At 45.2% G+C, this 144,179-nt stretch overlaps 1 protein-coding gene across 2 annotated transcripts; it reads right to left on the reverse strand.

The window, feature by feature from the left end:
- Nucleotides 1–18,494: 18,494 nt before the first annotated feature.
- Nucleotides 18,495–117,694, reverse strand: LOC144603557 (zinc finger protein 800-like). Of its 2 annotated transcripts, none has more exons than XM_078416934.1 (7): nucleotides 117,659–117,694; nucleotides 61,782–61,862; nucleotides 58,448–58,562; nucleotides 57,608–57,703; nucleotides 55,271–55,414; nucleotides 32,038–34,089; nucleotides 18,495–24,836 (listed from the first exon to the last, which is right to left on the reverse strand). In XM_078416934.1, exons 2-7 carry the CDS (start codon nucleotides 61,818–61,820, stop codon nucleotides 24,823–24,825), a joined length of 2,460 nt encoding a protein of 819 aa, XP_078273060.1. In that variant the 5' UTR covers nucleotides 61,821–61,862; nucleotides 117,659–117,694; the 3' UTR covers nucleotides 18,495–24,822. The 2 variants fall into 2 exon arrangements, with proteins under 2 accessions (XP_078273060.1, XP_078273059.1); XM_078416933.1 differs by having other exon boundaries at nucleotides 117,250–117,679.
- Nucleotides 117,695–144,179: the final 26,485 nt, after the last annotated feature.

The raw sequence follows: 144,179 nt of genomic DNA on the forward strand, positions 1-144,179 counted from the left end.
GAATAATGGTATCGCTCGGTCGGTCGCTGCGTTGCAACAATCGAGCAAAAAAAACCCAAAACGAGCCTCTTTTGTCATGATGAAATACGAGAGGGCAAAGCAACGAATGAGAAAATCAATCACCATCAGGTCTGACTTGCTTTGAAGAAGGGTCTCGACCCAAAACGTCACCCATTCCTTCGATCCAGAGATGCTACTTGTCCCGCTGAGTTACTCCAGCATTTTGTGTTTACCTTTTGAATATAGAACGTCTACTCTTAATGCATTTGAAGTCCAAAAATACAAGCGGGAGGCTGCGTTGTGATCCAGTCATCTGCGTTTCTATTCCCTATTAAGCGCCAGATAACTATCTAACTGAGTGTCCACGACTCCCCGACTACCGATAACCCCATCCCCACCCCCAAGCCACCGGTTTACCTGCTACGCCATTGCCGCGTCCGGTGGTGGAGCTGACCGCGGTGCTGAAACGCCACGGTGTCTCTTGCACTGAGCGCTCCAGTCAGCGCGGACTGGGAAGCAGCCCACCCAGAGCCTGACTCTCCCTCCGTCCGCTCTGCAAGACAATCCCGAGGTCCGCTCTGCAATCCCGTCCACGCCTCAACCAGGGCGAGGAGCCGGACCTCTCTCGGAGAGCGGAGCTCCCTAATATGTCCTCGGTCCGTTAACCCGACCAACCGAACACAGATGAGGGGGAGGGTCATGGGAGAGTTACAATACGCGAGTCAGCTCGGTGGCGATTCGCGAGCAATCTGACCACCCCGGTACATTGGAGACGGGCACCAACACTGGCAGTGCAAGCGACCCGAGAGAGAACGGTAGGAAAGAGATTCGCCAGTACGAGACATTCGCTTCATTTAGCCAAACGAATGTTAATTAATGAAGCCCAACAGATCTTCTGAGCCGAGCTGATGCGTTAAACGTGACAAAACGCATCCACTGGATAAACAGATGCTCAGAATCCATGCGTGATTCATTGGAATATGGCAGAGGGTGAAAAAAAGGGCCGTTGCACTAAATTAACTCAAACAGGATTATAATTAGTGCAAGAAATGTATTGCCATCGAGAACCATTAAAATCTTATTAGACTTGTATACGCAGCCGACGGTATGGCATTGAAGTCCATTGTGCAAAGGCTATATTCATCAAATAGGCAAGAAGGCTATAATTAATGAACATTACTAGAAGTTCAGATGGAAAGTGTTATTACTGCTTGATAAAATGCCACCAGTTTCCTCACAGCACACAATCTCGCTGGGAACATATTCAAATTAGTCACTCACAGCGTTCAAATTGAACGCTTGTCACTTTTTTCTGTAGGCAGGAATCTCGCATGTTATATTCATTTTACATTGATGTGTAATAGAAACTGAGAGGCGTGTTCCTTAAACTGTTATGATTTCCCATTAGAAGGGGGAGGTGTATACTATGTAATTTGCTAATTCATTATATTATGCACATACTTGTCAATAAATGTGCCTCAATGAAAAGAAACGTCTTGATTGGGTGCGAAATGTGACTGGCATAATTTGCAACGTGACAATGAAATAACGCACACCTCCAGATTCAGGGACAGTTTCTTCCCAGCTGTTATCAGGCAAGGGAGCCATCCCATCACCAACTAGAGAGCGGCACCAAGCTACCATCTACCTCATTGGAGACCCTCGGACCATCTTTAATCAGACTCTACTGCATTTTATCTTGCACTAAATCCTATTCCCTTAGTCCTGCATCTCTACACTGTGGACGGCTCAATTGCAATCATCACGCAACAACAAGCTTTTCACTGGACCTCGGTACACGTGACAATAAACTAAACTATGTTTTGTTCACGTTATTTCTTAAAGGGCCAACAACTAAAGACTGAAGGTGGTAGGTAACGTCTGTCAGTTACTACACTTTCAATTGCTTCTTATTATATAAATCTCAGCTTTAGTTCAGTGAAAACACCCTGGTCTTAACCCCCCAGGGTATTGTCCCACTACAGAGACTGGAGCCCAATATCCAGAGAGTCAATTCAGTCATTGCTGAGGGAGGGTTGAGATTGTTGGGTTGGGTTGGGATATGAATCCAATCCTGACCTCTCAGAATAGAAGCTAAAATTGCCTCCCATACCTCTGGAATAAGTCACCTGTGCATGAGCCACCTTTACACAAAAAAATAAGGTTGGGCAGGCCTAGCATCTGAGTAGAGGTGACATGGGCTAACCCTTGTCCCATTTACACTGATGATGGGTTCTAACTCAGCAGTTTGCAGACAAGTTCACAAGTTATAGGAGCAGGTTAAGCCATTTGGCACATCAGGTCTAATCCACCATTCAATCATGGCTGATCTATCTCACCCTCTCAACCCCATACACCTGCCTTCTCCCAATAACCTCCTCACTAATCAAGAATCTGTCAAACTCCACCTTAAAAATATTAATTGACTTGGCCTCCACAGCTGTCCATGGCAATGGATTACACAGATTTACCACTCCCTGACTAAAGAAATCCCTCCTCAGCTCCTTTCTAAAGGTAGGTCCTTTTATTCTGAGCCTGTGCCCTCTGATCCTAGACTCTCCCATTAGTGCAAACACCCTCTCCACATCCACTCTATCCAGGCCTTTCACTATTCAGTAAGTTGCAGCACAATAAAATAGTGAAACGTTTTGGTGCAATGACAGTCTTGTTTGACACCCACATGGAGCTAGAGTTGTTAAGCTCACAGCATCAAGGCAGCAGATACAATAAGATGGATTTTTGCCAGCAGCTGAATTTGAGATGCATGTTCCATAATCCACATCTGGAAAGTTCAGTACATAACAGGGAATTCCAATATCACTGCAATCATGACTAGGACATGGATATGAATACAGTCCCTGTAGGATATATGTATATATATATATATATATATATATATATCTGTCTGCCGTACATCCTGTTATTTTTGAATATCCTATTATTTTTGAAAACCCAAGTGATTTTCCCTTGATTCTCATAATGTGGATACCATTGACAAGACCAACATCCATTACCTATTTCTATTTCTCCTAAAATAAAAAGTTGACAATGGCTTCTCTTTTCAGACTGCTCTGCATGCCTGTATGTTCTCACTGGGCAGTTTGCTGCGACTTTTCAGAATACAGCTAAAGGTTAAACATGGTAAAGTGTGACTGAATGTGTAAAAAGATAGACAAAATTCCCTCTCCCCTGACTCTCAGTCTGAAGAAGGGTCTCGACCCGAAACGTCACCCATTCCTTCTCTCCAGAGATACTGCCTGGCCCCGCTGAGTTACTCCAGCATTTTCTATCTATCCAAAATATGACAGGATCCCCTTTGGTCAAACCTGCTAAGCATCAAAGGATTCATTTCCCCAAATGTTTTCACCAGCATAGGCATAAATTTCCAGTTACAAGCAGTCCTCGATGATGGCCAATATTAACAATTATAAACCAGTTCCAGACAATGTGTCTGAAGGAACTGCAGATGCTGGTTTATACCGAAAATAGACACACAATGTTGCTGTAATTCAGCCGGTCAGGCAGCATCTCTGAAGAAAAAGAAAAGGTGACATTTTGGTTCAGAATCAGGGTTCCGACCCAAAACATCACCTATTCTTTTTTTCTGCAGAGATGCTGCCTTACCCACTGAGTAACACTGGCATTTGTATCTATAGCTAGTGTTCCAATGATATCTTCTCAACCTTACCTAATGGTCATTTGGCCAATTCTCCAGGAGCTATTTTACAGAAAAGATTGTCCACAGAAATGTACTACCAGTTTCCCGCATGGATGCTTTCTCAGCCCTTACTATACTTCCCTGTACATGGAAGACTATGTGGTGAATTCCGCTCTAACTCTATTTAGAAATTTGCATATGACACTACCATAAGTGGGATAGATCTTAAAATCTGATGAGATGGAATATAGGAACTAGACTTTCACTAAAGGGCATTGCCTTGCCATGCATGAGTTTACCTCGTTGTGTAACCGGTAAAGTGGAGTTATGTCAGTGTTCAGAAGGAAAAAATGTGTCCAGCACAGTGCACCATTGTGAAGTCAAGACACTGGCACTGAGTCAGTGCACAGACCACAGGTTCAGGTTCACTCCAGTCCAAGCACTTCACACCTCCCGACTCCACTGCTGCTGTCTATATTGGACAAGAAACCCTGATCTCAATTTCGCAATTGGTTAGGGTCAGCACCCTGTCCATCAATTTTAGTTTGGTTCAGTGATACAGCGAGGAAACAGGCCCTTCGGCCCACCGAGTCCGCGCAGACAAGCGATCACCGCACACTAACACTATCCTACACACACTAGGGACAATTTACAATGTTATTGAGGCCAATTAACCTACAAGCCTGCACGTCTTTGGAGTGTGTGGGAGGAAACCGGAGATGCTGGAGAAAAACCACGCGGTCACGGGGACTCCTTACAGGTAGCACCTGTAGTCAGGATTGAACTCGGGTGTCTGGCGCTGTAGGGCAGTAACTCCACCGCTGCGCTACCGTGCCGCCCTGTAAACACCACAGTTGTTGGAGACTGTGGAGGAGATGCATGGCCCCAGGTGTTCACCGCCTTCCTCACTTAATGAATCGTCCGGCTTTTCAATGGCGGCCGAGTGCACAATTTAAATGCAATGAGTAGTTATTGCCTTTGCAATGTATGGTTGGGGGTCACAGTGGCGCAGCGGTAGAGTTGCTGCCTTGCAGCGCCAGACACCCGGGTTCGAACCAGAGGTGCTGTCTGCATGGAGTTTGAACTTTTTCCCTGTGACCACGTGGGTTTCCTCCAGGTGATCTGGTTTCCTCCCACATCTGGAGGACGTGCAGGTTTGTAGGTTAATTGGCTTCTGCAAATTGTCCCTCGTGCGTAGGATAGAACTAGTGTGAATGGGTGATCGTTGCTCGGCTGAAAGGCCTATTTCCGCACTATGTCCAAAACTAAAAAAGCTATATCGTCCAAAGAGACTCTAATGGACTACTGTTAACCTGAATGCATAGCCAAACATAGCACAGTGGTAAAAAAAATTGAGAATTACTCATCCCCATGACTGTTTTGGGGGGCAAAAGAGACTTGGTTATCAACTTTAAAGTTGAAAGCAGTGCAATCTGCCCTCTAGTGGCTGCCAAGGTGCCTTGCCAGTTGTATGAACACAGTTGTAAATTACTCCACAGTGAGCCCCAGATGTTTTTGTTATTCTTTTTCCAGGATGGGGGAAATCAGCCAGCATTGAATGCTCATCCACTCATTGCCCTTGAGAAGGTGCTCGGGTCCTGCATCTTGAACTGCTGCAAGGTAGGTCAGCCATGATTGAATGGCGGAGTAAAATCAAAGGGCCAAATTTTGCTCCAACGACCCATGAATTTATGACATACTCCCACGGACATGAGGAAGGATCCCAAACCGAAACCTCACACCCATTCCGTCCACAGATACTGCTTCACCCCTTAATTTACTCCAGCATAGTCATACAGTGATACAGTGTGGAAACAGGCCCTTCAACCCAACCAGCCCACACTGGCCAACATCAAGTCAAGTCAAGTTTCAAGTCAAGTTTATTTGTCACATACACATACACGATGTGCAGTGAAATGAAAGTGGCAATGCCTGCGGATTGTGCACAAAAAAGAATTACAGTTACAGCATATAAATAAAGTTAATAAGTTACTATAGTGTAGACAAAAAATTTAGTCTCTGGAGTTACAAAAGTTGACAGTCCTGATGGCCTGTGGGAAGAAACTCTGTCTCATCCTCTCCATTTTCACAGCGTGACAGCGGAGGCGTTTGCCTGACTGTCCCAACTACACTAGTCCCACCTGTCACCATTTGGGCCATATCCCTCCAAACCTGTCCTATCCATGTATCTGTCTAGCTGCTTCTTAAATGTTTGGATAGTCCCTGCCTCAACTACCTCCTCTGGTAGTATGTTCCACACATTCACCACCCTTTGTGTGGAAAACGTTACCCCTCAGATTCCTATTGTTTAACTTTGTGTTTTACTCAAACTGCCATGTTGGGTATAGCATTCTGGACTTTAATCCCACAAGGAAGGTGTGGGATTGGAGGGGAAGTTGGAGATGGTTCTGTTGCCATTCTACTTGATAGGGGCTGTAGCAATGGAATCGGTGCTGTCTAAATTATAGGAATGTTATCGGGAAGTAACTTTGAACTAAATTATCAGCAACGTTTCAAGAGTGACTTATTTTTTTTAAATACAAAGGAATGATCCATTTATGTGAAGATAGGAAATGACAACCTATGCCCAAATTTATTTCATGCAAGCCAGTGTAACAAGGCTTTACATCCATTTTTCAATTGTTGCATTGTTCGATTAACTTTTGTAACTTTGTCGGTGCCAGAAAAGTGGTGACTCTGTGTATACTGCCTTGGTGAGGTCTGCTGTATGATTTTACCGGATTGTATGCCAAAACAAAACATTTAGCTGTACCTCGGTGACAATAAAGTATCATTGAATTTACCAGCACTGATTACAACCCAAATCCCAGGGGGCAAAACAAGTATCTGTCCAATCTGGTCAATGAAAGTCCAATGTGATCATAGAACGTGGAACAATACAACACACAAGAAGGCCCTTTGGCCCACGTCTATTCCGAACACAATGCCAGGTTAATCTAATCTCCTCTGCTGGTACATGATCCATATTCCTCCATGTATCCCATGTGCCTATCTAAAAGCCTCTTAAAGGCCACTATCATATCTGTAGTTTAGTTTGGTGTACAGTATGGAAACGGGCTCTGTGATCCACCTATTCCAAGCCAACTGTTGCCCAACTTTCTCATCCATTCCCTACACACTAAGGGCAATTTACTGAGGCCAACTAACCAACAAACCTGTACATCTTTAGAGTGTGGGAGAACCCAGAGGACACCCACACAGTCACAGGGAGAACATGCAAACTCCACATAGCCAACACCCGATATCAGGATTGCACCTGGTTCTCTGGTGCTGAGGCAGCAGCTCTGCCAGCTGCATCACTGTGCCGCCCTAAGTATCTGCCTCCACCATCACCCCCTGGCAGCTCGTTCCAGGCACCCACTTCTCCTTGTGTAAAATGTACTTGCCCCACACATCTCCTTTAAATTTTGCCCCTTTCACCTTAAAGCTATGTCATCTAGCCTTTGATATTTCCACCCTGAGGAAAATTATGCCGACTGCCAATCCTGCCGATCATTGAATACTATCGATACACACAGACATTTAATTGCAAGCTTAAGAGATATACTCTAGGATAAGTTTGACCCAGATTTTTGTTAAACCCATGCATTTTGTCAGCATCCAGATGCTGGATGTTGACTAAACGCACGAGTTTAACTGAATCTAATGCCAGGCACTTATTGTGGAATTTGGTATGCTCGTGATAAATTTGAACGGAGAGAAAGAACAATGAAATCCCAGTCATTTTAAAAGTTACCCTGAGAGAGGAGACCTACTGTGGGCAAGAGACCAGGTGCACTTAACAATAGGTAACACAAATGAGGAAAAAACACCTATAATGTCATATCTGATCAGTCACTCAAGCATTTGCAACAGGCAACCAAATCAAACATGGGCATGTCTACAAGGAATTCTGTTGCATAAAAATAATACATGCCACAATTTTAAACTGTTCAGTTTGTTGCCCCTGAACTTCTACTGTATACCCTGACCCACGAGTGGTCTCCAACACTCTCTTACTACCCCCCTCTGTGATTCCTCCTGCTCTACGACCATGTTTTAACCCAGACCCTCCACCTTTCTGGATATCTTCCATTCATTTATCCTAAGTACCATCTATAACTCTCGATCCCCTCTCCCCTGACTCTCAGTCTGAAGAAGGGTCTCAACTGAAACATCACCTATCCCTTTTTCTCCGTAGATGCTGTCTGACCCGCTGAGTTCCTCCAGCACTTGGTGTCTGTTTTCAGTGTAAACCAGCATCTGCAGTTCCATTAAAGGAGGGCCCAGCCACAAAACATTACCTATCCATACTCTCCAAGGTTTGCTGCCTGGCCCTCCGTGTTAACCGAGCACTTTGTGTCCTTTGTAAACCAGCATCTGCAGTTCCTTGTTTGTTCATTAAAGCAAGTACTGTTTTCTAACACTGGCGTGTACCAATGAGAATATTTATATTTAAGCCAAAGAATGACCCATAAACTTCATAATCAGACTGAAGATTCATTTTGAAATGACTGCACATATCACAACTAAACTTTTAGTGTACTCTTTTGTATCAAAATTCCTTCTCAATGACTGTTTGACAAAGTCCTCCCAGATGTGTAACGCTTCCAGTAAACATTGTTTTACAAAATCCTCTCTCTGCTGATAAACTCCCGCCAAAACACTTCAGAACCTTACCTGGGCAAATTCACCCTTACAGGCACCTCCGGACAAAGAGACCCTCTAATACACACTCGCCGTTATTTAGTGTAGGAAGGAACTGATAGACACAAGAAACTGGAGTAACTCAGCGGGTCAGACAGTCTGAAGAAGGGTCTCGTCTCGAAGCGTCACCTATTCCTTTTCTCCAGAGATGCTGCCTGACTCGCTGAATTACTCCAGCTCTTTGTGCATACCTACCGATATTTAGTTCAGTTTAGTTTCGAGATACAGCGCGGAAACAGTCCCTTTGAAGAGAGTTTTCTCAGCAACCAGTGTCCATAACTATGTGGAGACAATTGTCCAAACATTTGATAAACTCGAAACATTGACAAAAAAAAAAAAAGAACATTCACCTTTTTCCAAATCTCCGAAGGCATTAAGAACAAGATTGTGGCAGAAGGAACTTGCAGAAACAAGATTGTGTTGGAGTCCTGAAATGCCCAGTATCACTTTCACCGCCATGAACGCCAACTCAGTTCACTCCACATGAAAAGGCTCAGAGAGGGCTGGAGACAGCAAAGGGTCTTTGACCAGACAACCTCTGACTACACCTGCAGCCGTGCTGGTCCAGTACCGTTGCAATACTGCCATCTAGCTGGGAGTGTGGAAAATTACTGGGGCATGTCCTGATCAATAAAAGGATAAATTGCAATCTGGCTGGTTGCAACCCAATCACTCTACTCTCATCAAAGTGATGAAAGATCGCCTGTTCATTGCCTTCAAGTGGCACTTACTCACTTATAACCTGCTCGCCAATTCCCAGTCTGACGACTAGCTCAGTGTCAGACCTCATTACAACCTTGGTCCAAACACAGGCCTGAATTCCAGAGTGACTGCACATAACATTAATGCATTGGAAGAAGAACAAAGAAGATCTTATAAAAGAAGATCTTTATAAAAGATAGACGATCTTAAAATCACGAGAGGAATGGATCGGGAAAATGCACAGAGTCTCTTGCCCACAGTAGGTGAATCGGAGACCAGAGGACATCGGGGAAAAGATTTATTAGGAATCTGAGGGGTAACCTTTTCACACAAAGGATGGTGGATGTATGGAACGAGCTGCCAGAGGAGGTAGTTGAGGCAGAGACTATCCCAACATTTAAGAAACAGTTAGACAGGTACGTAGACAGGTTTGGAGGGATACAGGCCAAACATGGGCAGGTGGGACGAGTGCAGATGGGGTATGTTGGCCAGTGTGGGAAAGTTGGGCCAAAGGGCCTGTTTCCACACTGTATCACTCTATGACTCTACTAGATTGAAACTTCCTGTCTTATGAGGAAATATTGGAAATGCTAGACTTGTATCAGTTGGAGTTTAGAAGGTAGCTCTGGGTGAGAGGCCCCACTTACAGTATTGTGTTCAGTTTTGGTCACCATGTTATAGGAAAGATGTTGTCAAGATTGAAAGGGTTCAGAGAAGATTTATCAGAATGTTGTTCGGACTCGAGCTATATCAGGCCTAAGCTATAGGGAGAGGTTGTGTAGGCCAGGATCTTATCGAGGTGTACAAAATCATGAGAGGAATAAATCAGGTAAATGCACAGAGTAAGGGAATCAAAAATCAGAGAACATAGGTTTAAGGTGAGGGGGGGAGGAGTTAATGGGAACCTGAGGGGTAACCTTCTTACACAAAGGGTGGTGGGTGTATGGAACAAACTGCCGGATAAGGTAGTTGCAGCAGATACGTTTGAAACGTTTATGAAACATTTGCAACGTTTATTGCAATGTTTATGAAACATTTAGACAGGTACATGGATTGGGTAGGGTTAGAGGGATATGAGCCAAATGCAGGCAGGTGGGATTAGTGTAGATGGGACATGTTAGTCAGCGTGAGCAAGTTGGGCCACACGAGCAAGTTGGCCTGAAGATGCTGTTTCACGCTGTATGACTATGACTCTATGTAACTTGGTTGAACCTTGTGATTTGAAGGGGATTTTGACAGGCTGGACGAGGAGAAGATGTTCCCTCTTGAGGGTGAATCTAGAACTGGAGGGTCTTGCTTTGAAATAAGGGGTCACCCATTTAAGGCAACAAGAAGGAGAACTTTTTTTCTCTCAGAGGATCACAAATGTTTGGAACTCTCTTCCGCAAACAAGGCGGGACAGTGGTGCAGCTGGTAGAGCTGCTTCCTCACAGCACCTGAGACCCGGGTTCGATCCTGACCTTGAATGCTGTCTGTGTGGAGTTTGCACGTTCACCCTGTGACTGCATGGGATTCCTCCAGCTGCTCCGGTTTCCTTGCACCTCCTAAAGACGTGCGGGTTTGTAGCTTAATTGGCGTCCGTAAAATGCCCCCAAAATGTAGGGAGTGGACGAGAAAGTGGAATTACAGAGAGCTAGTGTGAACGGGTGATTGATGATCGGCGTGGACGCAGTGGGCCAAAGGGCCTGTTTCTATGCTGTATCTGAAACTAATCTAAACTAATCTGGGTGGCATGGTGGCGCAGTGGTAGAGTTGCTGCCTTACAGCGCCAGAGACCCGGGTTCGATCCCGACTATGGACGCTGTCTGTGTGGAGTTTATACGTTCTCCCCATTTCCCGGGTGCTCTGGTTTCTTCCCACACTCCAAAGACATACAGGTTAATTGTCTTTGGTAAAATTGTAAATTGTCCCTAGTGGTGCGTATGTGTGTGTTGGATAGTGTTACTGTGTGGGGACCACTGGTCGGCACGGACTCGGTGGGCCGAAGGACTTGTTTCCGCTCTGTATCTCTAAATTAAACTGAACTAAATGTCAATGGAAACAAAATCTTTGAATGGCTTTCATGTGGAGGTAGATTGATTCTTGATAAGATGGTTGGAAGGTTATCAGATGGGGAAAGCAGAGTTGGGGTTACAGTCAGATTAGAGATGACCCCTTCACACCGCAGAACAGACTTGATCAGGCACATGGCCTCCTCCCGCTCTACATTTATAAATGCTAACCTCACCAGAAAAGGCCACATCCCCCCCAAAATAAATGAATAAATAAATAAATCCTTGCAAGCACCTTGAGCATAGTTGCTTTGCAGGAGGAAGAGCTGGTGGTTTAGAAAGGGGAATGGTGTCCAAAGTGAGACGAGGTAGTTGGGCTGTGTAGGAAAAAGAAGAAGGGTCTGAACCCAAAACGTCACCCATTCCTTCTCTCCAGAGATGCTGCCTGACCCGCTGAGTTACACCAGCATTTTGTATCTACCCTAGAGGTAGTTGGGGTGGTGTATTCCAAATGATTTTTCTGAGAAGGCTAATGTGGAGGAGAACAGAAATAGAGAGAGCAAGGTCTTTCTGTTTAACATAACACACGGCAATCTGGTGGAATTTATTTCAATGGGAATGTCTCATTAAACACAACAATAATTAATCTCCCTCATATGTCTCTTGTAAAAGTTTTTATCGGGTTTTTTGTTCTGTTGCCATGGTGTCATGTTTAGGCGATTGTAATGCATCTGGCGGTGGATGTTATCCAGCGTGTCACACGGTGAGCGGTGTCTGATTTGGAACGTGTGGTCAAGCCATTTGCGTGCTTGTGGTTAGCACTCTGAGAGGGAACATCAAACATTATCAGGCATTTTGCACAATGTCGTGCCTTTTCAGAGCGAGCGGGTTGACACAAACAACGTTACTAGTTCATCCAGCTGGTGCTTTCAATTGCGGCTGAACTTGTAAAACAAATTTTATTAGCATCGTGATTGAAATGTTGTTTTGGTACCGAGGCTGTTTGCTCATGTCAACGCTCTGTCGAAATTGTGCAATTGAATTCCTTAACAGGAGCACAGTATAACTAGGAATTTGTCGGCATGCAACATGTAGCCTTGGCCCTGTCATACTGCTGGCCAGTGTCTAGAAACATAGAAAATAGGTGCAGGAGAAGGCCATTCGGCCCTTCGAGCCTGCACTGCCATTCAATGTGATCATGGCTGATCATCCAACTCAGTATCCTGTACCTGCCTTCTCTCCATACCCTCTGATCCCTTTAGCCACAAGGGCCACATCTAACTCCCTCTTAAATATAGCCAATGAACTGGCCTCAACTACCTTCTGTGGCAGAGAACTCCACAGATTCACCACTCTCTGTGTGAAAAAAAATGTTCTCATCTCGGTCCTAAAAGACCTCCCCCTTATCCTTAAACTGTGACCCCTTGTTCTGGACTCCCCCAACATCGGGAACAATCTTCCTGCATCTAGCCGGTCCAACCCCTTAAGAATTTTGTAAGTTTCTATAAGATCTCCCCTCAATCTTCTAAATTCCAGCGAGTACAAGCCGAGTCTATCCAGTCTTTCTTCATATGAAAGTCCTGCCATCCCAGGAATCAATTTGGTGAACCTTCTCTGTACTCCCTCTATGGCAAGAATGTCTTTCCTCAGATTAGGAGACCAAAACTGCACGCAATACTCCAGGTGTGGTCTCACCAATGCCTTGTACAACTGCAGAACCTCCCTGCTCCTATACTCAAATCCCCTCGCTATGAATGCCAACATACCATTCGCTTTCTTCACTGCCTGCTGCACCTGCATGCCTACTTTCAATGACTGGTGTACCACGACACCCAGGTCTCGTTGCATCTCCCCTTTTCCTAATTGGCCACCATTCAGATAATAATCGGCCACCATTCAGATAATCCTACAATGTCACCAGTACCCTCTCCAAAGCCTCCATGTTGTTCCGAAAAATGGGGCCACTAGAACAGCGTACAAGGCTTCAAATGTGGCCCAATCGAAATCGAAGTCTGAAGAAGGGTCTCGACCCGAAACGTCACCCATTCCTCCTCTCCAGATATGCTGCCTGACCTGCTGAGTTACTCCAGCTTTTCGTGCAGTTCCTTCCTACACACGAGATTTAGGGATACAGCGCGGTGTATTGGGGCCATGAAGTCCGGTCCATTCCACAGCCATCTAAAGTGCAGAAATGAATTATGAAGAACTCCTGTCAACAGCGTTGGAGTATTTTACATCCTATGCGTCAGAACCTACAGCATTCATTATTCACCACATAACTCACTCACTGCATCAACTTCATTTTTCAGCTTGGCTGTGCATTGGTATTAAATTCAAGCTGCAATGAGCTCCCTTCAACTGTAACTGAATAGAGTCATAGAGTGATAAAGTGTGGGAACAGGCCGTTCGACCCAACTTGCCCACACCGGCCAACATGTCCCAGCTACACTAGTCCCACCTGCCTGCGTTTGGTCCATATCCCTCCAAACCTGTCCTATCCATATACCTGCCTGTTTCTTAAACGTTGGGATAGTCCCACCCTCAATTACCTCCTCTGGCAGCTTGTTCCATACACCTACCACCCCTGGTGTGAAGAAAGTAAGATTCCCTCCAGTCCATGCAATCTAATGTTACTTTCTTTTTTCGGGAGGATGGTTGGAGAAGGACATTGCTCCCTGGGGTTCAGTCATGGCTCACCCCTCAACTGACTTCAGCAAAGTGCAGAAATATTTACCCCCAATTCTCCTTGAGAGTCCTTGCTTCCCAGAAGTTGGGTTGTCACTGCATTACAACGCTAGCTAGGCTTCACAGAATGGCTGCAGTGCACCCTGAGACACCCAGATATCACAAAACGGTTACGTACATGTTAAGGTAAAGTTATCTGCTGTTGAGTTGGAGAGACTATGCATGGGCCCAGCACATGCAGCACTACAGGCCCACCACCGATTTCCCTGCAACTGGTGGAGAAGCACCCGTAGGGATCTGCCCATGACAAGGGATCATTAATCCTATCCCATGGCATTTTCTCCAGTAACTTCCCTCCTGCTGATGTTAGGCTCAGGTCTATCATTACGGGTCGAGAACCGATTTTCCGGCAACTGGTGGTCCGGCGCCTCCTGTAATCCGGACGAAATTACGAGAGCGCACTTGAAATTCCCCCTGGAAGGTCCCCCCCCCCCCCCAAAAAAAAGAAATGTGGCGCCTAGGTCGGGTGAGGCAACCGATCTATCGGCCGGTCGAATTTGCCCGCTGTGGCCGGGGCTCTGGAACTCCGGCCCGGCGGGAGCCGGCAGATCCGTTCCCTTAGTCAGGATCGAACCCGGGTCCCTGACGCTGTAAGGCAGCAACTCTACTGCTGCGCCACAGCTGTTGCTGGGTTCCAGCCCTGTCTTGAGTGCTCCTTTGGTTGGGATCTCTGTACACGTAACAATAATAATAGCAACATGGAAATAGGGAGGGGGAGAGGAGAATGAGAGCGACGGGGCTGCTCTGATTTGCACCTTCACCCTGTCACCACATGTAATCCTACTTCCTTTCTGCACCCTGAAGGTATGGTAATTGAGGATATCGAGACAACAAAATGCCATCATTGGAGACCTTTGAACCATCTGTAATCAGACTTTAACTTGCACTAAATGTTGTGCCCATTATCCTTTATCTGTACACTGTTGACAGCTTGAGTTGTAATCATGTATAATCTTTTCTCTGTTTAGCACGCAACAGAAAGCATTTCACTGAACCTCGGTACACGTGACAACATTCACACCACCGACCTCCCTTCCATTGACTCCATCTACACTTCACGCTGCCTCAGCAAGGCCACCAGCATAATCAATGATGAGCCTCACCTCAGTCACTCCTACTTCTCCCCTCTCCAATCAGGCAAGAGGTATAGAAGTGTGAAAATGCTCGCCTCCAGATTCAGGGACATTTTCTTCCCATCAGGCAACTGAACCATCCTATCACCAACTAGAGAGCAGTCCTGACCTCCCATCGACCTCATTGGAGACCCTCGGACTATCTTTAATTGGACTTTGTTGGACTTTATCCTGCACTAAACGTTATTCCCTTTCATCCCGTATCAACACACTGTGGACAGCTTGATTGTAATCATGTACAGTCTTTCCACTGACTGGGTAGTACACAACAAAAAAAGCTTTTCGCTGAACCTCGGTGCACGTGACAATAATAAACTCAACTATAAGGGGAGTTAATGGGCTTGTGTAAGAATGGGGGACAGAGACGGAGGAGGGGAGACCGAGAGCTCAGTGGCATGGTGTCAGCACAACAACCTCTCCCTCAATGTCAGCAGAACAAAGGAACTGGTCAGCAACTTCAGAAAGCGGGGAGTACACACTCCTGTCTGTATCAGTGGTGTGGAGGGGGGAGGGGTGTGGAGGTGGAGGGGGGAGGGGTGTGGAGGGGGAGGGGTGTGGAGGTGGAGGGGGGAGGGGTGTGGAGGTGGAGGGGGGGAGGGGAGGAGGGAGGGGGGGAGGGAGGGGAGGAGGGAGGGGAGGGAGGGAGGGGAGTGCTTCAGCTTCCTAGGTGTAAACGTCACCAGCAATTCGGCCATGGTCCTAGCACACTGATGCCATGCCCAAGAGAGCACACCACACCGACCCCTCCACTTCTTCAAAACCCGAAGGAAATTCCTTATGCCTCCAACGATCTATACAAACCGTCACAGATGAACTACAGAAAGCATCGTATCTTGATACATCAAGCCCGGTCTGGCAATTGGTTTGGCCAAGACACAGTGAGTGGCACAGCTGGTAAAGCTGCTGCCTCGCAGCGCCAGAGGCCCGGGTTTGATCCTGACCTCGGATGCCGCCTGTGTAGAGTTTGCACGTTCTCCCCATGACCATGTGGGTTTCCTCCAGGTGCTCTGGTTTCCTCCCACGTCCCAATGACGTGCAGGTTTGCAAGGTAATTTGCCTCTGTAAATCGCCACTGCTGCAGGGAGCAGATGCGAAAGTGGGATAACAGAGAACCACTTAAATGGGGTGATCGATGGTCTGCATAGATTTGGTGGGCCGCAGGGCCTGTTTCCATGCTGTATCGCTAAACCAAACGAAAGCAAGTCATAGGAAGATTGATCTATTCCCGGTGTATTTTTGACCAGTCTTTTGAATGTTCGGAAAATCACGGGCAATATGCCAAAGCTTTGGATATCCCTCACGGCAGACGAGAGAGCTGCAGCAGAAACAAGACTTGATCCTCCTTCAAATGAGCTTACATCAAAGGGAATGAGTTACAGCTACATGATGCGGCTGTAAGTACAAGTCATGATTAAAGAGGGATTTACAGTATTCTTTCCGACAATCTGCATCATGATCATCACTTTAGTTTAGATTTTACTTTAGTTCAGTTTAGAGATACTGCACGGAAACAGGCCCTTTGTCCCACTGAGCCTGTGTCGCCTAGCAATCACCCCTACACTTACACACACTAAGGACAATTTACAATCTATACGTCTTTGGAGTGTGGGAGGAAACCAGAGATCCCGGAGAAACCCACGCAGGTCACGGGGAGAGCATACAAACTCTGTACAGACAGCATCCATAGTCAGGATCGAACCAGTCTCTAGCGATGTAAGGCAGCAACTCTACCGCTGCGCCACCGTGCCGCCCCAACCATACCCCCACTTGGTCTGAGAGTTAAGCAATCAAGCTGAAGCTCGGGTATGTCCAATATCGAAGCATGTTTTATGAAGCATTGAAAATACTTGTAGACACCTTCATTTAGAGAGAGCATGGAAACAGGCCCCTCGGCCCACCGAGTCTGCATCGACCAGCGATCACCCCACACACTAGCACTATCCTGCACACGAGAGATAGTTTTACAACTTACCGAAGCCAATTAACCTATAAACCTGGAATTTTAAGTTTTTGGAATGTGAGAGGAAACCGGAGCACCCGGAGAAAACACACGCGGTCCCGGGCAGAACGTGCAAACTCTGTACAGACAACATCCGTAGTCAGGATTGACTTACAGGTCCCTGACGCTGTAAGGCAGCAATTTTACCGCTGTGTCACTGTACTGCCCTTTAAGGCAAAGAATGATTCTCAGATCCAAGCTGCCATTGTTATACAGTTAGAAACATAGAAAATAGGTGCAGGAGACCATTTGGCCCTTCGAGCCAACACCGCCATTCATTGTGATCATGGCTGATCATCTACAATCAGTAACCCGTGTCTGCCTTCTCCCCATATCCTTTGATTCCACTAGCCCCTAAAGCTCTAACTCTCGTTTAAATTCATCCAGTGAACTGGCTTCCACTGCCTTCTGTGGCAGAGAATTCCACAAATTCACAACTCTCTGGGTGAAAAAGTTTCTTCTCACCTCAGTTTTAAATGGCCTCCCCTTTATTCTTAGACTGTGTCCCCTGGTTCTGGACTCTCCCAACATTGCGAACATTTTTCCTGCATCTAGCTTGTCCAGTCCTTTTATGATTGTTAGACGTCATCCTCTCCACATGGGACCTGCAGTAACATGGCACACAAGCACGGAGGATAGAGTCGTATTTAATCACATATCTTGACCTTGGGCTCTGCTGAGTGGCCGCACCTGCCAACGTATGAGTTACAAGGAACTGCAGATGCTGGTTCACTAAAAAAAACACAAAGGGCTAGAGTAACTCAGTGGGTCAGGCAGCATCTCTGGAGAACATGGATCGGTGATATTTCAGGTCAGGACCCTTCCTCGACTGATTGTGATCGGGGGCGGGTGAGAGGGTTGGTGGGGGGGAAAGCTAAGGTGAGGGCAGGACAAAGTTTTCACTGACTCAACCACCTCCACAATCTATCCTTCTACTGAGTGCTTAAGGATTTGCATGTAGGGCTGGGACGATCATTGTCTGACAAAAATATGTTCGATCCAAGTTATGTAATTATGGATGGGACAGGTTTAGAGGGGTGTGGGCCAAACGCAGGCAGGTGGGACCAGTGTAGATGGAACATGTCGGCCACTGTGGGCAAGTCAGGCCGAAGGGGCTGCTTCCACACTGTATGACTCTATGTTATCAGGCAACTGAGCCATGCTACCACAACCAGAGAGCAGTCCTATCTTTGATTGGACTTTATTGGCTTTGCCTTGCACTAAATGTTATTCGCTTATCATGTATCTGTACACTGTGGATGGCTCGATTGTAATCATGAATTGCCTTTCCGCTGGCTGGTTAGCACGCAACAAAAGCTTTTCACTGTACCTCGGTACACGTGACAATAAACTAAATTAAACTAAAGACTCTGTGTCCACTGGGAGACACGCAGTAATCTAAGAATGCAGGCTTTGATAACCAGTGCCTTATGGCACGATTTCTTTCTCAACCACTGAGAATAAACATGAAAATTCAATATATTGCAAGTGAATGTCGACTTTATAAATGCTTTTTAATGTAAACATTTCCAGTTTAGACTTTAAAATCCCAAGCCTTTTAGAAAATCTGAAATCGTACTAGAAATCGTAGCTGATTTTACAACAAACATGCACATTCCATTAAATTCCAGTTTGAATGATTTTATTTATTGTTATAATGTGGTTACCAGTCCAATACTCCATTGCTATTCACTGTTATCCAGAGAATCTTTCGGCAATTTTCTTCTTCTGAACTTTCAGAGTGAACAGTTAAATTATGTTAATGTAGAATATGATTGTTCATGGATAAAATCAGCGATGTTAATTGATCTTTCTGATTGAACCGATACATGACTATTCTAATTACTGCAGCCACACAGTTTATTTTGTCGTCTTAATGTTATCTTTGCTCCTACATTTCACTCCGGAAACAAAAGTCGTGTCTACATTCAGTTTACCTAAAGCAGTAAGTAGCATCCAGAACAACAAAGACATTTTCCTTCTGTATATACACATATCAACTTGCACGGAAGAATGGTTTAGAATTTTCTAAAGGAAAGAAATACATCGAAAAGTGCACACAATGAGATTAAATGTCTCACTTCAGTCAACAATTGAATACTTCTGCAAAATGATTTTCTTACTCCCATGGTTTTTTTTAAACTATGTTACTCCCTCACCTCCCCATCAACCCGATTCGATTCTGCTGTCAGACACAAAAAAGCTGGAGTAACTCAGCATCTCTGAAGAGAAGGAATGGCCAACGTTTCGGGTCGAGACCCAAATCATCGATTCTGCTGTTTCTCCTTTTCTGTGGAGTTGAGGGGAAAAACCCCGAGGAAGTATCCTTCTAAAGAACAGTGCTGAGAATTGATGACCATGAGCAGAGGGTAGCTGTTCCAAGAACACAAACAACTGCATTCATTGACAGCTCCATCTTGTTGCAACTGTTTGCTTTATCTCCCAACACATTTAACACAAGCTCTTGAATAAAATGGTGTCAATTGTGTCTTGAAGTAGACATGACAACGATTCTCTACCCTGGAAAAGGTTAAAGCAAAAGTTAAAGTTTAAATTACTAATTACTTCATTAAGTGGTACCTTTTATTCACATACATGTACGAGTTATACTTTGGCACTCTAGATACTAGCTTACAATAGCAGGATTACTCATATGTATTGGCCGTGTAAGTTTTATTGAAACAGCAGCAGGAATGGTCTCAGTTTGGAACAGTGGGGCGCCACAGAAAGGGATGTATTGAATCTGTGGTTCTTTGGACAGAATAAAGTTTACGTAAATTAATCACTTTTTCCTAACTTTTGGAAGGAGGAACATAGAAATATTGAACATTTCCAGTACTCTTCGTTCTTTGATTTTTCTTTTGTTATAATTTCGGTTCACATTTCCCACATTGATCTTCACAAGAAGATCTTCTCATTCTTACCATTATTCACATGTTGTTGTTTAGAAATACAACATAGAAACAGGCCACTCGGCCCACCGAGTCCATGGCGGCCATTGATCACCCATTCACACTGGTTCTTAGTTATTCCACTTTCTCATCCACTCCTTTCTACATACCAGGGGCGATTTTTGCAAAGACCAATTAACGTACAAAATCGCACATCTTTTGGATGTGGGAGGAAACTGGAGCACCTGGAGGAAACCAACACGGTCACAGGAAGAACATGCCAACTCCACACAGGCAGCATCCCGAGGTCAGGATCGAACCCGGGTCTCTAGCGCTGCGAGGCAGCAGCTCTACCAGCTGCACCACAGCGTGCTGACATGAAATTGCAACAAGCTCAGAGTGCGTTGAACTCACACACAACTGCTCTTATCCTCAACCCAGTGTTCACAGTTTCAAAAGGGACCGTGCATTACCTTTTCCGCTCCATAATGCAAAGTACTGTACTTTCTCAATAATATTAGGCCTCAATACTGGGATTGAGTAATTGAGCACTAAACAGGACACAATCGTAACATCCCCTCTGTATCTCTGCCACACACCTCTATTAATCAGCCAAAAGAAGATTTGACAGTGGCTAACTCAGCAAAGGTGAAAGTAAAACAAAAGAGATAATCCCAAAGAAATAAAGAATTCATGTTAAAATGTTGAGCGCTACAATTATTGTCTTAGTAATGAAATTTAGATCATCTATAAATAATATTCTTAACATATCTAATTGTTTTCAAAATGATGTCAGAGATAACTGGTGGTCATTGTCCCAAACATTATGGAGGGCACTGTAATTACCACAGAAGGCTGTTGTGACCAAGTCAATGGATATTTTTAAGGTGAGGTTCTTGATTAGTGCGGGTGTCAAGGGTTATGGGGAGAAGGCAGGAGAATGGGATTGACAGGGAAAGATATACCGGCCATGATTGAATGGCGGAGTAGACTTGATGGGCCGAGTGGCCTAATGCTGCTAATGGAACTTATGAGGTAACTTTTAGGATTCATTCACAGGTTCTGGGTATTGCTGCCAAGGCCAACATGCATTGTCCACTGCAAATGTCCCCATAACTGCATGGTTTGCTAAGCAACTCCAGAGAGCAGTGGAGAATCAATCACTCAACCCGCAGCAGAGTTGGTGGTCAAATACAGGCCTGGCCAGGGTAGCAGTTCCCCTTCCCTCACGAACTCATTCGATCTTGCCAACGTGTGCATATCAATTATTAGATGGTCTCTTGATGGGATGCTTAAAATATTAGGTGGACAATTGATTGCCAAAATGAATTGGAAAATAGTTTATATTGCGTTGCATAGCAGTCTAGAATGGAGATGATGGGGAATTTCTTTAGTCAGTGGTTGGTGAATCTGTGGAACTCATTGCCATGGACGGCAGGAGAGGTCAAAGGCTTACAGCGCCAGAGACCCGGGATCAATCCTGACTACGGGGGCTGTCTGTACAGAATTTGTATGTTCTCTCCGTGACCTGCAGGGGTTTCCTCCCACACTCCAAAGACGTACAGGTTTGGAGGTTAATTGGCTTGGTATCATTGTAAATTGCCCCAAGTGTGTGTAAGATAGCGTTAGTGCGTGGGGATTGCTGGTCGGTACTGACTCGGTGGGCCGAGCGGCCTGTTTCCGCGCTGTATCTCTAAACTAAACTGGAGATTAATGCGTGATTGATTAGTACGGGTGTCAAAGGTTATGGGGAGAAGGTAGGAAAATAAGGTTGAGAGGGAAAAATAGATCATCCATGGATCGATTGGCAGAATGTCCTAATTCTGCCCCTTTGTCAAACGAACTTGGAACCCGGGAAAGATCGATGACATTCTCCTGCCTTCTAACTGCAAAGGACAAACTTATTCCTTCATTCTAAGCAAATATCCTTTGACATGAATTAAGTTAGTACTTTCCTTGTGGTAACATACAACACAGGTACATGCAATTTGCTTTATTTTGCTGAGAACAGAATTAGTGCACATAGTTTAAATTTCAGATTGGCTAATGTCCCTGTTCAGGGTATTCTGCCATCAGATCCAATGCTTATTTAGGTGCTGCAAATGCCTTTGTGCTTCACTTCAGAAAGTACCTGTGTCAGCATTACCACAACCCAGTGTAACCATATCATGAGTATTCAATTACTGAACTCATTTTTAATATAAATTCTAAGTCTTAATACAAAATTGTCAAAACCTTGTCCTCAATATTGACAGGGAAAATATAATACAGCATTAGCAGTCTTTGCAAAATATACTTGAATCAGAAAGAAATAATCACAGACAACAAACAAGTCAACATAAAATTCACCTGCTCAATTTACAGATGCATATATTTGGTCTAAGGAACATACTGCCCACTTTTATGGCCTGGTCCTATGTTCCATATGGACATTGACGCTGTACCTTTAATACGTTGAACATTATAGTTTCTAATTCAATCAATACATAAACTCCCACGTCATTTTTTTTAATATAGGGCAAATTTCCGTGGTCAAGATTAGCAATTGATCTCAACATAGTCTGGTCCAAATTAACATATGGCTCTGAAGGATACAAAGAAGGATGAGAGGAGATCTTATCGAAACATATAAGATTATTAAGGGGTTGGAAACGTTAGAGGCAGGAAACATGTTCCCAATGTTGGGGGAGTCCAGAACCAGGGGCCACAGTTTAAGAATAAGGGGTAGGCCATTTAGAACGGAGATGAGGAAAAACCTTTTCACTCAGAGTTGTAAATCTGTGGAATTCTCTGCCTCAGAAGGCAGTGGAGGCCAATTCTCTGAATGCATTCAAGAGAGAGATAGATAGAGCTCTTAAGGATAGCGGTGTCAGGGGGTATGGGGAGAAGGCAGGAGCGGGGTACTGATTGAGAATGATCAGCCATGATCACATTGAATGGTTGTGCTGGCTCGAAGGGCCGAATGGCCTACTCCTACACCTATTGTCTATTGTCTATAAAGTGCTGGAGTAACTCGGCAGGTCAGGCAGAATCTCTGCAGAATATGGATGTGTGATGTTTTGGGTTAAGTCAAGTCAGATGCAAGTCTGAAGAAGGGTCCCGACCCGAAACGTCACCGATCCTTGTACTCCAGAGTCGCTGCCTGACCCGCTGAGTTACTCCAGCACTTTGTGTAAATCACCTTGTTTTTTAATCTAATGTTGGCTCTCTATGACTGAATCTGTGGAACACAAATACTTGATAGTAGTTCTGATAATAGTTCTTAAATGGGTTTTTTTTTAAAGAAAGCAGCACCTGGAAACTTTACACCAGATTTCGTCTCTGCCCGAGCTCTCAAAATTAATTTGACTGACTTCACAAGCAAGCCACTCTGTGCAGCTACCTCTATGGTAAGGGAAAACTGTTTCACAGCACACGGGTGTAGCTGGCTTGTAAGCAGACTCCCAGGGATGTTTCAACCCATTTATGGCAAATATCTGACTGAAGCCAAGAGCAGCAAAAAAAAACAGTAGTTTTTGCAGCGATTAATAAACTCAAGAACTAAAACTTAAAGATATTTATACAAGCTTCCGTCACGCTCTGCAAAGTTTGCTGGATGTAATACTTTAGCAGATCTCCGTTGATTCACAGAATCAAGGCAGCTGTCTTGTCAACTTGCATGGTAAGAATTGCTGACAACAAAAGCCTCTGTTCTCATCAGTCAAACTGATCATCCTAAACACAAAACAAATGCCATAAAACAAATGGACTGAATTCAGGAGAAACCATTTGCTATGTCTTGCCAAAAAAAGTGTCAATTACTATATTACAAGGCTTAACACAGGCAAGCCATGGCTTTCTTGGTCATTGTAGTCAGCATCATTGGAACCAATAATCGTACAATTAGGCAGCTTGTAAGGAAAACAATTAATTGGCCATTTTGCTGATTGCAAACGATTTGCAGCAGTAAAAAGTTGACAAGATTTCATATGCTCAAACGTAGCATATCGTGTTTGACAAGTCTGGGCTTAATTCCTTTCACAAATTCACATCCATTTTCAGTTTATGAGGATCTACCCAAGTTGAATTTCACTTCAGCTGAGCATACTGAACATTTAAATGCAATTCGTTTGGTTACCTAAACTGAATTCTCAGCTTAAAACGCAGGCAGAAGGGTTCGGGGGTGTTTAAAAGAATCTCTCGTTTCATTTCCTTTGGTGCAAATGACCATCGAGATATCAAGGTTGCAAAACAAACATTGTACATTGCATATGACCCAACTTTTCAAGGTGTCATTATTTTAGTTTCTAGTATCTGCTATAAACATGGAGCAGTTGTGCATCTCGGTATCCCTTTATCAATTTGCAAAAGTTTTAGATGTGACTCTCGCATGCAAAAGTGATATAAAAGAGAAAAGAAAATGATTTTCCGTGGCCACTCCGTCCTCTAACTGGCTGCAAGATGGAGCAGCAGTAACCATTTGCACTCTTGAATGGGGCATGATGGCTTGAAAACAGTATGTGTGCAGAATACAGTACGGACTGCCTGACATTGGGATGTTCCTTCCCAATCAAAGTAGCATTCATCGGACTTTGTATGATTCACCAGCAGTTCCTACAGTATGTAACACACAACATTCTGGGAGTGGACTAATATGGCATTGTGAGTTTTAATAACATTTAAGTAATTTCCGCATGGTTTCTGTAGACTTGCAAATATGATTCACATACTGGAGTGAACATAACGTTTCTGCTCATGGTGCGGAAAGATATTTGGTATTCGAGGCCAGCACGGTACTACATATTTCCTTTAGCTTGGCTGCACATTGCATGGCATCTTGTACCACTTGTAAAAATAAAAAGAGCCCTGGAAATGTAAATGCCGTTATCATCTCGTTTTGCGCAGAGTTGCTCCGAGCTTCAGGTGCACGATAGTTTGGCTTCCTCTCACATGCGGCCTGGGCAACAAATTGGATCTTCAAACCGCAGGGATTCTACACAGTTAAATCGTTGGCACATCATCTGGAACCATCTGCAGAGAAAGGGAAGTCACAAAGCATAATGTGATGTCTGTCGAAAAATTAAGCAGCAGATATTACTTGACATTCCCTTTTATTAATCCTTGAAGCATTCATGCCGAGAATATAAAAACAGGGATGTAATGCTGAGGCTTTATAAGGCACTGGTCAGACTGCATTTCATAAGTTCTTAAGTGAAAGGAACAAAATTAGACCATTCGGCCCATCAGGTCTACTCCGTCATTCAATCGTGGCTGATCTATCTCTCCCTCTTAACCCCATTCTCCTGCCTTCTCCCCATAACCCCTGACACCCGTACTAATCAAGAATCTATCTATCACTGTCTTAAAAATATCCACTGACTTGGTCTCTACAGCCTTCTGTGGCCATTTGGAGAATTGCGAACAGTTTTGGGCCCCATCTCTGAGGATGTGCTGGCATTGGAGAGGGTCCAAAGGAGGTTTATGAGAGTGATCTCAGGAAAGATTGGGTTAACACATGATGAATGTTTGACGACACTCATCATAACTCAAGTTGGGAGGTCTGTTGCAATATAACCCACGGTGTCATTTTATTTTTAACCTTTGATGTGATACTGATTTGATTCTATATGCAAATACAGACACTGGGCCTAAACTCACTGGAGTTTAGAAGGATGAGGGGGGAACTTCATCGAAATTTACCGAATAGTGAAAGGCCTGAATAGAGTGGATGTGGAAAGGATGTTTCCACTAGTGGGAGAGTCTAGAACCATGGGCACGGCCTCAGAATAAAATTGACGTGCCCATTAGAAAGGATATGAGGAGGAATTTCTGTAGTCAGAGGGTGGCGAATCTGTGGGATTCATTGCCACAGAAGGCTGCGGAGGCCAAGTCAATGTATATTTTTACGGCGGAGATTGATAGATTCATATGAGTGTCAGGGATTATGGGGAAAACACAAGAGAATGGGGTTGAGAGGGAAAGATAGATCAGCCATGATTGAATGGCAGAGTGGGCTTGATGGGCCAAAAGGCCTAATTATGCTCCAAGAACCTATGAACAATATTTTAGGCACCCACGAAACAAGAAATGGCCCACCCACTGTAGCAACCTGTTCAAATGTTGCATTAAAAAAAAATTCTTTACTATTCCATCATGCTGGCTGTATTTAAAGTTGAAATATTAATTTTCTGTAGGGCTGTTTTACAGCCTTTTTATCTTGCGTAAGATACGAGTGATATCCCCTTTAAGTTGACTCTCTGAGTTGCTGGATATAGAAGTTGCTTCCTGGCACCCTAGCCCTGAAGTCTGGTACACCTCTCAACTTCAAAAAAAAAAATCCATTAAATATATGTGCATATGCACTCTGTACCTTTGTTGAAATCTACCTCACTAAACCCTTCCTGTGTGTTGTATTTCAGTGCCTCAAAATTATTTATATGTGTATGAATTTGCACTTGAAGCATATTTTTCTAGAAAAAAATCACTGGCTTTTTTTGTTGAAGAGAAAGAAGTTGCTATTCCCCCCACATGTCTGACCTGATCAGCTGCAAAACCTACACCTAAAGACTGGGGCCTGGATGGTTAGATCGCATGGGATCCAAGGAGAGATAGCTGAAAGGATAGAAAATTGGCTTCATGGATGGCAGAAGGTTGCTTCTCGGACTGGAGGCCTGTGACTCATGGTGTGCCTCGGGGCTCGGTGCTGGGCCCGTTACTGTTTGTCATCTATCTCAAGATTTGGATGAGAACGTACAGGGCAAGACTAGCAAGTTGGCAGATGATACAAAAGTGGGTGGTTTTGCAGATAGTGAAAAGGGTTGTGAAAAGCTGCAGCAGGAACAGAACCAGGGGCCACAGTTTAAGAATAAGGGGTAGGCCATTTGGAACAGAGATGAGGAAAAACCTTTTCAGTCAGAGAGTTGTAAATCTGTGAAATTCTCTGCCTCAGAAGGCAGTGGAGGCCAATTCTCTGGATGCTTTCAAGAGAGCTAGATAGAGCTCTTAAAGATAGCGGAGTCAGGGGGTATGGGGAGAAGGCAGGAACGGGGTACTGATTGTGAATGATCAGCCATGACCACATTGAATGGCGGTGCTGGCTCGAAGGGCCGAATGGCCTCCTCCTGCACCAATTGTCTATTGTCTATCTTGATCAATTGGCCAAGTGGGCTGAAGGGCCTGTCTCCACACTGTATCACTCTATGTCTGGGCAACAACAGAAACTTATTAGTCATAGAGCCATATGCATACAGCGTGGAAACAGGCCCCTCGGCCCAATTTGCCGACACCGACCAACATGTTCCATCTACACTAGTCCCACCTGCCTGCATTTGGCACATATCCCTCAGTTCTATTCTATCCATGTACCTGTCTAAATGTTTCTTAAACGTTGGGATAGTCCCTGCCTCAATTACCTCCTCAGGTAGCTCGTTCCATACACACACCACAATTTGTGTAAAAAAGTTTCTCCTCAGGCTCCTATTAAATTTTTCCCCCCTCACCTCAAACCGATGTCCTCTGGTTCTTGATTCCCTACTCTGGACAAGAGCCGCTGTGCGTTTACCCAATCTATTCCTCTCATGATTTTGTACACCACCCCTTTATAAGATCACCCATCTTCCTCCTGCGCTTCTAGGATTAACCTCTCCCTGTAGTTCAATTTTTTTTTATTTTTTTTAATTCTTGCATCAATAGACAATAGATGAAGGAGTAGGCCATTCGGCCCTTCGTGCCAGCACCACCATTCAATGTGATCATGGCTTAGCAGTACCCCGTTCCTGCCTTCTACCCATACCCCCTGACTCTGCTATCCTTAAGAGCTCTATCTAGCTCTCTCTTGAATGCATTCAGAGAATTGGCCTCCACTGCCATCTGAGGCAGTGAATTCCACAGATTTACAACTCTCTGACTGAAAACGGTTGTCCTCATCTACGTTCTAAATGGCCTACCCCTTATTCTTAAACTGTGGCCCCTGGTTCTGGACTCCCCCAACATTGGGAACATGTTTCCTGCCACTAACGTGTCCAACCCCTTAATAATCTTATATATGTTTCGATAAGATCCATATTTGAATCTTATATGTTTCGATAAGATCCAGGTTTGAAATTTCACAGCAATTGTAATATTTAAATATTTAATATTTAAAATGAAACCAAACTAAAGAAATCTCCAGATGTGTACTGTAATTGCCTCGGGTTAAGAAGGATTCAGGCGAGATTCGGTGCAGGGAGATGGGATTAATGCAGATGGTGCCAAGGCTGGATGTGGTGGGCTGAATGGCCTGTTTCCATACTGTGGGCGTCTCTGACTCGATGAAATGGCTCAGAGTTCATGCACAGGGTTGGCTAAATCTAGAAGAAAAAAATAACCTGATGACCAAAGAAAAGACCCTGAAGTTCCATTCCTGACTCCTCAAGAATACCATGTGTTGAATCATTTTATCCCTCCAGTATCGTTCTTACATTTCGCTTTTTTCAGTTTTTAGAGATACAGCATGGAAACAGGCCCTTTGGCCCATCAAGTCCACGCTGACCAACGATCACCCATATACTAGTACACTGGGGGCAATTTGCAGAACCCAAATAACCGACAAAGTCTTTGGAATGAGGGAGAAAACCCACGTAGGTTACGGGGGAAATGTACAAACAGCACCCGTAGTTAGGATCAAACCTGGGTCTCGGATGCTGTAAAACAGCAACTCAACCGCTGATTATATTTACGTTGATGAACTGAACTTTCCCTGGTGGCAGAAGTATAAGATAAACTCCCATTATAACTAAATCAGCTTCAGATCAGAAGAGTAATTATATGTTCTCAGACTCTTGCTTTTTAATCGAATGTGGCTATCTGCCAAAATACAGGAGCCAAACCAAATCCCTTGAACTGGCAAATTAAATCTCATCCACACCACGGCCCATCTTACATCAAATCAAAGCAATGATGGAAATCGTCCAGACCATTACAGCTCTCTAGTAAAGCTATCCAATTAGTTTCACTACTTTGCTCTTTCCCTTTTGTGTTGCAATTTTCTCCTCTTCAAATATATAGTTTAGGTTAGTTTAGGGATACAGGCCCTTCGGCCCACCGAGTCCACACCGACTAGCGATCCCCGCACATTTAACACAAGCCTACACACACTAGGGACAATTTACACTTATACCAAGTATACAAACCCAAGCCAATGAACGTACAAGCCTGTACGTCTTTGGAGTGTGGGACGACGCCGAAGATCTCGGAGAAAACCCACGGGGTCAAGGGGAGAACGTACAAACTCCGTACAGATGGCACCCGTAGTCGGGATCGAACCCGGGTCTCTGGTGGTGCAAGCGCAGGAAGGCAGCAACTCTGCCACTGCGCCACCGTGCCGCTTAAAGTTGTTTATCTAAAGTTAGCTACAGTTATTTGCCAAATAAAGACTGTATTTGTTTCTCACATCCCTTCAGACAATACAATCTGGGTCCTCATAACTCACCAAGTACCAATGTTAATCTGCAGTTTTAACATTAAATTTTTCTATTAAAAAAAATGCACCTACAGGCTGTGAACATACCTACAGTTGCTATTAATTCGTCATTCCTAATTATCCCTTCCTTGAAGATGGCGAGATAGATAGATGGAGTGGTCAAAAAGGCTTTCGACACATTTGTCTTCGTCTGCCAGAGGATTGAGTATAGAAGTTGGGAGGTCAATTTACAGTTGAATAAGGCATTGTTGAGGGTCGCATTTAGAGTGTTGTGTTCAGTTTTGGTCACCATGTTAGAGGAAAGATGTTTGTCAAACTGGGAAAGGTGCAGAGAAGATTTATGAGAATGTTGCCAGGACTTGAGGGCCTGAGCTATAGGGAAAGGTTTAGAAGGCCTGGGCTTTATTCCCCGAAGTGCAGGAGGATGAGGACTGAACTTATGGAAGGGTACAAAATCATGAGAGGAATAGATCGGGTAAATGCACGGTCTTTTGTCCAGAGTAAGGGAATCGAGAACCAGAGGACATTGGTTTAAGGTGAGAGCGGAAAAGACTTAATAGGAACCCGAGGATTAACTTTTCTACAGAAAGGGTGGTGGGTGTAAGGAACGAGCTACCGGAGGAGGTAGTTAAGGTAGTTATCATAACATCTAAGAGACAATTGGACAGGTACATGGATAGGATAAGTTTAGAGGGTTATGTGCCAAGCATGGGCAGGTGGGACTGGTGTGGATGGCGCATGTTGGTCGGCACGGGCAAATTGGGCCGAAGGGCCACACTGTATGACTCTATGAGGAGCCATTAAGAGTTAAAATGGGCCTGGAGTCACAGAGGAGGATATATGTCCTCCATTGAAGGACATTAGGGAACCAAATGGATTTTTACACCAATCCTATAATTTCATGGTTACTATTACAGAAGCTAGTTGTAAATCCATCTTTATTTAATTACTTAAATTTAAATCCCTTGGGTACTGTAGTGGGATTGTAATTAATATGTAAGAATTCTGGTTCCTATTCAAATAACTTAGCAGCTCCAAGACTATACCCTATCTTACAGATTGTTGTCCATTTGGATATAGAGAACGGTTTAAAATATCAATAAAGGACACAAAGTGCTGGGGTAACACAGCAGGTCAGGCAGTATCTCTGGGGAACATGGATGGGTGATGTTTCGGGTCAGGACTCCTCTTCAGAAGGGTAACGACCTGAAACATCACCCATCCTCCTTGTTCTCCAGGGATGTTTTAGACTTTGGGGACACAGCACGGAAACAGGCCCTTCAGCCCACCGAGTCCGCACCGACCAGCGATCACCCTATACACTAACACTATCCTGTACACGAGGGACAATTTTACAACCTACCGAAGCCAATTAACCTACAAACCTGTACATCTTTGGAATGTGGGACGAAACTGGAGCACCTTGAGTAAACCCACGTGGTCACGGGAAGAACGTACTTAGTCCGTACAGACAGCAACTGTAGTCAGGATCAAACTCCGGTGTCTGGCTCTGTCAGGCAGCAACTCTACCGCTACTTCACTGTGCTGCCCTAATACTGCCTGAGATCCTCCTGCATTTTGTGGTCTTTTTTAGTGAACCAGCATCTGCTGTTCCTCGTTTCTACTTCAAGGTTTAGAGGCCTCTCTTACTCTTAAATGTTAACACACAAACTAAGTGAAGGGTAAGGTCGTGAAACAATCTCAGTTCTTGATTCTTCGGGTGACACGGTACACTGAGGTAGAGTTGCTGCCTTGCAGCACCAGAGACCCTGGTTCCATCTTGACTACGGATACTTATCTGTACGGAGTTTGTACCTTTCTCCCGTGACCTGTGTGGGTTTTCTCCGGGATCTCCGGTTTCCTCCTACCCTCCAAAGACGTACAGAGTTTGTAGGTTAATTGGCTTCTGTAAAATTAAACATCCTAGTGTGTAAGATAATGCAATAGTGCATAAGGTGATCCCTTGTTGACGCGGACTTGGAGGGCCGAAGGGCCTGTTTCCGCGCCGTTGTTCTAAGGTCAAAAGCAAAGAGTGACTTCGGAGACAGGCAGTTTTCAAGGGCTTGGCAATGGACCTGAATGAATATGCGACTGTTGTTACTAACTACATAAGGAACAGAGTGGAGGAGTGTGTTCCTTGCAAGACCATCCAAGTGCTCCCTAACCAGAAGCCTTGGATTAACCAGGAAGTCCGCATTCCTGTTTCCACTGAATCTCTGAACCAAACTACGTTTGTACGTTCTCCCCGGGACCTCGTGGGTTTTCTCCGAGATCTTCGATTTCCTCCCACACTCCAAAGGTGTACAGGTTTGTTGACTAATTGGCTTGGCATTAGTGTAAGTTGCCCCTGGAGTGTGTAGGATAGTGTTAGTGTGCGGGGACATCTGGTCGGTGCGGATTTGGTGCGGAAGGGCCTCCTTCCACGCTGTATCTCTAAAACGAAACGAAACTAAATGACAGGTGTAGGAAGGAACGTTTCGGGTCGAGACACTTCTTCAGACTGGTTAGGGGGATGAGGGAAACGAGGGATATGCACAATGATGCAGGGAGATAAAGAACAATGAATGAAAGATATGGGGAAAAAGTAACGATGGTTTATAGACGATGACGTAGAGAGATAAAGAACAATGAATGAAAGATATGGGGAAAAAGTAACGATGGTTTATAGACGATGATGTAGAGAGATAAAGAACAATGAATGAAAGATATGGGAAACAGTAACGATGGTAATATAAGGCGATGTTAAACTGAATGACACACGTTCCTCCGTACCTGCCAAGAGGGCTTTGGATCGGGTGCTGCGGCCAATGTGTTTATTTTCCAACGCCAGGGCGGTGCTTCTGTGCGTCTTCTTGTGGTGCTCCAGGTAGGTCTTTTTGGCGAAGGCCTTGCCGCAGTGAGTGCACTTGTGAAGGGAGAAATGCTTGGTGAATTTCACCTCCGTGCCCAGCTCCACCAGGCTCTCGGACCTCCTGCCAGCGAGCGGGGACGAGAGCGGCGAGGTGGAGTTGGAGGTGGAGCCACCCTCGGCCTTGACGCTGGTAACCGCCCTGCCCTCGTCCCTGTGGGGACCTCTCTTGGGCGCTCGGTTCAGGACAAACTCGATGGGCTTCTTGACCGCCCGGCTCTCCAGGTTGGCGATGATTTTGCCCAGGTAGCGGGTGGACTTCTTGTGCACCACCGTGACGTGCCGCACCACGTCCCTCTTGCGGCGGGTCTCGTAGTCGCACAGCGGGCACTTGTAGAACTTGACGTAGATGTTGTTGCCGTCCGTGTGCATCTTGATGTGCTTGGTCAGGTTCTGCTTGGAGGTGAACTGCCGCTTGCACAGCTTGCAGTAGAGCTGCTTGAAGTCGAAGCCCATGGAGAGCTTGGGCTTCTTGGCTTTGCTGTGGCCGGCGGCAGCGGGCGGGGGCGCGGCAGCGGCTGGGCTGGCGGGCCGGGGGCTGACGTTCTCCTGCTTCACCGCCTTGTGCTTGGCCAGCGGGCCGCTGCTCCTCTCGGCCGCCTGGCCGCTGGTCTTGGGGTAGCCCTGTGGTGCGCTCGGCTTGGCGGGGGGAGAGGGGGTCGTCTCTGCCCCGCCGGGGGACTCGGCTCCCACCGTGGCCGCGGCGACCGCCTCCGTCCCCGCCGTCGCCTTCCCGTCCCCTCCTCCCCCGGCCGAGGGCGCGGTGGGCAAAGCGGCCGCCTCTGACGGGCACTCGGCCAGGCTGATCCTGTGCAAGGCCACCATGTGGCGTCTTAGCATGACCTGCGAGCTGTAGGTCCTCTTGCACAGCAGGCACTTGCAGGCGGCCAGGCTGTACTGGGGATGGGAGGAGGGTGTGGTGGTGGCGGTGGGGGTGGCGGTGGTGGCGGCGGTGGTGGTGGTGGTGGCGGTGGCGGTAGTGGTGGTGGTGGAGGCAGCGGTCGTGGTGGTGGCGGCAGCGGTGGTGGCAGTGGCGGTAGTGGTGGAGGCAGCGGTGGTGGCGCTGGTGGTGGTGGTGGAGGAGGGGGACTTGCGTTTGCGAGGGGCCGGGGCTGCCGGGGCTACCGGGGCTGCCGGCTGCTCCGGCGGCGACTCTGCCAGGCTCAGGGGCTGCCCTGGCTTGGTGGCCACCTCGGGGGTGATGCAGTCCCTCCGCAGGCCCCTGTGCACCTCGTCAAAGTGCCGGCGCACGTTGGCCTTGGAGGCGAAGAACTTGTTGCACACGGGGCAGTTGGTGCCGTTGGTGGTGGCACCCAAGGCCCGAGCCCAGACCCTGCAGCTACTGCTGCTGCTGCCCCCTGCAGGGGAGGAGGAGGAGGAGGAGGAGGAGAGGGCCTGGGCCTGGCAGCCCCCACGGCTGCTCTTGGTACCAATGTACTTCTTCAGCTCTTCCATCTTCTTCTTGTGCACCTTCCTGATGTGCCGCCGGACACTGCGCCGGGAGTTGAAGGACTTCCCGCAGAGGCAGCAGATCAAGTGGGGAGGGAGGCTGGAGGCTTCGGCCATCTTGGCCTTGGCTTCGGCCGGCTCCGCGCTCTCCTCCGCCGGCTGGGGCGCTCCCTTCTTCTTGACGGCGGCCTCGGCGGGGATTGAACTCACGACTCTGGGCTCTTCCACTGGCACCACCTGCTCGACTTCCGGCTCCAGCACCAACACTGGGCTGGGTGTTTGCACGCTGTCGGGCTCGGCGTGGAAGGCCGGATCATCGACCCTGGTCACATGCTGGAACACGGCGTTCTTATTCGATTCAATAGGCTCCAGGTTAATGATAAATTCTTGGTTATCTGCCCGAGGATAGATTGCTTCCAAAAGCTCCCGTATGGCCTGGTTCTGCTTGTTACTCGAATCTGGAAAATCTGAAGAGGGGAGAGTAACGATTAAGATGCAGCAATTTAATATCATCCATTCTAAATTCAAAAGCTGGATTCTATCAATATAATTTCAAAGTCACCGCAGGATAGTTATTTTATTGCAACAGTGTAAATTATTCAAACTATTCAGTGTTTGTTTCAACACCTATTGAAAATCAATCATATCATATCATATATATACAGCCGGAAACAGGCCTTTTCGGCCCACCAAAACTTCTTTCTTTCTGTTGACCAGCATGTAAGCAGTTACATCATTTCTATTTTCCTTTAAAATTAATAGCTTAGGAGTCAGTGAATTTTCCTTTCCTGGACAAAGGACATGAGGAATTTAAAAAAAAAAGAGTATTTGTTACATAACATTTTAAAACACAGTTAAATATTGGAATACTTGTTTAGAGTTCAGAGATACAACTTGGAAACTGGACTTTCGGCCCACCAAGTCCACGCACTTACACCATCCTACACTCACTATTTACAATTTTACCGAAGCCAATTGATCTACAAACCTGTACATCTTTGGAGTGTGGGAGGAAACAGGAGCAAGCCCACATGGTCACAGGGGGACTGTACAAACTCCGTACAGACAGCACCCGCAGTCGGGATCGAATCCGGGTCTCTGGCGCTGTAAGGCAGCAGCTCTACCCGCTGCACCATCGTGCTTTGTGTTTATATCGCCTTTCATATTCCCAACTATAACTGGTACAGGTCCACCACCGATTATCCGGTACACTTGGTTCCAGAGCCTTGCCGGATTACCCACTTGTCAGAGAAACGGAAGTCATGGAACCTATGTCCTCTGGCTCTTGATTCCCCTGCTCTGAGTGAAAGATTGTGTGCATCCAATCCCTATCTATTCCCATGATCTTATACACCTCTTTCAGATCACCCCTCAACCTCTTGCACACCAAGGAATATAATCCTAGCCTGCCCAAACCCTGCCTATAGCTCAGGCCCTCACGTTTGACAGCCAACAGGTTATTAAACACCACAACCGCAAAAAGTGTGTGTGTGTGTTGTGTGTGTGTGTGTGTGTGTGTGTGTGTGTGTGTGTGTGTGTGTGTGTGTGTGTGTGTGTGTGTGTGTGTGTGTGTGTGTGTGTGTGTGTGTGTGTGTGTGTGTGTGTGTGTGTGTGTGTGTGTGTGTGTGTGTGTGTGTGTGTGTGTGTGTGCGCGCGCGTGCGTGCGCGTGTGTGTGTGTGTGTGTGTGTGTGTTGATCAGCCAAAACATTATGGCCACTGACAGGTGAAGTGAATAACATTGATTATCTTGTTACAATGGCACCTGTCAAGGGGTGGGACAGTCAGCTCTTAAAGTTGATGTGATGGATGTAGGAGAAATGAGCAGGAGTAAAGGCCTGAGCCACTTTGACAAGGACCAAATTGTTATGGCCGGACGACTGGGTCAGAGCATCTCTGAAACGCCAAGGCTTGTGGGGTGCTCCCGGTCAGCAGTGGTGAGTACCTACCGACAGTGGGCCGAGGAGGGACAAACCACAAACTGGCGACAGACAGGGTATTGGGCGCCCAAGGCTCATCGATGCGCGAGGGCAACGAAGGCTATCCCGTCTGGTCTGAACCGACAGAGGGTCTACTGTGGCACAAGTCACAGAAACTTTTAATGGTGGTCACGGGAGGAATGTGTCACAAAACACAGTGTGTCGCACCCTGCTGTATATGGGGCTGCACACGGAGGACCAACAGCATACTAGGCAGGTGGTCATAATGTTTTGATTCATGAGGTCATAATGTTTTGGTGATCGGTATATATATATGTACATTGATATATATATATATATATATTTATGTGTGTACTTGTGGGTATGTGTATATTTGCACTGCACTTTTTTTCCTCTCGTTTATCATATTGTTTACAGTGTAATATGTTTACATGTATCTGTTGGGCTGCAGCAAGTAAGAATTTCATTGTTTTATCTGGGACACACGGCAATAAAACACTCTTGACTCTTGACACCAGGATGTCCCCAAGTTCTCTGAAGGCAATTAAGTACTTTTGGCATGGACCTTGTCAGAACACAGCAGGTAGTTACCAGACTAATTACACAGGAGCCTGTAGTTTAGTTGAAGGATACAGCGTGGAAACAGGCCCTTCGGCCCACCGAGTCCGCGCCGACCAGCGATCATACGTACACTAGTTCTATCCTACACACGAGGAACAATTTACAGAAGCAAATTAACCTACAAACCTGCATGTCTTTGGAACGTGGGAGGAAACCGGCGAACAAAACCCACGCGGTCACGGGGGAACGTACAAATTCCATGCATACAACACCCGAGGTCGGGATTGAACCCGGATCTGTGGCGCTGTCAGGCTGCAGCTCTGCAAGCTGCACCTCCATGCCATTCATAGAATACAATTTATTTTTCTCTTTAGAGCATTGTTGCCAATAACTCCAGCAAAATTCCCACTTTGACTAATCAAACCCGGGTCTCTAGTGCTGTATGGCAGCAACTCCACCGCTGTGCTACTGTGCCAACTTGTAGTGCTGCGCTGTGGTGGTACATTCAAAGTGATCATCAAAGATACATCCGAAGCTTGTAAGGATAAAAACTACTATTGAAAAAATCATTCACGCATTCATTTCCTCCCGCCTAGACTACTGCAACTCCCTATACACTGGGATCAGCCAATCATCCCTGTCCCGCCTGCAATTGGTCCAAAACGCCGCAGCGAGACTCCTGACGGGTACCCGTAAAAGGGACCACATCACCCCGATTCTGGCCTCTCTCCACTGACTCCCAGTTCAGTACAGAATCAACTTCAAGGTCCTCCTATTCACATACAAAGCCCTAAATGGGCTTGCCCCCCCCCCCCCCCCCCCCCATATCAAAAATCTTCTAACCCACCACTCTATCTCCAGGTCCCTCAGGTCGGCCGATTTGGGGCTACTCATTATCCCGCGGTCTAGGCTTAAGCTCAGGGGTGACCGCGCTTGTGCGGTTGCAGCACCGAGACTGTGGAACAGCATCCCTCTCCCCATCAGAACTGCCCCCTCCATCGACTCCTTTAAGTCCAGGCTCAAAACCTATTTCTATTCCCTAGCGTTTGAGGCCCTCTGAGGGGGCACTGTAAACTGTTTATGTATGTGCTGTTATGTTTGTGTGCCATTGTATGTTCGTTTCTTAGTACCTGAACTGATGTACAGCACTTTGGTCAACGTGGGTTGTTTTTAAATGTGCTATACAAATAAAATTGACTATTGACTTGACTATTGTACGTCTCTTTCATATTCCAGTACATTTATTTATCTCAACAAAATTTCTGTCACACTGCAACAGCCATTGCAAACTTACTAAAAACGATGAATTGCTTTCATTATAATTAAGCCACAGCACTAGATTAACAATGCTCTCACCAATATTTCCAATCAGTCTTAATTATTATTATTGTAAAAATGCAAGACATGATGGCAAAAGTTGAACGAAATTACTGCTGTTGGTAGATGAATCAATTGCTCATTGGGTGCACTCTTGGAGGGAAATGCAGTCACATTAATTGTTATTCTATAATAGTTACCACTACTTCGGGCGGCACGGTAGCGCAGCGGTAGAGTTGCTGCTTTACAGCGAATGCAGCGCCGGAGACTCAGGTTCGATCCTGACTACGGGTGCTGCACTGTAAGGAGTTTGTACGTTCTCCCCGTGACCTGCGTGGGTTTACTCCGAGATCTTCGGTTTCCTCCCACACTCCAAAGACGTACAGGTATGTAGGTTAATTGGCTGGGTAAATGTAAAAATTGTCCCTAGTGGGTGTAGGATAGTGTTAATATACGGGGATCACTGGGCGACACGGACTTGGAGGGCCGAAAAGGCCTGTTTCCGGCTGTATGTATATGATATGATATGATATGATACTTCAAACATAAATTAGTGTGGCGCAGGAAGGAACTGCAGATGCTGGTTTAAACCGAAGATAGACACAAAAAGCTGGAGTAACTCAGCAGGTCAGACAGCATCTCTGGAGAAAAGGAATAGGTGACATTTTGGGTCCAGACCCTTCTTCAGACTGAGTGTTAGGGGAAAGGGAAACGAGAGATAGAGACAGTGATAAAGGAAACGGGCCATTGTTGGCTGTGGGCTAGTTGAGAACGAGTTACAGACAGTGAGACAACGAGATGACTTTGAAGCTGGTACGATTTGGGTGGGGGAGGGATGAAGAGAGAGGGGATGCAAGGGTTACTTGAAGTTAAAAAAATCAATATTCATACCACTGGGTTGTCAATTGCCCAAGCGAATTACCAGTGTGGTTCAAGGCTAATGCTTTAAACTGCTGCCAGTCTAACTCTGAAAGTAGAAGCAAGATGCTGTTCCACAAGGTGTTTGTTGGCAGTAATCCAGAAATAAGCAAAATCTACAGGCTCAGGAGTTTTTGGAACCATTCTTATTCACATCTGAAATAATGGTAACATATTCAGAGACAATATTTGCACTGAGATTTACAATGATCATATCCAGTTGACTACATTACATAAAACCTGAGACTTTTAATTCAGTCACAATAGTAAATCCATTAAAAATCTTATGAATATTTCTAGCTTATTTCAGCAGTTTTTTTGTTGCCTTGGTTGTAGATGATTCAAATAAGTACTGTACATGACTTGCATTGGACAAGAACTTATTAAAAAAACACCACCGTTTTTGTTTCACTGTTATAGAGTCATAGAGTGAAACAGCGTGAAAACAGGCCCTTCGGCCTAACTGGCCCACACCGGCCTATATGTCCCAGCTACACTAGTTCCCATCCGCCTGCCTTTGGCCCATACCCCTCCAAACCTGTCCTATCCATGTACCTATCTAACTGTTTCTTAAACGTTGGGATAGTCCCAGCCTCAACTATGGCAGCTTGTTCCATACCCCCACCGCCCTTTGTGTGAAAAAGTTACCCCTCAGATACTTATTTAATCTTTTCCCCTTCACCTTAAATCTATGTCCTCTGGTCCTCAATTCCTCTACTCAGGGCAAGAAATTCTGTGCACCTACCCAATCTATTCCTCTCATGATGTTACACACCTCTATAAGAGCACCCCTCATCCTCCTGTGCTCCAAGGAATAGAGACCCAGCCTGCTCAACCTCTCCCTGGAGCTCAGACCCTCTAGTCCTCGTAAATCTTCTCTGTACCCTGTCCAGCTTAGAAACATAGAAACATAGAAAATAGGTGCAGGAGTAGGCCATTCGGCCCTTCGAGCCTGCACCGCCATTCAATATGATCATGGCTGATCATCCAACTCAGTGTCCTGTACCTGCCTTCTCTCCATACCCCCTGATCCCTTTAGCCACAAGGGCCACATCTAACTCCCTCTTAAATATAGCCAATGAACTGGCCTCAACTACCTTCTGTGGCAGAGAATTCCACAGATTCACCACTCTCTGTGTGAAGAAATGTTTTCTCATCTCGACAACATCTTGATGGAGCTAGTGGCAGAAAGAAGTGAATCTTTGGGTGAACATTACAACAATTGTGCATCGGGTAAATGGTGTGCACTGTGACAATTTGTAAGAAAGGAAACAATTAACTGTGGTTATTGTGTAAACCTTCACATGTGTGATTGCCGACACTGGAAGCCATTCCCAATCTCCCAATAGACAATAGGTGCAGGAGGAGGCCATTCGGCCCTTCGAGCCAGCACCACCATTCAATGTGATCATGGCTGATCATTCTTAATCAGTACCCCGTTCCTGCCTTCTCCCCATACCCCCTGACTCCACTATCCTTAAGAGCTCTATCTAGCTCTCTCTTGAATGCATTCAGAGAACTGGCCTCCACTGCCTTCTGAGGCAGAGAATTCCACAGATTTACAACTCTCTGACTGAAAATGTTTTTCCTCATCTCCGTTCTAAATGGCCTACCCCTTATTCTTAAACTGTGGCCCCTGGTTCTGGACTCCCCCAACATTGGGAACATGTTTCCTGCCTCTAACATGTCCAACCCCTTAATAATCTTATATGTTTCGATAAGATCCCCTCTCATCCTTCTAAATTCCAGTGTATACAAGCCTAGTCGCTCCAGTCTTTCAACATACGACAGTCCCGCCATTCCGGGAATTAACCTAGTAAACCTACGCTGCCCGCCCTCAATAGCAAGAAGCACAGGCATCTTATAGAGGTGTACAAAATCACGAGGGGAATAGGTAGAGTGAATGCACAAAATCTCATACCCAGAGTTGGGGGAATCAACAACCAGATGACATAGGTTGACGGTGCGAGGGGAAAGATTTAACAGAAACCTGAGGGGCAACTTTCCACTCAGAGGGCGGTGGATGTATGGAACGAACTGCCAGAGGAGGTAGTTGGGGCAGGTACCATAACAAAATTTAAAAGAAACTTGGACAGCTGTATGGATAAGAAAGGATTTGGGGGATATGGGCCAAACGTGGACAAATGGGACTAGTTTAGATGGAATATCTTGGTCAGCATGAACGATTTGAGCCAAAGGGGCTGTTTCCATGCTGTATGACTGTGACTCAACGATTCATTCTTAAGTGCAAAGTCTCAACAAATTCCATCCACTCTGCGACGACCATCCTTCACAGGTCGACTGCAGGGAAACCATCAGGCAATATGACAGATCAACGAGGATCCTCCAATGTCACCATTGAGGACCATAAACAGTTAACAGTTAAAAGCAAGCAGTTAACAGGATGCATCTAATGACATTCCAGTGCCAGAGCAAGTGGTTACTAACACTTCAGGCATTCAAATGTGCATCACAAGCAGTCACGGACAGTAAAGGTTCTAACTACTGGGAGGAACGGGAGAGGAGTCACGGCCTCGCACAGTTTTGTTCAGTGCCTCAGCAGTCAAACAGTGTTCCAATGTGTGTCACTAACAGTGAATTACATCCTCATTTATCATTGTATGACAATGTGAATATTTGCACAACTACAGCAGGAACCATGAAGGTGCAATGAAAGGGCAGCTGGAGAAGGGGTTTTAGGCAGAATACAAAACATTCTGCTCTGAAAAAAGCATTTCCGCCCTCTGAGTGAAAAGGTTGCCACTAAGGCTCCTGTTAAATCTTTCCCCACTCACCTAAAATCGATGTCAATTAATCTCAATAATGCCAGCCAAAGAGTCATGCAGCGTGGAAACAAGCCCTTCAGCCCAACTTGCCTACACCAACCCACCTTCCTGCATCTGCCCCATATCCCTCTGAACTAGTCCTATCCATGTACCTGTCTAAATGTTTCTTAAGCATTGCCACAGTACCTGCCTCAACTACCTCCCCCGGCAGCTCGTTCCATACACCCGATCATCCCTTGTGTGAAGAAATTACTCCTCAGGTTGCTATTAAATCTTTCCCCCTCACCTTAAACCTATGTCCTCTGTTTCTCGATTCCCCTGCTCTGGGCAAGAAACAAACCTACCCAATCTATTCCTGTCATGATTTTTGTACACCTCTATAAGATCACCCCTCATCCTGCACTCCAAGGAATAGTGTCCCAGCCTGCTCAATCTCTCCATAGAGCCAAACAGAAAAGCCCAACCAAACAGATAACGTCTTAAGTAAATGTGTCATCTGAATAAGAACATGTCCAAACTGTGCAACAATTTCTCAGTACTACGAAGTATTAACAGAGAACATAAAACAGTACAGCATGAGAAGAGACCCTTCAGCCCACAATGCCTGTCCTGAACCTGATGCCATGTTAAACTAATCTCATTTGCAAAGAAGAAGAGTTTGCAGTCAAATCAAGAGGACTGACTTGGGGAAGTGAGGTTTTGATTGAAGAACCTTTCCTCTCATGTTTCGTGAGCTATTTTTTCTCCTGGTATTGTCAACCCCTCAGTTTGAGTGTTCCCAGCTGATTCAAGTAATCCGTCTTACAATGCAGCTTCTACTTCAAATTCTCATTAAACTGTAAAATATTGGCTCTGCACATTCACGTTACTCGCGTGCAAAATGAGGGGAAAGGGGATTTTCTTTGGAGGTGCTGCATAAATGTACTGCACATGTAATTTAAAATTTCCCGATGGTGTTTTGAATTATCCCAGAAGACCAATGTATCCTGCATTCGATCCACCAAATGATTCTAATCAGCAAGAAACTTTGAGATGAAGTATTAACCGTCGAGTACAAATTAGGCCAATGCTCCCAGAATTATTCCAAGTGCATTTTCGTAATATTCCATTTCACAAGTCGACGTTAAGTTTCCCTTTTTTAAAACTGGTTACTGCATAAGCTGTTCTCAATGGGAATATGGACATTTCCTCATCTAAATGGGGTTAATTGGCAAAAGGAGACCATCTGGAGAGGTTGGTCACCTATCCATGTTCTCCTGGGGGTCAGAAGGACAGGTCAGGATCCCTATCCTTGTCAGGATTGTGGTCAGGATCCCGACCTGAAAAGTCACCTACCCATGTTTTCCAGGCATGCTGTCTGACCTGCTGAGTTACTCCACCATTTTGTATCTTACCTTGGTAAATTAGCATCTACAGTTCCTCGGTTCTACACTGGTGAGGTCCCTATTCAGGAGACTGGAGCTCCACGATTCAATCCATTATCTCGTCCTTCACTGCCACTAAACCTTCTTACAGGGACACTCAGAGAGAAGACAAAAAAAGGGATGCGGAAAAAATATCTAGAACTGAAACCATCCACTAAATCCATTAATTCTCTCAAGTACGAGCAGAAAGTGTTTAAAAATCTCAAGATGAACCCAACCTGTGTTGAACCAAAGCTCGGATGAAGTCATAGAGTCATACAGCACGGAAACAAGCCCTTTGGCCCATCTTGCTGATCAAGATGCCCCCTCTGCACTAATCCCACCTGCCCGTGTTTGACCCATATATCCCTCTAAACCTTTCATATTCATGTGCGTGTCCAAACGTCTTTAAATGTTATCGTACCAAGTAGTAAACAAAATTTTAGTTTAGTTTAATTTATTATTGTCGAGTGTTGAAAAGCTATTTTGTGGCCGTGCTATCCAGTCAATGTAGTTGACACCGAGAACCATGGTTAAGATTTCACAGAGTTGACCCAGAGACAGCATTCATTGCACGTGTATCTTTGCCATTCAGATGTCATTGTCGTGTGGTGCTCCACTCAATTGTCCAGATACTGCTTGAGATGCACTATCCTCATCTGTTGTTATTGGGATGCTGTCAGAATGCCAAGCAGTGCTCCCAATGCCGAGCCTAAAGTCTCAGTTTATCCCACTGTGTGCTGAAGGCAAGTTCCAAGCCTCTGGATAGATGCCAGACCTGCAAGGACTTCCCCGATTCCTTTACGTCGCACACGAGTGTCACTGCCCGAGTGGCCGCATGCATCATCTCATCTGCTGCCAAGGAAGGATACATTAAAGCTGTTCGCCACGTGATCCCGTTTGGCAGAAAATGTGAATTCCCAAGTCGAACACAAGGCATTAAATAGTCATTCAATTCCAGCTGATGTTTTAAAATTGAGAGCTTTAGATGGACACAGCTTTTCGCTTGCTACTATCTGGCAGCTTGTCACAAAATCTCCAGTGGCGTTAGGCCAAGAGGTTTTGCAAATTACCACATCGACTTCACAACACGATTCTTTCTGCACTTTGTGGAAGACATTTTTGCTAGACGGGAGTCCGTGGTAGCAGAATCGAGCAAGATTTAAGGGCGGCACGGTGGCGCAGCAGTAGAGTTGCTGCCTTCCAGAGAACCGGGTTCGATCCTGACTACCTGTGCTGTCTGCACGGAGTTTGTACATTCTCCCTGTGACTGCGTGGGTTTTCTCCGGGTACTCCGATTTCCTCCCACACTCCAAAGAAGTGCGGGTTTGTAGGTTAATTGGCTTCTGTAAAATTGTAAATTGTCCCTAGTGTGTAGGATAGTGCTAGTGTACAGCGTGATCGCTGGTCGGCGTGGACTCGGTGGGCTGATGGGCCTGTTTCCCTGCTGTATCTCCAGGGTCTAAAGTAAATCTACAGTTTTATTTTCTTTGCACTTGGCCTGTGAATTCATTAAAACCAGGATGTTCAATGCTACGATGCCACTAAGTGGATTTCTTTTTGCACTGCAATTTTCCCTTTACAAATAAAGCAAAATAAACCCAGCAGAATTTTAATATAAACCTCTGGGAAGTTTTGTGGCTCTTCTTGCTTGTTTTTTTTCTCTGCCTCGTCCCATCTTTGCTCATTGTAATGTAGACTTGGCGATCGCTTTGCAAAAATGCAGGCTCGGCGATCGCTTCGCTCAACACCTTCGCTCAGTCCGCCTTAACCAACCTGATCTCCCGGTTGCTGAGCACTTCAACTCCCCCTCCCACTCCCAGTGTGACCTTTCTGTCATGGGCCTCCTCCAGTGCCACCGGAAATTGAAGGAAAAGCACCTGATATTTCGCCTGGGCAGCTTGCAGCCCAGTGGTATGAACATTGACTTCTCCAACTTTAGATAGTTCCTCTGTCCCTCTCTTCCCCTCCCCCTTCCCAGCTCTCCCACTGTCTTCCTGTCTCCACCTATATCCTTCCTTTGTCCCGCCCCCCTGACATCAGTCAGAAGAAGGGTCTCGACCCGAAACGCCGCCCATTCCTTCTCTCCTGAGATACTGCCTGACCTGCTGAGTTACTCCAGCATTTTGTGAATAAATACCTTCGATTTGTACCAGCATCTGCAGTTATTTTCTTACATTACTGCCTCCCCTGTTCCTTAACACCTCATCTTGGTAGAGGAGCAGCCTTACAGCACCAGAGACCCGGGTTCGATCCTGACTACGGGTGCTGTCTGTACGGGGTTTGCACGTTCTCCCTGTGACCGCGTGGGTTTCCTCTGGTTTCCTACCACATCTCAAAGACGTGCAGGTTTGTTGGTTAATTGGCCTTTTTAAAATTGGCCCGAGTGTGCAGGGGGTGGATGAGACAGTGGGATAACATAGAATTACCTTGGAAGTGTGATCAATGGTCGGCGTGGACTTAATGTTTCTATGCTGTATCTCTAATCTAAACTAAATTGTGATCTTATTTCAAAATTACTCATCACCTGCAGTTTTGTTGTGACTTGCTGACTGAAATATCCCAAGATTATGTTTTCATTTTAGAGATACAGTGTGGAAACAGGCCCTTCGGCCCACCAAGTCCGCGCTGACCAGCAATCCCCCGTACACTTGTTCTATCCTGAACCACGAGGGAAATTTTATTTTTACAAAAGCCAATTAGCCTACAAGCCTGCGCGTCTTTGGAATGTGGGAGGAAACCGGAGCACCCCGAGAAATCCCACGCGGTCACAGGGAGAACGTACAAACTCCGTACAGACGGCAGCCATAATCAGGATTGAACCCGGGTCTCTGGCGCTGTAAGGCAGCAATTCTACCGCTGCGCCACCGTGCCACCCCATGTTTTCTGTTACTCAGTCTTCAAGGTCACTGCAAAGTTGCTTCAAATAGGGACACGCCTCTGATTACCTGATTACAAGCCAACAATGGTCACACCAGACGACCATTCTTTCAGAGGCAGGAAATTTACACTTCCTCCCAGATCGTGAGAAACGGAAGCGTTCTATAATTGTTCCAGGTTCAGAGTCGGAACCCCACAGCATGGAAATAGGCCCTTCAGCCCAACTTGCCCACACCGATCAACATATCCCATCCATAGTAGTCCCACCTGCCTGCATTTGGCCCATTTCCCTCTAAACCTGTCCTCCCATGTACCTATCTAGACGGTTCTTAAATGTTGTGAAAATACTTGCCTCAACTACCTCCTCCGGCAGCTCGTTCCGTACACCCACCACCCCTTGTATGAAAAAATTACCGCACGGGCTCCTATTAAATCATCCCCCCCCCCACCTTACACTTAAGGTGCTTTCTGTGATTCCCCTACTCTGTGAAAAGACTCGGTTCATTTTCGCTATCTGTTCCTCTCTTGATCTCAAACACTTCTATCAGAAGAGTTTATTCTTTCTCCAAATGGGCACCCTAACCCTTTCTTCTGTGAAAATACACCAGCCATTCACAATGTTCCATAGTTTTACACTTTACCTTTGGTTTTAACAGAGCATTTTTTTTTTCCAGCTGCTCCTTCCACCCACGTTAATTCTGTAACACTATTCTCCTCACCACATGTGCCATTATTACACCTGCCTTTGGTGCTTATAAATAAATCACGTCTCAATATCCTGATAGCTGCCACACACCCAAGAATCACGGAATTGTGAACAAGAACCTTATTTCTTTTGACGCCAACCTCACTGATTGTACCTGTCACTCCTGGTGAAAACTCAGTGGTCGTGTGGCTTTCCAAACATGATTACCTGGTGCGCAGGTAATTCCATGGACAATTTCATTGTAGGATGTCACTTTACATTAAGGGCACCAAATGATATAATCATGGGGCTCCTTTGCTGGGTTAAAATCAATTGGTACTGTTTCAGTATTTTGCTCCTTCACAGTTCCAGGAGGCTTTGATTGGTTTTAAATGCGATCCCACTCCATCATGCCCAAAGAGATGCTCAACTGCACCTTCCAAGCAAACCCTGACCACAGATCAGATGAAAGGGCTTCAGCTCTGCAGATACACTGACCCAGGTACCAAGTGGAAAAGTTCTAACGCTCACAGCCAAACATAATCAGGGCAGCAGAGTGGCACAGAGGGTGGAGTCGCTGTCTCATAGAGCTAAAGACCCAAGCTCAGCCCACGCGGACACATTCACAAGTTATAGGAGTAGAATTAGGCCCATTGAGTCCACTCCGCCATTCAATCATGGCTGATCTCTGCCTCCTAATCCCATTTTCCTGCATTCTCCCCAAAATCCTTGACACCCGTTCTAGAATTTGTATATCTCTGCCTTAAAAATATCCACTGACTTGGCCTTGACATCCGTTCTAATCAAGAATTGGAATATCTCTGCCTTAAAAATGTCCGCTGACTTGGCCTCCACAGCCCTCTGTGGCAATGAGTTCCACAGATTAACTACCCTCTGACTAAAGAAGTTCCTCCTTACCTTCTTTCTAAAAGAGCTCCTTTTAATTCTGAGGCAATGACCTCTGATCCTCGACTCTCCCACCAGTGGAAACATCCTTCCCACATCCACTCTATCTGTGCCTTTCATTATTCTGTAAGTTTCAATGAAGCCCCCCCTCAACCTTTTAAACTCCAGCGAGTACAGGCCCAGTGCTGCCAAATGCTCATCATATGCTAACCCACTCATTCCTGGAATCATTCTTGTTAACCCCCTCTGGGCCCTCTCCGGAGCCAGCACATCCTTCCTCAGATATGGGGCCCAAATATGGGACACAGGGAGAACGTGCAGACTCTATACAGACAGCACCCGTAGGCAGGATCGAACCTGGGTCTCTGGCAGCAGCTCTACCATCGGGTGCCACCGTGCCGGCCTCTTCTTTAACCTCAGCACTATTTTCTAACACTATTCTTCTATCTCTTCATTCCGTTAATGTCTAGGAATTTATCCAACTCCATTATAAATTGAACACAATGCTGAATGTTTCACCTGCACTCCAATAACCCATTTGTCTCTATTTTTATGGAGCCATTGGGAGGGATTTGGCGACGAACTGAACTCGAGCTGAATAAAATAGATTTTTAAATTTTAATTATAATCCGCACTGGTGGGCAAATCCAAGTTTTGGTTCAGTTTCGAAGTTTGGCAAGCTGTTATTGTTGCATATTACACGTGCCAGACACAATCAATGTTCCAGGGGATAGAAAAAAAACCTATTATAACAGTTTGATAGAATGCTTGATCACATAACGTGGTACTAAGCCATGAAGACTTTCACTGTACCTCGGTACGTGTGACAATAAACTAAACTGAAGAGGCTGTGGCAGACATGACTAATTGGTGCCATTTAAACAGTGTATGGAAAAGCACCCAAAAAATTCCAGGCTCGTTTAGTTCATAAGTTCTAGGAGCAGAATTAGGCCACTCGGCCCATGGAAATTTTACTATATTATAGGTGTCACAATTTTCTAAAAGTAGGCGCATTTTACCATGTGATTATTGATTAACATGGTAATCAATGTTTGATTATTGACATATAATTACATAATAATTATGATATTATTAATTATTGATAAATAATTACATAATAATAATGACATAATTAATTGAATTATGCATATATATGAATTGTAATTGGCATCACTTACATAGGATCAGAATTAGTCGTTGCTGCGCATCAAGTCTACTCCGCCATTCAATCATGGCTGATCTATATCTCCCTCTCAACCCCATTCTCCTGCCTTCTCCCCACGACCCCTGACACCCGTATTAATCAAAAATCTATCTTTCTCTACCTTAAAAATATCCACTGACTTGGCCTCCACAGCCTTCTGTGGCAATGAGTTCCACAGATTCACCACCCTCCGACTAAAGAAATTGTTCTTCATCTACTTCCTAAAGGAACGATTCAATTCATTCATGCCTGATTTATACCTCAATTCCACTTTCCCCGGCTTAAATCAACATTATTTGTCAAATCTTTAACGTCTGTCCAATCATCCACAAGCTTTTGGGGAGAGGATTCTAGTTCTTTGGTTTAGTTTAGAGATACAGTGCGGAAACAGGCCCTTTCGGCCCACCGGGTCCGCATCGACCAGCGATCCCCGCACATTAACACTATCCTACACACACTTGGGACATTTCTTTTTACATTTACCAAGCTGTGGAGGAACTACAAACCTGTATGTCTTTGGAGTGTGGGAGGAAACCGAAGATCTCAGAGAAAACCCACGCAGATCACGGGGAGGACGTACAAACTTCGTACAGGCAAGCACCCATAGTCGGGATCGAACCCGGGTCTCAGGCGCTGCATTCGCTGTAAGGCAGCAACTCTACCGCTGCCCCACCGCCAAGTTCTCTACTAACTTGATCGCAATAAATTGCTTCTGAAACCGAGGTCATTTGAGGCTTCTTTATAACTTTAACACAGGGCTGGATTATCAATTTCAACCACTGGGGCGGCGCAGTGGCGCAGCGGTAGAGTTGCTGCCTTACAGCGCCAGAGGCCCGGGTTCAATCCTGACTATAGGTGCTGTCTGTATGGCGTTTGTACAATCTGCCCGTGACCTGCGTGGGTTTTCTCCAGGTGCTCCGGTTTCCTCCCACAGGCCAAAGACGTACAGGTTTGTAGGTTAATTGGCTTGGTATAATTTTAAATTGTCCCTAGTGTGTGTAGGATAGTGTTACTGTGCGGGGATCGCTGGTGGGCCTGTTTCTGTGCTGTTTCTCTAAACTAAACTAAACCAAGCGCAGGTACTGAGAGGTGTTTAGAGTTGGATGGATATTGGCTTGGTGCAGGTACATGACAATTGCCAAACCACAATCCTTTTGACTTCCTTAGATACCGCTGCTCTGCTGGGGAACTGAGTTCCTCCACAGCTCAGAATCTCCCAGTATTTTGGGATGATGGGCAACCTCTGCATCTAGTGATCTATGCAGTGCCTACAGGAGGCAACACGCCCACATCTGGCCAATGTGGACTGGCGTAGATGAGACATCTTGGTCGGCATGGACAAGTTGGGTCGAAGGGCCTGTTTCTGTGCAGTATGACTCCATGGTACCTGTCAGCCTTTGGCGTCCAGTGGACCAAAAACCTCGCCCAGAAGAGGTGAATCGAGGACTAGAGCCCAGAGTAGGTGAATCGAGGACCGGAGGACATAGGTTTAAGGTGAAGGGGAAAAGATTTAATAGGAATCTGAAGGGTAACTTTTTCACACAAAGGGTGGTAGGTGAATGGAACGAGCTTGCCAGAGGAGGTGGTTGAGGCAGGGACTATCCCAACGTTTAAGAAACAGATTGGTACAAGGATAGGACAGGTCTGGAGGGATATGGGCCAAACGCGGGCAGGCGGGACTAGTGTAGCTGGGACATGTTGGCCGGTTTGGGCAAGTTGGGCCGAAGGGCCTGTTTCCACTCTGTATCACTCTGTATCAACAGGTCACATGTGGTTTTCACAAGAACCTTTACAACATCTAAGGAACTTCGGAAGATCTTCTCTGCAGCCACTCCATTCACAATGAAAAGGGACACCAGGTCTAGAGGTCCTATCAGCCTCTGGACCCAATAGTTTGCATACTAACTTTTCTCTGATGATACAATCACAATGAATATCTTCCTTGCCCTTGTATCCTACTATCACTGACATGGTTTCTCGCATGAAGATAAATTTTAAAAACTATTTGTTCAAAGTCTCTGCCATTTCCATTTTTCATCATGATAAATTCCCAGTGTCAGCTTTGGAGGCACTAACAGCTACTTTCATATATTTGTAACGGCTCTTACTATCTCGCTGACTGCCTTTACAGTTCTTAGGCTGATTATTCTCATATTTATGTTCTCTTCAGTCTCCATTACTGGCCTCTAAACCAACCCATCTTTTGTGCCGACCACCAGCCTATCTCCAACAACTCTTAAAATCTTCTACAGTTGCACCATAGAAAGTATACCATCGGGTTGTGTCACAACTTGGTTTGGTAAAAGCTCTGTCCAAGACCGCTTCGAATTGCAGAGAGTTGTGGATGTAGTTGTGGATATATGACACAAAGCTGGGTGTGGCAGAGTGAACTGCGAAGAGGATGCTAGGAGGTTGCAGGACGACTTGGACAGGTTGAGTGAGTGGGCAGATGCATGACAGATGCCGTATTATGTAGATAAATGAGAGGTTATTCACTTTGGCGGCAAGAACAAGGAGGCAGATTATTATCTCAATGGTGTCAGATTAGGTAAAAGGAAAGTGCAACAAGACCTGGGTGTCCTGGTACACCAGTCACTGAAAGTAAACATGTAGGTACAGCAGGCAGTGAATCAAGCTAATGGCATGTTGGCCTTCATAACAAGAGGATTTGAGTACTGGAGTCAAGAGGTCCTTCTGCATTTGTACAGGGCCCTGGTGAGACCACATCTGGAGAATTGCGTGCAGTTTTGGTCTCCTAATTTGAGGAAGGACACCCTTGCTATTGAGGGAGTGCAGCGTAGGTTCACGAGGTTCATCCCCGGGATGGCGGGACTGTCATATGAGAAAAGATTGGCTTGTATTCACTGAAATTTAGAAGGATGAGTGGGGATCTTATAGAAACATATGAAATTATAAAAGGACTGGACAAGCTAAATGCAGGAAAAATGTTCCCAATGTTGGGGGAGTCCAGAACCAGGGGCCACAGTCTAAGAATAAAGGGGAGGCCATTTAAAACTGAGATGAGAAAAAACTTTTTCACCCAGAGAGTTGTGAATTTGTGGAATTCTCTGCCGCAGAAGGCAGCGGAGGCCAATTCACTGGATGAATTTAAAAGAGAGTTAGATACAGCTCTTTGGGCTAGCGGAATCAAGGGGTATGGGGAGAAGACAGGCACGGGTTACTGATTGTGGATGATCAACCATGATCACAATGAATGGCGGTGCTGGCTCGAAGGGCCGAATGGCCTCCTCCTGCACCTATTTTCTATGTTTCTAGCCTTTTCTTTCACACAGAGCAGACTCCCCACCACTGACACCATCTGCACTACCTGCTGCCTTGGGAAAGCAGCCAATGTGATCAAAGACCTTTCCCAGCCCGATCATTCTTTCTCCCCACCAACATTTGGCAGAAGATATAGAAGCTTGAAAGCGTGCACCACCAGACTCAGAAACGGCTTCCTCCCCTTTGTTATTAGACTTCTGTATGATCCTTGCATAAGGCAGGATACAGAATCGATTCTCCAACCTCTCTTACCGTGGGCATTGGACTTGTTCTCTGGCACTGTTCCACTGCAATGCTGAGAATCTATATTCTGTATTCCCTATCTTTCTTTTCACTCCACCTATTGTACTTGAGTTTGGCTTCATTCATGCATAGTATTATCTTATTTGAGATTGCATGCAATCGAAGCTTCTCACCATGTCCTGCTGAGTCAGTGAACAGACTCAAAGCTGAGTTGGTGAATGTTTGGTCCACAGGGTAATAATTACAGATACCATAGAATTACACAGTACGGAAACAGGCTTTTTGGCCTAACTCATCCGTGCTGACCACGATGCCCTATCTACACTACTCCCATTTCCCCTTGTTTGGCCCAGATCCTTCTAAACCTTTCCTATCCATGTACGTCTCCAGGTGTCTTTTAAATGCTGTGGAGTATTATCGGATTTCATGGGATAGCATGCAAATAAAGCTTTTCAGTGCACCTGACAATAACAAACCTAAACCTTCGCAAAATCGAAGGCGGCACGGTGGCGCAGCGGTAGAGTTGCCGCGCCAGAGACCGGGTTTGATTTTGACTACGGGTGCTGTCCGTACAGAGCTTGTACGTTCTCCCTGTGACCGAGTGGGGTTTTTCCGGGTGTCCGGGATTCCTCCCATACTCCAAAGACGTACACTTTCAGTAAAAAATTGTAAATTGTCCCTAGTGAGTAGTGTACAGGGTCATCGTTGAACAGCGTGGACTCGGTGGGCCAGAAGAGCCTGTTTCCGTGTTGTATCTCTAAAGTTTATCTCTAAAGTCTAAATTTCTTTGCCTCTTTACTTCCCAATCTGATGCAACCTTAATTTCCTAGGTTAGCTACACATTGATATTTCTTTCTATCGAGCCTTTATTTTAATTGCATGAAGCTGGCTGCTCTGCCACTTACATTAACAAAGGCGTCCAATATTTATACTAGCAAAAATTCCAAAGATCCAAGTCAGACCCCGCTGACAGTAATTACCAGGAAATCAATTGCAGCCCTTTAATTAATTGTGAGACTGCCAATATCAGGGAGGTTGTTTCGTACTGACTGGCACCACAAACAAAAGTTCAAGGTTAAAATTAAACTCAAATATAAAACGCAATTATTAAATCTTGGAAAGCGTTCAACTGCTAAATCCTTAAAATCCTCCACTCATCCAATTCCATGATTAATGCTCTGTATAGTCACTACTACCTGGGACTAGACTCCATGTGACTAAGAACATAAGACATAGGAGCAGGTATCACAAAATGTTGGAGTAACTCAGCAGGTCAGGCAGCATCTTGGAGAGAAGGAATGGATGACTTTTCGGGCCGAGACCCTTCTTCAGACTGAAGAAGGGTCTCGACCCGAAACATCAAGTCTGAAGAAGGGTCTCGACGCGAAACGTCATCCATTTCTTCTCTCCAAGTTGCTGCCTGACCTGCTGAGTGACTCCAGCATTTTGTGATACCTTCGATTTGTACCAGCATCTGCAGTTATTTTCCTACAGACATAGGAGCAGAGTCAGGCCCATTGAGTCTGCTCCGCCATTCGGTCATGTCTGACCTATTTTTCCCTCTCAACACCATCCTCCTGTCTTCTCCCCATAACCTCTGATGCCCTTACGAATCAAGAAACTACAAATCTCTGCTTTAAAGACTCCAAAGATGTGCAGGTTTGTAGGGTAATTGGCTTAGATAAAATTGTAAATTGTCGCTCGGTGTGTAGGATAGTGCTAGTGTCAGTGGTGATCACTGGGTAGTGCAGGCTCGGTGGGCAGAAAGGCCCGTTTCCGTGCTGTATCACGAAAGTCTAAAGTCTTAAAATATCCAATGGCTTGGCCTCCACAAATGTCTGCAGCAATGGTACCCATAGATCACCACCTTCCTGCTAAATTTGTCTTCATCATCTCTCGAAATGTACATCCTTTTAGTCTGAGTCTGTGCCCTCTGGTCCTGAACTCCCTCCTGACTGGAAACATTCTTTCCACGTCCACTCTATCCAGGCCTATCCAGTTGTTGGTGAAAGCCTCATGCATTTATACAGATTCCGTGTTTAGCTCTCCATGGAAGAAGTACTCCACAGAATTAGACTCCGCTACTTTGCACTGTATGGCAATGCACTGTAAACGATCTTCTGTAGACGTGTGCCAGCTCTCATAATTACAGATATCATTAATTATATCTATTATTATAAGTGCGTACTCTCCCCCTCTCTCTCTCTCACACACACACAAACACACACACACACACACACATGTCATGCCAAGATGGGTCACGTGGCCTACAGTGATTGCTGAAGAGGTCTGGATCAGGCTTTGCCTTGGATATTGATGGCGGCACGGTGGCGCTGTGGTAGAGTTGCTGCCTCACAGCGCCAGAGTCCCGAGTTCAATCCTGTCTACGGGTGCTGTCTGCATGTGTTTGCACGTTCCCCCCGTGACCGCGTGGGTTTTCTCCAGGATCTCCGGTTTCCTCCCACACTCCAAAGACTGCATAAGGAGAAATGGTCGTTGACGTAAAGAGCAGACTGTTTCTCTCTCTCTTTAGAGACCTGCTGAGTGTTTCACATATTTTCTGTTTCTGATAAGGCAAAGATATTTGGGGGAGGGGGGGGGGGTAATTGGGTCATTAAAACATCAATGTATACGAACGTAAAGTTAAAAGTCATGGGCATAACCTTAAACCAAACTGGTTCAAATATGCTACTTGATACAGCTTACCAACGCAGTAATGTCTGTGCAGTCTTAATTGAAGATCTGATTGGCGCAGGAACAAAGCATGAAACATAAATTGGTCACAGAGCAGAGATCAGAGGTACACAATGGCACTTTTCTCTTCATTTAATTAGATACTTGCCGAATAATGAAAGGCCTAAATAGAGTGGGCGTGGGGGGGATGTTTCCACTAATGGGCAAGTCTCGAGCCAGAGGGCACAACCTCAGAATAAAAGGACATACCTTTAGAATGGAGATGAGGAGGTAATTCTTTAGCCAGAGGGCGGTGAATCTGTGGAATTCATTGCCACAGATGGTGGTGGAGGCCAAGTCATTGGGCATTTTTAAAAGCAGTGGTTGATAGCTTCTTGATTAGTGAGGGCATTAAAGGTTATGGGGAAAACCCCCTGTGGAGTTGAGAGGGAAAAAATAGATCAGCCATGATTGAATGGCAGGGCAGACTCGATGGGCTGCTCCTATGTCTTATAGTCTTATACTTGATGTCGATTTTGTAAGGATGTGAAAGCAGTTATCTCACAATGAAAGTTGATTTAGATGTCCTTTGTCAGCAAGGATCCTTTATCTGATCAGCTGCCATTTCCAGTAACAATTTAATGCGCTTTAAGTCCCTGCCGCAGACAAATTCCATCAAAATAGAGAATAACACTGGCTTTAAAAATAAAGCCAGAAACACAAAGAGTAAGTTCATTTGCGACTGGCCCACTGTAGTGAGCTGTCGAACGAGAGAATTCAGTGGCTTGAACTGTTCGGAGAGTTCAACAAATGTTGATCTCTTTTCAACAAGAAAATCGTCCATAAACTTACGTTCATTGATCTTCTGACTTTGGAAGCAGTAAAACTCCTTATGTGTGATCAGATTGGGCAGACCTCTGAACAGGCTTCGGCACAGCTTGCATTCAAAGATAGTGTCCACCTCTTTCAGTAATAGGTGCTTCAATTGTGTGGTTCCTGTGGACACAAAATCACGAGTCAAGAACGTTTCATTGTCCTTTGTACTGAAATGGAACAATGAAATTCTTACTTGAAGCAGCATAACAGGCCTGTAAACACAGTACTTAAGAGACAACATCCATAATAAATAATAGATAACAGATAATCTCAATAACCTATATCCTTAAAATAACACCTGCAGTCGATAAAACCTCTTAAATAAAGAATTCCTTAAATTTTTCATTTAATAGACAATAGACAAAGTCAATAGGTGCAGGAGGAGGCCATTCGGCCCTTTGAGCCAGCACCACCATTCAATGTGATCATGGCTGATCATTCTCAATCAGTACCCCATTCCTGCCTTCTCCCCATACCCCCTGACTCCGCTATCCTTAAGAGCTCTATCCAGCTCTCTCTTGAATGCATTCAGAGAATTGGCCTCCACTGCCTTCTGAGGCAGAGAATTCCACAGATTCACAACTCTCTGACTGAAAATGTTTTTCCTCATAATAATTATGTTTATTATTTTCTGGTCTTTTTATAATAATCAGCAAGAATTTACTTTTAATTGGAGATTTGTTTAAACAAACACAAAGTGTACCTGGGGACCTTATCGAAATGAACGAGCTAATCGTTCACCACTGCATCAGCTTGCACCAATTTGACCATCGCCTTAAAATAGAGGCAAAAGAAACTGCAGATGCTGGAATCTTGATCAAAGCACAAAGTGCTGGAGTAACGCGGCGGGTGGAGGGAAATACTAGAGGGCATAGCTGTATGGTGAGAGGGGCAAAGATTAAAGGAGACGTTCGGTGCAATTGTTTTTGTTACAGAGTGTGGTGAGTGTCTAAAACACACTGCCAGGGTTGGTGGTGGAGGCAGATACAATAGTGACATTTAAGCTGAAGAACAGGAGAAGGGTTCCTGTGATGTATATGTAATGTAAATGCCAGTGCCCCCTTGAGGCCAAGAGCAGAAGCTGGCCAATGGGCTTGTGCCTTGTGACTGAGGTCAGATGACCTTCTAGGGCCAATGGGCTTGTGCCTTGTGACTGAGGTCAGAGGACCTTCTAGAAGTTTCCTGGTGAAGGATCAGTAATAAAATCTTCTTACAAGATGTCGGGCGTATGTATATTCATTGTGCTAGCCACAACAGGGTCTTACAAAAGACATTACAGTTCCGACCAGAAACATAACCCGTTCCTTTTCTCCAGAGATGCTGCCTGACCCGCTGAGTTGCTCCAGCACTTTGTGTCTATCAGCGGCATTTAAGAGACTTTTGGATAGGTTTGTGGACATGCAGGGAGTGGAGGGACTTGGATTACGTGCAGGCAGATAAATGTTGGTCTTGCATCATGTTTGGCAATAGACAATAGGTGCAGGAGGAGGCCATTCGGCCCTTTGAGCCAGCACCGCCATTCAATGTGATCATGGCTGATCATTCTCAATCAGTACCCCGTTCCTGCCTTCTCCCCATACTCCCTGACTCCGCTATCTTTAAGAGCTCTATCTAGCTCTCTCTTGAAAGCATCCAGAGAATTGGTCTCCACAGACATTGTAGGCTGAAGAGCCTGTTCTTGTGCTCCCTATGTTCTATGGGATGTTTTAGGGTTGGGACCCTTCCTCAGACGCTTTCATTATCAAAAGACTAATAGACAATAGGTGCAGGAGGAGGCCATTTGGCCCTTCGAGCCAGCACTGCCATTCAATGTGATCATGGCTGATCATTCTCAATCTCAATTTGCAAACTGTACTGGGACCATGCAAAGTAAGGACCGTGATTAAAGTAAATCCAAGCATTCCATATGTGACAGCAATTTAATTCTGTTCGAGTTGCCGACAATAATAGGGTTCTGACACACATTAGAATCTCTTACAATTCCATAGGTGTGCTTCAGTAATCTAACCAGAAACACAATCACTGTCATTGATGGCATGCTTAGTTTTATTTTTATTATGGCTTAAGAAAAAAATCGTCTATAAAGGTCAGTTATGGAGATCAGGTGCCATTATGTAGAAGAACACTTTTTACAGTTTCGGCAAGACACAAGGGTCAAGAGTGTTTTAATGTCATATGTTCCAGATAGGACAATGACATTTTGACTTGCAGCAGCACAACAGAAAATAGGTATACATAGTACACCGTAAACGATATAATAAACGAGAAAGAAAGGTAGTCATAAAAGACAGTTATTAGTACGTCAATCTTTACCTGTTCGGAAACACTCAATGATTTGCTGAATTCCTGATTTTGATGTCGGAAGCTGTTGTTGTAACAACGGAGGATCACCTAGTTCCTGAACATAGGCTGGAAAATGCACAAACAAACAAAAACTTTAGAGATAAAGTTATCATGGTCTCTTACACTTGATATAGAACCAAATCAGTATCACGTCCAGGGTTAAAAATAAAATGATGCCGTGGGTTAGATTGCAACAAACTTCCCAATTTATTTGCATAAAACGCCTTCATTTGCTGGTTCCACCAGGTTTCCGCAGCTTGCTTCTGCTTTGCATTAAGTTGGCAGAAGAATTTTCCCACAGCCCAACAGTGTCCTAGCAAGCCTGCTGTTTATTGTTTAGTTTAGTTAAGAGATCGAGTGCAGGAACAGGCCCTTCGGCCCACCGGGTCCGCGCCCACCAGCGATCCCCGCACACTAACACTATCTCACACACACACCACTAGGGACAATTTATAATATTACCGAGCCAATTAGCCGACAAACCTATACGTCTTTGGAGCGTGAGAGGAAACCGGATTAGGAGGCCGAGATCAGCCATGATTGAACGGCGGAGTGGACTCGATGGGCCGAATAGCCTAATTCTACTCCTATAACTTGCGAACTTGTAAATTGTCCATAATGTGTAATAGTGCTAGTGTGCGGGGATCGCTGGTCGGTACGGACTCGGTGGGATGAAGGACCTGTTTCCATGCTGTATCTCTAAACTAAACTAATCCTACCAGGGTAAAAATGAGACGATTCTAAAGATGGAGAACGTCCCCTGATTGCTAATTTAAGCAGGAAAATTATTTGCAAAGAGTTTGACGGTACCTGGTCCACAGCAGCCATAGTGTTGGATATCCGTCTGGCAACTTTTGTCCTTCAATGGTGTTTTTTGAACCCGCATCTTATTCTCTTCGATGTCTGATTCAATCTGATTATTATACTATTAAGAGCAAAGTGGGAGAGAAAATGTTACAAACCACAAAATAACTTATCGCATCGAGATATTGAAATACATCGCAAGAAGCACTAATTTCTAATATTTCTCAGTGCTTTTACTTTGGGTACTAATATTTTCAGCAGAATACAATGCAGCGTTAGAGTTGCTGCCTTACAGCGCCAGAGACCCGGGTTTGATCCTAACTACATGGGCTTTCTGTGCGGGGTTCGTATGCTCTCCCTGGGACCGCGTGGGTTTTCCCCGTGTGCTCTGGTTTCCCACACACATTCCAAAGGCGTGCAGGTTTGTACGTTAATTGCCTTTTGTAAAACAAAAATTGGCACTAGTGTGTAGGATAGACTTAGTGTACGGGTGATTGCTGGTCAATGTGGGCTTGGTGGGCTGAAGGGCCTGTTTCTATGCAGAATCTCTAAACTAAACTAAACAAGCCAGTAAATGTGTGATTAAATCAGCAGCATTAAAGGCATAATTCATAGTGATAGGAGCTGAATTAGGGCCATTCGGCCCATCAAATCCATTCTGCCGTTCAATCATGACTGATCTGTCTTTCCCTCTCAACCCCATTCTCCTGCCTTCTCCCCATAACCTCTGACACCTGTACTAATCAAGAATCTTTCCATCTCTGCCTTAAAAATATCCAAAGACTTGGCCTCTAATGAATTCCACAGATTCACCACCACTAGGCCCACTGGCTCACTACGGCTTTTATTTCTTGTGCTCCATTGACAATTAGTACTCCTGAAATATAGTCAACGTTTATACAGTAACCTAGCCCTTTCCCAAAATTGATAAGAAAAAGAGAAATTTTAATTTAATTAAAAAGAAATTCAACGGAGGAACCGGTTTTAAATGTGGATATATTCTCTCTCTGTTTAATGATCCCCCTTGTACCAGGGATAGAGGCCTCCTCAATTAAAGACAGGCAAGATTGAATCTCAGTCACAAGGGACATTGGAGCTTATAATGGGTAGATGTCTCTTGCCTGCGGTGTTATAAATGGACTTCCAAGTTAATTATCCGAGGAAGCTTTCCCATTGATCCGCATAACATGGAGCTCACTGCATCAGTTTATTTTAGTTTAGAGATACAGCGTTAGAACAGGCCATTCAGCCCAGCGGGTCCGTGCCGACCAGCGATCACCCATACACAAGTTCAGTCCTACACACCAGTGACAATTTACCAAAGCCAATTAACCTACAAACCTGCAAGTTTTTGGAGCGTCGGAGGAAACCGGAGCACCCGGTGAAAACTCGCATGGCCACATTGAGAGCGTACAAACTCCGTACAGACAGCACCTATAGTCAGAAATGAACCCAGGTCTCTGGCGCTGTGAGGCAGCAACTCTACCGCTGCGCCACCGTGTGAGTGTTCAACACTAAGCTACTTCACAGCACTACATTTGAACCCGGAGCAAGGGTTTTAATGACACCTTATTCTCATCTTTCAATGACTCCGTTTCTAACAGGGCGGCACACTTGCCACAGCTGGTAGAGCCGATGCCTCACAGCATCAGGAACCTGACCCCGGGTGCTGTCTGTGTGGTGTTTGCACATTCTCCCTGTGGGCATTCCCCTGGGCGCCCCGGATTCCACCCACATCCCAAAGTCCTGAGTGTTGGAAGATCAATTGGTCGCTGTAAAAATCCCCCCCAAGTGCGTTAGTGAGTGGTAGAATCTGGGATAGTTGTCGGGAATGTCGAGAGAATAAAGACAGGTGCGTGGATAGGACAGGTTTGAAGGGATTTTGGCCAAACGCAGGCAGGTGGAACTAGTATAGCTGGTTACTAGTTAGCTGGACCGAGGGGCCTGTTTCCATGCTGTGTGACTCTGACTAATAGAAAGTAGGATTGATGTAGGATTATAGACAATAGACAATAGGTGCAGGAGGAGGCCATTCGGCCCTTCGAGCCAGCACCGCCATTCAATGATATCATGGCTGATCATTCTCAACCCCGTTCCTGCCTTCTCCCCATACCCTCTGACTGCGCTATCCTTAAGAGCTCTATCTAGCTCTCTCTTGAATGCATTCAGAGAATTGGCCTCCACTGCCTTCTGAGAATTCCACAGATTCACAATTCTCTGACTGAAAACGTTTTTCCTCATCTCAGTTCTAAATGGCCTACCCCTTATTCTTAAACTGTGGCCCCTTGTTCTGGACTCCCCCAACATTGGGAACATGTTTCCTGCCTCTAACGTGTCCGCCCCCTTAATAATCTTATACGTTTCGATAAGATTTCCTCTCATCCTTCTAAATTCCAGTGTATACAAGCCTAGTCGCTCCAGTCTTTCAACATATGACAGTCCCGCCATTCCGGGAATTAACCTAGTAAACCTACGCTGCACGCCCTCAATAATGTAAAGTGTATTAGTGTAAAGGAGGATCATGGACCTGTTGGGCCGAAAGGTCTGCTTCTACGCTGCATGTTCCATGTTATTCCTCTTCATTTTTCCGGCATTTGTGCCTTGCTATGTGAAACACTGTGCACAGCAGATGGATCTGTATCACCCCAGGTATTACAGATGCCATCAATGCTCCACTAGTTTACCCCTTGCCTTCATAACTTTGATGGAAAGAACAGCAAACAATCCCAGTTAGATTAGAGTGCAGAGAATTGCCAGGCTAGAAACAGCTCATCCTGTGCAAACTCCATACAAAATGCTTCTGATCCCCGAACACATGATCCCCACACTAAGATCTGCCGCTGGTCATGTTATAAAACCTGATTTTAATGGCGGCTAGCTACCATTAGTTTCGTTTATTGGCACAGGGTACAGTGAAAAGCATTTTTGTTGCGGGCTAACCAGCCAGTGGATGGACTATACACGATTACAATCGAGCAGTCCACTGTGCCTAGATACATGATAATGTTTAGTACAAGATAAAGTCTAGTAAAGTCCGAATAAAGATACACTGAGGGTCTCCAACGAGGCAGATAGTTGCTCAGGGCTGCTCTCCAGTGGGTGACAGGATGGTTCAGTTGTCTGATAACAGCTGGGAAGAAACTGTCCCTGAACCTCTGGAGGTGTGTGTTTTCACACTTCCGTACCTCTTGCCCGATGGGAGAAGAGGGAGTGACCGGGGTGAGACTGGTCCTTGATTATGCTGCTGGCCTTGCCGAGGCAGCGTGCAGGGTAGTGGTGGTCCATGGAAGGGAGGTTGGATGGCGTGATGGTCTGGGCTACCTCCACAACTTGTGCTTACCTGACTTCGCTTCCGCAGTGCAGCATTTGCTCTCTCCATCGTCACAAGGCAGCAAATTTCTTTCACAGATCTGCCAACAAGCTGTCAAATAAAACGTCAATAAGTCATTCTGGTGACGGCTTTAGGGTAGATCATAAGGTCATAAGGTCATAAGGTCATAAGGTCATAAAGATAGGAGTAGAATTAGGCCGTTCTACTCCGCCATTCAATCATGGCTGGTCCATCTCTCTCTCTTAACTGCATTCTCCTGCCTTCTCCCCATAACCTCTGACACCCGTACTAATCAAGTATGATTAAACGCTGTTCAAAGGCTTACACAAAAGAGGCATACATTACAAAAACAATCATATTTTGAGAAGTACACGAAAGTCTGAAAAATATTAGTTTATTAGTTTAGTCATGTGTACTGAAGTACAGTAAAAATAAACAACATAGTCAAGGCCTGAGCTATTGGGAGAGGTTGAGCAGGCTGGGACTCTATTCCTTGGAGTGCAGGAGGATAAAGGGTGATCTTAGAGAGGTGTATATGGAGATGGGATATGTTGGTCTGTGTGGGCAAGTTAGGCCAAAGGGCCAGTTTCCACACTATACGACTCTATAACTTAAAAAGACAGGGAAATGTACAGCACAAGAACAGGCCCTTCAGCCCACAATGTCTATTCTAAACATAATGCCAAGATAAACTAACCTCATCTGCCTGCATATGATCCATAGCCCCTCATTCCCTGCATATCAATGTGACCATCTAAAAGCCTCTTAAACGCCATTATCGTGACTGACTCCACCATCACCTCAGGCACTCACCACTCTCATTACTTCAGCGCACAATGTCTCTACTTCCTCAGAAGGCTTAGGTTGTTTGGCATGTCCCCAACAACTCTCACTAACATCTACAGATGCATCAGAGAAAGCATTTTATCGAGATGCATCACGGCATAGTTTGAGAACAGCTCCATCCATGACAGCAAGAAATGCAGAGAATTGTGGACGCAGCCCACACCATTACACAAACCAATCTCCCTTCCATTGACTCGACTCCATTTACACTTCAAGCTGCCTCGGCAAGGCCAGCAGCATAATCAAGGATGATTCACACCCTGGCCACTCCCTCTTCTCCCCTCTCCCATCTGGCAAAAGATACAGAAGTGTGAAGACGCACACCTCCAGATTCAGGGACAGTTTCTTCCCAGCTGTTATCAAGCAACTGAACCATCCTACCACAACCAGAGAGCAGTGCTGAACTCCTATCTACCTCTTTGGTGACCCTCGGACTATCTTTGATTGGACTTTACTAGGTTACCTTGCACTAAACATTATTCACTTTATCATGTATCTGTACACTGTGGACGATTGTAATCGTGTATTGTCTTTCCACTGACTGGTTAGCACGCAACAAACGCTTGTCACCGTACCTCGGCCCACATGGGAATAAACTAAACTCAAATTAAACTCAAGTGCATCAGACAAAATATATATTTGGCTGGGGAGGGGCATAGTCAGACATTTTAACAATACAGATTTTAATTGTGCACATCAAGTGGCAGAGTTTTATTTTGCATATATACAAGGCAACATCATCACTCACAGAGAACTTAGGTTTAGGTTTATTAATGTTACCTGTGCTGAGGTGCACGAAAGATCTTGTTTGCATTCTATCTAAATCAAATGAGATAATACCATGCATGAATCCAATTGCCAAACTCAAGTACAACAGCCTGAGTAAAAGAGAAAAATAACGTTTTCAGCATTGCAGTAGTTGCAAAGCAAAAGTCCAATGTCTAGAATGAAGTTTAATGGAGAATTGGGATTGTACCCCAGCACATGGAAGCCCGATAACAGGGGGGAAGAATGTATCTCTGGAGAGAAGGAACGGGTGACGTTTCGGGTCGAGACCAGACCCGAAACGTCACCCATTCCTTCTCTCCAGAGATGCTGCCTGACCCGCTGAGTTACTCCAGCATTTTGTGTTTATCTTCGGTTTAAACTAGCATCTGCAGTTCCTTCCTACACAAACAGAGGGGAAGAAGCTGTTCCTGAATCTAGTGCTGTGCACTTTCAAGCTTCCGCATCTTCCCCCGATGGAAGCGGAGAGAAGAAAGAGTGACCAACGTGGGAAAGGTCCATGATTATATTGATGCTTGCACGAGGCTAAAGTGTAGAAGGAGTTTTTTTTAGGAATAATTCCAGATGAAGTGAAGTGGAAATTCATATTGAACACAGTGACAGGTGAGCCATGGTGGAACAGTTAGCTTACAACAGCCTCAAACTGTTCAAGTACTTGGTTGGAAACGCATGCGTTAGGTTCCTGGGTACGCTTTCAGGTTCCTGGGTACGCACATCGCAGAGGATCTTACCTGGTCTACCAACACCATCACCACAGTAAAGAAGGCACAGCAGAGACTCCACTTCCTGAGGATCCTCAGGAAAACCAACCTGCAGGAGAAGCTCATGTTGTCCTTCTATCTCTGCTCCATCGAGAGTGTGCTGGCATACTGTATAACCACATGGTATGCCAGCTGCTCAGAAAAGGACAGGAAGGCCCTTCAGAGGGTCATCACGACGGCCCAGAAGATCATCGGCTGCTCACTGCCCTCCCTGGAGCACCTGTTCAGCCTACGCTGCCTCAGTAGAGCAGGCAAAATAATAAAAGATCCATCCCACCCCGGCCACCGTCTGTTTGTTCATCTGCCCTCTGGTCGACGTTTCAGGTCGATCAAATCCCGAACAAACAGACTTAAGAACAGTTTTTACCCCAGGGCCATACGAGAACTGAACACTACCTTTGCACTAGGCAACACCGTTAAAAAATCTTGTACTTAATATAATTGTATTTATGTATTTATTTGTTTTTGCATTTATTGCATATATGTTTGTACGCACCGTCAGGATTGGCTATTTTTTAATTTCGTTGTACTCGTTGCAATGACTATAAATGAATATTATTATTATTATTATTATTATTATTAAAAGATTAAAAGACATCAACTTTCAAGAACCTAAAATCACACATTAAGTGGTGAGGTCAGAAATAAGCCGCATCTCTGGAGAAGGTGGTTAGGTGACGTTTCGGGTCGGGACCCTTCTTCAGACTTGAAGTCAGCCCCCACTGGAAACGTCGCCTACTCTTGTTCTCCACAGATGCTGCTTGATCCGCTGAGTTACTCAAGCACTTTTATGTCCTTTTGTATTGTAAACCGGCATCTGCAGTTCCTTGTTTCTACTCTCTATGTCTGAACAAGCCCACAGTCTCTGAGCTAAAGTGACTGACTCTCTGCACACACTCTGTGAGGATGATTTCTCCCATCAGTGGTCAATGCAGAACCATACGCAGTGTCAGTAATATCTCCTCGACAGTGCAGCACTGAGATGTACCTGCTTGATTTAAAGTGGCCACACGAGGGAGCCATTTACTGCAAATGTCACAGCTCACAAGACAGCAACAATTACCTCCACAAATAAAGTTGCACAATAGATTTAGAGACATAGAGTGATACAGTGTGGAAACAGGCCCTTCGGCCCAACTTGCCCACACCGGCCAACATGTCCCATCGACACTAGTCCCACCTGCCTGCGCTTGGTCCATATCCTTCCAAACCTGTCCCATCCATGCACCTGTCTAACTGTTTCTTAAACATTGGGATAGTCCCAGCCTTAACTACCTCCTCTGGCAGTTTGTTCCATACACCCACCACCCTTTGTGTGAAAAAGTTACCCCTCGGATTCCTATTAAATCTTTTTCCCTTCACCCTGAACCTATGTCCTCTAGTCCTTGATTTGCCTACTCTGGGCAAAAGACTCTGTGCATCCACCCGATCTATTCCTTTCATGGTCTTATACCCCTCTGTAAGATCACCTCATCCTCCTGCGTTCCAAGGAATGGAGTCCCAGCCCACTCAATCTTTCCCTGTAGCTCAGACCCACTAGTCCTGGCAACATTTTCGTAAATCTTCTCTGCAACCTTTCCAGCTCAGAAAGGTCTGGAAGCAGTGACCACCAGGTTCAAAAATAGCTTCTTCTCAATAACGATCAGGCTTTCGAACAATACACAACACTAACCTATGAACTATGGACTGTTTTCGGCTGCACTAAGGACATTGGACTATTTTTGCACAAGTAATGGGACTCTTAATAAATAGTACTTTTATTTATTACTAGACTAAACGGACCCATTAGGCTCAAACATCTCCTGCATTAGTGCAGCACCCTCTCCTCCTCTCCTCCCCCCCTCCCACCCCCTCCACCCCCCCTCCCTTTCCTCTTCCCCCTCCCTCCTCCCCTTGCCCCCTTCCCTCCCCCTCCCTCCCCTCCCCCCCCCCCCCCCCACTCCATCCCCCTCAACCCCCCTTGTCCTCCCTCGTCCTCCCTCCTCCCCCTCCCTCCCTCCCTCCCTCCCTCCCCAGCCCCCTTCCTCCCTTGGAGATAGGTTTCAACTTTAAAATGTGAATAACGTTAAAAATATAACACCGATTTCAATGAACTTCCTCCATTAGCACCAAAGGGACGACGGTGAGTAAGATGGGTCTAAAATTGTTGCGCTATCGTGTACCGTTTTGGCTGTAGTTCAGGAACAAACAAGCAAACAAACGAGAGTTTTAATATATAGATAATATCAATGTGGATCGTGTTACAGGCTCGTTATGCTGCTGTATTTAAGAATTTAATTGTTCCGTTATTGGTACATATGACAATTAAACATTACATGGATAGGACAGTTTTAGAGGGATATGGGCCAAACACAGGCAGGTGGGACTGGTGTGGAGGGAATTGGGTAGATAGACATGTTGGCCAGTTTGGACAAGTTGGGCCGAAGGTAGACACAAAATGCTGGAGTAACCCAGCGGGACAGGCAGCATCTCTGGAGAGGAATGGATGACGTTTCGGGCCAGGACTCTTCTTCAGACTGAGAGTCAGGGGAGAGAGAGTCTAGAGATATGGAAGGGTAAGGTGTGAAAACTACAGATCAAAGCAGATGTTGTTAAGGAAATAGAGAATGGTTCATTGTTAGCTGAGGGGAAGGTGAGGGTTACAATCAGTAAAATTAAATCAGGAGGACAGTGAAACTAGTCGGAAAACTAGGGTGGGAAAGGGGCGGAGAGAGAGGGAAAGCAAGAGTTACTTGAAGCTCGAGAAATCAAGAGTCGGAGTGGACACAGTGGGCCGAAGGGCCTGTTTCCGTGCTGTGTCTTTCAATCGATCACATCCCAAAGACATGCTGGCAGGTTAACTGGACAATGTAACCTCCTCCTAGTGTCGGTTAGCGGCACGGTGGCGCAACGGTAGAGTTGCTGCCTTACAGCGAATGCAGCGCCAGAGACTCAGGTTCAATCCTGACTACGGGCGCCGTCTGTACGGAGTTTGTACGTTCTCCCCGTGACCTGCGTGGGTTTTCTCCGAGATCTTCGGTTTCCTCCCACACTCCAAAGACGTACAGGTATGTAGGTTAATTGACTGGGCAAATGTAAAAATTGTCCCTAGTGTGTGTAGGATAGTGTTAATGTGCGGGGATCGCTGGGCGGCACGGACTCGGTGGGCCGAAGGGCCTGTTTCCGCGCTGTATCTCTAAATCTAAAATCTAAAAAATAAAAGAGAGGAATTATTGAGCAGGTGGGTGAGAATAAGATTTGGGGATAGAGGTAAATAGGGTGAGAAATGGGACTGCTGGAATTTCTTCCCTGCGAGTAGCCACTGACCCGAGGGGCCAAATGGCCTCTATCGACACCACAATGAGATGATGTTGCAGCTACTGCTAGAGTAGCGCAGTGCCTCCTTCGAGAGTCGCCACCTTGTGGTGGTGGTGGAGAAGCTTGCATCTGCCGAGAATCCTGAGCATTGAATCACGTTCCCACCAGCTCCACTAAACCTTTAGATTCACGGACAAAATTACTTCTAATTCCATCAGCATAAAAAGCTCTGCGATACACACACACATACGGTGTATTTTGTTTGAATTCATTGCAATCCCACAAAAATATTAAACAGGATTCCTTCAAAACGTTACCCATGTGTCCGCAGCTTGCTTTATCATTCATTCATTAAGATCACGGCTGTGTAGTGTAGTTTAGTTTAGTTTAGAGATACAGCAGGGAAACAGGATGTTCGGCCCACCGAGTCAGTGCCGACCAGCGATCGCCCACACACTAACACTATCCTACGCGTGAGGGACAATTTTTTACAGAAGCCAATTAACCTACAAACCTGGACGTCTTTGGAGTGTTGGAGGAAACCGGAGCGCCCGGAGAAAACCCACGAGGTCATGGGGAGAACGTACAAACTCCGTACAGACAGCACCGGTAGTCAGGATTGAACCCGGGCCACTGGCGCTGTGAGGCAGCAACTCTACCGCTGCACCACTGTGCCGACCATTCTGACGAAATGCCTGGATACCTTTGTGAATTGCAGCCATTTCCTAATTGATGTCCATTCCTTCTCTCCAGAGATGCTGCCTGTCCTGCTGAGTTACTCCAGCATTTTGTGTCAAATCTTCGGTTTAAACCAGGATCTGCAGTTCCTTCCTACAACATGAAACTGAACTATATATTTTTTAATCCTTCGCTTCAAGACTTGCTGTTTCAAATGCTGCAGGTCCTGACCAAGGCTCTCTCTATTCAAGGATATCAATTCAGATTTCAATTCAATAATCTGGCCGCATGCCAAATGGATCGCTGCAACAGGATCCCGCCAAACTCAAGTGCGCCCATGCAGGGGGTCACACTGGGACCCCTCCAGAGCGACACAAGGCTGCCTGTGCTGCAAAAGCACCAAATCGGCCAGCTTCAACAATTCGCAGGATGAATACAAAGTTTGCTGAGTGAAGTAATAATGCACGAGGCGAGACACAGAGGTAATCACTTAGCACCGAGCTACATCTCCACCGTTACCTTTGGCCTCAGTGGGACGCAGCTGGAGGATCCTCGACAAGAATCACACGTACAGCTGCAGAATAAACAGAGCTTAACTCTGCACTTAGATCTGGATTTCACTGAATAAGCAAATGTATTCTCTGGAACTGCAGGAAACAGGTGGAAAACTGATGGATTTTTCGGCGCTTTTCTCCACTGTTATAATTTATTATCTGCATTTGTCGCCCGAACCCCCGCAACAATGCAAACTGCCGGCCAAATGTTTCAGTATTATTCAATCATGTTCCAGTTGCCCATTAATATTGACAAGAACACAAGGGATGCAAATAAAGACGGCAGAGAACACTGGTGACACTAGCTTTTGTAGAGTGCCGCACCCCGGAAAAAATATATAAAGCTCTCTTCGCATTTTACTGGAGAAAGAAGGCAGGGAAAAAAAAAACGGGTTACCTTATTCATAAAACTGCAAAGAAAGACGGGCAGGCAGTGCAGTGTGGGTGTGGGGAGAAAGTACATTTAAGAAGGGAAAAAATCATCAGTGCCTAACTTTTATTCATCTAGTGACTGCACGGTGTCGGTTAATTCTGATCAGTTGATCATCAAAACTTGAGGCCCAGACTTTTTGAGATACAAACAACACCATTTGCTTCAGTATCTTAACAATACAATATATGATAGTGCATTAAATTTCACTTATAATTTCAGCTCAGTGGCCCAAATCTACTATCTACCTCATCGGGGGACCCTCGGACTGTCTTCGACCGGACTTTACTGGCTTTACCTTGCACTAAATGTTATTCCTTTTATCATGCATCATCTACACACTGCGAATGGCTCGATTGTAACCGTGTATTGTCTTTCCGCTGGCTGGTTAGCACGCAACAAAAGCTTTTCACTGTACCTCGGCGCACGTGACAATAAACTAAATTAAATAAACAAAACTAAATGGCAACTCAAATGTGGAAATGTTAACCGTTTCTGTTTTAGTTTATTGTCACGAGTACCGAGGTACAGAGAAAAGCGCTGTAAATCTGTTAACTAATGTTAGCATATCTACAGTTCAAAAGACGCTCCTATCCCAGTTATCTCTGATGATCTGTTCGATGCGAAGCCCAGTCAATGCTCCTGCCTATGTGCAATGCTAGATATGATAGTGGCATTCAAGAGGCTTTTGGATAGGCGTTTGGTTATGCAGGGAACGGAGTGATATGGATTATGTGCAGGGGGATGTCTTGGCATCATGTTCGGCACAGACATTGTGGGCTGAAGGGCCTGTTTTTGTGCTGATCTGTTCTATGGTCTATGTACCTTAGAAATTTGAGATGGTTGGCATGTCAACAAATCCTCTATGGAATGCCTACCAGTGTACAGGGGAGAGCATGGGTTACTTGGAAACATGGGTAAGCAGTACCACAATTAATATCTCCAAAATGAAGCCACCTTTGCAGTAACGATGTAAACAAAATCTCGTCTGATAACCCTTATGACTAAAGACGAAATAAAAATGATGGTACGGCAGATTGCCAATTTTTTAAAAAAACAATTAAACTGATGAAAGATCTGAACTGTTTTGCCACGTTAAGTAGGTGTGCCTGCTGAAGGCCATTACAAAGTCATTGTGCGCTTCGGTTGACAAAACTATTCCATGGAAGGAAGTACAAACTTTAAACTCCTCTGAACTAAAAGCATAATTAACAGCACCCCAGAGCATCAATCTGGCCCCCCACCCCACACCCGCATTGGCCCTCCTTTAAAAAAAAATGTTCATTTAATAAATACATATTTTTAAATGTATTAATGTGCGTTTGTTAAACTCCACTTCAATGTTTAACAAGCTCCACTCAAAAGAGTAAATCATAGGGACCTCATTTACTCATTTAGCTGCAAATTAATTCTGGTCAATAAAGCTCAAAATTCCAAATAGAAAGCCTCCAAGACCATACAGGCCAAAACATCACGGCCAAATTTCAATTGATTTCACCGCTGTTAAATGTGTAAGTTGTCCAACAACTTGTCGTTTGCAGGATATTGCACATTTGCTTCAGAAATCTGTTTTGTTTTGTTTCGTTGTTACCCTAATTACCCTCTCCTTCTACCTTCCTCCCAGTGTCAGAATTAGTGTTTGAACAATAATTGTGCATTACACAATTTAGCACAGAAAGTTAGTGTCAGTACCTAACACCATTCATCCCTTTTTTAATACGAGAATTGTGTATTTCTGCAATATAAATCTACTTACTCCAGGAGAACAATGTAAAGTCTGCCTGCACATTGCCCGAGGTAGTATCAAATAAAAACGACACAAAGTGTTGGAGTAACTTGGCGGGTCAGGCAGCATCCCTGGAGAACATGGAGAGGTAACATTATTGGGTCGGAACCTTTCTTCAGACTGGTCCCAACCCGACCCTTCATCAGTCTGTAGAAGTTGTCCCGACCCAAACCGTCACCCATCCATGTTCTCCAGAGATGCTGCCTGACCCGTTGAGTTACTCCAGCACTTTGTGTGGCTTTTTGTAAACCAGTACCTACAGTTCCTTATTTCTATGATGTATTCAAGAGAGAGTTAGATATAGCTCTTAGGGCTAACGCAATCAAGGGATGTGGGGAGAAAGCAGGAATGGGGTACTGGTTTTGGATGATCAGCCATGATCGTATTGAATCATATTCTATTTTTGGTTCAAAGGGCCAAATGGCCTACTCCTGCACCTATTTTCTATGTTTCTATGTCAATGCCATACTTTAAAACTTATTAAGCTAGTTTTTGCATTTTTATCTTATTATTTCTTTCTGACCTTCTTTGCTTCTTTGTTCTCATAGAAACATAGAAAATAGGCGCAGGAGTAGGCCATTCGGCCCTTCGGCCATTCAATATGATCATGGCTGATCATCCAACTCAGTATCCTGTACCTGCCTTCTCTCCATAACCCCTGATCCCTTTAGCCACAAGGGCCACATCTAACTCCCGCTTAAATATAGCCAATGAACTGGCCTCAACTACCTTCTGTGGCAGAGAATTCCACAGATTCACCACTCTCTGTGTGAAAAAAAAACTTTCTCAAAAGTTAATTATTTTTTCCCTCAGTTCTGCACCCGACTTCACTTAAATTCACCCTCCATTTCCACTTATCCTGTAACAACCATTAATTAGCATTGGTGAAAGCCAGTTTGCTAATCCTATCTCAGATACCCCCAATGCCTATATTGTGCGATTATCAGCTTACCCTTCCAAGTAGTTACAAGGCAAAATATTGCTGAAGAATAAAAGAATTAAACTTTAACTAACTTAGCATGTGACTCTATTTCTGCTCCAGAAAACATTCAGCCCACAAGCCAAAGTTTCACCTCCAAAATCAGGCCTTAATATATACAGTTACAAAATAATTTGGTATTGCAAGAAATTCTGGACAATAATATAACCTTTATTGCAATGCCAGGTTTATTATTGAATACCTTCAAAGCTCAATGCCTGATAGAAAACTTCGACCAGGCCACACTTTCTCACAGTGGATTCTTATTAATATTCATGCACAGAATAGGTCACCATTGTGGAAATGTAATCCCACACAGAAATGTATCACTGGCTGAAGCAAATCATAAAAGTTCAGAGGGGGAAACCGGAGCGCTGGAGATTGAATATGTCTGGAAACTACTGGTGGAGTGGATGAACACCTTGAACATTTTCAGCTGATCAGAGGGAGGTAGCGAAGGACCTGCAAAGGGCAGATCATGTCTGTGGACTGTTTTCAAAAGGCAACGGACAGAAAGAGCATCTCCAGATGCTATTTATACAGATTTCATACAACACAGTTGATAAGGGCTCTCACAGGAAATAAGCTGAAGCTCGGTGCATTGAAAGCAAATTATTGACCCGGTTAGGATGCTGACAGAGGAGCAAGACTCGGTCGGGATAAATACCAAGTGTTGTGGCTGCCGGAATTGCTGTCTATTTTAGTTTCGTTTAGAGATACAGCGTGGAAACAGGCCTTTCGGCCTACTGTGTCCACGCTGACCAGTGATCCCCGTACACTAACACTATTCTACACACACACACGGGACAATTTTCAATGATACCAAGCCAATTACCCTACAAAGCTGTATGCCTTTGAGGTGTGGGAGGAAACCGGAGCGCCCGGATAAAACACACGCAGATCACAGTGAGAACGTACAATCTCCGCACGGACAGCGCCCACAGTCAGGATTGAACCCGGGTCTCTAGCGTAGTAAGGCAGCAACTCTACGGCTCAGCCACCGTGCAGCCCAATGTCCCATAAGGATCCAAGCTGGCAGCCCCCACTATTTATTATCTTTACAAGTTGACTGAAGAATCAAAAAGCCTTGCATGCAAGTTTTCTTCTTGCACAAAGATACGGCAGGTAGCGTTGTAAGGAGTGCTAATGCAGGCTAATGAAAGCAAAGAGATATTAATATATATTGAACCAAACTGTAAACTTTGATGCAGGCAAAATAAATTAATCGGTGGCACAGTGAAGCAACGGTAGAGTTGCTGCCGTACACCGCGAGAGACCCGGGTTCGATCCTGACCACGGGAGCTGTTTGCACGGCATTTTCATGTTCTCCCTGTGACGACATGGATCTTCCACGGGTGCTCCGGTTTCCTCCCACATTCCAAAGACGCAGAGGTTCATAGGTTAATTGGTTGTTGTAAATGTTTCAATTGCCCCATGTGTGTAGGATAATGTTAGTGTACGGGGTGATCGCTGGTCGGCATGGACTCGGTGGGCCGAAGGGCCTGTTTCCGAGCTGTGTTTCTAAAGTCTGAAGAATATGGGGCAAGGGTGGTCTATTGAGTTACACTGAATAAACCATGACATCGCTGAAAAGCAAAGCTTGGGAGTATCATAATTTGAAAATGAATTAAACAGGACTGTATGAACATGAGACTCAAAAAGATTTCAGGAATTCATTCAGTTTGAGTATGGGCATAGTTTGAGTTTTAGAATACAATATTTAGTAACTTATATACACTTCCCAACATATACCTTTATTGGAGTCAGTAAAATACAATGACTCAATAAAACACAAATTCTTTGTATCACTCAATAAAAAGACAAGTTGTGAATGAATTTTCTTCAAATAGGAATAACTACCCGATAAAAAGCCATGGACTGCTGGGCGGGGGGGGGGGGGGGGTTTAAGGAGGGAACTGAGAGTAACATCTGAGTCAACTTCCTTTCGAGAGTTAGATCATAGGAAGTTAATAAATTGAGTCTAGACGTCATTCACTGCTCACCCCCCCCCCCTTAGGAATTGCAGCAGAAGAAAATCACATGCTTGCCCTCAGCAGTCAGAGTATTGAGTATAGAAGTTGGGAGGTCATGTTACAGTTATCCAGGACACTGATGAGGCCACATTTCAAGTACTGTGTTCAGTTCTGGTCACCATGTTACAGGAAAGATGTTGTCAAGCTGGAAAGGGTGCAGACAAGATGTACGAGATGTCGCCAGGACTCGAGGACCTGAGCTACAGGGAGAGGTTGAGCAGGCTGAGCGTTGTTCCTTGGAGCGCAGGAGCATGAGGTTAGAGCACACGAGCATGAGGGGTTTTCTTATTGAGTTGCACAATATCATGAGTGGAATAGATGGGATAAACACAGCATCTTCTGCCCCTCTTCCTATTCCTATTAAATCTTACCACCTTATCCTTTATTTTATGCCTTTATCTTATGCCTTTATCCATAAAGAAATCGATATCCATATATAGCAGAAGAATATCGATGTCACCTGGGTGACAAAACTGTACTGACTCTGCAAACCTAAAGTCATTATACTTTGATTTGTTTTCAATTAAAACATGCCTTCAGAAAAAAAAACAATGGTTCTTCTCCCTGAAGTGTGAATGGTTTCTCTTGCCACAGATGCTGACTGACCTGCTGAGCGTTTCTAATATTTTCTGTTTTTATTTCAATAGAAAAACAATTGGCTAATTTAAAAGAACATCCCATTAGGTTTCTGTCCATGCTTCTAGACGGAAAAGCTTATTTTAACAGAGGTTTCGAGAGATAGCATGGAACCAGGCCTTTTGGCCCACCAAGTCCACGCCGACCATCCCACGACTTCTATGTTATCCCACTTTCCCATCCACGCCTGACACACTAGGGGCAATTTACAGTTAAATTAACTTACAAACCAGTACATCTTGGGCAAGTGGGAGGAGACCGGGGGCACCCGGAGGAACCCCACGCAGGTCACAGGGAGAACGTGCAAACTCCACACGGACAGCACCCGAGGTCAAGATCGAACCCGGGGTATCTGGTGCTGTGAGGCAGCAGCTCTATCAGCTGCACCACTGTGTCGCCCGAAAACAAAACAGCTTTTTAATTAACTTTAGAGGGAAAAAAAGGTTTTTAAATTAACTGCCATTATCTATCTGTTGGCACATCAAAGGTCAACTGTGGGCAAGGTGCTTTTGTACCGTCTACTACTTGTTCGAAGAACTGAAGGTGGAAATATCAAAGCAGCTGTGTGTTACTGGAGTCAGCGGTGGCAACTGGTGTACTGCTCTGCAACTAAAACCACATCACTCTCACAGCCAGTACAACGTCAGCAGGAACCTCTTACAGTTTGGACAGATCTAGGCCATGAAAATACTTGTTCTCGATACAGAGCGGAATCATTTAAATTGGATGGCAGCAAACTGCGCAAAATCACTATTATTTATTTAACCCATACACTTGGGCAGCACAACATTTAACGGTGAAATGTTTCTCTGTAAGGCCTACTAAATCAATATCTTTCCATTTTCTTCCCCCCCCCTCCCAACCGATTGAATTATTTTAAGCTGTGTCCTCAGAGTGTAAAAGCCAAGCTACAAAACCATCAATCAGGTTAACCATCTTCACACACATGCATGAAGTCTACTTTATACTGCCAACAGCAACACAAACCCAAAGATTGCCTGCCTTGCTCCACGAAATGACTTGTTTTTTAGAGATACAGTGCGGAAACAGACCCTTCAGCCCACCGAGTCCGCACCGACCAGTGAGTCCCGTACACTTACATGATCCCACACACTAGGGACAATTTACAATTTTTATCAAAGCCAAATTAACCTACAAACCTGTACGTCTTTGGAGCGTGGGAGGAAACCAGAGCACCCGGGGAAAACCCATGCAGTCACGGGGAGAACGTACAAACTACGCACATACAGCACCAGGTTCGATCCTGACTACGGGCGCTGTCTGTACGGAGTTTGTACGTTCTCCCCGTGACCTGCGTGGGTTTTCTCCGAGATCTTCGGTTTCCTCCCACACTCCAAAGACGTACAGGTATGTAGGTTAATTGACTGGGTAAATGTAAAAATTGTCCCTAGTGGATGTAGGATAGTGTTAATGTGCGGGGATCGCTGGGCGGCGCGGACTTGGTGGGCCGAAGGGCCTGTTTCCGCGCTGTATCTCTAAATCTAAATCTAAAAATATACTTGGTCTACAACACAAATTAGTCCAAAATTAAGGGTCCTTTCCAAAACTACCACATAACTATTCAGTAGAAACAAAGAACCTCAGATGCTGGTTAATGCACAAAAACATACTAAGTGCAGGAGTAACTCAGTGGTCAGGCAGCCTCTCTGGAGAACATGGGCACGTGACATTTCAGGTCGAGATCCTTCTTCAAAGTCTTCTGTCGTCCCCGTCCCCCCCCATTCCCATCACAATCAGTCTGATGAAGGGCTTGATCCGAAACATCATCTATCCATGTTCTCCAGAGATACTGCCTGACCCGCTGCGTTATTGCAGCACCTTGTGATCTATTGTACAAGACCATTCAGCTTCATCATTACTTGGGTTATTGTGACTCCAAATTATTATTTTTTGGACATACCAAATTCTGAGCTTTATTTTAACTTAATTCATGAAGTAACTGAAATTAAATGTGAAATTAGATGATATGTTCTCAGCAAAGTTGTCTCCACTTAAAATTTACCTACCAACAAGGACAATATAACTTTCCAATTTTTAAACTCTACTGCAAAGTCAGACATCTGTTAAAACATTTCCTGCCAAGCAAATGATCTTAATATCATGGTTATAGACAATAGGTGCAGGAGTAGGCCATTCGGCCCTTCGAGCCAGCACCGCCATTCAATGTGATCATGGCTGATCATTCTCAATCAGTACCCCGTTCCTGCCTTCTCCCCATACCCCCTGACTCCGCTATCCTTAAGAGCTCTATCTATCTCTCTCTTGAATGCATTCAGAGAATTGGCCTCCACTGCCTTCTGAGGCAGAGAATTCCACAGATTCACAACTCTCTCACTGAAAAAGTTTTTCCTCATCTCCGTTCTAAATGGCCTGCCCCTTATTCTTAAACTGTGGCCCCTGGTTCTGGACTCCCCCAACATTGGGAACATGTTTCCTGCCTCTAACGTGTCCAACCCCTTAATAATCTTATACGTTTCGATAAGATCCCCTCTCATCCTTCTAAATTCCAGTGTATACAAGCCTAGGTTATTCAAGGAGAGGTTCAATAAGTTAATAAAGTGTAGAGGCAAGAAACGTCAGATACTGGTATTTTGAGCTAAAGGCAATGTTAGAGGAACTCGGCAGGTCAGGCAGCATCTGGGGGCGGAATGGACAGACAACGTTTTGGGTCGGGACCCTCCTTCAGTGTGATGGAGTAGGGGGGAGAAAGCTGGAAGAGAGAGGTGTTATAAAGACTTTTGTAATAATTTAATCAATTGAATTTAACTTTGGCCTTCTTGTGTGAATCTAAGCAGGGGCACCACGGTAGAGTTGCTGCCCTACAGCATCACAATTTGAGTTGTAGACCAAGTAGACTTTAAGTAGAGTTGGGATGGCACGCTGGCGCAGCGGCAGAGTTGCTGCCTTACAATACCAGAGAGCCGGGTTCGATCCTGACCACGGGTGCTGTCTGTACAGAGTCTGTAAATTGTCCCTGGGATGTTGGATAGAACAAGTGTACAGGTGATCATGGTCGCCACGGGCTTGGTGGGTCGAAGGGCCTGTTTCCACGTTGTATCCCGAAACTAAACAGCAAACTAAAACAGGGCTCAGTCTTACTGCATTTACTATATAACCAATGCAAGAGGAAAGGAAAGGACACAATCTCGTTGCGGACATAAAATATAACCCGTTTCGAAGGACGGGGGAATGCTAACTTTAAGCACTCACGGGACGTTTACTTTTCAAACGATACACTAACTTTTTTTAGTTTAGTTCAGTTTATTGTAACATGTACCGAGGTACAGTGGAAAACTTTTGTTGCGTGTTAACCAGTCAGCAGAGAGACAATATATGATTATATGATATAGATGCATAAGGGAATAACGTTTTGTGCAAGGTAAAGCCAGCAAAGTCCGATCAAGGATAGTCCGAGGGTCACCGATGAGGTAGATAGCAGTTCAGCACTGCTCTCTGGTTGTGGTAGGATGATTCAGTTGCCCGACAACAGCTGGGAACCCGCTTGCTGCCCGCTGCATCAATAACTCATACAATCCATATGTTATCAGCTGCAGACAAAAAATGCAGGCGAGCGATAGATAACCAAAATCTTTCACTCCAGTGAGAAGGGAACTTTCTCCATTCCTACTGGAACGTCAGTTAATGTAGATGATCAGCAACTGAAGAGAAAACTTGACGTTCTTGCAGTCAAAGTTTTGCTGCTTCAGTTGCAGTCTTTGCTAACAGGACACAGATGCTCTTTTGAAAGTGGCCTCCTCCAGTGCCAAAGGTGCACAACGGCAGCCATGGCCATGTGGGACCACTGCAGGTGAAAACACTGTCAAATAATATTCACATAATTAGGTCCTTTTGTCCACACTTTCAAATGATCCTGAGTCAGTGGGCAACACAATGAAAGGCTATTAAATTGGATCGCAAGAAATCTATTAATTCAGCTGTTGGCTAGAGTTGTCACGCTGAGGACTTCAAACTTTTAAGATTTAGGTGGGGTTTTTTCCCCCGAGAGAGACGAACAAACAAGGAGGAGAAAGAAAAATCTACATGTTCACTACACATTTATGTGTATGTGACAAATAAACAACTATTGACTATTGAAGTCGGGTGCCCTAAATATGTTAGTTGGCGAGCCTCAGCCCTTCCTGCCCGTTAACGCACACACTAAATCCTGCCCACCGCACGTTCCCACCGTCTCACTGCGCAGGAGATTAAAGGAATTGTCAGGCGGCAGGGCGCTTTGCCAGAGTAACCATTTTAAACTGATAGGGAGTAAGAAAACATGTACCTTTTATCACCCAGTTACCGTGTTCAGACCTCAGGTGGCACAGTGGCGCAGCGGTAGAGTTCCTGCCTTACAGTGCCAGAGACCCAGGTTCCATCCCGACCACGGGCGCTGTCTGTACGGAGTTTGCACTCTCTCCCTGTGACCACGTGGGTTTTCTCCGGTGCTCCGGTTTCCTCCCACACTCCCTAGACATGCAGATTTGTGGATTAATCGGTGTCTGTCAATTTTCCCCAGTATGTGGGATGTGAAATTGGGATAACATAGAACTAGGGTATGGGTGATGGTTGATCAAGGTGGTCTCGGTGGGTCGATGGGCCTGCTTCAACATTGTATCTCTAGACTAAACTAAAATGATATTAAAAGTTAGTAGGAACAAATTTAAGAACGGTGGGATTTGCTAGTTCCTGTTAAAGTGCAGTGAGCTAAACATTATGTGCAGGATGGAACTGCAGATGCTGGTTTAAAACAAAGATAGACACAAAAAGCTGGAGCAACTCAGTGGGACAGGCAGCATCCCTGGAGAGAAGGAACGGGTGACGCTTCGGGTCGAAACCACTCCCCACACCGGGGGGGAGCTAAACATTATCCCCTTTATCCTGTATCTGGACACAGTGGATGGCTCGATTGTAATCACGTATGGTCTTTCCGCTGACTGGTTAGCACGCAACAAAGGCTTTTCACTGTACCTCGGTACACATGACAATAAACTACAATAAACTAAACTAAAGTAAAACGGAACAAAACTAAACTAAACTATTGTGCTTATCCTCAAGGCACAAGCTGCAAGTAGACTTATGGGCTTGGGACAACGCATTCCGTTACAAACGCGCAGTCACATGCATCTTCTGCGTTTCCAAGTCACTGAAACCATCAGAGAATGAGGTTGCCAAGTCTCCTGCTGATCCACAATCCCCACCATCTGAATGCCGCCAAATACTCATTATCTAATGAAAGCAATTAACATTTATCTCTGCCCCATACATACTTTTGTCCAGTTGTGAAGCATATCATCAAGTAATAGGGTTCTGAATGGCATTTAGGTTCCGCAAAACCACCCCTAGTCCTCACAAAGGACACTCCGAAAAAAAGGAATGTGATGGAATTTCACATTAAGAAAATCTAATAAACCTCTGATGTACAGTATGTGGTGATTTATGTTAAATAGTTAAGGCTGGGCAATGCACGAGTTATGCCCATAGTCCTACTACAGAATAAAGCAAGAGTGTTAACAGATATTTTAGGCATTAATTAATCAATACTTCCGCGTCTTGTGAAACCAAGCCATTTTCCATTGATTCAATCACTTCATGGCAACAAGATTGTTTAATTGAATCTAAACAATGGCCTACCGTTAAAGGAGCAATTGTACTGAACAGCATAACAGTGCGGATAGATAGATAATGCACTTTGTAACTTTTACTGACGTGGTCCATTGCACTTTTCAAAGGAATCAAAAGATAAAACCTACAACTGAGCACCGAGGTTAAACAAAAACATTCAATCCAGTGTTCGGGGGGTAATGATGGGGTTAAACTGCTGCAATACGTGTTTTAACTTCTATGCGATGAAAAGAAGGGCACATATTCTACTCATCCTGTCACCGTTAAATTAAATTCATTGGATCAGAATCGGTTATGCAAAGGGTCTGGAAAATGGCAAAAGGACTGGGTGAAAAAATAAACGTAAAGTAACGCGTTGTGGAATGCAGCGAAGGTCAGTCCACAAATAAGGATGAAAAGTGGGCAACTGGGATTTGGTTTTAATTTTTGTAGGAAGCGTTCAACTACAAAATCGCCACACTGAAAACGAAACTTCTGCCAGCATTAAATCTGGATTTGTTTAGCACCGTTCTGGGCATTGCTTTGCCCACTCCAATAATGGAATGCAAATTCCAACAACTGTGACATAACAGCACAATCGCGCTGCTTATTTCCCAAGCAATTGAGGGATCTCCTAATGGTGCCAAACTTCAGACAACCGATGCTGTGGATTTATGCCTATCACCAATCTACACAAGCCCGAGGCCTCCCGACCGCAGCGCCACGTACAATTCCTGAATGCAGCTCCAAGGTCTATTTTTCCCTTGGACAAGAAATTGCATTTAGATCACAAGGGATATTAAAACAACACGCAAAGCGCAAATAATCCACATCAACTGGATTTCAGAAACGTAAAATTAAATCGGAGGGAAAAACAGCGTCGTTTTAGACATTCTGCAGGATAATCAAAGACATTGGACCAGTTTGGAGTTCGGGTTAAGTTACGGCCAATACGTTGTGATGGGAAGGATTGAAAGGTGAAGTACATTTGATGCAAAAAGCACATGTTGCCAAATATTGCAAGTGTGAAATGAGAGTTTGAGCCTAAGCAGTCGATTGCAGCAACACAAACAAAATGTAATCAGGTATTGGGTGGACATTTGGCACATTTTGTTAAAATGAACCAAACTACAGGAGTCACATCATGCCATTGCAGGAATGCCTCAAGGACCCAAGGAATAGTTACGGTTAACCTTCGCGTCTTGACGCAAGGTTATGGGGAGAAGGCAGGAAAATGGGGTTAGGAGGGAGAGATAGATCAGCCATGATTGAATGGTGGTGTAGACTTGATGGGCCGAATGGCCTAATTCTACTCCTATCACTTATGACCTTATGACATTTGACCTAAATAGGACCGGGAGGACACACAGCCTGTTGATTTGCTCCACCATTCGACTTTGTATCTTCTACGGCACTTCCTCATCCAATCCCCATTTCTCCCATTCCGAAAACCCATTAACGTCAGCCTTGAACATACTCAAGAAGAGCCCTGGAACACTCCGCTGTTGAGAACGGCAAAGGTTTAAAACTGTCAAGAAAGGTATTCTGGCTGCTGTTCTGGGTCTAATGCCTGGGACCCAGCTTTCTACCGTGCCTGCCTCGCCTCTGCATTAGTCTCATTCTTCTGAACTCCAGGGGCAGCACAGTGGTAGAATTGCTCCAGCTTTTTGTGTCTATCTTCCGTTTAAACCAGCACAGTGACGTAACGGTAGAGCTACTGCCTTACCGCGCCAGACACATGGGTTCGATCCTGACTACAGGTGCTGAATGAAAGGAGTTTATACATTCTCCCCGTGACCACGAGCGTTTTCTCCAGTTTGCATTGATCACCTGATCATCTGTCAACAATGTTGGAGCTCGGATGTTGGAAGTCGTAATGCTAAAATGCTAAAGGCACCAGCAATTTCTTCGAAACCCTTCCAACTTAATTAATTCAAGGACATGTAAATTACCTGTGATTTATGTCCCAGTCTCGCTGCCTTTCCTCGCCATTGAATGAATGGAATTGCTGAATCCATGCCAAGTTCAGAGAGCGCGCGTTTCCCAACGTAACTGCTGGGAAGCTGCAGGAGGTTGGCACCCTGCCACTGAACCCATGGAGTCCAGTCACCGCACAGCTGGAATAACATCCATAACATCCAGGGCGGCATGGTAGCGCGGCCGTAGAGTTGCTGCTTTGCAGCGCTTGCAGCGCCGGAGTCCCGGGTTTGATCCCAACTTACGTTGCTGTCAGTACGGAGTTTGTACGTTCTCCCCGTGACCTGCGTGGGTTTTCTCCGGGATCTTCGGTTTCCTCCCACACTCCAATGACGTACGGGTTTGTTTGTTGATTTGCTTCGTATAAATGTAAAAATGTCCCTAGTGTGTGTGTGTCGGTAAGATAGTGTGCGAGGATCGCTGGCCAAAGGACCTGTTTCCGCACTGTATCTCGAAACTAAACTCAATTAAAGTAAACTTCTGCAGGAGTTTAGCCTTTTCCCCCTTTGGACAAACTTCTATAGCCACCCTAGAGTTCCTGACAGCTAAATGGGCTAAATGAGCTAAAACACAAAGTGCTGGAGTAACTCAGCGGGTCAGGCAGCACCTGTGGAGAGAATGGACCCACCGAGTTACTCCAGCACTTTGTGTTTTAGCTCTTTGTAGTTTAAAGTTTCGGGTGTCTCCATTTCTTTGGAAAATGCAGGCCAATGGAACTCTCTGACCAAATCAGACTGATGCATGTTGGATCTAAACTGGAAGGTACAAGGTGAAGTTAAAGAAAGTGGAAGATTGGAGTAAGTGTACAAACAAACTCCGTACAGACAGCAGCAGTAGCCAGGATCAAACCCGGGTCTCAGGCGCTGTGAGGCAGCACCTCTGCTGCTGTATCAGCGTGCCACCCTACATTTGGTTTAAAGCTTATCCAATACAAGGCCCATGGAAACTCACGCCAGAGTTAGTCCTCCAATACAACAACAAAAGGTGATTCTGTTGTTATTTGCACAAATCCACCGTGTGCCTTGATCTTTAGTATCCCGAGGGATCCTGTGTAATCCATCTCCAAGAAACTTTATCTGCACCAGTGCAAAATCATGTGCTCCCAGAATACTGAACAGTGTGCAATGCTGGTGACCATACTGATCACAGACGCACAGGCCCAGATTTCTATTCATACTCTCACTTGTGTTGCCTCTGCAATTGGAATAGAAACTTATGTAAGCGTGAACTGTGGGAAATAAAGACAGTTAAATTTAGACTTTATACTTCAGAGATACAGCGTGGAAACAGGCCCTTCGGCCCACCGACTCCAGCGATCCCCACACACTGACACTATCCTACACACACTGGGGACAATTTACAATTTTTTACCGAAGCCAATTAACCTACAAACCTCGACGTTTATTGGATCCAAATTTAACTTTAGTTTAGTTTAGAGATTCAACATGGAAACAGGCCCTTTGGCCTTGCAAGTCTACGTTGACCAGTGATCCCCGTACAATAACACTATCCTACACACACTAGGGGCAATGTACAATTTTACCAAGCCAACTAAACCTAGAAACCTGCACGTATTTTGGAGCGTGGGATGAAACTGAAGCTCCCAGAGAAAACCCATGAAGGTCACGGGGAGAACGTACGAACTCCGTACAGACAGCACCCATAGTCAGGATCGAACCCGGGACTCTGGCGCTGTAAGGAATCAACTCTCCCGCTGCGCCACCGTGCCGCCCGATCTTTAGAAATCCATCACGATGCATTTTCACGTTTTGTGGTCTCAATTTGGCCTCTAAATCGCTTATTGTTAATCCGTAAACTGACATTACGGATTAACAGTGACACTTCCTCCTTGATGAACATTAAACATAAGAACACCTCAAGGATGTGTGCCCCCACTATATACCCTCTGTGCACCCATTAATGTGTAGCCAGGCCCTGCTCCAATGCCATCTTTAACTTCCCCGGTGATACCACCATTGTTGGCTGAATAACAGGTAACAATGAGACAAGCTGCAAGGGTAATTTGATTTAAACTGTGCCAGGACAACAATCTTTTTCTCAGTAAACAGCACAAAGTGCTGGAGTATCTCAGCGGGTCAGGCAACATCTCTGGCGAACATGGATAGGCGACGTTTCGGGTCGGGACCCTTCTTCAGACTGAATGTAGTCGGTGGGAAAAATCTGGAAAAGAAGTGGGGGCAGGACAAAGCTCGGCGAGTGATAGGTGGATACAGGTGGGGGGGAGGTGAGATTGGCAGATGGTCGTACAAAGGCCAGAGATGAAAAGACGACAAGTGTGAGATAAGGAGATACAGGTAGAAGTTTTATTTTAAAAGGAGGCCCCCCCTTTCATCACACAGAACTGGGTTCCCACCATCAGCAAGAGTACAGTTTCACCTGCATCAGACAGCAGTTACATTTTTAATGTGGAAAAAAACCTGATATTCTACTTTGCCAAACAGACTATCCTTTTCGGAAGTAAGACAGCAATAAAAAAATCTTTGCCGCGTCATCTCCGGTCTCCAGAGAATAAAATTGAAGATATGGTGGAGAAATAATTGCCCTGAGCAGCACGTATTGTAGAATTGAAAACGTGATTTTAAAAAACAAGCACGTGTTAATTGTGGCAGCGAGAAGCTTATCTCCACAAATTTGTTACCGCCCTTTGGCCATAATTCGCCTCAAAACGGCACGGTATTGATTTCCCAAAAGTAACCTCACGAGAGAATGACTAACTTACAGCAGATATATGAGAAAGCATCTGATAGACTCAACAAAGCAGAGGGGAAAGCAAAGTTAGGTGGGGTAGAGTTGTGTTGAAGGGTCGAACATTAAGGGTATTGAAAGGGTGGGGGGGTAAGAATAAAAAAAGCTTTTGAGGTGTACTCTTGTTAGTGGATCAATGAAAAGACACAAAGATCAACACAGATCTCCACCTGGACAGGGCAGGGCTTCATTCCTATGTAAAACCAGTCTTTCCGTCTCCGACTACATTTTATCTCTGTGTCGCTCACTCCCCTGACATCAGTCTGAAGAAGGGTCTCAACCCTTCCTTCTCTCCAGAGATGCTGCCTGTCCCGCTGAGTTACTCCAGCATATCTTTGGTGTAGCAGGGGGCGACTAGAATTGCTGATCTTACCACACGACGAGCGGCACGGTGGCGCAGCAGTGGAGTTGCTGCCTTACAGCACCAGAGACCCGGGTTCCATCCTGACTACGGGTGCTGTCCGTACGGGGTTTGTACGTTCTCCCCGTGGGTTTTCTCTGGGTGCTCCGGTTTCCTCACATACTCCAAAGAGTACAGGTCTGCAGGTTAATTGGCTTCTGTAAATTGTACCAAGTGGGCAGTGCTAGTGTCTGGGATGAACGCTGGTCGGAATGGACATGGTGGGCCAAAGGGCCTGTTTCCCCACTGTATCTCTAAAGTCTAAAGTAAAGTCGAGATAAGTTTATAAGTGATCGGAGCAGAATTAGGCCATTTGGCCCATCACGTCTACTCCGCCATTCAATCGTGGCCGATCTATCCTTCCCTCTTAACCTCATTCTCCTACCTTCTCCCCATAACCCCTAACCCCGGAGCGGCTAGGCTTGTATACACGGGAATTTAGAACGATGAGAGGGGATCTTATTGAAACATAAGATTTTTAAGGGGTTGGACATGTTAGAGGCAGGAAACATGTTCTCAATGTTGGGGGAGTCCAGAACCAGGGGCCACAGTTTAAGAGTAACGGGTAAGCCATTTAGAACGGAGATGAGGAAAAACTTTTTCAGTCAGACAGTTGTAAATCTGTGGAATTCTCTGCCACAGAAGGCAGTGGAGGCCAATTCTCTGAATGCATTCAAAAGAGAGCTAGATAGAGCTCTTACGGATAGCAGAGTCAGGGGGTATGGGGAGAAGGCAGGAACGGGTTACTGATTGAGAATGATCTGCCATGATCACATTGAATGGTGGTGCTGGCTCAAAGAGCCGAATGGCCTACTCCTGCACCTATTGTCTATTGTCTATTGACACCCGTACTAATCATGAATCTATCTATCTCTGCTTTAAAAATATCCATTGACGGCCTCCACAGCTTTCTATGGCAATTAATTCCACAGATTCACCACCCTCTGACTAAAGAAATTCCTTCTCATCTTCCAAAAGGAACGTCCTTTAATTCTGAGGCTATGACCTCTGGTCCTGGACTCTCCCACCAGTCAAAACATCCTCCCCACATCCACTCTATCCGGGCCTTTCACTATTCAACCCCACCCATCTGCCAAACGTTTAAATGAGGAAGCATTATGTCACGCACAACTAAAGAGTGAACCTAAATGTCCAACGGCACTGGATTTTAGAAGTGTTAAAAGATAAACAAAGGGTTTTCTGATGGCAAAATATGCCATGAACAAAATGATGTAAATGACCTTTCAAACAAAAACCCCAGCAAAAATGCACTCTTGCATCTTTTCATGGCTGGAGAATCCCAATTAATATTTATAAAACTGTTCGATCGAAACTCACTTACTCCTGAACGTATCACCCAATGTGGTGTAGAACTAGTGGGGAAAATGGCAAGTCTGGTTCTTGAAGTCAATCGGCAAAGACTGCTACAGAGCCCTCTGTGGAAAGGCTGGGTATTTCTGCATGCCACCTTTGAACTTCTGCTTTTACAATGCATGGGATTATTCCAGGCTGTTGTCAGATTTCCTTTGAACAGTGACTGCAGAAAGCATCTTTGCTACGACCATCCAGGTCAAGCAACCTTGATCCACTGCACTTATCGCCACAACAGGTCCACTGCTGATGCCATCTCCCCAGCCATACACTCATCCCTGGAACACCTGGAGCGCGACACCTACGTCAGACTCCTATTCATAGACCGCATCTCTGCTTTCAGCACCATTATCTCAACTGAGCTCATCACCTGTCCTCTATACATGCACCTGTCCATGGTGGCAAAGCGGAAGAGTTGCTGCCTTACCACGCTTGCAGCGCCGGAGACACAGGTTCGATCCCAACTACAGGAGATGTCTGTACAGAGTTTGTACGTTCTCCCCATGGCCGCGTGGGTTTTATCCGAGATCTTCGGTTTCCTCCCACACGCCAAAGACGTACAGGTATGTAGGTTAATTGGCTTGGTGTACGTGTAAATTGTCCCTAGTGTGCACAGGATAGTGTTAATGTGCGGGGATCGCTGGTCGGTGCGGACCCGGTGGGCCGAAGGGCCTGTTTCCACGCTGTACCTCTAAACTAAACCTGTCAGAAACAAAATTAACGTTTCAAGTTGATGATCTTTTATTCAGAAAGTCATCGACCTGTTACTCTCTCCACAGATGTTGCCGTGCCTTCCCAGTTATTTCTTCTTTATTTCAGATTTACAGCATCTACACGTTGCTAACTGTAACTGCCAGTTGCACATTAATCTCATTTGGTCACTGTTTCATCATGTTTTAATGTTATCGAAACGTATAAGATTATTTAGGGGTTGGACACGTTAGAGGCAGGAAACATGTTCCCAATGTTGGGGGAGTCCAGAACAAGGGGCCACAGTTTAAGAATAAGGGGTAGGCCATTTAGAACAGAGATGAGGAAAAACTTTTTCAGTCAGAGAGTTGTGAATCTATGGAATTCTCTGCCTCAGAAGGCAGTGGAGGTCAATTCTCTGAATGCATTCAAGAGAGAGCTAGATAGAGCTCTTAAGGATAGCAGAGTCAGGGGGTATGGGGAGAAGGCAGGAACGGGATACTGATTGAGAATGATCAGCCATGATCACATTGAATAGCGGTGCTGGCTCGAAGGGCCGAATGGCCTCCTCCTGCACCTATTGTCTATTGTCTAATGCGCCACTCTTCTGCAAGGCTTCCAGGTGTCCAGAGTAACATGGATTGCTGTAACTGCCCTGCCTACCCCTGGAGGTAATCCATGCCACTGATAGGAAATGAGCTAGAAAATAGGAGCTGAAAACCACACTGTGGAAAAATGTTCAGATAGCAAGGCAGTGACAAGAAGTAACCAAGATTTTAAGCACCTGTTAACAATCTGACTGCTACAACTCCACCTACTGGGAAGCATTCAGTATTTTATGACAAGCAAAATTGGAAAAGTATACAGATCAATTCGGCAAGAGGATGGAAATTAGTTTCAAGATGCAGCGCAGAAACAGGCCCTTCGGCCCACCGAGTTCGCACCGACCAGCGATGCCCGCACACTATCACTACCCTGCACACCAGGGACAATTTACAATTTTACCAAAACCAATTAACCTACAAACCTGCACGTCTCTGTAGTGTGGGAGGAAACCGGAGCACCCGGAGAAAACCCACACAGTCACAGGGAGAACGTACAAACTCCGTGAGGGCAGCCCCATAGTCAGGACTGAACCCGGGTCTCTGGTGCTGTAAGTCAGCAACTCCACTGCTGTGCCACCATGCCGTTGTGACTGGGTAAAATGGATTGATGAGAATATAATTATTTGCCAATCCAATTTTTTCCGTTGTGCCTCTGTTTCTTAAACCAACAGCCATGTGTCGCTCCCCTTTCTGAAATTCATCTGTAACTAAGAGAGTTTGTAGATAGATAGCAGGTGGGGCAAACCAAAACAATAAATCACTGGGGAGGCAGATGAACTAAGGCAATTAAGGATCGAGAGAATAAAGATCATTAGAAGCAAGCTCACAGGGTGGAATGATGTCGAACTTCACGTGAATAGGTGGATGGAAGCAAAGGAATATTGCCGCAATTGAACAGAACAATGATCAGACTACAATTAAAGTCCATTGCTCAGGTACCAGTGCAGGCACTTAGAAAGATTATCTGGGCCATAGGTCTGAATAAAACAACAATCACTGTGATGATTCCAGAGGTAAAGAGAAGAAACCAAAACAAACAAAAAAAACAAGGAATTGCAGAGAATTGTGGACGCAGCCCAGACCATCACACAAGCCAACCCTTCTTCAGGTCTCAACCCGAAACGTCACCCATTCCTTCTCTCCAGGGCCCATTTCTGTGCTGTACAACTCTGTTACTCAAGAAGATGCTCAGCAAGGTTAACTGGTCTAAATATCTAGACCAGAGAATCATGTTCAAGGCTAAGCAGACAACAAAAACAAAATCATCTTATTGATTCTCTTGCATCCTCTCCAGCATAATGTCATAAAGTTGATATCAGGGTTGGCCGGAGGTAAGAGGTCAGTCAGTGAGGCTTACTCTAAGAATACTGGTAGGTTTCTGATGCCACCTCTGGTTATAAACCAAAAATGAAATGAGAAAGATTGTTAACCACAAAGCCTATTAACCTCACTAAATGGTTAAAATCAAGGTCCAGATCAGTTTTGTTTAGTTATGCAGCGCAGAAACAGGCCCTTCGGTCCACCAAGTCCGCACTGACCAGCAATCCTCGTATACTAACACTATCCGACATACAATAGGGACAATTTACAATTATACCAAGCCAATTGACCTACAAACTTGCACTTATCTTTGGAGTGTGGGAGGAAACCGGAGCACCCGGAGAAAACCCACGCAGATCTCGGGGAGAACGTACAAACTCTGTACAGACAGCACCCGTAGTCAGGATCGATCCCGGATCTCTAGTGCTGTAAGGAAGCAACTCAACCATGCCGCCCAATTCACATTATGTAAATTTATTTCTGCAGCCATGATACTGTGGATGACAGCCCAAGTCATTAACATTTAAGTTTCTTGGATAACCCATCTCAAAGGAGAAAATTCTAGTAATTTGTCAATAAAGATATATTTTTTAGAAATGTGTCTGAATCAAGGAGGCATGGCTAATTGCTCATATTGAATAATATATGCATTCAGTCCGAAAGGTTAAAGCATTTTATAAAAATCATCCTTCTTTGAAACTGACACATAGCAAGCACATAGTTTGCATGAAATTATAGGCACAAGGAACTGCAGATAGACACGAAATACTGTAATGACTCAGCGGGACAGGCAGCATCTCTGGAGAAGGAATGGGTGACGTTTCGGGGCGAGACCGTTCTTCAGACTGTTGTCAGGGGAGTGGGCGGTCCATAGATAGAATGGTGTCGGAGACAGTAAGACAGTGGGAGAACTGGGAAGGGGGAGGGGATGGGGAGAGAGGGAAAGCAAGGGCTATTTGAAGTTAGAGAAGTCAATGTTCATACGGTTGGGCTGTAAGCCACCCAAGTGAAATATGAGGTGCTGTTCCTCCAATTTGCGCTGGGCCTCACTCTGACAATGGAGGAGGCCAAGGACCGAAAGGTCAGATTGGGAATGGGAGGGGGAGTTAAAGTGCCGAGCAACCGGGAAATCAGGTAGGTTAAGGTGGACTGAGCGGAGGTGTTCAGCGAAACGACCGCAGAGCCTGCGCTTGGTCTCGCTGTCTTCTATACATTGGAACATTCATGTTCTCCAGAGATGCTGCTTGACCCGCTGAGTTACTCCAGCATTTTGCGTCTTTCTTTATATGCAATTATGCTCACAGTAAGGTTCATACATTCAGCGTGCATGTTTGAAGATCAAGACCCTAAGCTTCTAAAATGTCACCTTGTTTCATTGCATATGATACAATAAAGTCACAAATAACCTTAAAGAGCTCATTTTCTATTTTGTTACAATTTTAAAATGATTTCTTAAATGGAAATATAATCAGGAGACTTTATTTCAAGTATGTGTTTAAAATGTTCTTTCACATTCCCAGCTTCACAAACGGAATAAATATCTTTGTGAATATTGATCTTCATATTTTCTCATATTTTATATTTTCTGATATTTGCTTTGAGCACAGGAGGGGGCACTTTGTCCTGTCAAGAAAATGCCAGTTTGTTATTCCCATCAGCCCTATTCAGCCATTCGTTTCCCTTTAAGGTTTAAGCCTTAAACTCCAAACTTACATTGTTCCCTCTAAATGAAAAAACTGAAAACCGCAGATTATAGATTTCACCTTTACTTCTTTCCACTATATTCTATAACTCCAAAGAGCAGCTTTATTGACTCTAAAGCTGGAAAGAATGCAAAGAAGATTTACGAAGATGTTGCCAGGATTTGCGGGAAGATAATATTTTATGTTCAAATGTTTTGAATCGATTGTCGGTGGGCTGGGAAGGAAGTTTACTTTTCATGTCGCTCCCTTGCCTCTTTGACTTGCAAAAGGCCGCCTACCTTGCTGGTACAGATGGAACATGAGGACTTACTAGAGGAGGTTCCTACTTCACTCTTCTCCGCCACCCCCAACCTCTTTACAAACATCGGCAAGTTTTGGATTACTGCACATTTGAATTTAGTTTATTGTCATGTGTACCGAGGTGGTGAAAAGCTTTTGTTGCGGGCTAACCAGTCAGCAGAAAAACAAAACGTGATTACAATCGAGCCATCTACAGTGTACAGATACATGTTAAAGGGAATAACGTTTAGTGCAAGATAAAGGCAGTAAAGTCCGATCAGTTAGTCCGAGGGTCTCCAATGAGGAAGATAGTAGCTCAGGACTGCTCTCTAGTTGGTAGGATGGTTCTGTTGCCTGATGTTACGATTCCTGACCATCCAGAATGTTGTCTTTCCAACTCAGTTTAGTAAGAGAATGCAAGATTCCTTCAATTCCTCAGCACTGAAGTCATGAAATCCACTGGCAGATTTTTTTACCAGTTGGGCCTAGTTCAAGAAAGCCATCTTCATTGATTGTGATGAAGGAGAACAGAATGAGGTACTAAGTGCAAGATAAATTTGAATTATTTTGTTAAATACTCTTATTATTATTTATTCTGGGGTTTTTTTCCTAAACAGGGCATTGCTTTAAGGTGTGAGGGGCAAAGTTAAAAAAAATGCAGGGCAAGTGATTTTTTTTGTTTTTAAGTTTAGTTTTAGGTTTCGAGATACAGCCTGGAAACAGGCCCTTCGGCCGAGTGAGTCCACGCTGACCATCGATCACCCGTACACTAGTTCTACGTTATCCCAGTTTTGCATCCTGAGCACTAAGTCAAGTCAAGTCAATTTTATTTGTATAGCACATTTAAAAACAACCCACGTTGACCAAAGTGCTGTACATCTGATTAGGTACTAAGGAAAAAAATGAAACATACAGTAGCACGCAAACAGTTCACAGCGCCTCCTCAATGAGCCTCAAACGCTAGGGAGTAGAAATAGGTTTTGAGCCTGGACTGAAAGGAGTCGATGGAGGGGGCAGTTCTGATGGGGAGAGGGATGCTGTTCCACAGTCTAGGAGCTGCAACCGCAAAAGCGCGGTCACCCCTGAGTTTAAGCCTAGACCGCGGGATAGTGAGTAGTCCCAAGTCGGCCGACGTGAGGGACCTGGAGTTAGAGAGGGGGGTTAGAAGATTTTTGATGTAGGGGGGGAATGTCCATTTAGGGCTTTATACGTGAATAAGAGGAGCTTGCAGTTGATTCTGTACCGTACAGGGAGCCAGTGGAGAGAGGCCAGAATCGGGGTGATGTGGTCCCTTTTACGGGTACCCGTCAGGAGTCTCGCTGCGGCGTTTTGGACCAGTTGCAGGCGGGACAGGGAAGATTGGCTGATCCCAGTGTATAGGGAGTTGCAGTAGTCTAGGCGGGAGGAAATGAAAGCGCAAATGATTTTTTCTGTGTCGTCGAATTGGAGGAAAGGTTTGATTTTAGCTATGGTTCGAAGTTGGAAGAAGCTGGCTTTTACCACAGCGTTGACTTGCTTATCAAATTTTAATGCAGAGTCAAATATCATGCCGAGGTTTTTGACATGCGGTTTGACTAGGCAGGATAGACTTCCAAGACTGCCTGTTATCGATTTGATGGAGTCGGGGGGGCCGAATAGGATGACATCAGACTTGCTCTCATTTAATTGGAGGAAGTTCTGTGCCATCCAACATTTTATGTCCTCAAGGCAGTGTAAGAGGCTGTTTAAATTTGACTGGTTTTTGGGTTTCAGGGGGAGGTAAAGCTGAGTGTCATCGGCATAGCAGTGGAAAGAAATGCCATGCCTTTGAATGATTTGGTCATAAAGACAATTTACAGAACCTAATTAACCTACAACCTGCACGTTGTTGGAGTGTGGGAGGAAACCGGAGCACCTGGAGAAACCGGAGCACCCGGAGAAATTTGCCAGGTCCGGCAGCATCTGTGGAGGGAAATAGATGGACAATGTTTTGGGCCGAGATCAGAAGGTCATAAGGAATAGGAGTAGAATTAGGCAATTCGGCCCATCAAGTCTACTCCGCCATTCAATCATGGCTGATCTATCTCTCCCTCCTCACCCCATTCTTCTGCCTTCTCCCCATAACCTCTGACCCCATAACAGGAGAACGTACAAACTACGTACAGACAGCACCTGTAGTCAGGATTGAACCTGGGCCTCTGGCGTTGTATGGTAGCAATTCTAGCGCAGTGCCACTGTGCCGCTTTTTACAGAGTGGTGGGTGTTTAGAAGACGCTGCCAGAGGTGGTAGTGGAGGCAGATGCAATGGTGGCATTTAAGAGGCTTTTAAATAGACATATGATTCTGCAGGGAATGGGGGGGTGTGGATCACATGCACAGAGGAGATTATTTATCTTGGCATCATGTTCGGCACAGTCATTGTGGGTCAAAGAACCCGTTCCTGTGCTGTAATGTTCTTTATTATCTTTTGAAAGTTTTTAAATTGAAATGTTTGAATAATTTGTACATTTTTGAAAGCTTCTCAATGCCAGAAACATTCACAAAATTTGACGACCTGTTAAGACTGAAGGTATGGTCTCACAAGTGACTGCAGATTCTGAAACCTTGAGCAAAAGACAATCTGCTGGAGAAACTCGGCAGATCATGCAGCAACTGTGGAGGAAAATGGACAGTCAATGTTTCAGATCGAGACCTTTTCTATGGACCTTTCCTCGGTTATGGGGTCAGAGGTTATGGAGAGAAGGCAGGAGAACGGGGTGAGGAGGGAGAGATAGATCAGCCAAGATTGAATGGCGGAGTTGACTTAATGGGCCGAATTGCCTAATTCTACTCCAATTCCTTATGACCTTCTGATCTCGACCCAAAACGTTGTCCATCTATTTCCCTCCACAGATGCTGCCGGACCTGACAAATTCATTCAGCAGGTTGTTCCTTTTCCTTGTGAATGAATGGTTTAGTTGTTTCTTGGCTCCTTACAGCGGGCCTTGTAACTGCAATGCCAACTCTCACCCATAGCCAGACTTACACTCAAGGTCCCACAGCACCAGAGCCTGTTTCTGTTCTCTTCTGCTCTGTTTTATATTAACTTCAAGAAGTTTTAAATTGACAGGGTCAGATTCGATCCTGACCTCAGGTGTCTCTGTCTGTGTGGAGTTTGCACGTTCTCCGTATAATCGCTTGGGTTTCCTCCAGGTGCCCCGGTTTCCTTCCACATCCCAAAGGCTGCAGGTTTGTAGGTTAAGTGAACTCCGTAAACTTCTCCTTGTGTGTGGGGAATGGGTGAGAAAGTAGGATAATATAGAGCAAGTATGAACAGGCAACTGATGGTCAGTTTGGACTCGGTGGGCCGAATGGCTGCTTCAGTGCTGTATCTGTTAATTAGGCCCGGTTATCAAGCAACTGAACCATCTTACCAACAATTCAAGAGCAGTCCTGATTTACTATCTAGCTCATTTGAGACCCTCGGACTATTTTTGATCGAACTTTACTAGACTTTACCTTGCACTAAACATTATTCACGTTATTCCCTTTATCATGTATCTGTACACTGTGGATGGCTCGATTGCAATCATGTTTAGTCTAACCACTGACTGGTTAGCACGCAACGAAAGCTTTTCACTGTACCTCGGTATATGTGACAATAAACTAAACTAACAAGCCACAGCACAGGACCTCATTAACAAGGTTGGAGCTAATGTCATGTAAGAAGTTGCCGTCGCGCGATCAGTTCAAATCAGGTCAGCTTAGGGTCAGCAGGGTGGCGCAGTGGCAGATGGGCACAGCGCTGCTGCCTTACGGCGCCCGAGACTCGGTAACGATCCTCACTACGGGTGCTGTCTGTATGCAGATTTAGTTCGGTCTCCCTGTGACAGCATGGGTTCTCCCCAGCTGCTCTAGTTTCCTCACACACTCCAAAGACGTATAGGTTTGTAGATTAATTAGCTTCAGTAATATTGTAAATTTTCCCTAGTGTGTAGGATAGTGCTTGTGTGATCGTTAGTCAGCACGGACCCAGTGGGCCGAAGGGCTTGTATCCCTACTGTATCTCTAAAGTCTAAAGGCAGATGAGATGAGTAGGCCAGGGGCTCACAAGTGACATAAAATTCTGTGCCTTCAAATTTCATACTTATAGGCCAGGATGAGATTGGGACTATTGAAACTCTTTTAATAACATGAAGCATATCTTCTTCGAAATTTTTCATCGTTTTATCCTGATCTTTTTGACTCGGCTCCATTTCTACATATCCGAAACGACGTAAAAAGAACCAGTCTGCCGTAAACGTATTTATGTAAATAATGCTGCACCAGGAAGCGATTTAAAGGTTCAGCAACCTTTATATAGCAATTAATTTTGTTAAAGAGCAAAAACAATTTGAATTATTTTTTGCATATTGAAGCATGTTGACTGTTTCATCTCTAACTGTATCTTGGTTAGCAAAATCCACAAGTGGGCAGCACAGAGGCACAGCGGTAGATTTGCTGCCTCACAGCACCAGAGACCCGGGTTCATCCTGATCGTGGTTGCTGTCTGTATGGAGTTTGTACGTCCTCCCTGTGCCCGCGTGAGTTTTATCCGGGATCGCTGGTCTCCTCCCACACTCCAAAGAAGTGCAGGTTTGTAGGTTAATTGGCTTGGAATCATTGTAAATTGTCCCTAGCATGCAGGATAGTGTGCGTGTGCGAGGATTGCTGGTTGGCAAGGACTCAGTGGGATGAAGGGCTTGTTTCTGTGCTGTGTCTCAAAACTAAACTAAACTTAAACTAAGTCTCAAGAATCTCCCTCATCGAATCCTGTATAAGGTGTGTAGGAAGCAACTGCAGATGCTGGTTTCTACCGAAGATAGACACAAAATGCTGGAGTAACTCAGCGAGTCAAACAGCATCTCTGGAGAAAAGGAATAGATGATGTTTGGATAAGGAGCTAAGATAATGGCTCTACTACTCAGATTTATTTACCATTCTCCCCAATGCATAAGAAACAATTATCAATAAAACATATTAACACAACAACATGAAGCATCACCTGCAGCCCATTAGTTCGAAGCAGCGTTTCCTGATGTAGAATTATGCTGTTTGTATTTAACTCTATCGTAATCGAGTATGTTTCGTTTATTTATAGAGTTGAGAAAGCAAAATTGAATTGGCCGGACTTGCAGGTGAAATTATCATTATTTCCTATCATTATTCCGTGAAACTAAGAGTAACTTCGGGATATTCACATATTTAACATGGAAAACTTGAAGTTGTAGAGGGTAATGCAGTCGTCTTTCACAGCTGTGCTGTGGCCTGACCTTCTCTACAATCACCGGAGATCAACTGTATTGATGAAAATAAGGTACTTTTTACCCCCAAAATTAAACGCAACTGAAATTTTTCCATACTGATCTCATGCTACTAAACACTTCTTTAAAGGTGTGTTATTCCATCCTGGTCTGCAGTTTGATAGTATTTTTTACCGTGATAGACTGCTCAGCCAGTCGGACATTATACTTTAAACTTTAGAGATGCACCTTAGAAACAGGCCCTTCGGCCCACCGAGTCCGCGCCGACCAGCAATCCCCGCGCACTAACACTATCCTACACACTAGCGACAATTTACAATTTTACCAAAGCCAATTAACCTACAAACCTGTACGTCTTTGGAATGTGGGAGGAAACGGGAGCACCCAGAGAAAACCCACGCTTTCACGGGGAGAACGTTCAAACTCCATACATACAGCAAACGTAGTCAGGAACGAACCCGGGTCTCTGGCACCGTGAGGCAGCAACTCTACCGCTACGCCACCATGGCACGCCAATTAGCAGTTTACTGAACTGATGCTGTCTGTAATCACATCACAGATCCAGACGTCCAAGGAAGGCGATGCTGGAGGCCCCCCAGCAGCCTGGAGCTCGCCTGGATCGGGCACCGCTCCACAAGGCCCAGAGTGTGGACTGGGCTTGTAGATGGCGCCAAAACCTGAAGCCTCCTGCATGTGGTCTCAATGCACTATTTCTCCACACTTTGGTAGTCAGGGATTGTGCCTAGGTATTAAAGATTGAGCAGTCATGAACTGCTACCTACCTCATTGGTGACCCTTGGATTATCATTGATCAGACTTACCTTACACTAAACGTTATTCCCTAATCGTGTACCCATACACTGTAAATGGCCTGATTGTAATCTTGCACTGTCGTTCCGCTGAGAGGTTAGCACGCAGCAAAAGCTTTACACTGTACCACGGTACACGTGACAGTAAACTAAACTGAAATGAACAGGTTTGGCAATACTTTACTGAACCGCATGTAAGAAAATAATTTCACTGTGCGTTTCCACATGTGACAATAAAGCACTGTTGAGTACCATTTGTATACATATTTATTTAGTAAACTGCAGGAAAATAAGTTCTGTGTGTCTGTGTGTGTGTATACACACACCAAACTTTTTTAAATCGTTTATTATATTGTTTACACTGTACTATGTTTACATATTCTGTTGTGCTGCTGCAAGAATTTATGTAAAAATATACACACACACATGTGACACACATATATATGTGTATATACACACATATTTAATAATACATACATACATATATACACACATACATACGTATGATAGTTTAGATAGTTCCTCTGTCCTTCTCTTCCCCTCCTCCTTCCCAGATCTCCCTCTATCTTCCTGTCTCCACCTATATCCTTCCTTTGTCCCGCCCCCTGACATCAGTCTGAAGAAGGGTCTTGACCCGAAACGTCACCCATTCCTTCTCTCCCGAGATGCTGCCTGACCTGCTGAGTTACTCCAGCATTTTGTGAATAAATACATACGTATGTATGTATATACACACACACACATATATACACACACACGTGACACACATATATATATATATATATATATGTATATACACGCACACACATACTTAATACTGCACACATACATACATATATACACACACACACACACTAAAATACTTATATATGCACAAACATATGTGTGTGTAGGAAGGAACTGCAGATGCTGGCTTAAACCGAAGATAGACACAAAAAGTTGGAGTAACTCAGCGGGACAGGCAACATCTCTGGAGAGAAGGAATGGGTGATGTTACGGGACGAGACCCATCGTCAGACTGAGAGTCACGGGACAGGGAAACAAGAGATATAGACGATGATGTAGAGAGATATAGAACAAATGAATGAAAGATATGTAAAAAAGTACAATGATAAAGGAAACAGGTCATTGTTAGCTGTAGCTAGTTGAGAATGAAAAGCTGGTGTGACTTGGCTAGGGGAAGGATGGAGAGTGGGAATGCAGGGGGGGTGTGTGTGTGTGTGTGTGTGTGCGTGCGTGCGTGTGTATATACACTCACACACACCCATAAAAAATACCTAAAAAATCAGCTTAATATCCTCTGATACACAGATCACAGCAAAAAATATTGTTTAATTACAAATATGTAATGTTCTTTCCTCAAGCAAAGATGTTAATACATCCACAAACACAATCAACTTTTTATTTATTGTGTCTCAAACTTAAAAATGATTCATTTATCTTTAACAAATATTTAATGACAAACTCTCAGGCAAAGATTGCTGGAGTAACAGATCAAATATTCCATGGGTACAGTTAATGGAATGATAGGATGTACGTTCGAAAGCCAGACACACATCACGTGTGCACAACCTAGATTTAGTTCTCAAATCTCTTGGGGGGGGGGGGGGGGGGAATATCAGGTTCATGCCTGGGCCTTTGGGAAATGCTGAAACCTTCAATTAAAAAACTTTAATGAAGGCATTAAAGGATACAAACACCAAAAGACTAAATTTAACCGGGTTGTTACGAAATACATCATTCTGAGATTTTGTGACACTGATTCAGGTTTAATTTTGTACTGCTTTAGTTGAATGAAAATTTCCCACAAATTCAGTGACTAATTTGTGGGAACTCAATATCCAAATGCACAAGTATAAGGCACTACATTTCTAATATAAAATCGCAGCCATGTGTGACATAGCATAACTCCCATTAACAATCAGAAACTGTAACACAGCACCATCTATAGGAATAATATATACTTAAGTGTTTTAATGAAATAAAAGCACCACCTGCAGAATCTAAAAGAACTGCAGCATTAATACGATTGTGCACATTGATAACTCCCTGCCTGTAGCATTTAGGATTTACATTCCAGAACTAACCACGCCTGTAAGCTGATCCAATGTCATGTCAACACAACTGCCTACCCTACAATGTGGACAATTACCCTGGCATGTCTAATACACAAAAAGCAAAACAAATTAAATCAACCCAGTGTGTTCTCAATCGTCAACAGTATAGCAGCAGAAGTTGTCAATAACAGCACCCAACTCTTACTCACTAATAAACCTGCTTTTTGATACCGAATTTAGGTTTCAGCAAGACAGTTGGTGTATAAAATCATGACAATAGACAATAGGTGCAGGAGGAGGCCATTTGGCCCTTCGTGCCAGCATTGCCATTCAATGTGATCATGGCTGATCATTCTCAATCAGTACCCCGTTCCTGCGTTCTCGCCATACCCCCTGACTCCGCTATCCTTAAGAGCTCTATCTAGCTCTCTCTTGAATGCATTCAGAGAATTGGCCTCCACTGCCTTCTGAGGCAGAGAATTCCACAGATTCACAACTCTCTGACTGAAAAAAGAGAGGGGAACAGATTGGGTAAATGCACAGAGTCTTTCACCCAGGGTAGGGAAAACAAGAACCATAGGTTTAAGGTGTGAAGGGCAAGATTTAATAGGAATATGGTGTTGTATATATGGAACGAGCTGCCAGAGGAGGTAGTGAGGCAGGTACCAATGGCATTTAGACACTTGGACAGATACATGGAGAGGCACGGTTAAGAGCAATATGGTTCCAAATGGGGCTAGCATAGATGAGGGCATCTTGGTCTGTATGGATGAGTTGGCTGCAGGGCATTTTTCCGTGCTGTATGATGCCATGACTTGGCTCCAGACTACAACACAACCTTTGTTGCAACATGGACCAAAAAGCTAGATTCCAAAGCTGAGGCGAGAGTGAGATGGAGTCAAGGCAATACTTGACCAGGTGTGGCATCACGGAGTGCCTGTGGGAAAAAAATGACTGAGCATCAAGGAGAGAATCACCCCAATGACTGGAGTCAACCTTGGCCAAAGGAAGAAACTTATGGTTTTTGGAGGTCAAATCACTCCAGCTCTATGACATTGTGGCCGAGATCCTTGGTCCAAACATGCTCATTAATGGCGTTTCTTCATCATGTCAGAAGTAATTGCAAAAATGTACAATTCCATTCTCAATAGATGAACACTCCCTGCCGGCAAGACCCAGATACCATTAGCTGAAAATTGGCAAGCAACGTATTGTGGCGGCTCCCAAGGATCGAGCCATACCACTACCGAACCCCTCGGCAGGGGAATGGACCAGTCCAGGGGGGGGGGCCTTAGCTACGGGGATAAAGGACGGGATTTTAGGCACGATCTCTCTCTGGCAGACTCGACTGGTCTAGAGAACACCACGATTAAATCCCTCCCGAAATACCTGGCTCCTCTCCTTTATTTTGGGCTTTTCAACGCGCCACATTGGTGACCCCGACGCTCCATTGCTGTCATAATGGAGCCGAAATACAGAACCGACCGTTCGTCCGGCTCACAGGCCGACCAGGCCGCATCTATCGATGCAGTCTCCATCAAACTGCCAATGTTCTGGACCACCCAGCCTCGCTTTTGGTTTCAGCAGGCGGAGGCCCAGTTCCAGCTGCGGGGCATTACGGCAGCTGAAGGCAGCGCTGAAGGCGCGACTCTCCGGCCCGGACTGGATGGACGCACTACCGTGGGTCTTGCTGGGCATCCGGACTGCGTCTAAGGAGGATCTGGCCTCATCTTCAGCGGAGCTCGTGTACGGGTCGCCGCACACGGTGCCCGGGGAGTTCGTGCCCTCGGCGCCGGGGCAGCAGGAACTGCACTCATCCACCCTACAGCGCCTTCGCGAGCGAGTTGGCAAGCTCGCGCCCGTGCCGACGTCCTGCCACGGGACATTTCGCCCGCAAGTGCCATCGGCCCTCCGGGACTGCGCCTATGTGTTCCTGCGCCGTGAAGCCCACCGGACGCCGCTCCAGAGGCCGTATGAGGGCCCGTACCGGGTGCTGGAGCACGGACAGACAACCTTTGTGTTAGACATGGGGGGCCGGCCGGAGGCCGTGTCAATTGACCGCTTAAAGCCGGCGCATTTGGACATGGCGGGTTGCCCAGCCTCGGCCGCGAGGTCGCCCCCCTTCACGGCTCCCTCCACCTGCGCCTCCGCCGGCCCCTCTGTCGGCCGATTTTCGTACGCGGTCCGGTCGGGTTGTGCGACCACCAGTGCGTTTCGTGCCTCCAGTTCGGGGGGGGGGTCCTGTGGCGGCTCCTAAGGGTCGGGCCATACCACTACTGAACCCCACGGCACGGGGATGGACCGGTCCAGGGGGGCGGCCCTTAGCTACAGGGATAAAGGACGGGAGTTTAGGCGCGATCTCTCTCTGGCAGACTCGACCGGACTAGAGAACACCACGATTAAATCCCTCCCGAAATACCTGGCTCCTCGCCTTTATTTCGGGCTTTTTGACGTGCCACAGTATATTTTTTAAACAAGAGAGAGTTTATCCATTTATCCATGACAATTAATGATATTACCATTACGCCAAATTAACCATCAGTATCCTTGATCAGCAGTGACCAGCCACATAAATGCCACTATTGCAACATCAAGCACCCTAAAAGTCTTTCTTTAGACTTTGGACTTTAGAGACACAGCATGGTAACAGGCCCTTCGGCCCAACGAGTCCAGCGATCATCCGTACACTAGTTCTATCCTACACACTAGGGACAATTTCCAATTTACAGAACCTAGAAACCTGTATGACATTGGAGTGTGGGAGGAGACCGGAGCACTGGGAGAAAACCCATGCGGTCACTGGGAGAAAGAACAAACTCCATACAGACAGCACCCGTAGTCAGGATCAAACCTGGGTCTTGGGCGCTGTAAGGCAGCAACTCTACCACTGTGCCACTCCTTCCTCCACATGCCATCACAGAGCCAGTGGATGCAGCTACGACCACGGGCCCTGACAACATTTCAACAATATTACTGAGGACCTGTGCTCCAGATGTTGCCATGCCCTTGGCCAAGCTGATCCCATACAGCCACAACACTGGCATCGACCCGACAATGTGGAAAATTGCCCAGCTGTGTCACGTCCACAAGAAGCAAGACAAATCCAACTTAGCCAAACACCTGCATTTGACCTGGGTGGCACAGTGGTAGAGTTACTGCCTTAGAGCGCCAGAGACCCGGGTTCGATCCTGACTACGGGTGCTGTCTGTATGGAGTTTGTACGTTCTCCCTCCGACAGTGTGGGTTTTCTCCAGGTACTCTGGTTTCCTTCCACACTCCAGACATACAGGTTTGTAGGGGAATTTGCTTTGGTAAAATTGTAAATTGTCCCTCGTGTGTATGATAGTGTTAAGTGTACGGGGTGATTGCCCCAACGCATTTGACCACTTCTCTTCCAACATCAGAGGCATCTACCACTCCATTCCTCACCAGAACCTTGGAAAATAAGTCCATAAGTGATAGGAGCAGAATTAGGCCATTCGATCAATCAAGTCTACACCGCTATTCAATCATATCTTTCCCTCTTAACTCCATTCTTCTGCCTTCTCCCCATAAACCCTGACAACCATACTAACCAAAAATCTATCTACCTCTGCCTTAAAAATATCCATTAACTTGGCCTCCACAGCCTTCTGTGGTTAGGAATTCCAGATTCAACCCCCTCTGACTAAAGAAATTCTGCCTCCTTTCATTCTCAGGCTACGACCTCTGGTCCCAGACTCTCCCACTAGTGGAAACATCCTCTCCGCATCCACTCTATCCAGGCCTTTCACTATTCGGAGAGCTTTGGTAAATCTGACCACCTGCCCGTGTTTCTTCTTCCTGCCTACGGGCAGGGACTGGTGAAGAGAACTACGAGATGCTGGTCAGGCAGAGGAGCAGTTACAGGACTGCTTCGAATCACTGGACCCGGACAGACCACGCTGAAGGATGCACCAGCGGACCTGAATTGATGTGCCACAGCCATCGGCAACTTTATAAAGAAGTGGGTCGATGAGTGCGTACCCTCAAAACACATTCCACGTCTTCCCCAAGCAGAGGCACTGGAAGAACCAGGAGACGGGCACCCTGTCGAGCTTTTAGGATAGGCAATCCAGAGTCATACAAGAAGTCCAGGTACAACCACATGAAGGCCACAGTGAGCGCAGAGAGATAACTCTGGTCTGAGCTGGAGACACGGGTCGATGCTCGACAGCTGAGGCAGGGCCTGCACAATATCACCTCCGACACAGGCACAACTGGCGAGAATCGCTTCCAGATGAGCTCAACGCCTTTTATGTGCAGGAAAGAACTGCGGATGCCTGGTTTAAACCGAAGGTTGTCTGAAGAAGGGTGTCGACCCAAAACATCGTCCATTCCTTCTCTCCAGAGATGCTGTCTGTCCCGCTGAGTTACTCCAGCATTTTGTGTCTACCTTGAACGCCTTTTATGTTCACTTTGAGAGGGGGTACAATGACACACCGGCAGAGCGTACTTGAAGAAGGTGAATGCACACAGAGCACCCAGCCCAGACGGTGTCACTGGCCGAGTGCAAAGGACCTGTGCTATGCAAGAAGGAACTGTTATATATACTGGAGATAGACACAAGGTGCTGGAGTATCTCAGCGGGTCGGGCAGTATCTCCGGAGGAAAGGAACAGGTGACGTTTCTGGTCGGGGCCCTTCGGTCTGACAGGGTCTGAAGAAGGGTTCCGAGCCGAAACGTCACCGATTCCTTTTCTCCAGAGATGCTGCCCGATCCGCTGAGTTACTCCAGCATCTTGTGTCTCTCTCCGGTATAAACCAGCACCCGCAGTTCCTGTCTGTCTCGTGCTGACCAACTGGCTGGATTATACAAGGACATTTTCAACCTCTCGCTCCTGCGGTCTGCTTCAAAGGGCATGTACACTAGTACTGAGTACAAGAGGAGGGATGTTGGAGATCAGAGAAGGGGTCATCACTGGGCGATGAGCACTCCTTCCCATAGAAGAAGGCACAGGCGAAAGAAGAAAAGCTCTACGTCATGGCAAATGCAGAGCTTGTTGAGGTGGGCCGGAGGGGTACAAAGGTACGGCCTCCATTCTACAAGAAGAGCATGGTGATCTGCTTCAATGACCACCATCTTCCACTTACTTCCATCGTAATGAAGTGCTTCAAGTGGTGTATGGCCAGACCATTTTTCAAACAGGATCCACATAAAATGGACGACAGGTGCAAGAGTGGGTGCTACCTCACTGCCTCTCCCCTCTGAACTGGGCCATCTGGATAACAGCAACACATAATGCCAAGCTGCTGCTCATCAAATACAGCTCGGCGTTAAACATTATCATCATCTCCAAACTCAACAGTGTCAACACCTCACCTGTCACTTCCATCGAGAGCTCTCAACAACCCTTCCAGGTGAGACAGACACACAAAGTGCTGGCGTAAGCCAGACGGTCAGGCAGCACCTCTGGAGAACGTGGGTAGGGTCCTGGCTCGAAATGTCATCTATCCATGTTCCCCGGAGATGCTGCTCGACCCGCTGAGTTACACTGAGACCTGGGCCTCTGTACCTCTCTTTGCAACTGGATCCTTGACTTCCTCATCAGCAGTGCCCCATCAGTGAAAATCGGTAATATCTTCTCCTCATTGACACCATGAGCACAGATACACCCCAGGGCTGCACAGAGGCACAGCGGTAGAGTTGCTGCCTAACAGTGCCAGAGGTCCAGGTTCGATCCCGATTACCGAGTTTGTACGGTCTCCCTGCGACCATATGGGTTTTCTCTGGGTGCTCAGCTGGAGTTACTCAGCGGGTCGGGCAGCATCTCGGGAGCGAAGGAATGGGCGACGTTTCGGGTCGAGACCCTTCTTCAGACTGATCACATGGCGATAAACTCAATTTGACTAATGTGTTTTTTTCAAAAAATCTCTTTAAATGAATTGTTTTGACAGAAATTAGACTTGAATTACCAAATAGTCATTGGATATGATTCTGTTATGTTTTGCTTCACAAAACTAGGAGGATGCAAGATGGATTCAACAATGGCTGAATGGGAGATACCAGAGGGTAACGGTTGACAATTGTATGTCAGGTTGGAGGCCAGTGTCTAGTGGAGTGCCCCAAGGATCTGTGTTGGGTCCACTGTTGTTTGTCATTTACATTAATGATCTGGATGATGGTGTGGCAAATTGGATTAGTAAATATGCAGATGATACTAAGATAGGTGGAGTAGTTGATAGTGAGGTAGATTTTCAAAGTCTACAGAGAGACTTGGGCCTTTTGGAAGGGTGGGCTGAAAGATGGCAGATGGAGTTTAGTGCTGATAAGTGTGAGGTGCTGCATTTTGGTAGGACAAATCAAAATAGGACGTACAGGGTAAATGGTAGGGAATTGAGGAATGCAGTGGAACAGAGGGATCTGGGAATAACTGTGCATTGTTCCCTGAAGGTGGAATCTCATGTGGATAGGGTGGTGAAGAAGGCGTTTGGTATGCTTGCCTTTATAAATCAGAGCATCGAGTATAGAAGTTGGGATGTAATGTTGAAATTGTACAGGGCATTGGTGAGGCCAAATCTGGAGTATGGTGTGCAGTTCTGGTCGCCAAATTATAGGAAGGATGTCGACAAAATGGAGAGGGTACAGAGGAGATTTACTAGAATGTTGCCTGGGTTTCAGCACTTAGGCTACAGAGAGAGGTTGAACAGGTTGGGTCTTTATTCTTTGGAGCGTAGAAGGTTGAGGGGGGACTTGATAGAGGTTTTTAAAATTTTGAGAGGGACGGACAGAGTTGACGTGGGTAGGCTTTTCCCTTTGAGAGTGGGGAAGATTCCAACAAGGGGACATAGCTTCAGAATTGAGGGACAAAGGTTTAGGGGTAACATGAGGGGGAACTTCTTTACTCAGAGGGTTGTGGCTGTATGGAATGGGCTTCCGGTGGAAGTGGTGGAGGCTGGCTCGATTTTATTATTTAAGAGTAAATTGGATAGGTATATGGATAGGAGGGGGTTATGGTCTGAGTGCAGGTAGATGAGACTAGGTCAGGGAGAATGGTCGGCGTGGACTGGTAGGGCCGGACAGGCCTGTTTCCATGCTGTAGTTGTTATATGTTATATATATGTTATATGTCCTTTTCTTCAACAAACAATCAGGGCCACATGGGGGCATAGCAGTAGAGCTACTGTCTTACGGCGCCAGAGATCCAGGGTTACGATTCTGACTCCGGGCGCTTGTCTATACGGAGTTTGCACGTTCTCCCCTTGACCTGCATGGGTTTCTAATTTGAGGAAGGACGTCCTTGTAATTGAGGCAGTGCAGCGTAGGGTCACGAGATTGATCCTTAGGATTGCGGGACTGTCATATGAGGAAAGATTGGAAAGACTAGGCTTGTATTCACTGGAGTTTAGAAGGATGAGAGGGAATCTTATAGAAACATATAAAATTATAAAAGGACTGGACAAGCTAGATGCAGGAAAAATGTTCCCAATGTTGGGCGAGTCCAAAACCAGGGGCCACAGTCTTAGAATAAAGTGGAGGCCATTTAAAACTGAGGTGAGAAGAAACTTTTTCACCCAGAGTTGTGAATTTCTGGAATTCTCTGCCACAGAGGGCAGTGGAAGCCAAATCACTGGATGGATTTAAGAGAGAGTTAGATAGAGCTCTAGGGGCTAGTGGAATCAAGGGATATGGGGAGAAGGCAGGCACGGGTTACTGATTGTGGATGATCAGCCATGATCACAATGAATGGCGGTGCTGGCTCGAAGGGCCGAATGGCCTCCTCCTGCACCTATTTTCTATGTTTCTATGTTTCTCCGAGATCTTTGGCTTCCTCCCACACTCCAAAGATGTACAGGTTTGCAGGTTAATTGGCTTGGTGTAAATGTTAAAAAATGTCCCGAGTGCGTAATGTGGGGCTAATGTGTGGGGATCGCTGGTCATTGTGGACTCTGTGGGCCGAAGTGCCTGTTGGCCAAAGGTGTCTCTAAACTAAACTAAGTTAAACTAAACAACTGCATCATCCATTTTTGAGTGAATTTCTTGCCCCCACCCACCAAAGAATGAAAGAAAGAACTGGTTTCACGGTGATTTTGGGAACATTTTGGAAGTTCTATAAGCCGTGAAACATCATTTTGGCAATTTAGTTCATTCATGGAGTAGTGTATCCAAAATGCATTTTAAAGCAGGGTCTCGACCCGAAACGTCACCCATTCCTTCCCTCCAGAGATGCTACCTGTCCCAGTGTGTTACTCCAGCTTTTTGTGTCTATCTTCGGTTTAAATAATTCAGAGCATCTTATCCTGCAACTCATGTGCAAAAGACCTTTTGATGTCAGTTCATCTTTAACTACTTTTCACCTGGGCTTCCTTGTTCCACACCAATAATTTGTTCTCCTATATTTTTGTTCAGAATCATTTTTCCGCTTGTGATATTATACCTCAATAAAATTACCTCCAAACTTTAATATGAAAATATTTAGATTTCCTTAGTGTTTAATTTAACATGCCAATTCCCAAACTTAGAGAACTTTTTGGCTCATCGCACCAAATATGTAGGTTAATTGGCTTGGTAAATGTAAAAATTGTCCCTAGTGGGTGTAGGATAGTGTTAGTGTGTGGGGATCGCTGGGCGGCGCGGACCCGGTGGGCCGAAGGGCCTGTTTCTGCGCTGTATCTCTAAATCTAAATCTGAAATATGTATTGTTCGGTTTGAAAGAATACAACACACGCCCAAATGAACTGTGTGTTTAAGATGTGAGAAAGCTAATCGAGAGACAGGAGAAGACCCACTTTAGTTTAGTTTTTAGTTTAGAGATACAGCAAGGAAACAGGTCAGTTCGTCCCACCGAGTCCGCACTGACCGGCAATCCCCGCATATTAACACTATCCTACACTAGGGACAAATTAACATTTATACCAAACCAATTAACCGACAAACCTGTACGTCTTTGGACTGTGCGAGGAAACCAAAGTTATCGGAGAAAACTCACGCGGTCACAGGGAGAGCGTACAAACTCCGTACATGCAGGCACCCATGGCCAGGATCGAACCTGGGTCCCAGGTGCCGCAGGGCCGCAAACCCTCCCGCCGCACCACCGGTCTGCCTTGTGAATGCCCACTTATCACTATATTTAGCTAGGTTTTCCAATCCGCCTCTGGTAAGTGATGATGCCCCAACATTGTTCGTGACGGTGGAACACCAGGGTGACGTCATTGAATGCCAAGAAGAGATAGTCGCTTGCTGGAGATGGTCACTGCAGGTCACTTACTAGCTGCATGTGATACTTCCTAATTATTACTCCAGGTCTGAATGTTCTCAACGTTTTTTTGGGGTGTGGGGAAAGACACACAGAAAGATTGCAGGAGGAATCCAGCCCAGAGGGTTGGTTGGATCACTCACTGAAATATTGTGGCCCAGGGGCGGCACTGTAGCGTTGCGGTCGAGCTATCGCCTTACCGCGCCACAGACCCGGCTTCGATCCTGACTATGGGTGCTTGGATGTTCCCCCCGTGACCTGCATGGGTTTACTCCGAGATCTTCGATTTCCTCCCACACTACAAATATGTACAGGTTTGTAGGTTAATTGGCTAGGTATAAATGTAAAATTGTCCCTAGTGTGTGCAGGGTAGTGTTAATGTGCGGTGATCGCTGATCGGTGCGGACTCAGTGGGCTGAAGGGCCTGTTTCCGCGTTGCATCTCTAAACTAAATTAAACGAATAGTCCAAACGATGGGTATCATGTAAAGTGGTACGTTCGTCAATCCCACAGATCGTTTTGCACACAGAGGAACACAGAGGAATATGGTAATAATAGAGGGGTGACACCTGCCTGCTGTGTAAACAATGCACTGTTGGAACAGCCTGGGGCTCGACTGAACCAGGCACCACTCCACGAGATCTAGCACGTGGACTGGATGCGGCTTGCAATGGCACAGAGCAGTGGAGGGCACCAACAGCTACTCTTGGCCAGGTCGGCCCTACAAGACCTCCAGGTCAATGGGCCTTCATGGTCAGGTTAAGAACTCTACACCGATGACAACTGGACTTGAAAATGGCTCCAGGTCTGGCAAATCTGTATACAGCCTCAGTGTACTAATACCATGTACTGTATCTGTGATGCTTATCTAGGATGTACCTAAATGTTATGTATAGTGATACTTGTACTGAACAATATACAAAAATGTGTATTTTACTGTACCTCAGTACATGTGACAAAGTGCCATTGGACCATTAGAGCAACAAAATAGGTCCTTCAGCCCAATCGGCACATGCCAACCAAGATGCCCCATCTAAGCTCGTCTCACCTGCCTGCGTTTTGTCCATATCCCTCTAAACCTCTTATCCATGTACCTGTCCAAGTGTATTTTAATTGTTGTTACAGTTGCCTCAACTACCTCCTCTGGCAGCTCCTTCCATAAGCCCACCACCCTATGAGTGAAAAAATTGCCCATCGGGTTCCGATTAAATGTTGCCCCTCGCACCTTAAATCTATGTCTTCTGGTTCTTGATTCCCCTACCCTGGGTAATGACTCTGTGCATTCACCCTATCTTTTCATGGGCTCCTTGAGCTCATCCTTTGGTGAGTTGCTACTGCAACTGAACGCTAAATTCGCCATGCTACTGATCTTTTGAGGAAGGTCATGAATCGATGAAAGGTGATTAAGCTTCTGCCTCCGGACCAAACCATCTCCCAAACTACTATCACCGTGTTTCCTACAGCACTAGAGGATCAAATACACTTGGCCACAATTATTCCACCATCCGAGATGCCATTCGCTCCATACATCGACTGCCTACATTTTGGAAAGTGCTCCTGTGTATCGACAGCGACTGAAGGCCAGCGGACTGAAGGGGATTGTATGGAGCTGGTCAGGGAAGGCAGAGGAGTGTGTACATGCTGGCACAGTGGGGCAGCGGTAGAGTTGCTGCTTTATAGCACCAGAGATCTCGGTTCCATCCTGACTATGGGTGTTGTCTGTGCAAAGTTGTGCAAACCTGTGACCACTGTGACCACAAAAAAAAAAAACAACAAAAAAACTTGTTTTTTGGATGACAAATAAAGATATCCTGAATCCTGAATCCTTGGTTTTTCCCCGGATGCTCCGGTTTCCTTCCACATTCCTTAGATGTAGGTTAATTGGCTTTGGCAAAATTGTCCCTGGAATGTAGGATGGAAGTAGTGTACAGGATGATCACTGGTGGGCCGAAGGGCCTATTTCTATTCTGTATCTCTAAAATCTAAAGTAGTGACTTTGTGACTTCGGAGACTGGGCATTTTTCAAGGGCTTAGCAATGAACCTGAATGAATATGCCACAGCCATTACTGAGTACATAGAGGAAAGTTTGGAGGAGTGTGTTCCTTCCAAGAACATCTGAGTGTTCCCTAACCAGAAGCCTTGGATTAAACAGGAGGTCTGCAATCTACTGAGGGCCAGATCTGCAGTGTCATAAGGTTATAAGGAATAGGAGTAGAATTAGGCCATTCAGCCCATCAAGTCTACTCTGCCATTCAATCACGGCTGATCTATCTCTCTCTCCTAACCCCATTCTCCTACCTTCTCCCCATAACCTCACACACCTGTTCAAGTCAGGTGTTCCAGAGTCATACAACCAGTCCAGACACAACATTGAGAAGGCCATCTCAAAACGTAAAGAGATTCTTACGGACTAATCTGGAGGCTCACATGCATGCAGAGCATCGTTAGCAGGGCCTGCATCACTTCCTACAAGGTGAAATAGAGTAACTCAGTGTCAGTGATGCATCTCTCCCAGATGAACGTAATTATTTCTCTGCTCACCTTGAAAGGGAGAACAACGATGTATCTCAACGAGCCCCCACACCCCCTGACAAAATGGTGATCTCAGTCTCCAAAGTCGACATTACAAGATCCTTCATGACAGTGAAACTTTGGAAAGCACCCGGCCCAGGTGGTGTCACAAGGTTAGATGGGATAGAGCAGAATTAGGCCATTTGGCCCATCAAGTCTACGCCATTCAATCATGGCTGATCTATCTCTCCCTCCTAAGCCCAATCTCTTGCCTTCTCCCCATAACAGGTGGTGTACCAGGCTGTGTTTTTAAAACCTGCATGTACCAAGTGGCTTGAGTTTTTGTGTACATCTTATGACTATGGGCCAAGGTCCCCACCTGCTCTAAAAGGACATCTATAACACCAAAGTCCAAGAACCACAAGGTATTCTGCCTCAATGGTGACCGACCAAAGACACTCACATCCATGGCGATGAAGTGCTTTGAGAGGTTCGTTATAATGCAAATTAACTCCTGCCTCAGTAATGGTCTGGACCCACGTCAACTTGCCTCCCACCACAAGAGTGACAAGGTAGCAGATCGGTAGAGTTGCTACCTTACAGCGCCAGAGACCCGTCTTCGATCCTGACTACGGGTACTGTCTGTACGGAATTTGTACATTTTCCCCGTGACCACGTGGGGTTTTCCTAGGGTGCTCCGGTTTCCTCCCACATTCCAAAGACGTGCAGGTTTGTAGGATAATTTGGCGTTGGTAAAAATTGTAAATTGTCCCTGGTGTGTGTAGCACAGTGCTAGTACACTGGGATCGCTGATCAGTGCAGACTCAGTGGGCTGAAGGGCCTGCTTCCGGCTGTATCTCTAAACTAAACTAAACAAATGGACAGTGGACACAAACTCTCTGGCTCTCTGCACAGAATCACTAGGACAATAGAAAGACCTACATCAAGCTGTTGTTCATTGACTGCAGCTCGGAGTTCAGCACCATCTTACCTTCTAAGCTCACCGAGACCTAAACGCGGAGTACAAGGTCTCTGCTCCATCATATGCAACTAATTGCTCAACTTCCTCATTGACTAACAGCAATCAGTATGAATTAACAACAACACTTCCTTCTCGCTGACCATGAGCACAGTGGAACCTCAAGGCTCTGTGCATATAGACCCCTGCTTTACTCTCTCTTTGCCCGTGACTACACAACCAGACACAGGTCCAGAGCGAGCTTTCCAGTTGCTGATGATACCATTATTATTGGACCAGTAATGGGTTATGACGAGTCAGCGTACAGAAGGCAGATCAGTGATCTGGTTGAGTGGTAGCAGAACAACAATCCTGGTGTCAAAGTCAGCAGGATCAAGGAGCTGATTGCTGACGACAGGAAGGAAAATGGAGGAACCATGCACCATACATTCAAGAGAGAGCTAGATAGAGCTCTTAAGGATAGCGGAGTCAGGGGGTATGGGGAGAAGGCAGGAACAGGGTACTGATTGAGAATGATCAGCCATGATCACATTGAATGGTGGTGCTGTTTCGAAGGGCCGAATGGCCTACTCCTGCACCTATTGTCTATTATCTCAATTGGTGGGGATTTGGTGGAGTCAAAAGCTCCAAATTTCTGGGCGCACACGTCTTTGATGATCCGTCCTGGGCCTAGCACATTGAAGCAGTTATAATGAAAGCACGCCAACGCCGTAACATCCTTGGAGGTTTGAGGAGATGGGGCATGACGCCAAATACTCCACCGATCTTCTACAGGTGTACAGTGAAGAGTACACTGACTGGTTACATCACGGCCTAGTCCGATAATCAGAAGGCCCAAGAATGGAGAAGACTGCAGAAGATTGCGGATATTGACCGGTGCATCGGGCCAAATGGGCCTCCCCATCATCGAAAGGGATCTACAGGAATCAAAGCCTCTTAAGAAGGCAGCTAATATCAACACCATCCTGACCACACCACCCCACCACCACAACCCTACCTCAGCACCAAATACAATGGACTTTGCACCACTACGGTTGTACAATGTACTTGCACCATCATGATCTGCTTTACATAGAGCAACTGGTAACAGACTGTATGTTTTATTTGTGGCGTTGTTTCATTTAATGGGCATGTACATCTACAGCAAATAATTCCATTGTTCATATCAAGATGCATAGGACAATTACTTGAACCTCGAACCTGCTGCAATCAAGTCCTGGGGATGAGGTGCCAGACCTTCACACACAAGATTCCACATCTTTTGACCTCAGTAACAAAGAGCTGACAAGAGCTTTTTAATGCTACTTTAACCTCAAGGGTTAGGGTTTTGGCACCCATTGGAGTCACCTTACAAGCACACAACTGGGCCAAAACTGTCATAAGGTCTGAAAACCAAATGGTCCCGGTGAAACTCAAGCTAAGGATCCGTGAGCAGATACGTACCACCTGAGATCAACGTCAATAACATCTTAAAAAACACTTTGCTAATGATTCAGGAGAGAAAGATTGGGGAGCTATTAGTGGAAGGGATTTGTGGTAAAATACTGAAGATGCTGGAAACACTTGGTGAAGGCTGTGGTGAGAGAGAGAGGATGAATGGTGCAGATCATGGACTTGATCAACAAAGTGTCGGGCAGGGCACAAGCTCAGGCGAGGAGAGGCAATCGTGCACAGTTGGGCCACGAGGAGGTATGGAGAGGTAAAGGTGGGGGTGAAGGGGAGTTTGAGGGAGATGGAGAAGATGTGTCAAGGTGGAGGGTGGGGCAGAGCAAGGGGAAGGCCCGGGGTGGGTGAAGGGCAGGGGCCGAGATGGAGGGGCGAGATGGAGGAAACCGTGTGGGGGGGGGGGGGGGGGGTGAGGGAAGGTGGAGGTTGGTGTGTCAGGGGAGGGGAGGGAGTGATTCGACGGTGGGATGGAAAGAAGGGTGTCGGGGTGGAGAGGGGATGGAAGGGTGGCGTCTGGTGTGGGAAAGGAAGGGTGGGGTACCGGTGAGGAAGGGGTATGGGGTTGGGGCGATGGTAGCGACGTGGGGGTGGGTAGGGTGATGGGGGAAAGAGGGAAACAAGGAGGGTGGGAATGAGGTGAGAGGTTGCGGCAATGGTACGGATGTGGGGTGAGAAGATGGGTGTTGTGGCGATGGTGGGGGAGGAAGGGTCATGGGGGGGAGGAGGGATGGGGCGGGAGAGGGAGAAATGGGGAGGAGGTAGGGAAGGGGGGGTGAGGGGTTTGGGAGTGAGGGGTTTGGGAGGAATGGGGTGAAGGAGGGAGAATGGGGGGGTGAGGGGTTTGGGGGTGAGGGAGGGAGGTGTCTGGGGGGGAAGTTGGAGGGCGGGGGTTAGGGAGGGAGGCTGGGGGGTGAAGGGTTTGGGGGTGAGGGAGGTGTCTGGGGGAAAAGTTGGAGGGTGGGGTGAGGAAGGGAGGGGGTGAGGGGTTTGGGGGTGAGGGAGGTGTCTGGGGGGAAAGTTGGAGGGTGGGGTGAGGAAGGGAGGGGGGTGAGGGGTTTGGGGGTGAGGGAGGTGTCTAAGGGGAAAGTTGGAGGGTGGGGTGAGGAAGGGGGGGTGGGTGAGGGGTTTGGGGGTGAGGGAGGTGTCTAGGGGGAAAGTTGGAGGGTGGGGTGAGGAAGGGAGGGGGGTGAGGGGTTTGGGGGTGAGGGAGGTGTCTAGGGGGAAAGTTGGAGGGTGGGGTGAGGAAGGGGGGGTGGGTGAGGGGTTTGGGGGTGAGGGAGGTGTCTGGGGGGAAAGTTGGAGGGTGGGGGTGAGGAAGGGAGGGGGGGAGGGGTTTGGGGGTGAGGGAGGTGTCTGGGGGGAAAGTTGGAGGGTGGGGGTGAGGAAGGGAGGGGAGGGGTTTGGGGGTGAGGGAGGTGTCTGGGGGGAAAGTTGGAGGGTGGGGGTGAGGAAGGGAGGGGGGAGGGGTTTGGGGGTGAGGGAGGTGTCTGGGGGGAAAGTTGGAGGGTGGGGGTGAGGAAGGGAGGGGGGAGGGGTTTGGGGGTGAGGGAGGTGTCTGGGGGAAAGTTGGAGGATGGGGGTGAGGGAGGCTGGGGGGTGAGGGGTTTGGGGGTGATGGAGGGGTGGGGGGAAAGTTGGAGGGTTGGTTTAACACTGTCTTGGTTTGACGGTGCCATAGTTGGCCGGGGCCCGGGGCTCGGGGGCGCAACCCAGAGCAGAGCACAGCAGAGCGGGCGGGAGCCGGGTCGAGAGAGAAGGGAACCGCACTGTCTCTCTCCGCCGCCGTGGAAGAGTTTCGCTTTCTTTTAAAAAAAACAACAAGCGGGGGGGGGGGGGAGGGAGAGAAAAGCCGGCGCGTCGCTTTATCTGCAGCTCCGCCAAACATCGCCCGCCGGCCCGCCCGTGGATAAAAGTTTGGAGCGGCCGGGGGTTGTGGACCGCCTTCCCCGGGCGCGCAGACAGGCAGACAGGCAGGGAGGGAGGGGGCAGTGGGTGCCCGGCCCCGGGGAGGGGAGAGGTTGAGAGCCGGGCCGGGCAGGGCAAGGTGCCGGGGCAGAGGCAGCAGTGAGGCCGGTCTCTGGACCCTCTCAGGCAGCTGCTACACGGAGCAGCTCCGAGGCGGGTGCGTAAGGCCACGGGACCGGTGGCGCAGCTTCCCGCTTGTGGACGCAAACCTCTCGCCACAGCCTTCTCCCTCACCCCCCTCCCTCCCTCCCTCCCTCCCCTCCCGCCACCATCTGCATCGCCCAAACGGGACATGGAAGAGACAGAGAGAGACGGTCTCTAGGAGAGACTTTGCCAACAAATGAATAGAGGGGGGAAAGGAAGGGAGGGAGGACTCGATTTTGGACCATTAATAAAGAGCAGATTAACTCGATCAAAGGCACAATTGAAGGCAACAAAAAAACCTGTAAAGGGTTTTTTTTTAAGTGTGCGTTTAAGGGTGCCCCGCGAGTCTGCAGTGTCCTCGCCAGTGAGTGTGTGTGTGTATGTGTCTGTGGCGCACAGACAAACAGGCAAGGGAAGGCAAGGCAGGGAGCAAGAGTGGGGATTGTACAGTGCAAGCACTGATGCACACATACACACACACACACATTCATACACACTCATACACACACACATTCATACACACTCACACATTCATACACTCACACTCATACACACACACTCACACATTCATACACACACTCACACACTCATACACACACACTCACACACATTTATACTCACACACACACACATTCATACACACACCCACACACATTCATATACACACACACACACTCACACACAGCCCAAACATCTAAAATGGGCCAGGAGGGAGGAAAAAAAACATGCAAGCCGCTTTCGTTTTGGGGTTTTTTTGTTTTGTTATTATTATTTAGCAGATTATTGTTTTTTGAAAGGTGGCGGTGTGGGAGGGGAGGTTCCTCTTGAGGATAGAGAGGTGGGTGTGGGGGGTATTGGTGGCGCGGCTGGGAGTGTGTGTGAGGCCGGAGTGTTACCCAATGGCCCGGTCAGGGGAGGCGGTGAGAGCGGCTTGGCTTGGCTTGGCGCACCGGGACCACCATTCCTTCCGCCTTTACGCGCCTCTCTCAGCCCGGGGGCTTGGGAAGCCCTAACACCGAGGCTGAAGCGGCTGCGTGCGCCGTGCCCTTTGTGTTTAAATATAAATCCAAACCCCCCCCCCGGCTTCTCGTTTTATTTTCCTTCGCCCTGACATTGCGAAATTTTTTTTAAATAAAAAAAAAACTGACCACATTTTGTTGCCCCCCCCCTTGTTTGTTTTAAAACGTGTGTGACGATGTAGACGTGGATATAAACAGCCACCTTCCCCGCTTGCAGATGCACTTTTTTTTGCAACGCGTAAAATATACATTTTGCAAACACGGGTCTGGCGTAGAGATGCCTTGAGATTTTAATTCGTAAAAGCGGGCCGCGCACCGACCGCACCGCGCCCAGGATCGTGGCCGCCTCTGCCTCTGCGCCTCTACTACCCCCCTCTCCCTCTCCCCCTGTCCCTCTCCCTCTCAGTCCCCTGTCCCAGGGCAGGAGACCAGCCCCGGGGGCGCCATTTTCTGCCAGCACGGAAATGCACAACTTCCAGGCATCGCGGCGCGCAAATAAAGAGACCCCCTCCCTCCCCTCCCTCTCCTTCTCCCTTCTCCAGCCTGTCTCACCTGGAGGTTGTGTGGCCCCGGCAGCGTTGCCTCCTCTCCCCCTCTCGCCTCTCCCTCTTCACCCACCCGCTGCCCGGAGAGGCTGCTTGTTGTCGGCGCGCTGTAGGGCGGGGTGCCGCTGAAACCAGCCACCGGCCGGGGCTTTTGTCCACCTCTCCTTCTCAGTCGGCCAGTGGCGAGCGATTAAAACAGACGCACAGAGCAGACACACACACATACACACACACAGAGTGAGTGAGTGTGAGACCGACCCCTCTCACGGGCACACACGCTCGAGTCAAAAGTGTGTGCGTGTTGCGCTCCTCTGGAGGGATTAGGTTAACACACACGCTACCGAGCGAGTACGTGAGTGTGCAGCCACCCTAGTCTAGTCCCGTCTGTCAGAAGACCCGGAGAGTAGGCAACTCACTTGCTGGAGGCTGAGCGACCGTTCCTGGCGGCTGCCTCCAAACCCTTTTGTCAGACGCACAGACGCTGCCTCTGTAACCTTGCCTTGCGCAAAAAAAAAACACCCCATGGACGTGAGATCAAAGATCAACAGCAGCGGGGCAGAATGTAGTGCACAAGAAGGTTAGCTTTCATGTGACCCCAAGTTCCAACGCACTATTTTCATTTCCTTATTTTTTTGATTTACAGCTTATTTCACGAGTTTTAATTTTTTTTTAAATGTCCAACAGATCCCAAATGTGTGGCTTAAGTTTTGGTTCGTTTTATTTTTTAATAAAACGCACATTTTTTTTTCCCCCCCCAAAATTACTGTTGGATTAGTTTTGGCTATTTTTGTTCACATTTCATCACCGTTCATTCTTTGGAGAGTTTGCCAGACTTGACGTTTGAGGCTTTGGAATTTGATATATTTTCTGCCTGATCCGTTATTTAACAATTGGAATTCGCCCCACGCCGAAAATCTCTCACTTCAAAACTCCAGATGTTTCATAAATTTGCATCTGTCAAGCTCGCTGACTTACTCGGCACATTGTCTTTCTTTATTGGTAAACCAGCATCTGCAGTTCCTTGTGGCTCTATCTCATGCATTGTAAGTTTTTTTTTGTTTGCCTTTTTTTATTTTTGGCCACCTCGCTGCGCCCAATGGGATAAAAGGCAGGTGGAAGAAGACTGATTGAAATCGGGATAAAGAACTCCATCTTTGCATTGGCTGGTAGAGTTGCTGGATTGTCCCGAAGACTTCTGCCATTGCCACGCTGCTTGCTCGTGGTTTCACTTTATATTATACTAATAATGGCCCGTTGCCTATTAAGCAAGGAAGTGTGAATCTAAAGTCTCACTGGATCGTGAGACCAGGGGATAATCCTTCAACAATGGGTAGTTTCAGGATCAATTGATAAAGCCTCATGAAAAAGTATGCCATTATGCCGAGGTTCATAAGTTTTAGCGATTTTTAATCATGTTATATAGGCAAGACTCTTTATTTGTCAAATGTTCCGACAACCGGACAATGAAATTCACAGACAGGCCTGTAAACGCAATACACACACAGGTAATATATAATGAACAAAGAAAGAAAAAACAATAAATTAATACTCACAATACTAGTGTAAACAAATTCCCATAGTCTTCGTGCAACCAAAAAAAACACAGCCCATAGAAATTCATAGCTGAGGTTAGTGTTGTGCAGCATCTATCTGAACCCAATTTTCCTGCAAAAGACATTGATTTTAAATCATCTTTTTAATTACTGCAAGTGATATAGAAATGGTGAAGAGCTGAAGACTTCACTTGGTGCAGAAGCAATGATGCAAAACTATCACTGAGATCATGTACTAATTGGGCAAATGGAAAAGGGGCTTTAGCTAAAGTAAAATTAATGATGTGATATACTAATCCTCCCCTTATGGAGTTTTACTTATATAGCCATATATATTGCATGGCACAGAACTGAGTGAGAATGCCATGTGGAGTGAGTGAAAGAAATGTATAAAATGTATCCACTTATAGTCAGGGTTTGGACTCATAGGTCTTAATAAAGAGACTTTGGAACTATTGATATTAAAAATTCCTGAAGCAACATTATCAGGTGTGATTGCAAGTGTGACCATTTGTTCTATATGTGTGCACTACAGCAAATACTGTTAATAAAATTAATAAAACTAAACTTTTCATTTCAATGTTTGACCATTATTGAAAGTCATTTGCTCACAATAAGGTATTTTCTATGTGTTAAACGGCCCTGGGACGATTTTCAAGTATTTAAAAGTAATATTGAAATGCAATTCTATATGAATGCTTTGTGGTCTGTGGAAAATAATGTACGTCAACCAAAATGTATTTCCCATACGATTGAGGCATTCACCTTTCATGTAAGGTTATCATAGTGCTTAGATGGACTGGATTGGTGCACCTGGATATTATCAAACTTAGATTAATTGAGCAAGAAGGAACTGGCAGATGCTGGTTTACACCGAAGATAGACACAAAATGCTGGAGTAACTCAGCGGATCAGGCAGCATCTCTGGAGAAAAAGAATAGATGACGTTTTGGGTAGAGGCCCTTCATCAGACCCTTCATCGGATTAATTGACAACTACTCTCTGAAAAACTTCACAACAGGTGCAAATAGCTTCTACTTTCCCTAGTCCTTCTGAGGTCATTTGTGGCCGGCCTTGAGTGATCCTGATCTTTTCTCGCCTCCAGCTCTTTCACACTTGTGCGTTTTCACACTTCTGTACCTCCTACCTGATGGGAAATGAGAGAAAAGGGGGTGACCGGGACGAGAGTCATCTTTGATTATGCAGCGTGAAATGTAAATGGAGTCAATGGACTAATCATTGTTCACAGTCTCAATAGATCCAGAATTTATGTGCAATTTATTAAAATGCATTCATTTATTTTCCATTAAAAAGATTGTTTGTTTCAGGGTATCTCTTTGTCCCTCATTATGTTTAAATAGATTTACCACCCATCAATCTCTTTACGGATATAACTCCTGTTGTTAATATTTGGCATCACAAAAACAGGCTCCTGAAGTCATCCCAACTGTTAGCAAATCACTTTTACCACAATTGTTAACTCTGCAGATCCATGTTCAAACTTGAATTTAGTTTCTAAATAGAAGCTGCTCAAACTGTAGTCAACTGCTGCAGATCACAGTTTTCAGGAGAATCAACCACTGAAGGTCAAAAAAGCCCCACATCTCACTGGCCCCACTTCCGCAAAGGTATGAACGTTGAATTTAAAAATTTCAGGTAGCCCACATCCTGTCTTCCTTTCCCATTCCCACCAGTTTCTCAGTCCCTTTGTTCACCTTTTCTGTCACTCCTCCCCTCTCCCACCTGGTCCCACCTGCCCACCATTCACCACACCTCATCAGTTCCGCCTATCATCTGCCAGCTCCTATCCCACTCCTCCTCCACGTGTCTATATGCAGGCCATCTTTCCTCCCACCACCAAGACCTGATGTAGGGTCTCGACCCAAAACATCAAAGCATCTCTTTAATCTCCACAGACGCTGCTTGACCTGCTGAGTTAATCCAGGAGTCTACTTAATGTCACAGCTTCCATCATGTGTAGTCCCTTGCTTCTCTCATTTCTCACCGTCCCAATATTAGATTCGGCACCCAAAATAAATCTAGAGGCTACAGACAGACAGTGATCTGGGTCACTGTATGTCTCTTGGCCTGCACATAATGACACATGCTGCCTTGAACAACATGGTAAGCAGCTCACGAATTAGCGTTATTGGAGTGTAAAGCCAGGCTTGACAAACCTAACATCTGTCAGAGCTACACATGATGCAGATTGGCGTACCACAAAAACAGAGTACCAAGTACATGCTGTATATTACCACACCAGAAAGGTAAAGCACTGAAATACCAGCCCTGTAGGATCTGGAGATCTATCTGACAGTGAAGATGATGCTATCAATATTCTAGCATGTTCAAAATGTGGATCGCTATCTATTCTGGCTTTATCCAAACTGAAATATTACCTAGAAACATAGAAACATAGAAAATAGATGTAGGAGGATGCCATTCAGCCCTTCGAGCCAGCACCGCCTTTCATTGTGATCATGGCTGATCATCCACAATCAGTAACCTGTGCCCAGCTTCTCCCCATATCCCTTGATTCCAGTAGCCCCCAGAGCTCTATCTATCTCTCTCTTAAATTCATCCAGTGATTTGGCCTCCACTGTCCTCTGTGGCAGAGAATTCCACAGTATTACGTACTTGCAATGAGACATCATAATAAAGCATGAAACACAAAGTCACTGACCAGCCTGCAAACAGGCCACATGTTTGGCCAAGTACTGTTTACCAAACAACCAAGAATTCAACTCAAAGTGCTGGAGTAACAATACAATACGATATGATGGAACTTTATTTATCCCAGAAGGTAACTCAGCGGGTCAGGCAGCATCCATGAAGGGAACAGAAAGGCAGCATTTCAGGTCGGGACCCTTCTTCAGACTTTGCCTATCTTTTCCCTCCATGGATGCTGTCTGACCATCTGAGTTCCTCCAGCACTTTGTATATTCGTTAAGATTCCAGTTTCTGCAGTTCCCTGTGCCTCTCTCAAAGATTAAGCTCATCAGACCAACTATGAAACAGCAACTAAATTTGATAATATCAAAATTGCATCGTCTGAGTGCATCCTATTACACACCAACAAGATTCCAGCTCTAATTGTTATCCCCCTGTGTCAAGTCATGACGTCCTGAAGCACTGAGACAGCACAGAAGATAGGTTTAACTTGCCCATCCTACAAAAGGAAAAATACATGAATGTGCGCATCCATAGTTTTCACCAATAAGATGATAGTTAATACATGACATTCTTCAGACTTGGTTCCTTGACATTCAGAAAGCATGCAAAAATGAGAACAGATATCTATATTATCAGGGTTATATTGCTTCTTCAATTTTGTGCATATCTTAGTGTCATAGTAGTGTCATACAACATGGAAAAGGTCCTTCAGGCCAACTTGTCCATGGCAACCAAGATGCCCCATTTAAGCTGTCCCGTTTGCCCGCATTTGGTGCATATCTCTCTAAACTTTTCCTATCCATCTACCTGTCCAAATTGGGGTTTTTTCAAATGCTGTTATTGTACCTGCCTCAACTACCTCTTCTGGCAGCTCGATCCATATACCCACCCTCTGAGAGAAAAAGTTGCCCCTCAGCTTCCTATTAAATCTTTCCTTTCTCAACCTAAACCTATGTTGTCTAGTTGTTGATTCCACTACACTGGGTAAAAGACACTGTGCATTTACCCCATCAATTACCTTCATGATTTTATACACCTCTATAAGATCACCTTCGCTTTCTGTGCTACAAGGAATAAAATCTTACCTTGCCCAATCTCTCCCTATAGCTCAGGCCCTTGAGTCCTGGCAACATCCTTGTAAATCTTCTCTGCACTCTTTCCAGTTTAATGACATCCTTCCTATAGCAGGGTGACCAAAACTGAATACTATACTCCAAATGCAGCCTCACCAACATCTTGTACAACTGCAAAATAACATCCAAACTTCTATACTCAGGACTCTGACTGAAGAAGATCAATGTACCAAAGGCCCTCTTTACCTCCCGATCTAGCTGTGATGCCAGTTTCCGGAAACTATGTACATGTACTCCGAGATCCTTCTGCTCTCCAATACTCCTGAGGGCCCTGCCATTCACTGTGAAAGGCACCATATTCTTATTCACGTTAAGATATTGGCAACATGCTTCTTCTTCTTCTTCTTCTTGCATTTATATAGCAACTTTATCTTGGTAAAACATCCCAAGGCATTTCATAAAAACCTTAACTGCCAAAATTTAACACTGTCAATGAAGAGAAAGTAGGTCAGTTAGGCATTTGAGAAACAACATGGGAAGAGAAACAGGTTTTGTGCGATTTTAGCATGAAATGTATCGAAAGTCTTTTTTATTTTGGAGCAATATGGATGATAATTATAATTTCCTGAATTGCCTGGATGTAGAGGCCTGATAATTGGCAATCATATTTCCAAGTTAATTGGTCTCCATGGTCAGAGCATTCTGCCTCTTCTCATACAGATCTGCAGCAAAGTCCTAAATGATAATTCTTTATTTTATGGGCCTTCTCTTAATGGTCAAAACAGGACAACCGTCATATGATGAGATTTGAAGTGGATCCTTGGCATGACAACTATCACCGTGAATGCATTGATCTAGCTACATCCATGCTTGAAAAGACTCCCAGGGTTAGGTGGAGAATCGTCACCATTATTGGCTTGAAGTCAGCCCCACAGGATTTGATTTGCCTGAAAAATTCAGTTCATGGGCAATTACCAAAATGAAGGAATCATGTGTAAAATCAAACTAATTGGCATTTAATTGCATTTTTCACCCAGTTGGATATTCACACTGAAATCTTTTCAATTTGGGTTTGCCATTGGAGAGAAGGTATGTTTTCTAATTCTTTCTGGAGTCATTTGAACTCACCATCTTTGGTGGACTAGCATAAATTGATTAAGAACTTGCAATCATTATTTTTGCATTCTGCTGAAGTAACTGTATCCTCTCGAGCAAGTCATCTGTGCCCTGCTGCACACAATGTTTAGTCATTGATTAAGTCCTCTCCCAACAGGAATGAATAACGGAGCTTCTGGAAGTGTGGCTGAAATTACTCGGGGTCTAAGTTACTCTCAAACAGCCCTGAATAATCACATAGTATATTTGGCCGAGGCTCATCCACCAAAATCTAGATCGGCAGTTACGAACTATTAAAGTCTCTCCTTCAACCAGATTATTCTACACCTATAACTGTTATCTGTTTCATTGTGTTTCTCCAGGGGTTTTACCTTGTTCTTACTCTAACTCTTGTAACCATTATTACTGGAGAATAATAATAGCAACAATATCGAACTCTGGAGGAACTGGATTTAATGACACTCCTCTAAAAAATGAACCCAACGATCAAATCTATTCAGGCACCATTAATACAAATTTAAGCAACTAAAATTTTAATAAAGGAATCCTTTTCGCGCTTTAACTCGGTAAAATTATTTCCACTGAAAATGTAATGGCAGGGAATTAATGTATGTTATGTCAACAAAGAATAGCAGGCAAATAGGATAAATATAAAAGAGAAATTATATTCTTTACTTGAGACTAAATATAACCTGTCGTCCTCTTCTGAACTGAAACATCACCTATCTATGTCCTCCAGACCCGCTGCCTGACCCGCTGAGTTACTCCAGCATTTTGTGTTCTACGCACAATTGCAACATCTGCAGTTCCTTGTGTCTTCCTTTTCCACGTGTTGACAACTTGCAATGTACCACCATTCTTTATTTTAATAAATAATTTCTTGATTTTTCATTTTTATTTTATTTTCATTCTGATTATAAGTTCATAAAAGATAAGATTGTACTAAGAACCTTTGAAACTTTGTCGGTGGCAGAAACGTGATGACTCTTTGTGTACTGCCTAGGTGAAGTCTGCTGTATTGGATGCAGAAACAATGAATTTCACTGTACCTAGGTGCATGCAACAATAAAGTATCATTGAATCATATTAATTTCCTTCTTCATGTTGCTTCCTATTTTATGCAATGGTTGCATTCCACTAATTTAAAAAACAATCTGGAAGTTAAACATGGGTTAGTAATACTTAAAAGAAGATAACTGTGAAAGTTAACAACAATTATATTTTGTGAGTAACCTAAAGTCACAGAATCATAGAGTCATAGAGTGATACAGCGTGGAAACATGCCTTTTGGCCCAACTTGCCCACACTGGCCAACATGTCCCATCTACACTAGTCCCACTTCCCTGCGTTTGGCCAACATCCCTCTAAACCTATCCTATTCATGTGCCTGTCTAATTGCTTCTTAAACATTGAGATAATCCCTGCCTCAACTACCTCCTACGGCAGCTCGTTCCATCCACCCACCACCCTTTGTGTGAAACAAAGAATTTCAGGCTTTGTGTGTAAGTCTGTAGTTATTGCCCAAAAAATTGAGTATTATGTCTAAACATCGTGAGGTGTGATGAAATGTTGGATAGTTCAAGACCGACAAACAGTATTGGGAAATATTTTTATAATTTGTTTTATATTTTAAAACAAAATATTTGTTTTATATACTGCTCGTCACAATTATTTTTCTGCAATCCTAGCAATGGAACATTCTTTTTATCACTGTTGAATGTGCTTAACTGTGAAAACATGATGTAAAATGGGGATGCAAGGAACTACAGATGCTGGTTTACAATTTGCTTTTTAATTGTCTGAAGAAGGGTCCCAACCCAAAACATCACCTATCCATGGTTCTCCACAGATGCTACCTGACCTGACCTTTTGGGTTACTCCAGCACTTTGTGCCAGCAACTGTTGTAATCTCAATAAAAGTTGTTCCCACAAATATGCTCTATGGAATTAAGCCAGTTTCCTGTTTGCCAGCAAAGATGTCTAACATGATCATCGACCTGTCAATATGGTGTAGAAGTCGAGAAACAAAACTACAATGAAATCTGCACAGGCAAGTGTCTATTGATCTTTAACGGGGAGCACACAGTCTTCCCAAAGGTAGCATTTCCTCTTGTGTCGGAAGGAACTGCAGATGCTGGTGTATACCGAAGATAGACACTAAGTGCTGGAGTAACTCAACGGGTCAGGCAGCATCTCTGGAGAAAAAGGATGGGTGACGTTTTGGGTCAGAACCCTTCTTCACAGCCAGTCCGAAGAAGGGTTCCGACCCGAAACATCACCCATTTTTTCTCTCCAGAGATGCTGCCTGACCCGACAAGTTATTCCAGCACTTTGTGTCTAGCATTTCCTCTTGTCTAGTTTAGGAACCCTGGGCAGCATGGTTGTGCAGTGGTAGAGTTGCTGCCTTACAGCGCCAAAGACTAGTTTCAGTCCTGACTATGGGTGCTTGTCTGTACGGAGTTTGTACGTTCTCCCTGTGACTGCATGGGTTTTCACCGGGATCTCCGGTTTGCTCCCACACTCCAAAGACATACAGGTTTGTAGGTTAATTGGCTTGGCATAATTGTAAATGGTCCCCCGTGTGCATAGCATAGTGTTAGTGTGCATGGATTGCTGGTCAGCGCAGACTCAGTGGCCCGAAGGGCCTGTTTCCGCGCTCTATATCTCCAAACTCAACTAAACTAATTCCCAACTTAAAGCAAGATTTGGAGTTTGTCCAATAATAACTGTGTGACTCATTAGCAGGATGTACCATGAGTTTCTCACCAATTATTCAGCAACTGTCCAGCTTGTGTATGGAACAAGCTGCCAGAGGAGGTAGTTCAGACAGGGATAATCCCAATGTTTAAGAACCAATTAGACAGGTACATGGATAGGACAGGTTTGGAGGGATATGGGCCAAATGCAGGCAGGTAGGACTAGTGTAGGTGGGACGGTGTGGGCAAGTTGGGCTGAAGGGCCTGTTTCCCCGCTGTATCACTCTATGACTCTATGACTCTACCCAATTAAACATTGGTTTGAATGATTATAAAGGAGGAAAAAAATGGGAAGGATCATTCAACCCATCCACAGGGGGTCAAGGAAAGAGCGTTCACGTCGCGGCCCTGTTTCCACCAATCTTTCCACCACCACGCACAAGAAGCACAAGAAGCACAAGAAGTGCAGGACGCCATTGTTTGCAGATGCCGAGAAGTGTGTTCAGCTCTGGCTGAACAATTTCTAATCTTGTGATGTGGACTCAATAAGAAGAAGACCCATCCACAGGTCCAGCTTCCCCACTTCTATTTATATGCCAGGCTGGCTTGCACAGTTAGCAGCCATGGCATGAATTCTGCGGACATATGTTCAGTGATGAGTTTGAAAAAAAGGCTTGGCTCTGAGGGCAACCTTAAGAGAGTTGGGATTTCACTTTGCAGTCGACCGACATCGAGTGGGCTGGTGGTGTCCTTCAGTGCCTTCTCAGTACTTCATTGACATTGATGGGACCAGATATTGGGAGGACAGTACATTGTGTGGGGGGTTGGGAGGGGGTGATGAGGGGAGTTGCACCCAACAATTTATTTCATTGAAGCAGTCCAAAAGTAAAGTATAATTGATATCGAAACAGTTGAAAGACATCGCAACATTACAAGAAAAGGGAAGTAGAAACATTTAAGATTTGGGTCAGGCAATATAAACTGAGTTGGTCTCGGCATCATGGTCCACACAGACATTGTGGGCTGAAGGGTCTTTTCTTATGCTATACTGTTCTATGTTCTATGTATTTCTATACTCCATTTTACACTTGTAATATCAACATATCAGGCAGCTGAACCACCCTACCAACAACTAGAGAGCACACGTGAGCTACTATCTACCTCATTGGAGACTCTTTGATAGGACTGGACTTTATCTTGCACTAAACATTACACACATTATTCCTTTTATCATGTATCTGTACAATGTAGATGCTCGATTGTAATCATGTATTGTCTTTCCGCTGATAGGTGAGCATGCAACAAAAGCTTTTCACTGGACTTCGGTAAACGTGACAATAAGCTAAACTAAACTAAACTAAATCAAACTAAACTAAGCTGCTTTATGCAGGAGGTAGGGATAAAGGGGTGCACGCAGAAATAACTTTCTATACATTGTACTATCCTTCACAAAGTTGGTTTCAACAGGCAAGATCATGCTGACAATGCCTCCCTACATTACACACCATCCTGACCTGAAAATATATTGTTATTCCCTCATTGTTGCCGTGGTGAAACACTGGAATTCCCTGCACAACGTGACTGTGGGAATACCTTTATGATAAGGACAGGGAAACTCGCAACTATTCTCTCAATTGCAATTAAGGATGAACAATAAATGCTGGACTTGTCAATGATGCCTAGATCCCCCAAAATTAATAACCAAAAATAAGAGTCAGAAGATCCACAAAGAACTGCCAGCAAGCGTGTTGGTGCATTAAGCCTGTGTTAGGAGGCCTCTGAATATTTTGGAGGTTGGATGAGGGCCCAGAGAGTTCGGGGCATTTCGTAACAGCTGAACTGTGTATGTGTTGGAAGGAACTGTAGATGCTGATTTACACCGAAGATAGTCACAAAGTGCTGGAGTAACTCAGCGGGTCAGGTTGCATCTCTGGAGAAAAAGGATTGGTGATGTTTTGGGTTGGGACCCTTCCTCAGACTTGGATAAGCCAGATCTGCTAACTTCCATTCTAAAGGTAAATGACTTGGATGAAGGGATTAAAAGTACCATTAGCAAATTTGCAGATGATACAAAGCTGGGTGGTAGTGTGAACTGTGAGGAAGATGCTATGAGGTTGCAGGGTGACTTGGACAGGTTGTGTGAGTGGGCGAATGCATCGCAGATGCAGTTTAATGTGGATAAATGTGAGGTTATCCACTTTGGTGGTAAGAATAGGAAGGCAGATTATTATCTGAATGGTGTCAAGTTAGGAAAAGGGGATGTACAACGAGATCTGGGTGTCCTAGTGCATCAGTCACTGAAAGGAAGCATGCAGGTACAGCAGGCAGTGAAGAAAGCCAATGGAATGTTGGCCTTCATAACAAGAGGAGTTGAGTATAGGAACAAAGAGGTCCTTCTGCATTTGTACAGGGCCCTAGTGAGACCGCACCTGGAGTACTGTGTGCAGTTTTGGTCTCCAAATTTGAGGAAGGATATTCTTGCTATTGAGGGCGTGCAGCATAGGATTACTAGGTTAATTCCCGGAATGGCGGGACTGTCATATGTTGAAAGACTGGAGCGGCTAGGCTTGTATACACTGGAATTTAGAAGGATGAGAGGGGATCTTATCGAAACATATAAGATTATTAAGGGGTTGGACATGTTAGAGGCCGGAAACATGTTCCCAATGTTGGGGGAGTCCAGAGCCAGGGGCCACAGTTTAAGAATAAGGGGTAGGCTATTTAGAATGGAGATGAGGAAAAACCTTTTCTGTCAGAGAGTTGTAAATCTGTGGAATTCTCTGCCTCAGAAGGCAGTGGAGGCCAATTCTCTGAATGCATTCAAGAGAGAGCTAGATAGAGCTCTCAAGGATAGCGGAGTCAGGGGGTATGGGGAGAAGGTAGGAATGGGGTACTGATTGAGAATGATCAGCCATGATCACATTGAATGGTGGTGCTGGCTCAAAGGGCCGAATGGCCTACTCCTGCACTTATTGTCTATTGCCTATTGAGGGTTAATACTCTGCTTTATTCACATTAATTTACATCAGTTAATTTTGTTTTTAAGCAAACTAATTGTGCTGTTTTATTAGAACTCCAATTTTGACAATTATTTGTATTTTTCAATAGTTTCCACATGTCTCTGATGATGGCAGATATTTGGAACAGTGAAAAGGTCTTTGATAGAACAAGCTTTCAGAAGGCCCTGAGTTTGGCTTCAGTTTACACTTGAGGCCTATTTGCCATTTGCAATCTTTTCTGTTTTGCACAATCTCCACAGTGGTGTGGCCTTAACGTTGTTGGGAGTATTGTGGATAGAAAACATTGATGCAGCTACAGAACACGCATGAAGAGCACAATACCAGGAGGCCCAGCCAAGGTCCACTATGTTCCATCTTATTGACTTTTTATAGTTATAGTTTTTGGTTTGAGATACAGTGCAGAAACAGGCCTTTGTCCCACCGAGTCCATACCTACCAGCGATCGCCGTATACTAGCATTATCCTGCACACTAGGGACAATTTACAATTCTTACCGAAGCTAATTAATCTACACACCTGTATGTCTTTGGAATGTGGGAAGAAACTGGAGCACCTGGAGAAAGCCCACGCGTTCACGGGGAGAAGGTACAAACTTCGCACAGAAAACATCCGTTGTCAGGATCGAACACGGGACTCTCTGGTGCTGTAAGGCAGCATCTCTACCGCTGTGCCACTCTGCTAGCCTCAATGGCATATCCAACAATTCAGTTCAATGGCACCAAACTGCAGAAGGCAGCTACCACACACACACACACACATACACACACACATTAGTGAATTTAATGGAGGCTGACTTTCTAGCCCTGAACTGTTTCTTCTTTTTTTTAATTAACTTGATGCAAAGCTTTTGCAAAAGCTATTTAAGAAATCTGAGAAGGTGATTGGAAAAATGTTTTCAAAAGTGCTGATTCCTTTCCATGCAATTGAGAAACATGTTTGAAAGTGTTCCCCCAACACTACACGCACACTGGAGTTTTCTCTATTTGGAGTTCAGAGGGAGAATAGGTGCAGGAGTAGGCCAATCGGCCCTTTGAGTCAGCACCACCATTCAATATGATCATGGCAGTACCCCGTTCCCGCTTTTTCCCCATATCCCTTGACTCCTTTTGCCAGAAGAGCTATATCTAACTCTCTCTTGAAGACTTGGCCAAGTATCTTTTAAGTGCTGTTATAGAACCTGCCCAGTCCATCACAAGCTCGTCACTTCCTTCCATCCAGACTATCATAACTGTACATTTAGTCTAGTTTAGTTTAGAGATACAGCGCATAAACAGGCCCTTTGGCCCACTGAGTCCGCATTGATCAGCGATCCCCGCACATTAACACCATCCTACACACATTAGGGACAATTTTTCATTTATACCAAGCCAATTAACCTACAAACCTGTACGACTTTGGAGAGTGGGAGGAAACCGAAGATATCGGAGAAAACCCATGCAGTCACGGAGAGAACGTACAAACTCCGTACACACAGCCCCCTTAGTTGGGATCGAACCCGGGTCTCTGGCGCTCTAAGAGTTGTAGGGTAGCAACTCCACCACTGTGCCACCGTGCCGCCAACATGCCACATTGCATCAGAAAGGCTGAAAGTATTGTCAAGGATGCCTGCCATCCTGCCTCTTAACCTTTCTCTCTCCTACCTTCTGGGAGAAGATACAAGAGTCTGAAAGCCCAGGTATCCACACCTTTCCTCCACCACTGTCCCACTCGTGAACCAATCATCCCTTTCACACTCCCTTCCTGGAGGTATTGCCACATATGCTTACTCTTATCTCCACCACAGTCCGTTCTCCTGCTATTGCACTTTAATATTCTTTTCACTAATTCTGATTTTACAACAATAGACAATAGACAATAGACAATAGGTGCAGGAGGAGGCCATTCGGCCCTTCGAGCCAGCACCGCCATTCAATGTGATCATGGCTGATCATTCTCAATCAGTACCCCGTTCCTGCCTTCTCCCCATACCCCCTGACTCCGCTATCCTTAAGAGCTCCATCTAGCTCTCTCTTGAAGGCATTCAGAGAATTGGCCTCCACTGCCTTCTGAGGCAGGGAATTCCACAGATTCACAACTCTCTGACTGAAAAAGTTTTTCCTGATCTCAGTTCTAAATGGCCGACCCCTTATTCTTAAACTGTGGCCCCTCGTTCTGGACTCCCCCAACATTGGGAACATGTTTCCTGCCTCTAACGTGTCCAACCCCTTAATAATCTTAAACGTTTCGATAAGATCCCCTCTCATCCTTCTAAATTCCAGTGCATCATTCTTCTGCTTTGCATTTGTCATTGTATTTATTGTGACTACAGTGACCACGTACATTGTGTACTCTCTGAGCCTCATGAGAATAAAGAATTCCTTTGGACCCCTGGTATATGGCAATAAACTAATCTGAATCTAAACTCTATTTAGGTTCTGCAGCAGATAAGTGAATTAAGATGGGAGGCCACCACTCGGGAGATGTTTTCAGTGTTCTCTCAAGAATGAATGCGGCTTTCAGAGGTTAAATGGTTGAATAAAGGATCAGAATTATCAAAAGAATTGTTCCATTTGGGAAAGGGACAGTGTCAGAAATTCTGCTTGGGGTCAAATGGAATGCTGTGGATGCAGATATTATGGTTCAGCCTGACTCACAATTGGGATGGTGTCATTGACAATACAGCAAAGTATTATCTAATGTTACATTAAATAATATAATGCAATTGATTAATATTTTCATTGACATCGATACAACATTAATGGATGGTGCAGCGATAGATTTGATGCCTTACAGCGTCAGAGACACAGGTTTGATCCTAAGGGTGCTGTCTGTAGGGAGTTTGTACATTCTCCCTGGGGGTGGAGACAGGGGTAAGGGAGTGGAGTTTAAGGGATATTATTTGAAATTGGAGAATTCAATTTTAATACCATTATGTTGTAAGCTATCCAAGCGGAATATAAAGTGCTGTTCTTCTAGCTTGTGTGTGGCGACACTCTGGCAATGCGAAGAATCCAAGGATAGAAAAGATGGTATGGAATGGGAAGCAGACTCAAAATGGTTAGCAACTGAGAGATCCAGCAGGCCTTGGTGGACAGAGCACAAGTGTTCAGCGAAATGGTTGCCTCATCAATGCTTGGTCTCTCGAATGTACTGGAGGCCACATCAGGAGCAGAGGATGCAGGAGATGAGGTGAGAAAAGGTGCATGGGCACTTCTCTCTCAGCTGGAAGGGCCATTGGAGTCCCTGGATGGAAGTGAGAGGAGAGGCACAAGGACAGGTGCTACGTCTCCTACTGTTGCAGGGGAAAGTGCCTAGGGTGGGTTGGATGAGTTGGGATTAGCGAACTCATGCAGCAAACCAAGGATTCTCATACACCTCTATAAGATCACCCCTCATCCTCCTACGCTCCATGGAATAGAGTCCCAGCCTACTCAATCTCTCTCTGTAGCTCAGACCCCCTCTAGTCCCGGCAACATCCTCATAAATCTTCTCCGTACACTTTCCAGCTTGTCAACACCTTTCCGATTACATGGTGCCCAGAACTGAACACAATACTCTGAATGCGGTCTCATCAACGTCTTACACAACTGCAACATGGCCTTCCAACTTCTGTACTCAACCTCGCCATCACTGCATCCTCGCCATCAATCCGTCCTCTCCAGCAGTCACCTCTCTGCTTCCATGCGCCAACACCATCATCCCTGTTTCCAGAGCCAACCGCGGAACTTTAGGGTGCTTTCAGAAGGCACGAGGGGTGAGTTCACCCATTGTTCACAGCCAACCTTCCCCTCCACCCTCTTTATAATGGGCCAAGGCATTCATACACTTTTATAATTTAACTTAACTAAAATTTATGATTTCCTAATCATTTCTAATAGCGATCGCAAACATATTGGCAATGTCTCTCAGAGGAAAAACTACACAGTGATATCATATAATGCAAATATATTTGAGTTCAAGAAGAAAATAAATAAAATTTAGTACTACTTCTCTGTAAACATACCCCACCATACATAAAAGATTATTTTAATAGAGTTATTCCAAACGTTCAAGCAATATATATTTTTAAGATTGCTTATTTATTTGGCTAAATTTATTAATACAATATTTAATGATATTTTCATTCTCATTTTCCGCACAATAATGCTCAATATCTTGTCCTATATTGCAGTACAAACCTAGATATCGACAGCTGGATTGGATGTAATATTCTATCTCATTTAAGGTCATATATTTACTTTACTTAAAGGGTTCCAAAAATTATTTTTCTTGAGATAAATTCATGAAATAAAATTAAATATGACTTTCCACTATTCTTTCATGTAGCTGCAGCAAGCTTTTAACGTCAGTGTTACAGTATCCACATGGACCAGCTTCCTACAAATAGGAATGGATGGTTGTTTGTGGAACGTGCTACTAGAAAATGGGTGTTAGATAACCTGCATCGTGATGACATTGTGTTTAATATTCATGAATTTGAATTGTTCAGGGCACAAACACAAAAGGAATGCAAAGAAAAGAATATCTTCGCAAGAGAGTGCAGGTATCTGTGGTGACATTTTTTGGGCCACCCCTATATCTTTCATTTGAAAGGAGATGAAATTGCCAATGTCTAGTTTAGTTTAGCATAGAAACAGGCCCTTCGGCCCAGCGAATCCATACCGACCACCGATTACCCGTTCCATGTTGTCCCACTTTTGCATCCACTCCCTACACACCAGGGGTAACTTGTGGAAGCCGATTCACCGAGAAACCCACACGTCTTTGGGATGTAGGAGGAAACCATGGCTTCAGGGGGAAACCCATGCAGTCACTGGGAGAACGTGTACACTCCACACAGACAGCACCCGAGGTGAGGATTGAACTCGGGTCTTTGGCACCGCGAGGTGGCAGCTCTATCAGCTGTGCCACTGTGCAAATGGAAAATTGGAAAAATCCAATTTACAACTGGAAAATGTTTATCCATAAAAATGGTGACAAAACTGATAATGCTTCACAACACAACGGATTACACTTTATCCACGCAGACAGAGAAAAGACAAGCAATTTAACATATTTCAAACTCTGGAGGCTGACTAAGATCATAAATTCGTAAGTCAGAGGAGCAGACATAGGCCATTCGGCCCATTTAGTCTACTCCACCATTCAATCATGGCTGATCTATCTTTCCCTTTCAACCTCATTCTCCTGCCTTCTCCCCACAACCCTTGACACCTTGACCAATCAAGTCTCTGTCAATCTCCGCCTTAAAAATACCCAATGACGGCCTCCACATCCGTCTCACTGCATATATACAGTTCTTTAATCAAGAGCCACAATGGTTATTTGCTCTTATTTTCAGTAGCTCTGCTCATGCCAACTGAATAGTCTAGTGTATTTCTGAGCATAGACTCAGGGGCCACCCCTTCCAACATCTGAAGCCCTCCCTTGCGATTTGTCACATGGCACGTACCAAAGGTCAGGGCAAATTCAGGGTGTTGTTCATGCCATTTTATCATTATTGATAAATTATTGATCATTATTGAATTTTGGAATTTTCAGATACAACCAATTTAATATGGCACCGCTCCTTGAATTTCAGAATGTTCTTATTGGATTGAAGTTTAATTCATTCTCCCTTCAGGGTCCGCAGAGTACAAAGGGGGACCCGGCTGGGGGGTGGTGGGGGGGGGGGCGCCAAGACCAAAAATGCGTTGGGGGGTTGCCGCGAACAAAGAGGAATCCGGCGGGGGGGGGGGGGGGGGGGGGGTGGGGGAGGAGGGCGGCGCCGAGAAAACAAAGAGGGACCACTGGGGACTACAATGAGTACTTTGTAACTTTGTCGGCACCCTTTCCATGGCGACTCTTTGCATACCTTGTGTATGGTACGCAAAACATAGAATTTCACTGTGACATGTCACATGCAATGATAAAGTATTGATCAATCAATCAATAAACACAAACACCCTCTTCAAGAACAGCGAGATATATTTCTGATGTTCAAGGCAACAAGGAAACCTGAAGATTGTAACAAAGGCCTGCCGCTGCAGTTCCACTCAAAAAATATTCTCCTAAAACCGTCAAACAAACACAGTTAATATTTTCATTCTGCCAATAGACCAGTATGATGAATTAAAATAACGATAAATGGCATTAATTCTTCTAGATTAAAAACAATAAAACTACAGCTCACCAGAAATTATAAATCAATAGTTCTTGGAAAACTTGTTGTGCTCGCATGACTTTGCTCAGACCTCTATGCAGACTGTAAACTTAGTTTACTTATTATGAGTGTGTTTATGGCCTTGCTAATCTATTATCCAGCGTACCAGGTTCTTTTTGCGGCATCGCGAATAATAAACTGTGCTTCCATGATGTTCTGAGGTAATAAATGACAGTCGGCAGGTACCAGTATCACATGGATAAGATCATTGGTGCTAGATGTCAAACATGTAAGTTATTTTTGAGAATAGGCATGTCGCTGCACTACATATTACTCAGATGAGACTTTTGCCTCACTAAACATTTTTTCACAACCTTTTCAGACAACCCACATACTTTACAATGCAGGAGCCTGGTTTGTGATCCCAATGCTTTCGATTAGAAATTTTGCTACTTCATACTTCATCATGTTTTTCAAGTTGCTAAGCAAGAAAACTACACGATTGGCAACTAGTAGGTTTGCACATCTCGTATCCAGGTCTCATGATTTTATTTCAAACCGGCAATTTGAGATCCAGACTGATGAGAAGCATCTGAACAATTTAGAGTATTCAAGATAAAGTGACCAAATAATTAAAGAAAGGTCAACGGGTTACAAACAAAATATGTTTGATTTAAGAGTTCTACAGTATATCATTATTTAATTGCACAATCGGGAACCAACGTGGAAACTGTTGTTAGAAGTCAAACAGACAAACCTGTATAAAATGAGATTTTAATATCTGTTACCTGCACATTGAAATCTAACTGATGGATTCTCATTGATAACTGATCAGATACGTTCTCCCCGTGACCACGTGGGTTTTCCCCGGGTGCTCCGGTTTTAATCCCACACTCCAAATAGGTACAGGTTTGTAGGTCAATTGCCTTCGGTAAGAATTGTAAGTTGTCCATAGTGTGCAGGATAGCGTTAGTGTACGGGGTTCACTGGTCAGTGTGGACTCAGTGGGCTGAAGGGAAGGAGTCTGAAGAAGGGTCTCGACCTGAAACGTCACCCAACCTCTCCAGAGATGCTGCCTGTCCCACTGAGTTACTCCAGCATTTTGTGTCTACCAGTGGGCTGACGGGCTTGTTTCAGCGCTGTATCTCTAACCTGATCTAAAGTAAACAACCTATGGTCAGTTGCAGAGTGAACTAACCCAATTAAATTCAGAAAGGAGAGTTGGGGAGATGGTGTTCCCGATACTAACATCCTACTGGAGGATGATCCATCGCACGTGCACGCTGGTGAGACCATCATAGCTTCTTCTCCTCTCTGGGACTCCTTCGAGATCAATGAATGGAGGCACTTGTTGGGAATGATTGCATCGCAATAATGTCACTGGAGCAATAACCCAAAGGTTATCTGAGAGATATAAATCTTTGACTTTAGTCTACATATGACAGGTTATTTTAAGGCAATTGAGAATTTATATTCACTTCATTAAATAATTTAAAGTAAAAAGCTAGTCGGCAGCACAGTGGTGGAACGAGCTGCCGGAAAAGGTAGTTGGGGTAGGTCCTATCGCAACGTTTAAGAAACATTTAGACAGGTACATGGATAGGATACGTTTAGAGGGATATGGGGCAAACACAGGCAGGTGGTACTAGTGTAGATGGGACATGTTGGTTGGTGTGGGCAAGTTGGGCCGAAGGGCCTGTTTTCATGCTGTAAAATTATGATTCTATGAGGACATAAACTGTCATCTGGGTGGAGGGTTTGCACTGTGCTCCGGTTTCCTTCCACATCCCAACAATGTGCAGATTTTTAAGTTAATTGGCCTCTGTAAATTGTCCCGAGTATCTAGGATAGAACTAGTGTATGGGTGACTGCTGGTCGGAGTGGACGCTGTGTGCTGAAGGGCCTGTTTCCACGCTGTATCAACTAAACAAAACTAAGTGACTCCATCAACTGCCCCATCCTCAATTAAGGTAGAACACATTTGGGGAAATGAGGCAAGGTGAAAGCTGGGTGTAATAGTTTAGTTTAGTTTAGTTTAGTTTAGTTTAGAGATACAGCACGGAAACAGGCCTTTCGGCCCACCATGTCCGCGTCAACCAGCGATCCCCGCACATTAACGCTATTGTACACATCAGGGACAATTACGCATACACCAAGCCAATTAACCTACAAACCTGTACGTCTTTGGAGTATGGGAGGAAACCGAAGATCCCGGAGAAAACACACGCAGGTCACAGGGAGAATGTACAATCCCCGTACAGACAGCACCCGTAATCGGGATCGAACCCGGGTCTCCGGCGCTGCAAGCTCTGTAAGGCAGCAACTCTACCGCTGCGCCACCGTGCCGCCCTACATAATCTGGGCATAATCCATCCTGACCTATTCTTGAAGTCCCATCTTGAACCCCTACCAACTGGAATCACTCGGCAATATTTAGAAGACTACAACCACCGCCTTTAACCATGTCGTAGACTCCATTCCCTATCCACCAACTCCACTACTTTCCCTTGCAAATGACTGCAGCTGAGTAGACTACTTGCAAACAAAATAAGGCAACCTTGTGGTGTTATGTTCCAGACTTCACATCCTTGCCAAACTGTGCCTAAACCTCCGCTCATCTCTGCTGAAACCCTCAATGACCTTGTTGCCTTTTGCCTTAAAAAATCCTGCTGGGTTCTCCCTGGTTACTGAAGCCAACCAAAATTCTGCTGCAGATGTCTTAACTCACAACAAGTTCCATTCAGTCATTATCACTGAACTTTGCTGATCTAAATTGGCTCCCAGTTAAACAACGCCTTGATTTTAAAATTCTCATCCATATTTTTGTCCATCCAGTTTTTTTTTTCCATCCAGATCTAACAGCCTCTCCTATTTTTTACAGATACAGAACGAAAATAGGCCCTTCAGCCATCGAATCCACGCCGAGCTTCGAACACCTGTTCACACACTGATTCTATGTTTTCACACTTTCTCATCCACTCCCAACACAGTCAGGACAGTTTTACAGAGACCAATTAACACACAAACTGATATGGCTTTAGGATGAGGGAAGAAACCGGAGCATCAGGAGGAAACCAGCCCGGTCACAGAAAGAACGGGCAAACTCCACACAAGCAGCATCTGATGTCAGGATCGAACCTGGATCTCTGGCGCTGTGAGGCAGCAGCTTTACCAGCTGTGCCACTATGTCACCCACTGTGCCTTCTTATCTTTGTCATTTCCTGCAGTCCCATAACCCTTCAAGATAACTGCATTCATCCAATTCTCTTCATTGCTTCAGCTGGTAAAATCCTAATCTCTGGAATTCTTTCTCATCTCTGCTTATCTCTCTTTTATCCTTAATAATTTACTTCTATGTCCAAGTTAATATATTTTCATTAGTTTGCTGCCAAATTTTGGCAATGCCTTTGTGGTATGATTTTACCAAATGGAACTTCTTGTTATCCCCAGGAGATGACTAATTGCATTGACACAACAGAATCAATGTGCTCTGATATCAGGTGAATCAATATGCTTCGATATAGGTCGACCCGGGTTTGATCCTGACTTCGGGAGCTGTCTGTGCGGCATTTGTATGTTCTCGCCGTGACCGCATGGGTTTTCTACGGGTGCTCCGGTTTCCTCCCACATTCCAAAGACGTACAGATTTGTAGGTTAATTGACTTCGGTAAAATATTAAAAATTGGCTTTAGTGTGTACGATTGTGCTAGTGTTCGGGGTTATCGCTGGTCGGCACGGTCTCGGTGGGCTAAAGGGCCTGTTTCCTCGATGTATCTCTAAACTAAACTGAATAAAACCTACGAACAACTAGAGAGCAGCCCTGAGCTACTATCTACTTCATTGGAGACCCTTGGACTAACTTTGATCGGATTTTACTGGACTTTATCTTGCACGAAATGTTAATCACGTTATTCTCTTTATCATGTATCTGTACAACTCAATGTACAGATAATGTACATACATATAATGCCTCAACTGTAATCATGTTTTGTCTTTCCACCAACTGGTTCGCACGCAACAAAGGCTCTTCACTGTACCTCGAAACACGTGACAACAAACTAAACTCAACCTCAAAATCAACACGGCTGTGGTGCTAAAGATAAGTGGCTGAGACCTAATTACATCCCTACCCAAGATATCCCAGTATAGGTAAAGCATCTGTATCTACCTAACTATGTTGACATTTGGCAGCTATGTCCTGTTCAGAAACTGCTGATCAAATTGAATACTACAACCACCGCATCAATAGCAAAGTGTGATAAGGATTGAAAATTGCTCTGAGCAGTGAAATTAATGAAATAACTCAATAAAACTCATTATCCAGATCAGCAAAGATAAACGAGCAGAAAATAAATACTGCTTTCCCCCAAATAAGTCATTACATTGGGGTCTGCATCTCCAAAGAAAAGGAAGATGTGTTTTTAATGTAATGCAAAAGTCATCAGGGTTGATACTTGTTTCCAATTGCCACACAAAATCTTTCCTTATACATATCCAAAATATTATTCCCCTTTCCTGAACGATTTCTTGAGAGAAGCCTGATTAGAAAATATTTTGGATACTTTAGCTATATCCATGTTCTCGGTGGTGTAGGAGCTGTCAACTCAAAATCAAAATCCACCTGTCTGTGGTGCTGAAGATAATTACATCCCTACCCAAGATATCCCAGTACAGGTAAAGCACCTGTATCTGCCTAACTATGTTGACATTTGACAGCTATGTCCTGTTCAGAAACTTCTAATCAAATTCAATACCGCATCAATCGATTTTCAATCAATAGCAAAGTGTGATAAGGATTGAAGTAAAGATCGCTCTGAGCTCCAAGGTTTTGGCTGCATATTTTGTCCCTTCTGGAAAGAAAAGTAAATCATTGGTCAAAGGTGGCATTTTCAAACTATAAGGAAAAGCCATTTTCCATTGCCTGTTTATATTTTATCAACACTTGGTTCTCGCATTGAATTCTGTAATGAGGAAGCATAGTTTAATGGAAAAGAAAAATCATCTTAAAGCCATGGCCAAGAAACGTAAAGATTGATCACTTGGAATGGTTGGGATGGAAACTTTGGGCTTGGTGAGTTATTTGGTTACGGTGCAATTGATGATTTTTATGTTAATAAATGAAAATGCATCAAACAATCTCTCCTGTTTTTATTTCACGAACTAAACAATATGATTTTAAACTCCCAGGCTGACAATAATTCTTTGCTTGCTACTGAAATAATCATCATTTTTAATTGCACAAAATTGTTTAATATATCCCAATGCAACCGAATGTCAAATTAAAACTTCAGTGTAACATTTCATCTATGGAAGCTGACTAATTGAGTCAAGTATTGTAAATTTTGCCTGAGGTTTGGAGATGACATTTATTGATTACATATTTTTGGGGAATATTGGTTTATTTGGTTAAGATGCAATTGATGATTTTTATGTTGATACATGAAGATCTCTCTTTTTTAGAACTGAGATAAGGAAAAACATTTTCAGTCAGAGAGTTGTGAATCTGTGGAATTCTCTGCCTCAGAAGGCAGTGGAGGCCAATTCTCTGAATGCATTCAAGAGGGGGCTAGATAGAGCTCTTAAGGATAGCAGAGTCAGGGGGTATGGGGAGAAGGCAGGAACGGGGTACTGATTGAGAATGATCAGCCATGATCACATTGAATGGCGGTGCTGGCTCGAAAGGCCGAATGGCCTCCTCCTGCACCTATTGTCTATTGTCTATTGTCTCTTGCTTTTATTTCATGAACTAAACAATATGATTTTCAACTTTTAGCCATTGCCTAGAATCAGTTCCCTCTTTGAAAACAACTGAGATTTTTAAAAAGTTGGTGCCAATTTTAATTTTATTAAAACAGCAACGGTGGATCTGCCTTTCAAAATGCCCTCCTTTTCATTGAAGTCAATGGTGACAGAGGAAACCATTCTTTAACAGGTTCTTTGTGAACAAACATTTGCTCAATAGCCTTATGGGTATCATTGTCAAATTTTGTTCCCATTAAGAACCTTAGGCCATCTTATTATGCTGAAATAATCATATACAGGTCCACCACCGATTTTACAGTAACTGGTGGTCCGGCACATCTTTTAATCTGGACAAAATTACAAGAGCGCACTTGAAATCCCCCCGGAAGTCCCCCCGAAATTGTGCCGCCTGGGCCGATCTCAACCTCATCGGGACTTCTGCGGCCAGTCAGAAGGTTGAATTCGCCCCCTGTGGCCGGGGCTCTGGAACTCCAGCCTGGCCGGAACCGGCGGATCGGTTCCCATAGCCAACTTCCACGGCCGATCGGCGGGTCGAATCTGCCCCCCCCCCGCGACCGGGGCTCTGGAACTCCAGCCTGGCCGGAGCCCGCAAATCCGTTCCGATAGTATAGCCGGCTTCCAAGGCTGACTTTGCGGGCCGGTATCTCGGCCCCTCGGCAGCTTGGGCGCCCCATTCCAGTAACGTTCGACTCCTCTTGGGAGGCCGTGACACCTCTTAGTCCGGCAAAACAGATAATCCAAAAGGGCTCTGGAACCAAGGATGCCGGAAAATCAGTGGTGGCTTGCAGTTGTTTTTGGCTCTGTATTTGAGGTTCTATCCTGAGATCTAATTTTTCTACTTGGAAATATCTAATTGGAAGTCTCGGCCTTGAAATTTCTGAGTGTTTCCAGCAACCCTTGTTTAAGTGCCCAGATTTCATTCCCTGGGATTGATCGCAGCAAGTTCAGTGGGGCTGACTCTGTGAATCCCACTCTCTGTCCAACACTGATCATGGCCAACAGTCTCAGCAAGGCTCCCAGCTGTGCCCTTGGAGTGAAGTTGTGCCGAAAATCATAAGGGGTAAAAGGCAACAAAGTTTTTCATTGTATTTTAGTACATGTGGCAATAATAAACAAATGCCAATACCAATGCCAGTTCTTTGTGACTCAGAAGCAACAGTTCAAAGTTGTTAAACTCACATCATGCTAGTCCAATTGAGATCAGCTTACCTGCAAGAATTTTTGCTATGGCTAGTTTGATTCTAGTTTGATTCTTGGGAGATTGAATGTAAGGAGAGAGTATACAGTTAATGGCAAGACCCTTCACAACATTGAGGTGTGGAAGGATCTTCAAATCCAAGTTCATAGCTCACTAGAGGTGGCAGCACAAGTAGATAGGGTGGCAAAAGTTGGATAGACTTATTTTTCTGTGGAACGCTGGAGGTTGAGGGGAGACTTGATAGATTTATATAAAATTATGAGAGATATCGATAGGGAAGACAGTCAGATCCTTTTTCCAAGGGTGGCAGTGTCCAACACTAGAAAGCATAGCTATAAGGTGAGGGGGGAATGTTTAATGGAGATGAACAGGGCAAGTTATTTTGCATAGGTGGAGGCCTGGAACGTGTTGCCAGGGGTGGTGGGAGAGGCAGATAAAATAGTGGCATTTAAGAGGCTTTTGGATAGGCATATGCAAGTGCAGGGAATGGAGGGATATGGATTATGTGCAGGCAGACGAGATCAGTTCTGCCAGGCATCATATTCGGCACAAACATTGTGGGCCAAGGAGCCTATTCCTGCGCTGTACTGCACTGTTCTATGTTCGCAGCCTCATTTAACCAGCAAGTAAGAGAACTGCTATATATCTTTTGATGGCAATTTTTTTTTTTTACATTTCTATTAACAAATGACTTGGAAAAGAAAGCCACCCAAATAATGGTGGATTAAGGCAATATTTGAAGGCATTCTGGAGCAAACTTTGCAAGTGGTGATGGAGTTGCTGGACAGTGGAGCGGTGTCAGTCTGAAGAAGGGTCTCGACCCGAAACGTAGTTCAGTCTGAAGAAGGGTCTCGACCCGAAACGTCACCCATTCCTTCTCTCCTGAGATGCTGCCAGACCTGCTGAGTTACTCCAGCATTTTGTGAATAAATACCTTCAATTTGTACCAGCATCTGCAGTTATTTTCTTACACTACATGGAGTTGCTGGGGGCACTTGATAAGATATTGCTGCAATGCACACCCAAATCCTTGAAGTTACTAGAGATAGAGTTTAGACAGTAAAGTCGCTGCTCAGGGGACAAATATAAGAGGAGTAGGTGGTGAATCTGGAATTCATTGCCACAGACAGATGTGGAGGCCAAGTCAATGACATTTTTAAGGTGGGGATTGACAGATTATTGATTAGTACGGGTGTCAGAGGTTATGGGGAGAAAGCAGGAGAATGGGGTTGAGAGGGAAAGACGGATCAGCCATGATTGAATGGCGGAATAGACGGTGGGCCAAATGGGCTAATTCTTCTCCTATAACTTAAGAACATGAACTTATTATTTATATCAGTTAACTAGGAACGAATCATACGTCATTTAGATTGTGATCTTTTGTTGCTTCCCATTCAAGATTGCATAGGAGTATATATCATAATAAAATCTACTCCTTGTGCGTGTGAATCTGCTCTGCCCACTCCCCATTGCCTCCATGTACTTTGACAGCTTAGTGTCAAAAGTGGCATCTCATTGCCATCCGTGGGATTTGACAACACATTAAAAATATTGCCACACTTGCCTACAAATACAAACTGACATTTCAGTTCAAGTAATTTTAGCGTGTGAAAATATTCTGAAGTATTCAGTTGAGACTGTGCTGTACCATAACAAGTTTTAAAAGAAAATCTCTTTAACAATAGCATCCCAATGTAACTGGACCAAGGGGTCCAGAAATGAGA

The sequence above is a fragment of the Rhinoraja longicauda genome, chromosome 20 (assembly GCF_053455715.1).
Source record: "Rhinoraja longicauda isolate Sanriku21f chromosome 20, sRhiLon1.1, whole genome shotgun sequence".
In the NCBI taxonomy this organism is placed as follows: Eukaryota; Metazoa; Chordata; class Chondrichthyes; order Rajiformes; family Arhynchobatidae; genus Rhinoraja; species Rhinoraja longicauda.

What these genes read in the sequence shown, in the direction of transcription:
- LOC144603557 (XM_078416934.1), bottom strand. Translation starts at nt 61,820, where the DNA reads ATGGAGAGAGCAAATGCTGCACTGCGGAAGCGAAGTCAG. An exon ending in CATTGAGTGTTTCCGAACAG is followed by an intron (nt 55,415 to 57,607) that starts GTAAAGATTGAC and finishes TTGTGTCCACAG; the next exon opens with GAACCACACAATTGAAGCAC. An exon ending in AAGTCAGAAGATCAATGAAC is followed by an intron (nt 34,090 to 55,270) that starts GTAAGTTTATGG and finishes TCCCCTCTTCAG; the next exon opens with ATTTTCCAGATTCGAGTAAC.